The sequence below is a fragment of the Spermophilus citellus genome, assembly GCF_964194105.1.
Source record: "Spermophilus citellus genome assembly, chromosome: 6".
Taxonomy (NCBI): Eukaryota; Metazoa; Chordata; class Mammalia; order Rodentia; family Sciuridae; genus Spermophilus; species Spermophilus citellus.
The window spans coordinates 22065009-22176621 of NC_138187.1; the positions used below are offsets into that span (position 1 = coordinate 22065009).

Here is a 111613-nt window from a genome sequence, read left to right on the forward strand (position 1 = left end):
ACTACCTAACTTTAAATCTGGCTTCAACTTGCCATGTGTGAGGCCCTGGGTTCCATCCCAGCAACCAGCATTTCAACAACAAAAGAAACAAACAAAAAACGCTAAATAAAATTCACCATTTTCAAATGGGCAATTTTAGCCAGGTATGGTAGCACACACCTATAATTCCAGCAGCTTAGGAGGCTGAAGCAGGAGGATTTCAAGTTCAAATCCAGCCTGGGTAATTTAGCAAGGCCCTAAGCAATTTAGCAAGACCGTCTCTAAATAAAAAGGGCTAGGGATGTGGCTCAGTGGTTAAGCACCCCTGGATTCAATCACTGGTACCAAAAAAAAAAAAAAAAAAAAAAAGTATTTAATTTGCTGGGATGTAGCTTAGTGGTGAAATGCTTGCCTTGTAGGTGTGAAGCCCTAGGTTTGATCCCTAGTTCCAAAACAGAAAACAAACAAACAAAAAAAGAAACCCCAATTCCCCCCACCAAAAAAAAAAAAAAAGTAATTATGTGCTTGGTTTGTAGTTTAGTGGTAGAGCACTTGCTTAGCAGGGTAAGGCACTGGGTTCAATCCCTAGCACTGCAAAGAAAAAAATATACTCAATTATTATACTTCTATTTTTGTTGTTGTTGTTTAGACCAAATTTTATTTTAATTAATAAGCTTGCCAGTAGAACAGATGGAAAGGATAGGAGTTAAATCTGGTTCAAGGTTCAAGAAGTGTTAATTTTTTTTTTTAGTTTATTGATTTTATTTTTTTAAATACACGACAGTGGAATGCATTACAATTCTTATTCACATACAGAGCACAATTTTTCATATCTTTGTATATAAAGTACATTCACGCCAATTCATGCCTTTATACATGTACTTTGTTTTGTTTTTGCATTACAATTCTTTATATATATATATATATATATATATGCCACAATTTTTCATGTCTCTGTTTGTATATAAAGTATGTTAACACCCAATTCAAGTCTTCATACTTGTAAGTACTTTGGATAATGATGTCCATCACATTCCACTGTCCTTGCTAATCCCCTGCCCCCTCCCTTTCCCTCCCACCTCTTCCCTATCTAGAATTCATCTATTCCTCCATTGCTGTCCCTCCCTACTCCACTATGAGTCAGCCTCCTTATATCAGAGAAAACATTTGGCATTTGTTTTTTTGGGGATTGGCTGACTTCACTTAGCACTGTCTTCTCCAATGCCATCCATTTATCTGAAAATGCCATGATTTTATTCTCTTTTAATGCAGAGTAAAATTCTATTGTGTATAAATGTCACTTTTTTTTTATCCATTCATCCACTGAAGGGCAGCTAGATTGGCTCCCAGTTTAACTATTGTGAATTGTGCGGCTATAAACATTGATGTGGCTGTGTTCCTGTAGTATGCTGTTTTTAAGTCCTTTGGGTATAGTCCGAGGAGACAGATAGCTGGGTCAAATGGTAGTTCCATTCCCAGATTTCCAAGGAATCTCCATACTGCTTTCCATATTGGCTGCACCAATTTGCAGTCCCACCAGCAATGTAAAAGTGTGCCTTTTCTCCCACATCCAACACTTAATGTTGTTTGCCTTCATAATAGCTGCCATTCTGACTGGAGTTACAGCTGTTGACCGGTGAGGAGTCCTTGCTTCCCCAACGTTGAAGAATAACACCAGAGAAGCATGCTGAGGCAAGGTCAGAGTGGAAAGTAGAAGTTTATTAAAGGACAGCAGAAAAGACTTCTCCCGGAGGAAGAAGGGAACCCAAGAGATGAAATCCATGGAAGTGCGGTTGTGATGGAATGTAGGTGGGAAGGCCATAAGGGTAGAGCACAGGTGGGCCAAAGAAGTAATCTTCATTAACATTTCTTTAGGATGGGCTCTGGACCTTGGGGACATTAACATTCCAAGAGTTGTTCTGCTTTTCCCGGAATTCATTCTCAACATGGCCTCCATTTTGGATCTTACTGGATATTAGACCCGATTTACCTAACTACACTGACTTCCTAACTTTAAATCTGGCTTCAGAGTGAGATGATGTGCATTTCTCTGATTGCTGGAGATGATGAGCATTTTTTCATATATTTTTGATTAGCTGTGATAGAATGTCCTGGGTTCAATACCCAGTACTGAAAAAAACTAATCTTAGGATGAATGCGCCATTCCAGCTCCTGAATTCAATGAATGCATTTATTTCCAAGATAGCAGTTTTGAAATAAGGCAGGTGTCCTCCTTTTAGTAGCTTCTGCCTGAAGACTGGAAGGCATGAACTGTTTCTGAAATTGATCTGCAGCGCCTTCACCCTATGTGATTTCCTATGTGGTTTCACATAGGAAACCACCATTATCAAATGGCCTTAGCCATCCTTCAAAAGGTTAAGACCAAACACATAAGACAGAGAACATCACTTTTTGTTATTTTGTGGTACTGAGGATTGAATTCAGGAGCACTTTACCACTGAGCTACATCCCCAGTTCTTTTTTACTTTTTGAGACAAGGACTCACTTATTTGCTGAAACTGGCCTTGAGCTTGCAATCCTCCTGCCTGGGCATCCCAGTGCCCTATTTTGTATTTTTGAGATAGGGTCTTGTTAATTGCTTAGGGCCAAAGTTGGGGAGGCTGTCCTTGAACTTTCCATCTTTCTGCTCATAGGCATGCACCACCTTTCTAGGCTGTTTTGTCTTTATATTTCAATGTTAATGTGGCTCCATTATAGTCATGTTAACTTATATTTTAAGCATACAAACAATATCTGCTCATGGTACACATTTCACTTATGAAGTAAATATATATATATTTTGCAGTGCTGGGGACATGCAGTGTCTCACACATGCTAGATAAATGGTCTATTCCTGAGCTTTACCCTTATCCCTTCCTGTATCTTTATATGCAACCTCTTTATTTGTTACCCTCTACCCACCCAGCTGCAGGTGCAGGCACAGTACCCAGTACTGAAAGGCTATATACAGTATAAAAATTGGTCTTTGGCATCAATAAGCTTATTCTGGTGGTCTCCATTGATGGGAATGGGCCCCACAAAGATTATGCTAGGTCTCAAGCAAGCAGGGTGAAGACTGGGAGAAACCAGGGAGCATGTGTCTTTTCCAAAAGAGGTAGCCACTGCTCAGCTACAGCTGTTTCTTTCTTTCTTTCTTTTTTTTTTTTTTTTTAAAGAGAGAGTGAGGGGGCTGGGGATGTGGCTCAAGCGGTAGCGCGCTCGCCTGGCATGCGTGCAGCCCGGTTTCGATCCTCAGCACCACATACCAACAAAGATGTTGTGTCCGCCGAGAACTAGAAATAAATATTGAAAATTCTCTCTCTCTCTCTCACTCTCTCTTAAAAAAAATAAATATTAAAATTCTCTCTCTCTCTCTAAAAAAAAAGAGAGAGAGGGAGAGAGAGAGAGAGAGAATTTTAATATTTATTTTTTAGTTCTCGGCGGACACAACATCTTTGTTGGTATGTGGTGCTGAGGATCGAACCCGGGCCGCACGCATGCGAGGCGAGCGCGCTACCGCTTGAGCCACATCCCCAGCCCCTACAGCTGTTTCTTATTCAAGGAATGCAGACCTAGCACTGCTAAATTTCAGGATTTTTCAAGAGAAACTAGAAATCCATTTTTGCAAAAGAAATTTGCTGTTGCTATCTATACTAAACTAAAAACACATAGCTGGATTTGAGCAGTCTATGGCTATTGTAGCAGTTCTGAGCATGGTCTCTGGTTTTAAATTCTGGCCCTACCATTCATCTGTTGTGTACAGTTGAGGGCCCCAATTCTCTTCATCTATAAAATGGGGTTCTACCCTTATAGAATGGGGTTCTACCCTTATAGGCGTCTGAGCTTTCCCAGGATTCTTATGTGGATCAAATGAGATGCTGAAAGCCCTCAGTAACATAAAGCTTACAGGTTACAGTGATTAAATAGATTTCATATGAAGATAACAGGAAAGCTCATTGGGACAGTGGCATTTAGGGATCAGAAGATTAAACAGTGAACTGGGTGGAGACGTGAGAGGGGAGGTGGCAAAGGGCATATCATCAAGTCCAAGAAATGCACTTGAGAAAGCCCTCATTAAAGTAATGAGGATAGACAGCAAGACAGGCAATTCTGTGGAAGCCAAGAATTTCCTGACTTCTGACAGTGCGAGCTGCAAGGAACCTCAGTTCAGCTTAAGTCTAGTCCCTGCAAACTTGGGACTTTACACTACGTTGGCCAGCGTTAACTTCCCTGACAAAACCACACCCACCAAGTCTTCCGCAGGGCCCCCAAACGCAGAAGAGAGAGGGAAGCAGAGGGGGCTGGTTTGGGGTCAGCAGTGAGCAGTTTTCTAGACGGAGGAAGATCTAAAAGGCAGGTAAGACGGGGCAGAGGTGGAAAGCAGTCCCATTTGCATTGGTGACTGAGGGTCTAAGAAGAGCCCTCCAAGGTTGCCTGGAAGTCAGGCAAGGCATTAGAGTGGACAGCGTGCAGCGCCTACAATTTCAGGTTGAGGTATTTGGCCAGTTTGTAGGAACTCAGTTAAATGGAGAATGGGCGCCCCCTGGGAGCAGTACTAGGTAGTGAATGCTGGAGGACCCAGATGAGGAGGGCGGGGAGGGGGCGACTCAAGATGGGGGTAGCCTGCCCGTCACAGTTTTCTTCTCACAGAGGCTAACTGTGTCCGGCATGATGGATTCCTGGGCTCCCAGAACGGCTGGGCTGGAAGGGACCTCGAAAAAGGAACTACCGTCACGTGCCCCGTGCCAGAGCTGGGCACTTTCGTGAACATTGTCTTAACACTTCTAACTCTGCTTCGAGGTGGGTATCATCATCCCCAATTTTCAGGTGAGAAAACCGAGATTTGGTGACTTCCCAGGGCGGGGCGGGGATTTTGTGTAATTCCTGAGTCTTTTCCTTGGAGCCTCGTGACTTGTAAAATACAACCTCTGGATTCCCAGAGGTTTAGGGGAACAAGCATTGGGTGTGAGGCGTCCGAGCTTTCCCAGGGAAAACAGCGCTGAGTACTTTCCGCGAGAACCACGCCTCCCTTGTCGCGACAATATTGATCACTGTTGCTTTCCTTTAAGAGCCTTCCTTTGAAATATGAAATCCTCACCACACGGGGAGGCGGGCATTCTGTATTCCTGGATTTCTCAGACGTTTGTCTCTCACCCGCACCGATACCCACTGGTGACACCAATTCTCCTCCACTGGCAAGTGAAAGCTTGGGACTACATTTCCCTGCAAGCCATTCAGAAAGGCATGGCGAGGAGAGGCGGAAAAAGACTTTCCGTTTCCGTTGGCTCTCAATTAGGATGTCGGCGGTGATGCACTTTTCAACAGCCAACGTCCTTTCTCTGTGTAGAGATCAGAAAGGGACTACGTCCCCCAGCAGGCACTGGAGCGGAGGTCGAGTTACCAGGTTGCCATTATTACTGTAGTCCTTTCTTCCATTTCCGCAGGGAATAGTCTTAGCATTTGGACTACAAATCCCATGCCGCAATCCCCTTCTTTCCCTTGGCCGCCATCTTGGTTGTAGTCCCCGCCCCATCCCTTCCATTGTCTGGACTGAAGATAATAGAGGGGAGCCGAGAAGACTGCAACTCCCGTCAGGCTTTGCGCCACCGGGTGCGGGATTTTGATATTATAGGCGGGCGAGATGCTCAAGGTGGCCGAATGAAGCGACCTGGAAAGGCTAGGTAGCCTGCCATCTTTATGGTAGTCTCTTCATCCCACCGGTTCCGCCATTCTTAAGGAATACTAGAAGGCTAGAAAACTACTGTTCCCATCGCACCTCATAAGATCGGCAACTAGTCAGGTGTACGCCCCTCTTCCGCCATCTTGCTTGTAGTCCTCGTTTCTTTTCACCTTTCCATTGTTCCTGACGAGTAGAAATGGCAGCGGGAAGGCAGCAGATGGACTGCGACTCCCGTCAGGTACTACACACGCGGAGGGTTGTGGACAAGAGGGCGTGTGAGTGCCTGGGAAGGAGGTCGGGTCGGGGGAGAAGGCCATCTTGTTTGTAGTCATCGTTCCCGCTCCTTCTCTATGTTCTGCAACGGGAAGCCTCAGGGCAACCGGACTATAACTCCCGGCATCCTCGGTTCCCGGCTTTGCACGCCCTCTGCCATCTTGTTTGTAGTACCTGCTGGTCCCAGCGTCCCATTTTTCCCACGGTAGCGCCAGAGTCCGCAGGACTACAACTCCCGCCGTGCCCTGCACGCGTTCGTCCTGGAAAGTTGAGGTGGTGGAGGAAAGAGGGGGCAGGGGGCGGGGTTTCTCCGGGAGAAGGAGGGAGTAAAGAGGAGGAGGAGGAGGGAAGGAGGAGAGAGGGGAGGGGGAAGAGAGAAGGAAGGAGGAAGGAGCTGAGGAGGGATGAGAGAGGCGGCCAGGGCCCCGGGCCGAAGCAGCGCGGGGCCGGGGGACCTGGGGGGCTAAGGCACCTCAACTGCCCCCTCCCCCTTCCTTGCTCCTCTCCATCCATTCCTTCCACCCTCCCGCTTGAGGAGGGGGGTTTATTCAAATTTTATTTAAATCCCTATCTCCCGAGGGTCGCGCGCTGGGGGGAGGGGGAGGGCGGGGGTGTGCGCGGGCTGGGGGGGGCGGGGCCGGAGCAGCTTCCTTCACCCCCCTCGGTTAGCCCCGTAGCGGTAGGGCAGGGGGCCGCAGTCCAGGGGCGGGCCCAGGGGAGGGGGGCAGGTTACAGCGACCCCCCCCTCCCCGGGAACCGGCGGTGGGCGGGGCTTGAACCCCGGAAACGGTGGGGGGGCCGAGGCAGGTCCCTGGACCCCTGGGCAGGGGGAGTCTGGAAGGGGCCAGTTAAAGGGCCGGGGGCGCAGGGAGAGGCGGGGCGGGGTGGGGGGAGGGGACCTGGGACTCCGACCGGGACTGAGTGGGGCCCGGGCAGAAGCTGAGCACCCTGCGCCCGAGAAGCCCCCGTTGGCCTGGGGGGGCTGAGGGACTGAGCCCCCCAGAGCAGGACCTCCCCCTGGAAGGGCCGCGCCGCAGCCCGTGGGAGGGCCTCGCCCCCGGCGCCCCCCATCTCCACTCGCCGCCGTCCCGGCCTCCGCCGGAGGGAGGGGCCGAGCGCCCTCGGGGGGCCGTGGACCCCGGCGTTCTGAGCGTTCCGCGCCCCGCGCCGCCCGGCCCCCCCGCCGCCGATGGCCGCCGACCCGCCGGGAGCTGCCGAGAAGGGAGAGATGGCTCCCGGGACACGTGTGAGGTGGGTTCATGCGGCTCCTCCTCACCCCCAGACCTGGGCAGCTCCCACTCCCATTCATCCTCAGCCCGGCCTCTCTACCTTCCCCGCCTCCAGCCTCACCCTCCCTCTCCCTTTGCTTCAAACTCTTCATCTTCAGCCCTCCTTCCTATAACCTCTCAACCCTGGGGAACTGGCCTTCCTTCCCAGACCCAGCTTCCCCTTGCAAATCCCCCCACCCCCAAATCCCCGCCTGCAGTCGTCGCCCTCTAGGCCCCTCCCCTGGAACGCTGGAGGGCCCCTTACCCTCATGGATGGGTCTGGAAGTCCCTGGAAAGGGGGAAGCCAGGGTAAGACTGGGAATCGACCCTCCAGGCCTGCTGAGTCCATGTGGGATCTTCGAGAATCTGGTTTCAATGGGGAGGGGAGCCCCCCATGGGATTCCAGACAATTAGGGATGGAAAGCAGCTTGGGAAGCTGGGGAATCTAAGTCTTTGCCCATCCTGAGTTCTTTGGAGATGTCAGGTTGGATTCTAGAATCCCAGGGAATCTGGGAGATTGCCCAGGTTGACCTAAGAGATCCTACAGGAAGTCTGGAAGCAGAGGGAGCTCTGTGGGGAACAGAGGAGTTGAGATCTTGGACTGAGAAAGAACTCTGAAGAAGCATCTTGGGGGTATCAGAGTCCTGGGAAGTTCCGGAACAGATGGGTCATTAGGGATGGGGGGGCAAGGATCCCACTGGATCTGATGAGGTTTTGGGGGAAGAGCAATTGGATGATGTTAACTATAAGAAAGAAAAAGGAGAAAGAAAGAAAAATCTGGTGTTTCCACTGAGGAATCTGTGGGTGTCTTGAAGGTAAATCTGGGCATTTTAGACTGGGGAGAGCCTGGGATATTTTACATTTGGATAAGAGAGGAAATATTGGGACCTCTCTGAAGGTAATGCCACAGACTAGGAGTTGCTGGCCTTTCTGAGGAGTTTTAACTTGGGGATGGCAGAGGAAAGGCCTCTCCTCTGTGGGTGAGGGTATGGGCACTGAGGAAGTGTTAGAGGAGGAGTGAGGTCAGGAAGTCAGTTTTCATGGATCCCAGAGGAGTTGGATAAGCTAGGGAGAGAGTGAGAGGCCTTGAGTAGAGGGAGTGGCCCCCCACCCCCAGATATACAGAAGAGGTGACATTTTCCCCTAAGTAGGAGGGCAGACTCTGGCTGCCTATGGTTGGAGGGAGCTACCAGGAGTCGCCTGGGCCTGGGCTCCACTGGGCCCATCTGACCCTGCTACCATCTACCAACAGCCCTCGGCGTTGCTGACGCCCCCAATGTCGTCGAGCAGCCGGGGGCCGGGGGCCGGAGCGCGCCGACGCCGAACCCGCTGCCGTCGCTGCCGGGCCTGTGTGCGAACTGAGTGCGGGGACTGCCACTTCTGTCGAGACATGAAGAAGTTCGGGGGGCCCGGGCGCATGAAGCAGTCGTGCCTGCTCCGGCAGTGCACTGCCGTGAGTTCCGATCCCCTCACTCCTCCGCTGTTGGGCCCCTTTGCAGCACTCCTCTCCAAAACTGTCTTTCACCCTAGCCCCCAAGTACTTTTCCAGGGTGACAGATGAGTGCTTTCTAGAATGTACTGTAGAGTTGCTGTTTATTTCATTCTTTCAATGATTTGCTTAAATGTCCATTTGTGTCCTTATCTCCATGTGAGGGGCAATGTTAGGGTGAGCAGAAGAATGTGACAGTCCTTTTCTTCATCCCCTCAATTCTCAGAGACACAGACCCATAGAAAACAGCCTCTGTTGGGCAGCTCCCCAGAGGTATCTGTGCTTAATGCAATCCATCCCCAGACCTGATTCCTAGAAAAGTCTCTTTTTTCTGGTCTCTTCCTCGCTATCAGGGTGGTCTTGGATTTGAGGCCAGGCTTCCCCTTTGTGTGACCTTGAGTATATTACTTTGAATCTCAGGTACTTTCTTTGTAGAATGTTTCCTTTGCTGAGTTGTAAAGATTAAACAATGGCATGGATATGAATGTGCTTACCATGAGGCCTGATACACACAGTAGGCATCAGGGAAACATGGGTTTCCTCTCTGCCTTCCTTAGCCTTTGAGCATCCCTGGTCTCCAGAGAATGGCCCCTCCCTACCAGCCATGAGGAGCCAGCTGCATCCTGCATCCCCCTCCCCACACTCAACTACCTCCCTCTCTTCCTACAGCTACTTTTTCCTGGTTGGACTCTTCCCCCATACAGCCCCTCTCTTCCTTTGTTCCCCAAACCATTGCCTCACTTTCCTGTTTCTTTTTCCTCTACCTGCTTCTTCCTTGATCCTGTCATAACCTTCAGCATCCCTGATTTGATCCAGTATTGTGATTGTCCTCCCAAAAATCACATTGTCTGAGGACTACTCCCATTTTCCCTAAGACTCAGCAGCTATCTTTAGTGTCCCCAAAAGTCTTGTCAAAGTTTGGTTTACTGTAGGATCCAAAGCACCCGTGGGCTGCCCACTGAGCAACCTCGGAATTGCCCCAAGTTGCTGCTGTGTCTTCTCCAGCCTTCTCTGAGTATTATTGTCCCAATTTGCCTGTGGTTTCTCTCATGCCCCAAAGCCAGCCATAATTTCAGGGTCACACTGGCTGTAACAATCACAACATTAATTACAACTGTGTATCAAATGCCCCTCATGCATTATCTCATAACAGTCCAGCAAGGGAAAGATTCTTTGCCCAGCTGTCCAGATGCAGAAACAGTGTCTTGAGGTTAAATCAGTTGCTGAAGGTCATACTGCCAAAAAAAGGCAAATTCAAGATTTGACTCAGCTTGGCCCATGGGTTCTGAACCTCACCCAGCTGCTGACCAGGGTTCCAAAAAGGAAGTCTTTCCCTTGTAGCTTGCTTTTGGGGTCCCTGATGCCTCCTCTCCCCCAACAGCCCGTGCTCCCACACACAGCTGTGTGCCTCTTGTGTGGGGAGGCTGGGAAGGAGGACACAGTGGAGGGAGAGGAAGAGAAATTTGGTTTGAGCCTCATGGAGTGTACAATCTGCAACGAGATCGTCCACCCTGGCTGCCTGAAGGTGATAGCCCTGGGGACCCTGGAATTAGATTGTCAGGGGGCAGGGAGGTGGACCACACTGCCTCTGGGTTTATATTGGCACCTTCCATCTACTCCTTGCCCTCTTGCCTGCAGATGGGGAAGGCTGAGGGTGTCATCAATGCGGAGATCCCCAACTGCTGGGAGTGCCCTCGCTGTACACAGGAAGGCCGCACCAGCAAGGTAGGGGAATGGGCTAGGCAGGGTTCTGGGCTCTGAGTCAGTAGAGGGTCAGGAGCTGTGCAGCGCCTCATCCCCAGTTTCCATCTCCCTAGGATTCAGGTGAGGGGCCAGGCCGTCGCAGGGCTGACAACGGTGAGGAGGGCGCCAGCCTAGGGAGTGGATGGAAGCTGACGGAGGAGCCGCCACTTCCACCGCCCCCGCCCAGGCGGAAGGGCCCTCTACCTGCTGGGCCGCCCCCGGAGGACATGCCTGGGCCCCCCAAACGCAAGGAGAGGGAGGCAGGGAATGAGCCCCCCACCCCAAGGAAAAAGGTGAGCCCCATGGGGCATGCTCACTAGCTCAAGGCATGTTGGGGCTGTAGTACTGGCCATTTTTGGGTGGGGGTGGGCCTGGGAAGCAGGGGTTGTTGGGAGATGTAGTTCAGGAGTGGCTGGGGTGGTAGATCATGTTCACAGTAAAGAGAAAATCAGGTAAGGGAGAACTGGCACAGGCCAGGAAGCTTTAGGAGCCCTAGGTGGGTTAGGGAGGAAGGAGAGCGCATGCTCAAACTAACCTCTACAGAGGAAGAGGGAGGGGCTGGAAAGAGCCTGAGGGGGAAGAAAGAGATGAGAGCATGCTCAGTGAGCTGAGACTCTGGTTGCAAGGTGAGCATGCTCAGAGTTCTCCCTGGGATGGGGGCTTCTGGGATTTGTAGTCTAAGAAGGTGGCACGGACTGTAGGTTTGTGGGCACTGAGGGCCTAATGGGGTCTCCCCTTCCCCCATATCTTCCTTTTGCCCTGGTAGGTGAAAGGAGGTCGAGAGAGGCACCTGAAGAAGGTGGGTGGAGACGCCTGCCTCCTCCGAGGATCGGACCCAGGCGGCCCTGGCCTTCTGCCCCCCAGGGTTCTGAATCCAAGCCAGGCATTCTCGTCCTGCCACCCTGGGCTCCCTCCCGAGAACTGGGAGGTGTGCCGGGGATCTCCTTCCTCCCCTACCCACCTCTCCTTGCCCCACCCTTCACCACAGAGACTGAGATTGTCCCTTTCTGTTCACCTTTTCCTACCCTATCCCCACATGGCCTCAAAGGGTACCTGGATCCCTAGGAAGAGTGGGGTGGAAGAATGGGTTGGGTCCAGGCCACAGGAACCCCTGACTTCCCTAGAACCCTTAAGGTATTATCTGGCCCTTTTGCCTCATCTTTTTAAGTCTTAAAAGGAATTCAAATTTCTGCACAACCACGGACTGTGTATGGTCTTGGCAACTGGTCAGCTGCCCTAAGCTTCAGTTTTCTCATCTGTAAAATGGGATGAAGCTACCTTCTTAACCTACCTGTGGTTACCCCACGGCACTATATAAATCAAATGCTATAATGAAAGTAAATGAACTTTGTTAACTATAAAGTTCACCTGAATTCAAGGAACATGAGGCCCAGGGAGGTTAAAAGATTTACCCAAGGTCATACGGCAAAGCCAGAATTCAGATAGTACTTTGCAAGAATTCTATCTGGTTGTGTTCAAACCTACTTCTACCATTTAGTTGGGTGTCTTTGTCTAAAAGGAGTGGCTCAAGTTGCCACTTAAATTATAGGAACTCTCATTTTGTGGAGTAGGTACTACCTAGTTCAGCTGTTTTATGTCATGAACAATTAAATGGTCTTCACAGTGTAGATGGACAAGCCAGCATTCAAGCTAGGTCTCTTTTTAAAAAATATTTATTTATTTTAGTTTTTGGTGGACACATCTTTATTTTTTTAATTTTTATGTGGTGCTGAGGATCAAACCCAATGCCCCGTGCATGCCAGGCGAGCGCATTACCACTTGAGCCACATCCCCAGCCCCAAGCTAGGTCTCTTAACTCTTCTGACTTGAGAAATTTATGAATCATTGAAACCCATAAGGTGGTTTTTTTTTTTTTTTTTTTTTTTTTGGTTTGTTTCTTTTTGATTCTGAGAATTGAACCCAGTGCCACTTTACCACTGAGTCACATCCCCGGTTCTTTTTTTTTTAATTTCGAGACAGGGTCTTGCTAAGTTGCTGAGGCCAACCTTGAACTTGCAATCTTACCTCAGTCTCCCAAGTCACTGGGATTACAGGTGTTCTATCATGCCTGGCTTTCCATAAGACTAAATTCTTTGAATTAGTGCCTTCATATTCAAGATGAGAAAACTGAAGTCCAGAGGTATCATGTTATTTGAGAGCAGTTTGAAATTGAGGACCATCCTTGGGCTCTTCACTCCCTGGTGATTCCTTGTGGGTAGAGGGGTGGGAAAGTATGTCCCAGGCCCTAGAACAGTCTCTCCCTGTGTTCTTTTAGAAACCAAAGCCGCCTTTGGCCTCTGCTGAGGGCCCCGCCGTGCCATCCCCATCCCCACAGAGGGAGAAGCTGGAACGTTTCAAGCGGATGTGCCAGCTGTTGGAGCGGGTGCCTGATACCTCTTCTTCTTCCTCGGACTCGGATTCCGATTCCGACTCATCAGGCACTTCGCTGAGTGAGGATGAGGCCCCTGGCGAGGCCCGGAATGGGCGACGGCCAGCCCGGGGCAGCTCTGGCGAGAAGGAGAACCGTGGGGGGCGGAGGGCTGTGCGCCCTGGCAGTGGGGGGCCCTTGCTCAGCTGGCCCCTGGGCCCTGCCCCCCCACCCCGGCCTCCACAGCTGGAGCGGCATGTGGTACGGCCCCCACCTCGAAGCCCTGAGCCTGACACACTGCCTTTGGCTGCTGGATCCGACCACCCCCTGCCCCGGGCTGCCTGGCTTCGTGTCTTCCAGCACCTTGGGCCACGAGAGCTGTGCATCTGCATGCGAGTCTGCCGGACTTGGAGCCGTTGGTGAGTGGTGGACAGACTTCAGGTCTGGTTTGCTTTGCGACCTGCCATAGCTCTCTGATCCTCTCTAGGCCTTGCACTTCTATAGTATGTACACATAGTGTGATACTTTCATATTTACTGTGGGCAGCCTGTTTTCCATTTAGGAGCTCATTTAACCTTCTCCAACTTTGTTAGGAGGAAATTATTCCTCCTTGTTCAGATGAAGCTGAGACCTGAGGTCATGTAGAGAGGAAGTGTTAAAACCAGGAATTTGAACCTAGGCCCTCTGGCTCCAGAATTTTTTCTCTTAATAACTGTTATTTATATTGAGTGGTTAGTATGTGCCAAGTGTAGTGCTGTAATACAATATCTCACTTTTTTTCTTTTTCTTTTTCTTCTTTTGGCAGTACAGAGGGTTGAATCCAAGAGTGTTTTACTACTGAGTAAAGCCCCCCCCCTTTTTTTTTTAAATACTCTTTACTTATTTATTTATTAATTAGTTATTGGTGGACACAACATCTTTGTTTGTATGTGGTGCTGAGGATCGAACCCGGGCCGCACGCATGCCAGGCGAGCGCGCTACCGCTTGAGCCACATCCCCAGCCCCGAGTAAAGCCCTTTTTATATTTTATTCTGAGACAGGGTCTTGCTAAGTCATTGAGTCTGCCTTTGAACTTTGATCCTTCTGTTTCAACCTCCCAAGTTGCTGGGATTACAGGCATATGCCACTGAACCTGGCTATCTCACTTAATTTTCATGCTCCCTCTTCTGCGGACAGTCTTGACTAGTGGTCCCATTTATATATGAGAAAGCCCTTTGCTGGGGTAGCCCCTGCTTTTCTAAGACAGCCGTGCTTAGACCTCCTGACTTGGTCTATCTTCTTCTCCCTATTCTTATCCCTAGGATATATCTCCTAGATATATCCTACTGCCTCTTGACCCTTGTTTTTCAGAAATGTCAGTCATCCTCCCAAATCTAACTTTTCTTCTCTCCATCAGACTCCCACAGCACTGTGTTCCCCTAATGGAGCACACAGAGGCATTTGGCATGTTGACAAGCCTTCATTCATTTATTTGTTTTCATGTTCCCATCGCATATTGTGTCTTTTTTATCTTCATGTCCCCAGCATGAGACAAAGGGCAGTAGAGATGCTGAAGAAATGTTTTACTAAATGAGTAATTCAGGCTCTTTCCCAGTATTCACTGTGGCCTGGGCTTCCTGTTGAATGCGTCACAAATTTTAGCTGATTTGTTCTTTTTTTTTTTTTTTTTTTTTTAAACTTACTTTTTTTATTTTTTTAAGAGAGAGTGAGAGAGGAGAGAGAGAGAGAGAGAGAGAGAGAGAGAATTTTTTAATATTTATTTTTAGTTCTCGGCGGACACAACATCTTTGTTGGTATGTGGTGCTGAGGATCGAACCCGGGCCGCACGCATGCCAGGCGAGCGCGCTACCGCTTGAGCCACATCCCCAGCCCCTGATTTGTTCTTTATAATTGCAGCCCTGTGAAGGAATGAGGGACACCTGAGGCCATAGTGCAAAGTTAGTGACTAAACTCAGATTCCATTCCTGGACCTCTGAGATGAAGTCTAGAAGTCAGCTCTAGACTTCTAGACTGGTCTGTGCGGAGAAAGGGGGCTGGAGTGCAGGCTATAGAGGCAGATCGCCTGCAGCAGACTTGTTCTTCCTCTGATGAACATTTGCCCTTGGATGAGTTTCTTAACTTCCCCATGCCTCAGTTTCTGCATATATAAAACTGGGATAATAAAAGCTCTCACTTCATAGTGTTCTTGTGATCTGGTACACAAACTGAGCAGAGTACCCATAAGTATTTACTGAAAGCTCAACGTTTTAGTCCTGGGAACATAGATCTGTGCCCTTGAAGAGCTCCCAGTCTGCAACATAGAAGCCGATAGTTACAAAAGTTGCTGGGGATTACCACCCCACCTCAAGTATTAATTGAGAATTAACTGCAGAGACCCCTCCAAGGCCAGCTTTGTGCTTGGCACCTGGGACCCGGAACTGAAAAGAAACGCATTTCTGCCTCAGGGGAGAGACTTGTAGCTGGAAGTAGCTGTATAGAGGGCCATACTGCAATTTTCATGTTAATATAGCCCTGCCTCAGGGTCTGGGGAATTTGTTCTAAGACTCCATTCCCTCCAGAATACCAAAATCTAAGGATGTTCAAGTCCCTTATATAAAATGATACAGTGTTTGCTATAACCCTTTCTTCCTTTCTGTCTTCCTTGATGCTAGGAATTGAACCCAGGGGCCCTCTCCCATGGAGCTAACATCCCTAGCTCTTTTTTAAATTTTTGAGAAAATCTTGCTAACTTGTCTAGGCTAGCCTCAAACTATGATCCTCCTGCTTGGATCATATATGAATGGGACCACTAGTAAAGACTGTTCGCAGAGTTGCTTGGATTATAGGCAACAAGGAACTGCAGCCAGCTCCCATGTACTTTATTTTTTTTTCTTAATATTTATTTTTTTTAGTATTTGGCGGACACAACATCTTTGTCTGTATGTGGGGCTGAGGATCGAACCCTGGCTACTGCTTGAGCCACATCCCCAGCCCCTCCCATGTACTTTAAATAATTTGTAGATTACTTATGGTACCCAATACAATGGAAATATTATTTAAATAATTATTACACTGTATTGTTCAGAGAGTGATGATGAAAAGTCTGTGCATGTTCAATACAGGTTTTTTTGTTTGTTTTAAATGATTTTGATTTGTAGTGGTTGAATCCACAGAAGTAGAACCCTTGGATACCGAGGGCCAGTTGTATTTACTTTATGGGGATGAAATGAGGTGGTTCCTGCAAAGCATTTAGCAGTTTTCGAAGGGTACTAAAAACTTAGTAAGGCAGTGGAACAAGTAAGGAGGCTCTCCCATGTTTGCACAGAAGCAGGTAGGGAAGGGATCAGGTTGAAACCTTTTTAAGAAGGGCAGTTACTTGGACTTGGTGACTTATTGGCTATAAGGGCAGCAGGGCAAATCTCAGCTGAGTTTGTGGCCCAAGAACATGAATGGGCAACAGCACTGTTTCCCAAGATTGGGAATCACAGTGGAGAAGCAGGTTCCAGGGGAAAATAAAAGAGCTGTGACCTGGGCTGGGGATGTGGCTCAAGCGGTAGCGCGCTCGCCTGGCATGCGTGCGGCCCGGGTTCGATCCTCAGCACCACATACCAACAGAGATGTTGTGTCCGCCGAGAACTAAAAAAAAATAAATATTAAAAAAAATTCTCTCTCTCCTCTCTCTCTCCCCTCTCTCACTCTCTCTTTAAAAAAAAAAAAAAAAAAAAAAAAAAAAAAAAAGAGCTGTGACCTGTTTGGTGTAAAGGGGTTGTGGGCCAGTCCAGGAGAACTAGTACAGCAGCTGAATCTGCCTGTTGGGTGCTCAAGAAAAAGGTGAGTTTGGGGGTTTTCAGCCTAAAGGTAGCACCTTGGAATGTGAGAGCAGATGATAGAATGTCAGTATTTATGAGTTAGAGAAAGAACAGCCCAAGAATTAGAGATCAAGGATGGAGGTTTGCCTAAAAAGAAGGGAGACTGAGGAAAGTGGATTGAGGAGCACTGGTAGATGTTGGTAAAAAAACACAGGAGGTCAAGGACCAAGAGGTAGCAGTTGGATTTTGCTACAAGAAGGCCTTAGTATCCTTGGCTGTGGTATGTGGGAGTTGGGAGAATAAAGCCAGACCACATGAAATTGAGAGTGTTGACTCCAAGGAAGGGACCTGCTCCGTTTATTCTGCTGTGTCCCTGGTTTCTAGTGTGGTGCCTGGCATACAGTAGGTACTAAAATAATAGGAAAATTTGGATGGTATGTAGAAAGAGGTAGTAGAGGGTGGAGCTGGAGAGAACTTTATAGGTGGGAGAGCAGGAAGTTGCAGGCTTTCCTGTCTGGTGACTTTCATCTTCTCCTGGAACTGGGAGGCGAAGTGATCTGCCAAGAGCTGAGGGAGAGGGCAGCAGGCAGGGAGGCAGGGAGGAGTTGTTGAGTTGCCAGGATTGGAACTTTCAAGGACATGGATATAGAGGGTGACAAGGGAGGGACTGGAACACAAGGTCAAGACCAATTGGGGTTGGGAGTGAAGGCCTGGAGGTAAACAGATTGGAGGACAGTAGTAGCATCAGGGAGCTAAGAGAGCTGATGGGAGCTAAGAACTGTTGTCAGGGACCAGGAGGTGGTAAGCTTGCAGGGAACAATTAGGACTGTTCAACTCTTTGTTCCCCAGGAGCTTCTGCAAGATGAGGCTTAGGACTAGAATGTAGGGTTTTGTAGGTGGGCTTAATAGGATGATGACTTAGTCAGAGGATTGCTGGAGTCAAGCAGAAGATGGATAGGTTGGGGCACTTGGATGTCAAGCCCTACCTATCCAGGATGATGACAGGCTTCAGCTCTTAAGTCCTTCTTTCCTCTGGGCTTACCATCATTCCCTATCCACGCCTCTCCATCACCTTCAGTGAATTCCTGTAGGGATGCAGGACATGAACCTCGTTCCAGTCATGGCACTAAACACTTACCCTATACAGTCTCTCATCATTGGTGCAGCAAACCTTTGAAATTAAGTGCTGTCTTTTGCCTTAATTTTTGGTTTCGGGAATGAAGGCCCAGAAAGGGCACATGCCTTGCCTGAGGACACCCCAACCATAGAGGTGGGGAAGCTGGGATTTAGATCCCCATAGTTCATACTCTTCACCTTTGGGCTCTGTGGCCATGATAGCTGGTTGCTTAGCATTCAGCCCTCCATGACATTGAACCCTCATCCTGAGCCTCTTGTGCAGCCTCAGCCCTGCTTCTTCCTGCTCAGAGTTTAGGCTCTCTCCATTTCAGACCAGCTTGGTTTAAGCTTGACTTGGCTACCACTTTGTAACTGTGGGACCTCTCTGGACCTTGTTTTTCTTAACTGTAAAAAAGAGATGATAATGATCTCCTAGGGCTGTTGTGAGGTTAAATGCTTAATGCAAAGAATAGTACCCAGCTTGCAGTAAACCCTGAGTAAACACATGTTATTACTGCTATATAATGGTGGTCTTCATCACCATTATATAGGATGAGCTGCCCTTGGTTCCTGCTGCCCTTGGTTCCCAGAGCTCTTGAGTTTTTCTCTCCTGGGCCTAGATGCAGGCCCTACCCTGTTCCTTTTCTCCCCTTGCAGGAAATAACAGAATAACTACTTGCTTCAGTCTCATTTCAGGCACCATCTCCTTGGGGATGCTCCCTTGTTCCAGTCTGCAAGTTGACTCTTTCTTACATGTCCCTTACTGCCTCAGTCTCCCCTGATTGTATAGCAAGAACCCTGTCATCCTTAACTGCTCTGTGTCCAGTAGAAACTGGACACATGGTATCAGTAGGACCCTCAAAGGTTGTTGCCTGCCACTCAAGTTTAAACCTATTGCTCTGGAACTAATTGCAATGAAACTGATTGGCTCTAGCCAAGAAAGGGTCAAGGAGACTTCCTGGAAGTGAGGGTACTAGAGCCAAGCCTTAAAGGGTCTGTGGTGGTTGACTTTTCCAGCAGAGGCATAGCATATTCCAGAATGTGTTGGCACCAGACAGTATTGTGTGTCTGTAGGCGGGAAGGTGGTTTGGCCTGGATCTTGTAGAGTGGTGCAGAAACACAATTGGGGACCTATGAGTGCCCCAAGGAGAAGGGTTCCCTTCCAAGTGTGGACAATTTCCAGAAGGACTTCAAGGAAGCAGATGAGCTAGAATTTGCAACTAGGTCAAAGGGGAGAGAGAGAGGGTTTATTCTTTCTTTGTTGTTTGGTTTTGTTTTTTACTGTAATGGGAATTGAACCCAGGGCCTTACATACGACAAGTTCTCTACCACTGAGCTGTATCCCTGGCTCAGAGAGAAGCTTCAGAGTAGGATTTCACTGAATGGAAAGAGAGAGACAGGGCAGAAGCTGGGTTGAAGGTAGAATTTCCCCTCTCCCTTTTCATTCTTAGAATTGGAGAGAGTTATGTTTATTGCTTGAGTGGAGGGAATCAGGGGCAGACTAGAATGCCGGGATGGTAGGAGGAGGACTGTTGGAGAGGGGCTTTGGTGAATGCTTCTACAATTCCAGAAATATCATACTGAGGCTCTGGAGTATGCCTGGCAGGTTTTTTTGTTGTTGTTGTTGTTTTTGTTGTTGTTTTGTTTTGCTTTTTGCAGTACTGGGCACTGAATCCAAAGGCATTCTACTACTGAGCTATATTCCTAGCCCTTTTTGTTTTTATTTTGAGACCGGGTATTACTGTTGCCCAGGATAGCCTCAAACTTGTGATCCTCCTGCCTCCCTGAGGTAGATAATAGGCATGTACCATCACACTCTGCGTGTTTTTTGTTTTTTGTTTTTTGTTTTTTTTTTTTTTGAGTCTGGATGCTGCTGTGTTGCCCGGGCTAGCCCAAACTCCTGGGCTCAGGTGATCCTTCTGCTTCAGTCTCTTGTGTAGCTGGGAATACAAGCACACACCACCCTGCCAGACTGCCTGACACAAAACCATGGTTTAATCCTTCTGTCAGTTTTGAAAAATACCAGAACTTCTTTAAAACTATTGGGTGCTATCATATCTTTAGCGCTTCTCTAATATTTTGCTTTGTCTTTCTGTTTAACAAAAGTGGTTTAGCCTAAAGCCATAGCAACTTCTGGCTAGAATTTAATAGTTTCTCTTGTATTTATTACTTAAGCTTACTATATTTATGTGAAACAATATTGGTTTTAAGTGCAGAGAGGGGATGATTTAAAGGTAAAGTCATGTTCTATAGATAAGTGGACTGCAAATGACTGGAGTTTAGGAAACCCTTCTCCAGTTCAAGGCTTCTTGAAGGGAAAGCCCTTCAGTATCTTGGGGGTTGGGAGGGAGGTTAGGTAAGACTTTGAGGCCCATCTATTCCAGAGGGAATTTCCTGACATGCCATCAAGGACTACTGAATTAGATGACAGTTCTCAAACTAAATCATCAAGAGAAACTTAGCCAGGCATGTTGGTTCACATCGGTAATACCAGTAGCTCGGGAGGCTGAGGCAGGAGGATTGCAAGTTCAAAGCCAGGCTCAGCAACTTGGCAAAAGCCTGTTTCAAAATAAAAAATAAAAAGAACTGGGAATGTGACACAGTGGTAAAGTGAACCTGGGTTCAATCCCTGTTACATTAAAAAAAGGAACTTAAGGTACCGAAAAGTGTACATGCATTACCTTAGAAGAGGTGGGGAAGAGTTCTTTGAAATAAGTTTGGGAACCCCTTTTCCCATTCACTGCATGTTAGCCTAGTCAAAGCAATTAGAGTGCTGGGGTTAGGAAACCTGTTTAGCTTTGTTTAGACCTCATTCGTCTTTGTAGTTTCAATACCTAGGACCTGCCAGACCTTCCAAAAACTGTGAGTGAATAACTGCAAAAATATAAATGAAGTGTGTGGGAAGGAAGTACTCAGTAGAAGCTTTAGATATTCCACACTGGCTTGATTCATTCAATAAATGTGCAACAGATAACCTATACTTTATACCTGGAAGTGTTGGATACTGAGGTTACTGAAGTGAGAAAGAAAAAAAGAAAAGCCAATTTTGCCCTTGTAGAGCTTACATTCTAATTGGGGGAACACAATAACCAAAGAGAAAATGCCAGGACCATAAGTCCAGCATTGGTCAGCTGGCTATCAACATGGCAGAGGTTAGTAGAGGAGATGAGAAGTGCCAATGAGGAAGCCACCTTAACAGCAAGGGAGAAATCTAGAAGCTCAAAGGTAGGGGGTTGGGGGGCTGCTTAAAGATCCCTTTGGCATTACATCAAATAGTGTATATGGTGTTTGTGTAGTTATTTGGCAAAATGTTTTAAAAGCTGTAAGGCCTACAAACTATAATTACCTCATTTGATCTTACAGCAGCCCTGTGGGGTAGGCAGAGTCTGGATCATTATCTTCATTTTATAAATGAGGCCTCTTAGGCTCAGGGAGAGGAATGGACTTGCCCAGGGTCTTGCATTCAGTTAGTGATGGAGTTGGGTCCCAAACCCAGTGCTCTTGGCCCACAGCCTGGAACTTCTTGCTACCAGGCTGCCTGGGTGGGCCTGGATGTTGGAGGGATAACTGGAGTGAACTGTTGGGAGTGTGGGGATTGGTAGGCTCCCTGAGAACTGAGGCTGAGGTCTCTGTCTCCCCCTTGTGCCCGGCAGGTGCTACGACAAACGTCTGTGGCCTAGAATGGACTTGAGCAGGAGGAAGTCACTGACCCCGCCCATGCTCAGTGGGGTGGTTCGTCGCCAGCCCCGTGCCCTGGACCTCAGCTGGACAGGTGTCTCCAAGAAACAGCTCATGTGGCTTCTGAACCGACTGCAAGGTAGGGTGGAGTGACAAGTCATAACAGGGTAGAAATGGGGACAGGCCTGGGGTAGAGTCTGGCTTCCTGACCCCCATCCCCACAAATCCTCTAGGCCTGCAGGAGTTGGTGCTCTCTGGATGCTCCTGGCTCTCTGTCTCTGCCCTGGGCTCAGCCCCACTGCCAGCCCTGCGGCTCCTGGACCTCCGCTGGATTGAGGATGTAAAAGACTCCCAGCTCCGAGAGCTGCTGCTGCCTCCACCAGACACTAAACCAGGTGTGGCCTCTGTGTGCTCTTCTGTAGAATGGGTTGGGCAAGGTGGGGATATAGACCTCTAAGGTCTCTTCTGACTCATTGGGTGTTACAATTATTGGAGGAAAGGGAGGAACACATGAATTTGAATACGAAAGCCATCTTAGCTATCATTCATTTGTTCATTTGCCTTCGAGTACTTTGAACTGAGTCTTGAAAGATTGGAGTTTTCTCAGGGTGTTTGAGGTATGATTAGCAGTTCAGTGGGTCAGGAGGCCCATATTGGCAGAGAGGCATACTAGGAGCAGAGGCCTGTGCTTATTGGAGGTATGTGGAGTAGGGACACTGAGGCCTCAGGGCTTCTTATAAAGTTAGCAGATGGGATACTTGCAGAATCTTTTCTGGCCCCCAGTTTCTTCTTTACAATAGACCCAGGGGAACTATCCAGAAGAGTACATCTGACCATATCACCCCTGTGCTCTAAACTTATATTGTTTCTCTCTTATCCCTTTGGATAAAGATAAGGGTTTTACTGTAGTTACTGAGACCTAGCATGGCTGAGTCCCACTAACCTAGGCCATCCCTGCATTTGGCCTCCTCAGCCTCTTTGCCAGGTTCCTTTCAGTTCCCACTTTTCTTTGCCTCAATGTTCTGTCCTCCTTCATTTAATTAATACTTTAGACCTTGGCATAGATGCCACCTCCTAGAAATTCTCCCTGACCAACCCCACCTCACTCCTTGCCTTGAGCTCTTGAGTCCTTCTCAGCCTTGGAAGCAGGCCCTGGCATAGTGCTGTACATGTGGGAAGTGTTCTAATTAAGATGATTCTTGCAGGGCTGGGGTTGTGGTTCAGTGGTAGAGCACTTGCCTCACACATGTGAGGCGCTGTATTTAATTCTCAGCACTGCATATTAGTAAACAAAATAAAGTCCATTGACAACCTGAACAAAAAAGATTAAAAGAAGAAAAAAAAAGATGATTCTTCTAGCTAGTCTCTTAGGCTCTACAGGGTACCATATGCTCAAAACCAGCACCTTGCTCAGTGGTCTGCTCAGCAAATATTTGGTGAGTGAATGAACTGAATGAGCACAGAGATGATCAGGATGCAAGGGGGAGATCTGGTTTGAGGAAAGGTTTCCAGAGGGAGATTTTTTTTTAAGTTCTTTCACAGTTCTTTTTTTTTGTGTGTCCCTTCTTCCTGCCCCACCATGCTCTACAGTAGCCCTGGAAGGAGAGTAGGGAAGCAACTAGGATTCTTCCCATTTTGTGGACAAGGCTCTAGAGCCCTATTTGATTCAACAAGGAGTTGAATGACTGATATAAGTCGGGCAGAGCCAGGCCAGAGCATTCACCCATGGTCTGCTCTTACTGGAATTGAACTGAGCTGGGACGATTTGGGCAGGAAGGTGAGATGGGCATTGGGAGCAGTTTGTTCTTTGAGGTGAGAAAATGCTGGCTGACAGAGCAAACCTTCCTCTCCTGTCTTATTCATCTCTGTTTAAGCCCTTTATCAGAAGCATGCAGAAAGGAGCTTTCTTAGCTGTCAGTCCTGTTGTGCAGGTTAGGATTTCCCTCACCTTTCCTCTCCTGGCTTCCTGGCTCCCTGTACCATTCTCACAGCAAAATATAAAGTTCTTTTACTTCTAGGCTCTTGCCTAGTGTATTCTTCGAGTTATTGCCTGGTATATTCTTTTCCTATCTTGCTGCTTCAAACCCTCGAAGACCCAGCTTAAATGCCACTACCTCAGGGAAATCCTCAGTGATGCCCACACTTGCCCCTAAGCCAAAAGTGATCTCTTTGATCTAGTGCCCTTTATCTGTGGCCCAAGTTTGGGAATTTTTATAAATATACCTCCCTCTCTAGGCTCTCAGCTCTCCAAAGAGGAGAGGGTAGAATTCAGGACATGCCATATGGAGTGCCTACAGAGGTGGCCTGGCAAGTAGCAGAAGTGATACATTGGTGCAGGACTTTTGGGAGTGGCACTGGCAGCCCTATTCCAGCCAATTACTGTCAGGCAGGAAGGGTAGTAGCCCAGTGATGCCAGGTCAGTTTTTTAAGGAAAAGTTCCACATCTAAATTTCTGTATAAAAATATCCTTTTTGTAGTGTTAGACATTCATGCAAGAAAAGTTTTAGCACCATGCAGATTCCATAAAATTTGGAGGTTGGTTTCATGAGTCTGTGGCATCTGATGGAGTTTCTCTCAGTCAGTAGATCTGGGTCTCCTGGCTCTTACTTCATAATTATGTGATGACAGCTTTATGATCTGAATCTCAATTATATATATATTTTAGTTGTAGATGGACACAATACCTTTATTTTATTTTTACGTGGTGCTGAGGATTGAACCCAGTGCCTCACAAATGTCAGATGAGCACTCTACCACAGAGCCACAGCTCCAGCCCTCAATTTTCTTATCTGTAAACAACAATAATGATCAGAGAGCTTCTCTCCCAAGGCTCAGGTTCTTAAAATGTGGTCTATGACCCAGTGTCACAGGAAAATTTGTCAGCAAAGTAAACCCCAAGTCCTTACACTAAATCTACTGCAACTCTGGAGTAGGGTCAGCAATCCAGCCCTCCAGGGGACTTGAGCCTCTTGAGTTTGAGAGCCAGTAACATAGAAGAAAGGCATATTGGGTGCTTTGGGTGCAATGGGGAGGGATGTGAGCTCTTCTCAATGGAGATGGGGAAGAGGAAGCCTCTGAGCTCTGAAAGCCAGGCAGTATGCTAAACAGAGGTGGTCTTAGGAGTGGGACCTTATAGAAATTGGGATGTTCTTCCAAGGAGACTAGACTTCTTTGAAGTGCCCTCACAGTTTCTTTCTCCTTTTTTTTTTTTTTTTTTTGTGTGTGGTGTTGGGGATTGAACTCAGGGCCTTGTGCATGCAAGGCAAGCACTCTACCAACTGAGCTGTATCCCCAGCCCAGCCCTCACAGGAAATATATTGTCACATTTGAGTTTGAGATCAGCTCTCTGGATTCTAAAAAGAAGAGACTAGAGGGAGTGAGGTAGTGGGAACAGTTCAAGCAAGAGTGGTATGGACCTAGAGTAGTGACCAGGGGAACTGGAGGGCTCCACAGGGCAACTTAATTATGGAGAAATAAGAGGGAGGTGAGCCTGGAGTGGTAGTCCCTTTAGGGATGTTATGTGTTGGATGAATGGATGAAATTATATTGAGCACCCTATTGCGTGTTTCATTGCTGGGGATAGAGCAGTGAGCAAGAATTCGTTCCTGGGAGTGCTGGGATTATGGCTCAGTGGTAGAGTGCTTGCCTAGCATATGTGAGGCACTGTGTTTGATTCTCAGCACCAAACATAAATAGAAATAAAGGTTCATTCACAACTTTAAAAAAAAAAAAAAGCTATCATGGAACTGACATTTTTATGTGGGGGAGAAAAAAATTAACAAGAAGAAATTAATGTGTCAGATACTGAGAGGTAGGGAATGAGGGGAAAGGGTGGGGTATGGTTGTGAGAACTATTATAGTTTCAAATAGAGTACTCATGGAAAACCTCAGTGACAAGGTGATGTGAGCAGTGGACAGATGAAATTAGGGGTGTGGTGGTTTAGGAGAAGAGCAAGCCATGCATAGAGTACAGCAAGTTGGGGCCCCCATGTGATGGGAACAAGTTTAGGACGGAAGTTAAGGAACATGGAGGAGGAGACAGTCCTCTGGGTGCAACGATGGTAGTGGCCAGGAGCACTGATATCTCCTTTGCCTGTCCAGGGCAAACAGAGAGCCGTGGGCGACTACAGGGCGTAGCGGAACTGCGCTTGGCAGGTCTGGAGCTGACAGATGCCTCCCTGCGGCTCCTGCTGCGCCATGCGCCCCAGCTGAGCGCCCTGGACCTGAGCCACTGCGCCCACGTTGGGGACCCCAGTGTCCACCTCCTCACAGCTCCCACTTCCCCACTCCGAGAGACCCTGGTACACCTCAATCTTGCTGGTAAGCATGGTTGCCTGTCCATCTTGCTAGGCTGTTGGTTCCCCTGGTCAGTGCCTACTACCTACTTACCTACCAGGTCTCCAGCTGCCACTGCTGTGTCCCCAGGTTGCCACCGCCTCACGGACCACTGCCTCCCGCTGTTCCGCCGCTGCCCACGTCTCCGCCGACTAGACCTGCGCTCTTGCCGCCAGCTCTCACCTGAAGCTTGTGCCCGTCTGGCAGCTGCCGGCCCTCCTGGTCCCTTCCGCTGCCCAGAGGAGAAGCTACTTCTCAAGGACAGCTAGTCGGGCGCCCCCCACCATCCCCCAGGACTCATCAGGAGCCTGGACCTTGGGCCTTCATTTCATCCTCTGTTGGGAGGCCAGGTTACCCACCTCATGACTTGGGATTCCTGAGTTTGGTGACTTGGGATTCCTACCCAGGGACCGGAGCCAGCCTCCTGCTTCTCTTCCCCCTGCACTGATATCTCTGGGGGTCTCTCCTTCCCATCTCCTCCCCCTTCCACTTGCTTCATTGTCCATCCCCTGGGGGAAGTGGGTCAGAGGTACTGGGGGGTGCTGAGCCAAAGGGATGGTGGGAGGGGGGCTAAGGTGCAAGTTTGAGGGAGGGAGAATGGGGAAAGGGTATCTACACACAGGATACTGGGAGCCAGGGGGCTGGGGGAGGTGGAGGATGGGTGGGTGGGTGGGCAGAAAGAGACCACCAAGGGTTCAGAGAACAAAGACCAGATATTTGGAGTGGGGGGTGGGGGGCCAAAAAGGGAAACTGGAGGAGCAGTTGGGGATCCAGGTATCAGAGGTAGGGAGACTTGGGGAGCAAGAGGAAAGCCAGGGCTGAATGGGGGTTGGGGGACAAGAGCAGGTTGGGGCAGTAGTACTCCTCCCTCATGGGGGAGTTACCCCTCTTCTTTCCTCCTGCCCAAATTTGAGTTCCTTCCCTCTACCCTGACTCCTTGAACGTCACTGAAAATGGCAGCTATTGCGAGGAGTGGGGGCCACGGGTCTACATGCTGTTCAACTCGTGGCCCAGGGGAGTGGTGTGGGGTGCCCCAGCCCCCTGCCTGCCTCTCCGCACAATACTTGAACATTCATCTGTACTGAAGTGTTACTTGAACCGGGGGAACCTCGGACCTGGGGGAGCCTGAGTGTGATTGGATGGGACCAGCTTGGACTGAGACTGGACTGGTGGGCACCCAGAGTGGACTGCACCACCTCCAGATATCTCTGGCTTTACTGTCTTGAGCAGCTCCATCCCTCTTGACCCGAGTTGGGGGTGGTGGGTGCCAGCCCAATGATGGGGAAGATGGGACTCCTCCAGCTTGGCTCTTCCCACTCTCATCGTCATGGAAACTTGTATCCCATTCGCCCAGGGAACTGCCACTCCTGGTTGCATGGAAATAGCAGCCAATGGACACCTCCCGATGCCAGTGCTAAGGCTGGAAATGGCCCCTCTCAGTTGCCATGGGAACTTAGTAACAGACTCTTTTTGGTCCTCTTCTCCATTGCCCCTTCCTCCTGTGTTGGGGTGGGGTCTTGGGAGCCAGAGGGAGGAGCTGGGCCAGGTTCCGCCCCTCAGTCCAGGCCTCTGGGGGCAGCCGGGTTGTACTATGTAGGGGAGGGGGAAATCTATCCACATACCTCAGGTAACAGGGAGGTGCGCGGGTGGGGGGAGGGACTGGGCGGACCAAAGGCCGAAGGGGAGGGGGGCCTGGGGATGGAAAGGCTTGAGGATGGGGCCCCTTGGGGGAGGGGGAGGAGGCAGCCCGGCGTGGGACGTGTTGGGGACCCAGCCGGGCTGGGCCCCCAAGTCTGTACAATATGGTTTGCTATAAAACTCAAAATCTTCCAGCCGGGGCCACCGTGTTCGTATTTGTGTGTTTTGCGGTGTCGGGGGAGAATATGGGTAGGGTGAGGATGGCTAGAAATCCGTTCCTTGGGGTTCTTGGAGGAAGGGCTTTGGCTAGATCCTGCATATCGGAGTCACCTTTTCCCGACTTAAGTTTAGGTTGGGAGAGTGGGGGCTTGGCGGTCTGGACACCTGAGAATATCCAGGTATACCTAGGAGTGATCCAGGGCCCAAGAATTCCCAGTTATAGAGAGGAACTGAGGGTTCACCTGGATCGGGTTCGGGCGCAAGGATATTTTTGGTGGACTGGGGTCGCGGGGTCCCCCAGATCTTTCCCTTCAGGCCAGGGACTGCGGGGGCTCGGTCCCCCGGCTCCACCCCATCATGTGGCCGCCCCGGCTCCGCCTCTGCCCCAGTTCCTGTTTCGGCCTTTGCCGACGTCCCACTTCGGCCCCTGGGGCTCCCCGCAGACGACTCTTCTGCTCCGCTGGGGCCGCCTCTCTGGGAGCCCGCCGCCTGCATCCGCGCTCACCCCGCCGGGGGATGGGGCCTCCCCGCTGCTCTGACCGGCCCTTCTGGGGTCCCCGAGGTGCCTTGGCCCCTCCCTGACCGCCCGGCGCTACTGGTGCCGCCGCCCCCAGGATGAAGGGCGGCGAGGGAGACGTGGGCGAACAGGCCCCGTTGAACCCGGAGGTCGAGAGCCCGGCGGGCACGGCCACGTACCGGGAGTTCGTGCACCGCGGCTACCTGGACCTTATGGGGGCCAGTCAGCACTCGCTGCGGGCGCTCAGCTGGCGCCGCCTCTACCTCAGCCGAGCCAAGCTCAAAGCCTCCAGCCGCACATCTGCCCTGCTGTCAGGCTTCGCCATGGTGAGGGGCGGGAAGGGGCACGCGGGGAGTGGGGTGGGGGTGAAGCACGTGGGAGTCACCGGTCGGAGGTGAAGTAAATGGCTCCCCAAGGAATACAGGGAAAGAGGAAAGGGAAGGATGGACTTTAAGAGCCAAAGGGGAGAACAAGCAAGGTCCCAAATGACTGAAGAAGTGTCTTTATATTGGGGGAAGAGATATAAACAGGACCCTAGTAATATAAACCGGACCATGGGGAAGATTAGTTCTCTATGTGTCGTGGGAGAAGGGGTTAACAAATCAATGACAAATATGCAACGATGGAACAAAGTGGTCCCAAAGGAGCATATTTCCAGCAGAAATGGTTACTAAGTCCTCCTGACCAGGTTCAAAGGCAAATTAGAGCTGGATGCGGTCTGTGTCAACAAGGCCAGGGGGTCTGGAAGAATGAACTGTGTGGAGAGGTCACCCAGCTGAAGGAAAGCCCATCCCAGGAAGGAGGCTACTCCCCCATAGGGGCAAAGAGTGCTAGATTTCGTCCAGGAAAACTCTGAGGAGATGATGCCTGAGGATGCCGCTGGGGAAGGAAACTGATCAGGAAGCTGATAAGTGATTCTAAAGCTGATAAACTGCAGGTGTGGGAGGATGATGCCAGCTAACGGTCCCACAGTGGCCTCAGGAAGTGGGACTGAGGGTGGTCCCAGGGTGCAGAGTCAACATAAGTCCTGTTCCTCCCTGGGTATGGCCAGCTGTGTAACCATGGACAAACCTCCACTCCCTGAACAGCCAGTGGGAAGTAGTGAGATCATGGAGGGTGCGTCCTCTGTAGCCTGCTAAGTGCCTGCCCAGGATGGGCTGAGATTCTTATTGGGAACTCTAGATCCAGGCGTGTCAGAGCAAGACCTATTCACCAGAGGTGGCTCAGACCAACATGCTAATTGGAAAGGTATGAAAACTGAGGCTCTGCCAAGGGCAGTCAGCAGGGGATGGGTATATAGAATGCAATCCTATTAATCCAGGGTTCTCCCCCACCTTCATTACAGGAAGCAGGGGGTCCTTGGGGAATGTGCTCCTCCTGTGTATGTAGACACCAGAGGGAGCTGAGATGGGGTCATATCCCTAGGTGATTTGGGTTAATCCTTGCCCCTTTCTGTGCCATAGCCACTGGATTTGAACGGTGATAGGGAAAATCTGTAACTTTAAGGGTCATCCCAGACCTAGTTGTTTCATGGGGGATGTGGGGAGGGGGTGTTGTTGCAGAATCCAAAGATTTGCCCACCTTTCTGATGGGGATGACATCTTGGAACAGGGAGTTAGCTCCCCTTCATCTGTATGGACTACAGAAGGAGGGACGCAGCCATCCATGGACCTAGCTGAGGAAAGTGAGCCCTATGTTCCACCTTGTTCCCAACAGGACAGTCTGGTGTGCTGCAGGACTTGCAGATTGCTAGGGTGACACTTAAGGGTCAGAGCTTTCTCTTCAGGATAAGGAGGCTGGATGTGTAGGTTCTAGGGGCAGGACTGGCCCCAGTCCTGGCAGGGGAGATCAATCCTGGGCCAGACCCTGGGAAAAACCAGAACTAAGCCTGGCCCAGATCCCTGTTTGTGGAAAACACCTGCTGACATCTGCCATGGCCCAGTTTCCTAAAATACTCAGGCTTGTCTTCCTACCATCACCTGCCAGGCTCTGTACCTTCCTTTTCCTTCTCCTAGCCCCAGAGCAATCTTTTTTTTTTTTTTTTTTTTAAAGAGAGAGAGAGAGAGAATTTTAATATTTATTTTTTAGTTTTCGGCAGACACCACATCTTTGTAAGTGGTGCTGAGGATTGAACCTGGGCCGCACGCATGCCAGGCGAGCGCACTACCGCTTGAGCCACATCCCCAGCCCCACAGAGCAATCTTAATGGATCCTATAAGAACTAGGAAAGAGGAAAGAACCAGATTCCAAAACCCAGGTTGCCTGAGTTAAAATAACATTATTCGGATTATATTCAACTGTCACTAAGTACCAGGTACTGTGCCCAGAACTTTTCATGTGCATTCTTTATTTTGCCCTGTGAAAGACGTGTCACCATTACGGCCATTAATTTTATTTTATTTTAGTTATAAAATTAGTTATAATTTTATTTTAGTTTAGTTATAGGACAATACCTTTATTTTTAATTTTTTTAAATATCTTTATTTTTATGTGGTGCTGAGGATCGAACCCAGGGCCTCACAAGTGCTAGGTGAGCACTTTGCCCCTGAGCCACAATCCCAGCCCAATATGTTTATTTTTTATGTGGTGCTGGAGATCAAACCCTCACACATGCTAGGCAAGCACTATACCACTGAGCTACAACCCCAACCCTATGGCCACGTAGCAGACAGGAAAACTGAGGGTCAGAGATGTTAGGACATTTTCCCAAGGCCCCATAACAAGTAAAGGGCAGGATATGAACTTAAGCAGTCTGGCTCTATAGACCAACAATGTTTAGGTTTTTTTTTTTTTTTTTTTTTTTTGGTACCAGGGATTGAACTCAGGGGCACTCAACCACCGAGTCATATTCCCAGCCCTATTTTATATTTTATTTAGGGACAGGGTCTTACTAAGTTGCTAAGCTCCTTGCCATTGCTGAGGCTGGCTTTGAACTTGCAATCCTCCTGTCTCAGCCTGCTGAGCTGCTGGGATTACAGGTGTGCACCACCGTGCCTGGCTCTGTAGACCAAATTTATATTTGCTTAGAACATGGTCATCAACTCAAATGTTTGCAAAGACCAGGCAGGTAATACGAATGCCAGTTTGGCTGGGTGAGGAACTGTGATCAAGAGACCCCATGATCTGTCCAAAGGGAAAAACCATAATTGCCATGCTTGCATGTCGGTCTGGTGTGACCAGATCTGCTAAGTTTTCAGGAGGATCTGGAAATAGGTATTGTTTATTTGAAATCTCCTGAGTTTTAAAAGTAGGCCACTTATTCATTTTTTAAAAAAGCACACTGTGTGAGCCAAGAAAACATGTTTGCAAATTGGTGTGGTGTGCCAATTTGCAAACTCTAGCTTTGGACTTTAGCATCAACTATAATAATAACAGCAAACACTTGCCTAGTGGTTACTGTGTGCCCAGACACTGTTCTTAGCACTAGATGTGTATTATCTCATTTAATTTCTCCAAAAACCTTATACATACTATTAGCAATCTCCATTTTCCAGATAGGAGTTTGAGCCACAGAGAGAACTAAATCACTTGCTGAAGATTCCACAGCTGGCTAGGTAATCCCAACCAATTAAGTAGGCGGTCGAGGCAGAAGGATCACAAGTTCAAGGCTGGCCTGGGCAACATAGTGGGATCCTGCCTCAAAATAAAAAAAAAAATAAAAAGAGCTGGGGATGTGGCTCAGTGTTATTGTGCCCCTGGGCTCAATTTCCAGTACTGTAAAGAAAGAAAGAAGGAAAGATTACACAGCTTGTAGGGTCAAGAATGAACCTAGGCAGCCCAGAGTCTATGTTTTCTAAACCCTGTTATAACCAGGTAAAATTGTCAGAAACATGTCATCCAGCCCTCTTAATAGGTAGGTAGGGAAACCAAGGCACTGCTCTAGCTCCTAGGGATATAGCAGACATGGGTCCTAACAGCCACAAAAATTCCTTTACTGTCAAGGAAGTTATGGGCACTCAATCCATCCCCTCTTGTGCCCACAGGTGGCCATGGTGGAGGTACAGCTGGAGAGTGACCATGAATACCCACCAGGCCTGCTGGTAGCCTTTAGTGCCTGTACCACCGTGCTAGTGGCTGTGCACCTCTTTGCACTTATGGTCTCCACATGTCTACTGCCCCACATTGAAGCCGTGAGCAACATCCACAACCTCAACTCTGTTCACCAGTCACCACACCAGCGACTCCACCGCTATGTAGAGCTGGCCTGGGGCTTCTCCACTGCCTTGGGCACCTTTCTCTTCCTGGCTGAAGTTGTCCTGGTGGGCTGGGTCAAGTTTGTGCCCATTGGGGCCCCTCTGGACACACCGGCCCCCATGGTACCTACATCCCATGTGTCTGGGACTCTGCCACCAGTGGCTTCCTCCCTTGGTCCAGCTTCCAAACTCCCACCATCCTCAGCTTCTGTAACCCCATCACAGGTTGAGCCTTCTGAGGCCTGCCCTCCCCGGCAGGTATGTGGTAGTAATGGTGGGGTTCACGGGCCAGGCTGGCAAGCAGCCATGGCCTCCACAGCAATCATGGTACCTGTGGGCCTTGTGTTTGTGGCCTTCGCCCTACATTTCTACCGCTCCTTAGTGGCCCACAAGACAGACCGCCACAAGCAGGAGCTAGAGGAGCTGAGTCGCCTGCAGGGGGAGCTGCAGGCTGTGTGAATCTAATGTTAGTCTCTGCTGTGTGCACTGCCTCCCTCAGGGCTCTGCAAGAGGCCACAGGGGCCTATAGACCATTCCCCACTCCTGGAGGGAGCCACTTCCTGTGGCCACTTTCAGGTAGAGACCAGACTTTTGCCCACAGGTTCTCACATTCCCAGGGATTTTCCCTGTCAGTCTGTCCCATGGTTTTTGTAAGCTCCACCTACTAATGTCCAAATCTGGGAAGAATAAGTGTGAAAGTGGAACGTTCTCAATACAAGGATCCTGGGGTAGAAACAGGGAGGCAAGGAGACCCTAGAGGGATGTGTGGTGCTGACCTTCAGCTGCTCCTTTACAGGACATGGAGATCAGAAGGTCACAGACCTACACAGCTGCCCCCAAAGGCCATCAACCCTTGCTTCAATTGTGTAGAATGTATTTTGCAGTTGGCATTTTTGGGGAAAATTTCCCCTGTACCCAGATTTTGATGGGTTCTACATTCTTGCTTTGGTGACTGTAGAGGGATTTTGGTGTTTCTGTGACAGATATAAGCCCAGGCCTTCCTAGGAAGAACATACTTTTGGATTCAAGCCCACCCTCCACTGTTGACCTGTGGCCACTGGCAGAAGGGGGAGACCTTGCCTCACTGCCCTAGGCCCATACTCACATGCCTGTATGGGGGGGGGGTTCTCACCCTCCTGGCCCCTGGCTGGGGGTTCTTGGAAGACTGAGGGCCTGTGCACCCAGTCTGACTCCTTAGCAGGGACTGGGTGAAGAAATTTTAATGGAGAAAGTCCAGTCCCCAGCCCTTGGAATCAGAGCTCTTTAACACTTAATTTTTGATGCACCTTGTTTTTTACAATAAATTGTTTTACAGATGTCCTGGTGGCTGTGTATTGGGTGAAGGGCAAGCCTTCTTGGGGTAAGATTACTTGTTCCTAAGAGCAAGTGGAGGCAAGTGTGCCTGGTGGGAAAAGGGTTCCAGGTAAACCCCCATCAGGAGCTAACAAAGGCCAGTTGCTCCTTAATTTGGAGATATTCCAAGGTTGAAGGCCTTTGATCCACTGTTCCTGAGGTTAGGGTCTCTATCTCTTCTATGGAGAATTTCATGTAAGTTTTTGCATGACTCCATACTATATTCTAGGGACTTTATAAATCATCTCATTTAACCCTCACAGCCACCTCAAGAGACAAAAATCTATCACTTCCATTTCAGAGATAAGAAAGCTGAGGCCCGGGAAGGCTGATGATCTTGCCTAAAGCCACATAGCTTATCAGGGAAATTGAACTTGAATTACCTTATGGTAACATCGCATGAGAATCTCTTTCTGATGGAAAGAAGGAACCAATACCTTTCAACTGGGACAAAAAAAAAAAAAAAAAAAGAATCTGATCGCATCTATGCCTCCATGTTTCCAGCCTCATTTCCCTCAAATTTTAAGTCCTAATTCTCTGTCTTTTCTTGTGGTGGGAGACCTTGGACAAATCCCCCTTTTTCCCTTTCCTTATTGCTCAAAATGGTGAGTGTGCAGCCCTTCTTGCACTATTTTGAAGACTACAATAAGTCCTCTGTGACAGGAATTACCATCAATTTTTACAGGAAGAATCTTTTTTTTTTTTTTTTTAAAGAGAGAGAGAGAGAGAGAGAGAGAGAGAGAATTTTTTAATATTCATTTTTTAGTTTTCGGCGGACACAACATCTTTGTTTGTATGTGGTGCTGAGGATCGAACCCGGGCTGCACGCATGCCAGGCGAGCGCGCTACCGCATGAGCCACATCCCCAGCTCCAAGAATCTTAAATTTATGGAGGTCAGTGGCGTGCCCAAGGTCATACAGTGAGGGACTGCTGTATGTCAGAAGAGATGAGATGTCATAAGCTTAAGGCATCCTCCGTCATGCAAAAGGGCCTGGTGGGAGTGCGGTTCCTCCAGAGCAAGGCTCCGGTATCCACACCGAATAGAGAGGGTGATCAGACTTAGGGAGGCCTCAGCTCCAAGGTCCCAGGTTACTCCTGGACTGATGCTGCCCTCAAGCGGTGAAAACCTGTGAGCATAGGGAAGCACAGCTGGAGAAAGCGGGAACTGGAACCATTGATGTTTGTATTCCTGCACATTCTTTATTTTTTACAGGAGCCACGTAAAGTCCTTTAGGCCCTATTTAGGCTTATCCGAGAACCCCGAGACTAGCTCAGATTTAACCACAGAGCTGGGTTAAGCACAGCAAAATGCAGCACTTTCCGCAGGCCTCAGTCTCCCCATCTCTCAAGTGGGCTACTTAAAACAGAGGCCCAGGTGGAATAACGGGAAGAAAACCTGCGCTGCATGTGTGTGGGGCCAGGCAAACTATCTGAGTCACCGCTCCTCGTTGTATTTTTCCACCTCCCGGTTGGCGGGGTTCAGCAGGTCCTACAGGAACCTCCCCCGCGACGCCGGGCTTCGCACGCCTTGGCCACGCCCCTCTGCGCGCGGAGGTCTGACCCCGCCCACAGAAGGATCCGCAGATTCGCTAGACCCGCTTCTCTGCTGAAAATTCTCATTGGACTCTGAGAAGACTCTTTGCGTTGTCCATTTTCCCCCGGGTCGGAAGTGGGCTGTCCCCTGAGTTGTGCTAGTACGAAAGATCCAGAAAAAGTGGGTGACCCTGTCAACAGGGCTGAGCTAACCAGGCGTTATTTTCTTGACTCCACGAAGGCGGCTGAAGGGAGGCGACGGCTGAAGTCAGGAACAGTGGCGAATCTGCAGCCTCTTACATCTTTGGCCGCGCAAGGAAGGGGCAGGGAAGAGGAGCAAAGGAGCACGCATCCTGTCCACCAATTCGCCCCGCCCGCCTGACGAATCTGCGTCTGTTCAACGCGCCACTCAAAACTCCCGAGCTCTGGCTGGCCTCCTCCCCTTCGCCCCGCCCCCTTTTCCTCAGGGATTAGTCGCAGCTTTCGTCGCCGCTGATTCGTTAAGAACCCCAGTCTGGAGCAGCTGGATAGTGGTGGTGAAACCCACTCTCCGGGGGATGCGGCCAATCTCCAGGTTCCTTGGGCCACAACTCCCGAGCCATACAGGGCGCCGGCCGAGGCAGGGTCGCTACCCTCGGACCCGTGGATCTCCAGGCAGCGCCTGTGACGAAAGTGCGAATGCAGACGCTGTGCCCTCTGGGCCTCGCGCAGGTGGCGGTGGTGTTTGGTGCGCGCGCCGGGGAGGTGGTGGTGGGGGGGCGCCGCCGCCGCCACCGCTGCGGGGCCGGGTCTCGCGCTGCCGCCGCCGCCACCGCCGCCTCGCGCCGCTGAGGTGCCGCGCGGGGTGGGGGGAGGGGGAGCCGCTCGCCACGAGCGGGTGAGTAGGGCCGCGGCGCGCGTGCGCGGAGACGGGGGGGGTGCAGAACGCGCCGGGGCGGGAGGAGAGGGCAGCGGCGCGCGTTCCCCCCACCCTCTCCGCCCGGATTCGGGGCTGAAGCCGGGTCTCGGGCTCGGTCTCGCGGTGTTTCCAACGCCCCGAAGAGGTGCCACCTCTCGGCCAGAGGATCGGGGCGCGGGGACGGGAGCGGCTGTGTGGGAGCGGGAGCCGGGCTTGGCCCGGGCCGCTGGCCGGTGAGGAGGCGTGAGGGGGCGGGGCCTGCCAGGGGGCGGGGGAGGGGTCTTGCGCCGAGGCCAAGTGGGGCGCGCGCTGGGGAGAGCGGGAAGGTAAGGGGGCGCGAGATGGGCCTGGGGGCCTGAGGGTAGAGTTGGGAGGTGGAGAGAGAATGGGGTGTTGTGGTGAGACAGGGTACTTGGGGCAAAATCTGAGGGAGCCACGGGTCTGGGTGAGGTGTGGAAACTGGAGTGGTGAGAGAACCTGGAATCTGGGCTAGCCAATGAGGGGACAGCAAGGGAGTCAGGCCTAAGTCCTGGACCCTCTTTGCGTATCCCTCTTTTCCTAACAGTGTAAATGAGCAAAGATGGATCAAGAAGGTGGGGGAGATGGGCAGAAAGCCCCGAGCTTCCAGTGGCGGAACTACAAGCTCATCGTGGATCCTGCCTTGGACCCTGCCTTGCGCAGGCCTTCTCAGAAGGTGTACCGCTATGACGGAATCCACTTCAGTGTCAACGTGAGTGCCCCAGGGCTTTCCTTGCTTTCTAGGGGACTCTAGGGCCCCCCTTTCTCTCTTACTCCTTTCAGCACCTAGAGCTCCCATACTCAGAGCTTGCCTTCTCAAAAATGAGCAGGTGACCCCAGCTCTTTAGCATCATATGGGTCCTCAGATGGGCCTTTTAGAGCTCAACAATTTGGCTTCATCCTGAGCTGTGTTTCTGTTCCTGCTTTCCTTATTAGGACTCAAAGTATATACCAGTCGAAGACCTCCAAGACCCCCGTTGCCATGTCAGGTCCAAAAACAGAGACTTTTCCCTCCCAGTCCCTAAGTTTAAGGTAGGTGTCTCCTGGTATGGTGGCCTTTGGAGGGTGTGGAGGATCCTGGCACTGTAGTCTTTACAGAGCCTGATAAAATGGGTATTCCAGTGAAAGACTGACAGCCAGATATGACAGCTTCTGGGTCTGTGAGGCTGGGATGTTCTGGACAAGAGGTACACTTGTATAGTTGTGGTGTCTCAGGTGTATCTCTGGTGGCAAGGCTGTTGAATTCTCGAAAGATGAGGTAAGGACAGGTTTAGCTGTCATGTCTGTCACTGTGTATTCCTAGACATGACAGCAGGAAATCCCAGTTCTTCAGCAATTAAGGGGAATGACAAGACCACTGCCCATGTTCTTCACCTCTCATTTGGCCATGTGATCCTCCATCTTGTTTCCTAAGAGCATTTCCATTTTCCAATCCAAGCAGAGTACTCACCAGGCCTTGAACTGAGCTTAGAAAACTGGTGGTTCTAAGTTTTTGTCTTTGTTTTTGTCTTAATTATTTTTCTTTCACTAGTTTTCTTCTTTCTAGGTAGTTTATAGAGTCCCTTCACCCTTTTTTTCCTTGGTGTACTTTTCCTGGACAATCCCTATAGCTTTGACTATTACTTCAGCATTAATGACTTCCAAATATGTTTCTAGTCAACATCAATCTTGAACTCTACACTTGTGTGCCTTGTAGGGGGCAGCTCCATCTGGAGGCCCCACAGACATTTCAAACTCAAGAAGAGATTTAAAACAAATCTCTTTGCCTCTCAGTCCTATTCTTCCTTCATTTTCTCTACTGATAAATGTAACACCATTTCCTTACCTGCACAGACTGGAAATCTAGGAATTAACCAGCAGTTTTTCTCTTAATTTTTAAATTCCTGTTGCCATTTCCTTAATGTGGACCCTTGTATTCATTTCACTGGGTTTCCTTGCCTTTGTGCTTCACTCAACTGCTCTGTCGTGCTGACAGTTGTGTCTATGCTAGGGATGTGGCTCAGTGGTTAAGAGAATAGTAAAGAGATTTTACTATTCTCTTATTTTACTTTTGTTGCCAAGTCTATGTTTTTGAGCATTGGCATATATAGTGATTCATGTGGCCAAGCCTTATCCTCTGCTTTGACATCTATCTTTTCATACCATATAATTTGTAATTTTTACAAATACCAAGTCTTTCCTAACAATCTTATATGTTTATTTACATATTGTGTTATTCAACCTAGGGCCTCACACATATTAGGCAAACACTAAACTACATCCCCAGTCCTTTTCATTTTATTTCAAGATAGTGTCTCAGTTGCACAGACTGGCCTTGAACTTGTGATCCTTCTGCCTTTATCTCCTGAGGAGTTGAGAGTAGAAGTGGCACCTCTGTGCCTATTTGCTTGTTTTTTTGAGATGGGGTCTTGCTCTGTTGCCAGGCTGGCCTCAAACTCCTAGCCTTAAGCAATTCTCCTGCCTCAACCTCCTGAGGAGCTGGGACTACAGGTGTATGCCACTGTGCCCAGCTGCCAAGTTGTTTTATAGTTCCACATCCTAGAAGTCCTTGTTATTTTGGTAGACTCCTGTGAATTCAGAAACCCATGAGTTCTTCCCTGATTCAACTCTGTATATAGGTTCCCTTCTTTTGGCTCTCAGAAACCATTTACACTCTTTCTGTGTCACTTTGTGATTGTGTATGTCTGTCCTGTCTACTTTTGTAAATGGGAATCTCTTTTTTTCCACCTTTGTATTTCTAAGTGTCTAGCCTATTATAGTTGTTAAAAGCTGAACTAGTGGATTATTTCCCTACAACCAGTTCTTTCCATGTGTATATTTCTATTCCTAGTTCTTGCCATTCTATGGTACAGGAATTCAGGGAGAGAAAGGTCAAGACTGATGTAGTCCTTGTTGTGACCTCCTTCCCTTGCCCCTACTTCCGAGACATCTCTCTTAACTTCATGAAGCTTAGCTAAAGATTTTCAAAAGGCAAAGAAACAGTGATTAGTATAGAGATCTCAGACCAACTCTTGTCTTCTCCACAGCTGGATGAGTTCTATATTGGACAGATTCCACTTAAGGAAGTGACTTTTGCAAGGCTGAATGACAATGTGCGGGAAACCTTCTTAAAGGATATGTGCCGAAAGTATGGTGAGGTAGAAGAGGTAGAGATCCTTCTTCACCCCCGTACTCGAAAGCACCTGGGCCTGGCCCGTGTGCTTTTCACCAGCACTCGGGGTGCCAAGGAAACAGTCAAAAATCTCCACCTTACCTCCGTCATGGGCAACATCATCCATGCTCAGCTTGACATCAAAGGTGAGGGGCTTCCATGCCTGCTGCTCAAGGTTGGTCTTTATCAAAGATTGTAAACTCACATGCTTGTTGGGATTCCTTTTCTGAAAGTCTTGGGGGCCAAATGTGTATTTAAACTGAGAATTTTTCAACTTTTAAAGAGGAATTATAGTCTGTGTATTATGCTTTGTATGTTGCCAGCATGGTTGGGGTGGCACTTCGTAGTTGCACGAATATCCATAAAAAATTGTAGCTAGGTGTGGTGTTGTATGCCTGTAATTCCAGTGATTCTGGAGGCTGAGGCAGGAGGATTGCAAATTCCAGGTCATCGTCAGCAATTTAGTGAGACCCTGTCTCAAAATAAAAAATTTGAAAAAAAGGGCTGGTGGTGCACACCTATAATCCCAGGGGCTCAGGAGACTGAGGCAGGAGGATCATGAGTTCAAAGCCAACTCAGCAACTTAGTGAGGTCCTCAGAAACTCAGTGAGACCTTGTATTTATATAAAATACAAAAAAGGTTGGGGAATGCCTCGGTGGTTAAGTGCCCCTGAGTTCAATCCTCAATATGGGGGAAAAAAAAAAAGAAAGAAATTAAAAAGAGGGCTGGGGATATAGCCCAATGATTAAAGTACCCCTTTTTTCCAGTACTGCAAAAAAGAAAACAGGAAACTGTAATGAAGCATAATACATGGTAGGATGAATAAAGACTATAGTAAATCAGGTTTGATTTTAATAACAAATTCTCAAAAATATTAGGTTTTCAAGCCGGGCACACTGATGCACTCCTGAAATCCCAGTGGCTCAGGAGGCTGAGGCAGGAGGATTGTGAGTTCAAAGCCAGCCTCAGCAACAGCAAGGCTCTAAGCAACTCTGTGAGACCTTGTCTCTAAATAAAAATACAAAATGTGTCTCAGTGGTTGAGTGCCCCTGAGTTCAAACCCTGGTACCCCAAAAGTATTTTTCTATATATTAGGTTTTCAGCCGGGCATGGTGGTGCACACCTGTAATCCCAGCAGCTTGGGAGGCTGAGGCAGGAGAATCAAGTTCAAAGTCAGCCTCAGAAACTTAGCAAGGCCTTAAGCAACTTAGTGAGATCCCATCTCAAAATAAAAATTAAAAAGATCTGTGGATATGGCTCAGTGTTTAAGCATGTCTGGATTCAGTCGCTGGTACAAGGGGAAAAAAATTAAGTTTTCATCTTTTGGTTTAGTTTGGTTTGGATTTTGAAATTTTAGCCAGACATGGTAGCACATGCCTGTAATCCTAGGGACTTGGAGGCTGAGGCAGGGGGCTCATAAATTTCAGGCCAGTCTTAGCAATTTTGTGAGACCCTAAGCAACATCACAAGACCTTATCTCTGAATAAAAAATCAATAAAAGGGCTAGGGATATGGCTCAGTGGTTAAGCACCCTGGCTTCAACCCTTGGTACAAATAAATAAGGGCTGGGGATGTCACACAGGGGTAGAACACCCCTGGGTTCAATCCCCAGTACCACAAAAAAATAAAAAGAAAGAATCATCTCTAAAGACAAAGCAGTCTGAGCAATAGGGAGGAGTGGAATCTGGTACACTGTATATATAACTCTATCCAAAAAGGCAGCTGTTAGCTGATATTAACCAGTTTGCAAGTGAGAATGAGGACTAATATTCCCAACTTTAATTTTTCAAAGAAAAGTCAGTAACCTAGATTTTTATATGTAATCTGATTGTTTAAATGTTGCATCCCTTCCAAGATATTTTAAGTCATTTTACAAGGCAAATAAAATAGGTTGTGGGCTGGATTTAATCTTCAGGCTGCCATCCTGGAAACTTTAGTATATAGGATGATTTATCATCAGACAACCTGATGTTTGTTTGAATTCCATTTCTTATATTGACTGATTTTGTGACTTTGTGCAGATCAGTTTGCTTTAGGTTTATAAAATAGGGATACTGGGGATGGGGTTGTGGCTCAGCAGTAGAGAGCTCGCCTAGCATGTGCGAGGCCCTGGGTTCAATCCTCAGCACCACATAAAAATAAATAAATAAAGATATTGTGTCCAACTTAAAAAAAAAAAAAAAACAGGGATACTGATTCTTCTGTGAATCATCTAGTGTAAAGGCTAGAATACGTAGAAGTGTATTTGTAAACTGCAAAGTGTCATAAAATATGTTACTTATAGCAGTTAAGAGGTGGAGATGAGGTAGCAATTTGCAGAGATAGAGACAAGGTGGGAAAACTGAAATCCCAGAACCCAAGACTCCAAGAAATTGTAGGAAGCTTGAAGCCTCAGAAGAAAAAGGACTACCAAATCAGAAAGAGGTTGTTTCTCTTTCTGACTGTTGTTTCCCATTTGTCTCCCTCCAGGACAACAACGAATGAAGTACTATGAATTGATTGTTAATGGCTCCTATACCCCTCAGACTGTGCCCACTGGGGGCAAGGCCCTGAGCGAGAAGTTCCAGGGATCTGGTGCAGCCACTGAAACGGTAAGAAGTTTGTGGTTGCTATAATCCTAACTGCTTGATTGCTAGGAGCAGGAGCCATCTTTGGAGGTTCTAGGCCTCACTATCAAGTATAGAAAGAACCAAGAAAAGATGCTTAAATGCTTTCAAGTCAGAGAACTATGATTCTTGGTTTGGGGCATCCAAATTTTCAAATGGTGTTTTCATTTCTCCTTGCCTCCTCTCTCCCTCCAGACTGAGTCCCGCCGCCGCTCTTCCTCTGACACAACTGCCTACCCAGCAGGCACTGCTGTGGTGGGCACCCCTGGCAATGGCACCCCTTGCTCCCAGGACACAAGCTTCTCCAGCAGCCGACAAGACACCCCATCTTCCTTTGGCCAGTTCACCCCTCAGTCCTCCCAAGGAACCCCCTACACGTCTCGGGGAAGCACCCCTTACTCTCAGGACTCTGCCTACTCCAGCAGGTACAAAGCACACACTCTCTGGGGCTCCAAGCTTTCAAATTCTGGGACCTGCCTCTGAGGAGATGTTCAAAGTCTGAGAGAAGTTGGAAATCATTTGTGCTGGTCTCTGAAAATTTAGCCAACTAATTGCTGTCTTCAGGGGCCGTAGCTCAGTAGTAAAGTGCTTGCCTAGTATGTGTGAGGCACTGGTTTCGATTCTCACCATAGCATATAAATTGACAACTAAAAAAATATTTTAAAAAATTGCTGTCTTCAGGGATGCTAATTGGCAACCTGACATTTAGTTTTTTGGGTGGCAGTTTAATAAGGATTTGGGCATGAGAACCAGGATGGTTGGATTTGGTCATATAGAGATGAGCCTATAACTCTCCTACTTCTTCTCCAGCACCACTTCAACCTCCTTCAAACCCCGGCGGTCAGAGAACAGCTACCAAGATTCCTTTTCCCGCCGCCATTTTTCTGCATCTTCTGCCCCAACAACCGCTTCTACAGCCATCTCAGCTACCACTGCAGCCACCGCTTCATCCTCCTCTTCTTCTTCCTCATTGTCCTCATCTTCCTCATCATCGTCTTCTTCCTCGTCCTCTCAATTTCGTGGTTCTGACTCAAACTACCCAGCATATTATGAAAGCTGGAATCGCTATCAGCGCCATGCTTCCTACCCACCACGCCGGGCAACTCGGGAGGAGCCCCCAGGGGCCCCTTTTACAGAAAATACCGCTGAGCGCTTCCCACCTTCCTACACCTCCTACTTGCCCCCTGAGCCCAGCCGGGCCACTGACCAAGACTACCGGCCTCCTGCCTCAGAGGCCCCACCCCCTGAGCCTCCAGAACCTGGTGGAGGTGGGGGTGGTGGGGGGCCTAGCCCTGAGAGAGAAGAAGCTCGGACCTCCCCTCGCCCAGCCTCACCTGCCCGTTCCTGCTCCCCAGCCCCAGAAACCACCAATGAGAGTGTGCCCTTTGCCCAGCACAGCAGCCTGGATTCCCGCATTGAAATGCTGCTGAAGGAGCAGCGCTCCAAATTTTCTTTCCTGGCCTCTGACACAGAGGAGGAGGAAGAGAACAGCAGTACAGGCCCTGGGGCTAGAGACACAGGGAGCGAGGTTCCTTCTGGGTCAGGTCATGGGCCCTGCACACCCCCTCCGGCCCCAGCTAATTTTGAAGATGTGGCACCTACAGGAAGTGGGGAACCAGGGGCTGCCCGAGAGTCTCCCAAGGCCAACGGACAGAACCAGGTGAGGCTGGGGTCAACCAGGGGAGGTATTTGGTATCTGGGAGGCAGGGTTGGACCCTGAGGGAGAGGGAAGGGAATTAGAAAAGGATCTGAGGAAAAGCCCAGGGAACAGATTCTCTGTGACCCTCCTCTGCACCCCCACAGGCTTCTCCATGCTCTTCTGGAGAGGACATGGAGATCTCCGATGATGACAGGGGTGGTTCACCCCCTCCGGCCCCAACACCCCCTCAGCAGCCTCCTCCCCCACCTCCTCCACCTCCTCCTCCACCTCCTTACCTGGCTTCCCTTCCCCTTGGCTATCCTCCCCACCAACCTGCCTACCTCCTCCCACCCCGACCTGATGGGCCACCACCCCCAGAGTACCCCCCACCTCCACCACCACCACCCCACATCTATGACTTTGTGAACTCCCTGGAACTCATGGATCGACTTGGGGCTCAGTGGGGAGGGATGCCTATGTCCTTCCAGATGCAGACCCAGATGTTAACTCGGCTTCATCAGCTGCGGCAGGGCAAGGGATTGACTGCTGCATCTGCTGGCCCTCCTGGTGGGGCCTTTGGGGAGGCCTTTCTCCCCTTTCCGCCCCCGCAAGAGGCAGCCTATGGCTTGCCCTATGCTTTATATACCCAAGGGCAAGAAGGCCGTGGGGCATACTCTCGGGAGGCCTACCACCTGCCTTTGCCCATGGCAGCTGAGCCCCTGCCCTCCTCCTCAATCTCGGGTGAAGAGGCCCGGCTGCCTCCTAGGGAGGAAGCAGAGCTGGCAGAAGGCAAGGCCCTACCATCAGCGGGCACTGTGGGCCGTGTGCTGGCCACCCTAGTCCAAGAAATGAAAAGCATCATGCAGCGAGACCTCAACCGCAAGATGGTGGAAAATGTGGCCTTTGGAGCCTTTGACCAGTGGTGGGAAAGCAAGGAAGAGAAGGCCAAGGTAAGGGCCAGTGCCTAGGACTGGGCAATCTTGGACTTTAGTGGAAGAGGTAGAACTCTGGTTTCTACAGGTCAAAGCAAGTGAAAAATGAGATTGCTGGCTTTTGGGGACATACTAGTTGGTCAGGGGAGTTTTAGTGGGGCACAAAGCAGCAGACAAGGACAGACCTGAGCTAGAAGAGCTTCATCCTGGCTCTGTTGCTTACTTACAGTGGAAAAGGCCCTTAAATTTTTATTGTCCTCAGTTTTTAGTTTTGCCATTTGTAAACTAGGAAAAATAGTAGCTGTTTCCTAAGGTCAATGAGCTGAGTGTGCAGACTTTTGAGGAAAATGTCTGTAAAGGACTGGTAGAGGCAAGACAGAGATGGTGTCAAGTGGAGGAACAAGTTAATGCATCTCTATTCTTGGAACCTGGGAAGAGTGGTCCTTAGGCAGAAGGGATCGTCTGAGTTTCAATCCCCCTTCTGTCTGCAGCCATTCCAGAATGCAGCCAAACAGCAAGCCAAGGAAGAGGATAAAGAGAAGACAAAGCTCAAAGAGCCAGGCATGCTGTCCCTTGTAGACTGGGCCAAGAGTGGGGGTACCACAGGCATCGAGGCCTTCGCCTTTGGGTCAGGTCTGCGAGGGGCCCTACGGCTGCCTTCATTCAAGGTACCCTGAACTGTGATCTCTCTGAGTTGAGTGGGGAAGGGGGCCTTCCATCCTTAGGGTAGGGGTGATTGAGAATTATGTGTGAGTTCTAAGTGGACCCTATGTCTTCCTTCTCACCCAGGTAAAGCGGAAAGAGCCATCAGAAATTTCAGAGGCCAGTGAAGAAAAGAGGCCACGGCCCTCCACTCCTGCTGAAGAAGATGAAGATGGTGAGTGGGAGATCAGGCAGAAAGAGAAAGGGAATGGGATACTTAGAGAGGAAAAGAGCCAAGTGGAAATGTTGATATTGAGTTAAAATGAAAATAAAGCCATCTGGGAGGTGTTAGAAGCACTGATAGGATTCTCCCTGGATCTTAGTTTGGGTCTTAACTCTGGTAGGTTGGCTTGAGTTTTTCGCCTACCACGTGAAAATGATAACTTCAGTACTTGGAATCAAACTTGGAGGTTAAACAAGTCATCTACCCAAGTTTACTATCTAAATGTTCCCCTACAACCTTCCTCCCACTTTGTTGAAGTCTGAGCTATTGGTTAACAGCTTGTATAGCTGGGAAACTTCCTTATTGAGTCAGATCAACTTCCCAGGAAACCCATTGGCCTTAGTATTCTTTTCATGGGCCAGGCAGAACAAGTTGACTTGTTCTTGTTCTCCTAATGGAGAAAAGAACGAAAGATAAACTATGTAGTGTGTGTCTAAACTATAAAATATTAGGTAATTGCAAGGTGTTTGTGTTTCTTCTCTGAGCTTCCGCTTTCTATAAACTGAGGCCTGTTGGGAAGTTCAGCAGCAGTGTACAGAAAACTCTTCGTGTATGGGGTAGGGAAGTAGAAACATTGTTGATGGGCATTTCCCTAAACTTCACTCACCTGGCCTAGACCCCGAGCGGGAGAAGGAAGCTGGAGAACCAGGACGTCCAGGGTCCAAGCCCCCAAAGCGAGAGGAAGATCGAGGCAAGACCCAAGGCAAGCACCGAAAGTCCTTTGCTCTGGATAGTGAAGGAGAAGAGGCATCCCAGGAGTCTTCCTCAGATAAGGTGAGAGGTGCCAGGTTCCTGCCAGAAGCTTATTTCCTGAACCTTTGTTCCTATGTCAGCTTCTCTCTGGGCTGGAGCCTAGGTCCTCATGGAGGACTAGTTGTTCCTTTCCTATTAGTCCTTAATTCTTTTTGTTAAGGATGAGGAAGATGATGAGGAAGATGAAGAAGATGAAGATCGAGAAGAAGCTGTGGATACTGCTAAGAAAGAGACAGAAGCATCAGATGGTGAGCAAGATAGTGAGTTTTGGCTTAGGAAGAAAGGGATTCAGCCACGTGATTTGCCCTTTCTCGAGCCCACATAACTTTCCTATTGATCATACTGTACAGTAGCAACCCTTTTTTTTTAAAATATGGTGCTGGGGATTGAACCCAGAGCCTTGTGCATGCTAGACAAGCACTCTACCAACTGAGCTATATCCCCAGCCCTACAATAGCAGCTCTTTCAGCCACATCTTTTGGAATCCTTGGCCCCCTGGAAACATTAACTCAAGTATTCAAAGGGATCTCTCCTGCTTGCTTCTTCTGAAACATAGCTCTTTTCTGAGGACAACTCAGCAAAGTGTTATTTTCCCAAGCCCTAGAGATAAGGGGGTCTTTATTCTCTTGCCCTTTGACCCTGCCAAACCGGACCCTGCTCTTCCTGGAAGGACCAGCCACCAAGCTGTGCCTCCCTCTCCCCCTCCTCATGACTGCCATCAACCAGTCAGTCCTCTTGTCTAATTAAACACCTGTTGGCTCCCAATGTCCACTTAGATACATAGTTTAGTCTTCCTTTTCATTCATCCTTTCAGATATATATTGGGCCCTTCCTCTGCCAGATGCTGTTTTAGGTACTTAAGACACGGCAGTGACCAAGACAGATATGGTTCCTTGGTTTGAGAGCTTGTTGGTTGGGTGGCAGAGACTTGACAAACAAGTGAACAAATCCTCTCACTTCAAAAAAGTTTATGCTTAGAAGGCAAAATAGGGTAATGGGGCAGAGAGTGATAGGGTGGCAGGCCTGGGGGAAGATTTATTGTTCTCTGTATGATGGTCAAAGAATAGCTCTGAGAAGTACCATTTCAGCAGGGACCAGCATGGGGAACATAATCTGAGGCTGTCCTTTACTGAAACAGAGGACAGGATTAGCTACTAAGGATGAGGGGTACAGATCACTACTTTTCATCAGTTTTACCTTCTGATGCTTCTTGAATTTGTCACCTGTTTGTTCCCACTGCTGTCCTTTCTTTCTTACATTTTTTAAGTAGTCTTGACTGATTTCTGTCTCTATTTCCACCCTCCTTTCATTCCAGTTCATTTCCCAAATTACTTATGAAATTATCTTTTCTAAAATGTGCACCTGATCCTCTTCTCTCCATAGAGTCTTTTCCTGTTCCCTGTTTTCAACAATGTGACTCCTCGGACTGACAGCATAGGCCACATATAATCTAGCACCTGCTTAACTGTTTAGCTTCGTCTCACTATTCTCCAACCCCCTTCCCAGTCACTAACACCTATTCTAATTTACCCAATTATGTTCCTTAAGGGCAATGAAGATCTTAGATATTTTTTTAAAGCACTTCCCATATTACCAGTCTCCCAGAGGCATGGAGCATGCAGTGTTCTCAAGCTTATTTCACCCCAGAATCTTTTCTTTTTTTTTTGAGAGAGAGAGAATTTTTTAATATTTATTTTTTAGTTTTTGGCGGACACAACAACTTTGTTTGTATGTGGTGCTGAGGATCAAACCCGGGCAGCACGCATTCCTAGTGAGCGTGCTACCGCTTGAGCCACATCCCCAGCCCCCCAGAATCTTTTCTTACAGAGTCTTTCATCCAGGTTATCCTTAAGACCCACAATGGGAAAAGCTTCAGTAGTACAAGCAGATGCTTTGCCTGTCTCCAGGTCTCTTTTTCTCTTGCCTTTGTTGTCCCTGCTTAGCCCCCATGTCTGCTTGGTGGGACCCCTTCATGTCCTTGATTTCAGTAGCTCCTCAGGAATACCTTCCCTGACTTGCAAGCAGAATCCAGGGCTCTCTTTGCCATGCTCCCCAGCCCTGTGAATACATGTGCTTATCCAATTCCTTGACAAATTGGACTTCCAGCATCTGGTGTAGAGCCTTGTGTTCAGAGTAGTGAGCCAGTGAATGAACTTGGCTTGACTGAATGAGGGTCTTCCCACCTCGCCTAATTACCCCTTCTGGATTTCCAGGCGAGGATGAGGAAAGCGATTCGTCCTCGAAATGTTCTCTGTATGCTGACTCAGATGGTGAAAATGGTAGCACGTCAGACTCAGAGAGCAGCAGTTCCTCCAGCTCTTCATCTTCCTCATCTTCTTCCTCATCATCCTCATCATCCTCTTCATCATCGGAATCATCCTCAGAAGAGGAAGAGGAAGAAGAGCAGCCAACAGTCATTTCCTCAGCGTCTTCGCCCCCCGGAGAAGTCCCAGCACCTCTCCCAGCACCTGTTGAGGAGCCCGAGCCAGAGAGAGTTGCAGGCTCCCCAGTTACACCTCTCTCTGAACAAGAGAAGTCTCCAGCAAGGCCTGCAGGTGGGTGTATAGGATCTGAAGTGTGATCTGTACGTGTGTATTTGTACGCGTCTGTGTCTTTGAGAGAGAACAGTGCAATATTTATTAAGTAATTGTAAGTATGTGTGACTTTATTGGAAAAACACTATCTTTTGTCCTGTCCCCTTTGGAGATGTTAGTGGCTTAACATTCAAATTGCACTGCTGTGGTGGTTCACAGAGCCAGACCAAGGTATTTAGTTACTAAAGTAAAATAGGATGATCTCCTCCCAAGTAAAAGTAAGTTAAGGAGGAAATTCCCAATTTAATAAATTTTCCTACTAATTTTTCTTCCCCCTCTCCCCCCGCCTTGGCTGTACTGGGGATTGAACCCAGGGCCTCATGCATGTTAGGCAAGTGCTATACCACTAAGTTACATCCACATCCCTTTTTTTTTAGCTTTATTTTGAGACAGTCTTTCCAAGTAGCTGAGGCTGGTAATTTGCAATCTTCTTTCCTCAGCCTCCTGAGTTTCTGGGATTATATGTGTGTATCACCATGCCCAGCTTTTACTCATTTTTCTTAATCCTATTCCTTAATGTGTAGAGTATATTTGCAGGATTAATCTGACATATTAACATTAATCCAGAACTTAGTTTTATCTTTGCTTTCCTTTGTGAACTTGCACATTCTGTTATTTCATAGCACATGCATATACTTTATTCTGTGGAAATTGCTTATTCAAGAATTATTGAATGTTTACCACAACCAGTAGCAGGTGCAGAGGGTATGGTGGTATGTCCGTTAGGCTAGTCCTACCTGCATAGAGCTTTACAGCCTATAGGAAGAGATATCAGTTGAATAATTCATACATAAGAAAATCTGTGATTGCAAACTGAAAGCATCATAAAGGCAAAGTGTAGGGTACTCAGAACCTGCATGCAATCTGCAGGCCTGGAAACATTTTCCTGCTAAAGCATTGTCAGCTTGAAATCCAGGTAAAGTAGGCAGGTAGAAGGGATTAGATGTACATGGACCCTAAAGGAGAGGGAATAGCAGCTTGGGAGATCTGGAAGAAAGATAAACTCTTTGTGGTTGAAAACTAGGGCTGGTGAGATGACTAAAACTTGAAAGGTTGGCTAGAGCCACGTTGTGCAAAGTGCATAGGCCACATTAGAAATTTGGTTTTATCTTCAGAGCAGTACAAAGCCCTCAGAGGAGTGACATGATCACATTTGTGATTTCAAAAGATGCAGTGCAGAGAGAAGTGGAGAGGGAGCAGAGTGATGCAGGGATACTACTAAGAGGCTGTTCAATAAGTAAGATGAGCTATGTTGATAGCTGGGACTCCATGCAATGAAATTAGTCAGTTTTCAAGATACACTTCAAAGATACATATGATCTCCCACTTGTTATTGAGATCCCATGATCCAAGGTGGGCAGTGACCACAGGAAAACTTCCTAACACTGGCACATGCTGCTCCCTTCTACACCCCACAAGATGAGGAGCTGAGTTTCTACTGATACCTCAAATACTCACCAGCCTCTCCTGAGTCCACTGGGTAGCAGAAGGGACTGTGAGGCTATAAGCAGTCCAGAGGGCATCAGTATTAGTAGCCTTCCATTCTCTGTGGGGCAGGAAGGTCTTCTGGAAGGGTAGACTACTCTTGCTGAGAAAGAAGAGAGTTGAGGGGCCATAATGATATTAGCTAACTTTTAATGTTTATTGTGGGCCAAAATCTAGGGGCTCATTGAAAACTCATTTTCTCATTCAGTCCTCACAGCATTCCCATCATTCCTGTTTTAGAGATGAGGAATTCAAGGCTTAGTGAGATGCAGGAACATGCTCAAGGTAACTTAGCTGGAATTGGAGAGATAAGGAGAAGAGAATGCGGGATTGATAGAGGAGTTAGCTTTTCAATGTAGGCGACACTTGGGCATGTTCCTACACTGAAGGCAACCAGGGACAGTTAAGAAATAGAAGAGGAAGAAATTCTTGCTGTAGTGACATTCCTGGGGAGGGCCTGTAGATCTGATGCAAATGTATCTATGAGTGGGGAGGCAAGGAGCTGTGGTGTTTGATTCCTGAAGAGCAAAAGAGCATGAGGGATGGCTTGAGTAGGAGCCTGCCTGGAAAAGTGAGGAGAGTGGGAAGCGAGGGTGGAAGCTGACCAGGCTTGCCAGCAGCACCAAAGCCCTATGGAAGCCAGGGCCTGGGGGAAAGGAAGAAATAAGTAAGAAGTAAAGGGAAGTGACAAAGATAGAGGGTAAATAAGTAGAGATGGTGGAAGGATGAGGATGTAGAGGTGTGGAAGGTACTGTGAAAAGAGAGGACCAAGTGAGGTCCCTGGGGGCTAGGCTGAATAAAGATAGTAGTTAATATGGAAGAAGAGAGATGGACTAGAGGGAAGTCACAGGATGAGAAATCAAAAAGGGACGTGGGAGGGTGAACTGAGAGGTGAGTTTGGACTTGTTACATGGTAGGAAATCTAAGTGTGAATCCAAAGTGTGACTGGTGGAGAATAGCTGAGGGTGAATGAAAGAGATCTCTAGAGATGTGAGAATCCAGGTGAATAGTTGGGATAGTGAAGTCTCCTGGGTAGATGGCCAAGGTGGGAGATTAGAGGAAGATTAAGGCAAGTCTCTTGGGTTTTAGAAGAGAGGGCAGGACAGGGAAATCTGAGTTACCACGAACAGGCCAGAACTGTATGACCTGATGGCAGGGCCCTGTGAGGGCAGCAAAGGGCAGCTCACCCCTATCTCCAGAGAACATGTGGCTCCTGGTAAGTGGGAGCCTAATTGAGGGCTTATTGAGGATTCTAGTGATAGGAACCAGTTTCTGTTAGTTTAAGTAGAAGAATGGATTTGTTTACAGGATATGACCTACCTGGTAAAACCTATTTGTTTATCTATTGTCTCATGAAGCAAGGACCAAAATTCCTGTAGGTCCTGCCTGTAGGTCATACATTCTGTGTCATTCTTTTCTCCTTTGAAAATTAGCTTCTTCATTCCAGTAGAGGGTGACTACTCCATCTAACCTCTAGACAGGCCACTGACAGCTCTGCTCCTTTCTTAGATCCTTATTCTCAAAGAAGTTTCTGATTGTACTGGCTTGAATCATCTTAGTGGTATCCATTAGTGCTGGCTCTGGGGAGACGGGGGTGGGAAGGCGTATGGGGCCTTCCTCTGCGGATCTGAAGGCATCAGGAAAGCAATTCTCAGAGAAAGGAGGGATCCCCCAAATTGTCTCCTGAATGAAAGGAATGCTTTAGGTGAGGAAGCAAAGGGACATTTGTGTGAAGCTGAGCTTGAATTTGTTCTCCTTAGCCAGGCTTCTGGAAGACAGTGGGCTGGGTTAGGAAAAGGGCTTAGTTGGGAGATTACCCCAACATGGAGAAAAGAGGTGAGAAGATGCATAGAAACTGGAGTGCCTGGAACAAGCACCTGGGCCTCACCAGCTTTCAGGTGTGGATTGCCACTAGTATCCAGAACCTAGGACATAGCAAGCTGAGGGCCTTGCTGAGGATACCAGTCCTAGGAGCATGGGTTGAAGTCATGGACACAGGTTGACCACTGCCTGTTCAGGCCAGGCCTGGTGCTGTCTGCTCTTCAGGTTTTTTGTTTGTTTGTTTTTTAGTTGACAAAAGATCTTTTATTTTTATTTATTTATTTGTTTGTCCACTTATTTATTTATATGTGGTGCTGAGGATCAAACCCAGGGCCTCACACATGCTAGGCATGCGCTCTACCAATGAGCCACAATCCCACATCCTGCCCTTGAGTTTTGTGAGTGGTAGAGCCAGATGTGAAACCACCATATCCACAAGTGTCCAGAGCAGCATAGGGCAGCTATTAAGAGCATGAACTCAATCTAGACTGCTTGTATGCAGATGTTCTGTCACTTGCCAACTGTGTGATCTTGGGCAGGTTATTAACCTCTCTGTGCCTCAGTTTCCCTATCTGTAAGATGAGATTAATATAGTACTCTCTTAGGGCACTTTATTTTGGGGAGGGTGACATGAGATAGTATATATAAAAAAAACTTGGATCCATGTGAGGTGCTGCTGTATTAGCTATTAATCTACTATAGCCAGCCAAAAGTTCCAGGATTCTGGTTCTGCAGGGAAGATGTTACCAGTGTCTAAAGAAGTGGACAAGGCTTCATAAGGACAGTGACCTTGAACTTGGGCTAAAAGCTTCTTCCACTGACAAGGGAGGGGGAAGGAGGCCATGTTCCCGGTACTAGGGGCTGAGTTTGAGAGAGAGAGCAAGCAGCACCTCTCAAAGACAGATGTTCCTTTCTCCACCTGCTCCTCATTGTTTGGGTGTCTGCTTCAGTCTCAGCTTTTTCAGCGAAGTCTTTCTTCTGACCCCTTCCCCATTAGGAAAAATCACCAGTTCTATCTAGGAACTGGGAAGGAAGGCAAATTTTATAAAATGTTTTTAATACTGAGATTCAGCTTTTTACATTGTATCTTTTCCACCTCACTAGACTACAGAATTCTATATATAATTGGAGTGGGTATTTTAGTTCAAATCTGGCTAATTGGATCCTCATTATAGAATGCAGCTGACAAAAACTGTCTTGGTCCATGTGCCTAGTCGTTGGATGTGGTTCCATCACTGCCAGTCTTGGTAAAATGGCTAAAATCCAAATGTGGAGAGCCCTCCCCCATCTTCCCTGTTTGGCTGTGCATTTGATTTGTGTACTCATTGGACTGAGAGCTCTGTGAGGATGTTGAAAGTGTCTGTCTCCTTTGTTGGTATAAAGTTAGGACTCAGTGTACATTTGCTGGCTATGTGAATGATCAAGTGCAGAATTCCATCCCATCAAGGGAGCCCATAGTGCTGAGTATAGTGTGCGGTTGAGAGGCAGGCAGTGTGTCCCCTGGGCTAGGAGAAGGATCTGTGCAACTGCCTGAATTTGCTGGGTGGAAGCTGAGAGGAGAGTGAGCACAGCCCAACTCAGCCCCAAGGCTCCTACCTCTAACAGCGCTAATGAAGTTGGGGAGAAGCTAACTCCCCTCTTTCTTGGTGTGCTTCCTTCCCCAGGTCCTACAGAGGAACCACCTCCCAGTGTGCCCCAGCCTCCCCCAGAGCCACCAGCTGGGCCCCCAGCCCCAACCTCCCGCCCTGACCAGCGACCCTCTTCTCCTATTCCCCTTCTTCCCCCACCTAAGAAACGCCGGAAAACTGTCTCCTTCTCTGCTGTGGAGGAGGTGCCTGCCCCAGAGCCTCCCCCAGCTGCCCCACCACAAGCCAAGTCTCCTGGCCCGATCTCTCGCAAAGTCCCCCGGGGCGTAGAGCGGACCATTCGCAACCTGCCCCTGGACCATGCATCTCTGGTCAAGAGTTGGCCCGAGGAGGTGTCCCGAGGGGGTCGGAGCCGGGCTGGAGGCCGAGGTCGCTCCACTGAGGAAGAAGAGGGTGAGCCAGGGACAGAAGTGGACCTGGCAGTACTAGCTGACCTGGCCTTGACCCCAGCCCGGCGCGGGCTGGCCACCCTGCCTACTGGTGACGATTCAGAGGCCACAGAGACCTCAGATGAGGCAGACCGCCCCAGTCCCCTGCTCAGCCACATCCTCCTGGAGCACAACTATGCCCTGGCCATCAAGCCCACACCTTCCACACCGGCCCCCCGGCCTCCGGAGCCAGTTCCTGCCCCTGCAGCTCTCTTCAGTTCCCCAGTGGATGAGGTCCTAGAGGCCCCTGAGGTGGTAGTGGCTGAGGCAGAGGAGCCAAAGCAGCAGCAACTGCAACAGCAGCCAGAGGATGGGGAGGAGGAGGAGGAGGAAGAAGAGGAGGAATCCGAGTCCTCAGAGAGCAGCAGCAGCAGCAGTAGCAGTGATGGTGAGGGGGCTGTCCGACGGCGCAGCCTCCGTTCTCACACCCGGCGCCGGAGACCACCGCTCCCACCCCCACCTCCACCACCCCCCTCCTTTGAGCCCCGCAGCGAGTTTGAGCAGATGACCATCCTGTATGACATTTGGAACTCAGGCCTAGACTTAGAAGACATGAGCTACCTGCGGCTCACATATGAGCGGCTACTGCAACAGACCAGCGGAGCTGACTGGCTTAACGACACCCACTGGGTCCATCACACAAATATCCTGAGCCATAGGGTTCGGCCTGTCTACGCAAGATAGGAAGACACAGGCCTGGGGTGGGGGGGGCCTTCCCTGGGGTCACAGCCCCAGGCAGTGTCTTCTTCAGATCACTCCTTGTGCTACATTGATTTCCCTCCCTGTCTGTTCAATTCACTCTGCCATGTTCAGCCTGGGGGTTTCTCCTCTGGCTGCCCAGCCATCTTTTCTCTCTGCCTCATACCTCTTTTCTGCCTCCCAAAGTTTTTCTGGCGGAAAAGGTGGAGTCCAAGACTGACTTCTGTCATCTGCTGTCCCTTCACACCTAATATGCCCACCAGCTCAGACCGGCCGCCCTTTCCTTGGGCTGGGACTGGGGTGGATGGAGAGGAGCAGGCTCCAGGGATCTGGCCAATGAGGGACCCATTCTCTTCCTTAACACCCTGCACTCACCAACCTGAGCACTCCAAAGCGCAAGCGGCGGCCCCAGGATGGGCCCCGAGAGCACCAGACAGGCTCGGCACGCAGTGAAGGTTATTACCCCATCAGCAAGAAGGAGAAGGACAAATACCTGGATGTGTGCCCCGTCTCAGCCCGGCAGCTGGAAGGAGTGGACACTCAGGTGGGGTCCTGCCTTCTGGCCTACTCTCTCCTCTCACCATCTTCCCATTGCTTACTTCCTTCTGTCCTCCTTGCAGGGGACTAACCGTGTGCTTTCAGAGCGCCGGTCTGAGCAGCGGCGGTTGCTAAGTGCCATTGGCACCTCAGCCATCATGGATAGTGATCTGCTAAAGTTAAACCAGCTCAAGGTGAGGAATGGGGACCTGGGAAGGGAAGAGGCTCAGTGAAAAGCAAGGTGAGCTACCCTGGTAGGATCCTGTGTTTGGGTTGTGAGGGGAATGAGATATTCTCCATTCTGGGAGGTCTGCAGGAAAGGTGAGGAGCTTGGTCTTGAGAGGCATGCAGCAGTAGAATCTATCTTCTGCCCCTTAGTTCCGAAAGAAGAAGCTTCGATTTGGCCGGAGCCGGATCCACGAGTGGGGTCTGTTTGCCATGGAACCCATTGCAGCTGATGAGATGGTCATTGAATACGTGGGTCAGAACATCCGCCAGGTGAGGCTCCACATCCAGCACCAGGCTCAGCTTCTGATCTGACATACCAGACAGACAGCACAGAATTTCCCAGGAGTTCCATTTGACCCTCTGGGCAAAGCCTTACTTACCCTCCCAGCTCCAAGAGTTAGCCAGTGAAAACCTGTGTCCTTCATCCTTCATTAGTAATATGCAGTAGTAAACAATATTAGTGGTCCAGCAGGAAACAGGACTAGTAGTGTCTTTCCCTTTAAGGAAGTGGATGCCGGGCACAGTGGCATGTGCCTGTAATCCCAGCAACTCCGGAGGCTAAGGCAGGAGGATCACAAGTTTGAGGCCAACCTTGTCAACTTAAGCAACTTAGTGAGACCCTATCTCAAAAACTTTTAAAAAAGATTGAGGATGTAGCTCAGTGGTAAAGTACCTCTGGGTTTAATTCCCATTACCAAAACCAAAAAAGGAAGTGGGGAGTATTGGACAATTAATGACACTAAAGGATAGTGTTTGATATTAAAGGAAAAGTTTAGGGAGATAGGAGCAGTGTGAGCACATACAACAGGGTCTAAGACCATCAAGAGATAGTGTGTTTAAGTTGGGAGCCTAAAGACAAGGAGGAACTCCCAGGTCCAGGTGAGAAGTGTGCGGCGAAAGCCTGGAGGTAGGGTAGTCTTAGGAGTGGGAGATCAGAATGGCTAGTCAGAAAAACTAGGGCCAGTGGCAGATGAGAGTTTGGAGGGGAGGGGCATGTGGAGCCCAGATTTTCCAGAGCTGGGGAGCAATATTAGTAAGTATGGGCCTCTAGTGAGAGGGAATCTCTGAAAAGCTAAGCAGAAGAGGTCCTTGGAGGGTAGTAAGCTCCCTCTAGTTGTGCTGGGAAGAGAGAACTAGTCTAGGCTGACACCAGTGGTGCTATCATAGATCAAGCCAAGGTGAAGGTGGCCTGGACTGGAGACCAGGCAGTGAGCTGACTGTGGAGAGTGAGGACAAAGGAGGAGGTGAGGCTCTTTCTTGAGGTGCTACCATTAGCTGTTATGACTCTGATGGGGCCCCAGTGTAATGGGAGTGAGCCGGAGGAGCAGATGTGTGATCAGGATGAGTTCCAATCAGGACATATGATGTTGCAGGGCCCCAGGGAAATCTAAAGATGTCGCCCAGGAATTCTACTGAGGTGGATTTTGGCTGGAGATAGGAGTTTGGTAGGAGTCCCCACTACTTAGCTGACAGCAGAAGCTCTGGGAGGGAGTGAGATCACCCAAGGAGAAAGTGCAGACAGCTCATTGTCCCGTTTACTGGGATATAAGAGTTGCTGCTTCTCATACAAGACATGGGTCCTTATAGGTGACCTGCCATTTGCATTGGTCATCTAGGCCAACAGGTGCCTGTTTTGGAGAGAGGGTCCTAGGAGAAGAGATGAAGTGGCCACTGCCAGTGCAGATTTCTCTGGAGTCCTCTTGTTAGTGACTTAGTCAAAAAGACAGAGGATTAGGATAGGTGGCCAAAGAGGCAGGCTGGGTTTCTAGAAGCAGTCAAGTTGGGGGTTGAGATCTAGGCCTAGTTGGTATGGACACTGGAGTGATGGCTGGCAGATTATCCAGAGGGGCTGGTAGGACCAGACCTGGTCCATCTGGAAGCTGAGAGGCCATGCTATGACCTTTTCTGTCCTATATTGCCAGATGGTGGCTGACATGCGGGAGAAGCGCTATGTACAGGAGGGTATCGGCAGCAGCTACCTGTTCCGGGTGGACCACGACACCATCATTGATGCTACCAAGTGTGGCAACCTGGCGAGGTTCATCAACCACTGCTGCACGGTGCGCTGGGAGCTAGGCGGAGGGATGGGAGGGATGTGGAGGGGGGCACAACTCACACTGCCCTCCCCCCCTGTAGCCCAACTGCTATGCCAAGGTGATCACCATTGAGTCACAGAAGAAGATCGTGATTTACTCCAAGCAGCCCATTGGCGTGGATGAGGAGATCACCTATGACTATAAGTTCCCGCTGGAGGACAACAAGATCCCGTGTCTATGCGGCACTGAGAGCTGCCGTGGCTCCCTCAACTGAGGTGGGGCAGGACTGGTGCCCACACCCCTATTTATTCCCCCTTGGTGCCCTGAGCTCCCAGCACCCCCCCAGCCTTAGTGGGTTCAGCAGGGCCCACATGCCCCCATCTCCAAGTGTGGGGTTGGGAGCTCCAAGCCCAGCGAGGGAGCCTCAGTCCCTTGACGAGGCAGCTTCTGCCTCCCCTGTTACCCCTGCCCACCCACCTCTTAATTTTTTTCTTTGCGGAGAAGAAGCTGTAAATGTTTTGTAGCTGCCAGCAGCTGTTTCCTGTGGAAACCTGGGGTGCCGGCTTGTACAGATCCTGTTCTTGGGGGGTTGCACAGCCCTCTTGCTTTGTGTTAATGGGGATTTCCCCTTGTGCCCTGTGTGCACCCCTCCCCAGTTCAGGGGTCTCTAGGGGCAGTGGCCATGTTCTCCCCCTGGGGGGGCCCTGCGCCCCCAGTCCTGGGGACTCCGTGCCTGGAACCCTGCCTCATCTTCTGTTCCTGCCAGACCCTTTGGGTCACCCTCCCACCCTGGTGTCTGGAGGCTTTGGCTCAGCCAGGCCAGGATGGTGGGGGTGGGCCCTTCTTGTTGGGCTGGATTGTATATATGTTAATAGCGCAAACCCAAGGCCACATTTTTATAATTGTGATTAAACTTTATTGTACAAAAGTGCTTGGTCAGTATCTTTGGGGGAGAGCAGGCTGGGATGGGGGTTGAGGAGACATGGATGGGGCAAGATGAAGAGAGGGAAAGGGTGGTCTGAAGTTTGGGGTGGGTAGAGGGCTTTCAGGCAAGAGCCCAGACCTGCAGATCCAGCTGCCATTGCTTTGGATCACCTGACAGGCTGATACAGCCACGCCAGGAATCCCCCACTGAGGCCAGCCAGAGTTGGGCCAAGGTCAGGCCTCCCTTTCCTTCCCAGAACCACAGCTGCTGCTGGGCCTCTGGGCTCCTGGGAGATCCAGCAGGAGGGAAGGACTGAGGTCATGCAGTGGGAATGAGGTCACCCTGCTGCTTTGATCCTATGGGCCCCCAAATCCCTCAGCACCCACCCAGCAGGTTCTGGCTTGTCCATCCTCTCTCCCCAAGTACTTCGCTATAACCAGATACCGGTGGAGTGCTGAGTGACCACCAGGTGGCACCCTGTGGCAAGAGAGTGAGGGGCAGAGGAGTTGGAGGCTGGGCTAGCCTCCGTTCCTGGAATAGGCCAGGAGGGAGGAGAAGCGAGCGGAAGGAAGACGGTGTGTGGCTGGCCAGCCAGCCCAGGAGACCGCCTCCCCGGTGGCCAGTTTGGGCGCCCTGGGACAGTGGCTGCAGGTAGGCAGAGGTGATACCAGGGTTCAGGCAGCCTTTCCCTGGTTTGAGCCCTTCCCTTGGTCCTGGCCTTTCCCACCTTCCTATACTTTCTCCTTTCCTCCCCTTCCCACAATGCCCTGTCTCCCCACCCTTCTTTTTTGTCCCCAAACTTCTCCCCATCCACCTCAATCCCTTACCCTTTCTGTGCCCCAGGCCCTTACTCTTTTAGTAACTCAGCAGTTAACAGGATCAGAGGGCAGGTAGCCTGGCTGCTGCCCCTACCACTGCAGCCTCCAGGAGCAGCTCTGCCTCCCCACCCTCTGTCATGGAGCTCTGGTTCACTAGGGTGCCAGGCCCCTTCTAAGAGTAATGAGTAACCGGGGCAGGTAGCAGCAGGCAACTCAGATGAGCCAAGGTTTCTCCCCACAGCTGGGCATGGCAGAATCTGCACAGGCCCCGAAGCTGGTGTACCTGGTCACAGGTGGCTGTGGCTTCCTGGGGGAGCATGTGGTGCGAATGCTGCTGGAGCGGGAGCCTCGGCTCCGGGAGCTGCGGATCTTTGACCTGCACCTGAGTCCCTGGATAGAAGAGCTGAAGACAGGTGACTACAAGGAGAGGTTGTCTTGAAGAGGGTATGGTCTCCCCCATTCCCTCCCAAACCGGGATACTCCCCTGCTTGGTGGAAAAGATGATGCCTGCTATGCTGTTTGGTCCACACGGATGGGATGAATGAGTCACTTGGAACATGTGGCTCCCAAGGGTGTAGGCTTAACCAAGCAGCTGGCTGATGACCTCGAATCTGACATTGCCTCTGGCCTCCCCGGCTTTTCCACCAGGGCCCGTGCAGGTGACTGCCATCCAGGGGGATGTGACGCAGGCCCAGGAGGTGGCAGCAGCTGTGGCTGGAGCCCATGTGGTCATCCATACAGCTGGGCTGGTGGATGTATTTGGAAGGGCCAGTCCAGAGACCATCCACAAGGTCAACGTGCGGGGTGAGGTGCTCCCCACCTACTCTAATCTTGCATAGGACACTCCCTGGCACATGGCTTGATCTTACCTCTCTGTTCCCCCACCCCATTTGACCTTGACCTCCTTTGATTCTCATGTGACAACCTGTACTATTGAAAGCCCTGCCCCTGTGTGATCATTGTTCATCCTGTCCATCCTCACTCCACCTGTTCTGGTTCTCCCTGGACCTGGGGTGGGCAGGGGAAAGATGCAGAGAGGAAGGAAGCCTCAGCTTGGATCCATCTTCTTCTTCCCCAGGCACACAGAATGTGATCGAGGCTTGTGTACAGACTGGAACTCAGTTCCTGGTGTACACAAGCAGCATGGAAGTTGTGGGACCTAACATCAAAGGACACCCCTTTTACAGGTGAGCTAAGATCCCCCATTACTTAAAGAATCCACTTCCTTAAGCATTGAGTCTTCCTTTTACCCTCACTAGGGGCAACGAGGACACCCCATATGAGGCAGTACACAAGCATCCCTATCCTTGCAGCAAAGCCCTAGCTGAGCGCCTGGTCCTAGAGGCCAATGGAAGGAAGGTAAGCCAAGAGACAGAGATGGGCGTTGGGGGTGCAGCCAGGCCAGCACAGCCTGACTTGCAGGCTGCTTTGCATTCTGCCCTGTGGGCCTCTTATCTCTAGCCTGAGGAGGCTAGTACAAAGGGGAAGCTGCTAGGTCCCAGGTCCTAATAGTGTTTGTCATTTGGCTTTTGCCATCAGGTCCGAGGGGGGCTGCCTCTGGTGACTTGTGCCCTGCGTCCCACCGGTATCTATGGTGAAGGCCATCAGATCATGAGGGATTTCTACCGCCAGGGTCTGCGCCTTGGGGGTCGGCTCTTCCGGGCCATCCCAGCCTCTGTGGAGCATGGTCGGGTCTATGTGGGTAAGGACGGGGCTAAGCAGGAGGAGACCAAGAACAGGGCAGGAGAACCTGCTTTGAAAGTGGGTGGGACCCATGTGGTTCTGGGAGGGGCAGTCTGTGCTCTGACTGGAAAAGGATGGTCTGTTCACAGGTGCAGGTAGATGATGATTATGTAGGCATTGTCTGCATGGACCGCAAAGGAAACAGTATCCCTGCTATTAGGGAATGCTGACATAAAAAGCTATAGGCTGAGAAGATTGCAGGCATGGAAGCAGCAATTCCCCAGGAAAGAGAGGGGTAGCATGTACACAGACCAACTCAAGAGAGCAGTGGCCTCAGGATCTGGGGAAAAAGCAGCCATTCCCAGGCTGTGGTAGAGATATGGGCAGCATCTAAATGGGTCCAAATAAGGGGTGGCTTGTGCATAAGCTGGTCCAGAAAAGCAGCATCTTACGTGATTGCAAGAGCCCTTGGAGGCATAGCCACTTCCCCTCACTGGCAGGCAATGTGGCCTGGATGCATGTGCTGGTGGCCCGGGAGCTGGAGCAGCGGGCAGCACTCATAGGCGGCCAAGTGTACTTCTGCTATGACAAGTCACCCTATAAGAGCTATGAAGACTTCAACATGGAGTTCCTGGGCCCCTGCGGATTGCGTCTGGTGGGCACCCGCCCACTGCTGCCCTACTGGCTCCTAGTGCTCCTAGCTGCCCTCAATGCCCTGCTGCAATGGTTGCTGCGCCCACTGCTACTCTATGCACCCCTGCTGAACCCCTACACACTGGCTGTGGCCAACACTACCTTCACTGTCAGCACCAACAAGGCACAGCGCCATTTTGGCTATGAGCCCCTGTTCTCATGGGAGGACAGCAGAACCCGCACCATTCTCTGGGTGCAGGCCATGGAAGGTACAGCCCAGTGATGGTGGGGCTGGGGCCTGGGGCCATCATGGCATATCCACCCAGGTCTCTAGCCCTCACACCCTGGATGGGATGGAATGGCTGGATTTCAGAGCTGAAAGCTCTGGTGCCATCTAGCTGTCCCAGAGCCCTCCATATTTTATGGCCACAAACTCTTTGAGTCTGGGTTGTGTTCTTATGCTTGGTTCCAAGTTCCAGGGCAGGGTTTTCTTCACTCTCAACCCAGGCCTGCTGGATGTTTAGCAAAAAACTGATTTCCAGATGTTCTCACTATGCCATCCCACTTCTGATTCTCAAGCACGAAGTGGCCAAGGTTCTAAAGACTGACACCCAAGTGCCTCTGGACTAGGTTCAGATTGAAGCGACTTCTCTGGTTTCTCCCTCCACCTCTGTCCTCAGGGCATTATCTTCCCATTATTTAAAATGATATATCACCTTTAGACATTTTCTTAATTCCCCTCAATGAAAGCTGAGAAAATCAGTGTTTTTTCACTTCTTATCCCTCCTCCCAAATTGAGATCCTGCAATATTATTAGCTCTCTGCCTGAGGATGTCTCAGTAATGCTGTACCTTGCCAAGCCCTGTATTAAAATCCTTTTCCAAGCCTGTGTCATCAAGTCTGTCCAGCAACTCTGCCACCCACTACCCCAACAAGTTTCCCCTCCCCACGGCGCCAGTCCCATGTGGGGACAGAAGGAAGTGAGCACACAGCACGCCCGCTGTTGGATTGGTTGCTATTTCTCCCGTCCCACGGGGCCCGACCCGGCCCGGGAGGGGGGTTGGGGGGCTCTGGGGACAGGACATGCAGGGCTGGGGGGTAGAATTTCCTGTATTTTATCCATTTGCAACTTGGTCACCAATAGAGAGAAATGAGACTGAGGGCTAACAGGAGAGGGTAGCCTGGCTCTGGGCCCCCAGCCAGGCCCCAAGAGTCCTGTCCCCTCTAGAGAGGGAAGGGAGAGAGCTCTAGAAACCAACGGAGAAACAGAGAAGGGGGCAGGGGCTCATGTCAGCAAACACAGCTACATCACGTGACACGCCAGCGACACAGAAACACACGCCAACGCACACAGCTGCACAGCGGGCAGGGGGCAGGTGGGAGAGAAGGGAGCCGGGGGCCACCCATCTTGTCCTCTGCGGGGCGGGCTGGGGGGGCAGGGTAAATGCATAGAACACATCATGTGTACACGCTCAAGGCGTGGCATGAGCGTGCGACGACCCACGGGCACATGGGATGGACACGCAGTGTGCTTCATGAGAGGCCGGGATGGGGAATAAGGGAGGGAAAGCACTGAGCCCTGGCCAGGCCTGGGACCACCCACGGGGCACATGGCTTGATGGCTGTAGATGCATGGAGTGTGGGCAGCACACACTTGTCTGAGAACATGCAAAAAATTCCAACCCCTAGACAACACTCGGACACACATAGACAGCAGCCAACAAGCAAACCTATCATATAATGTGTGGGACTTTTAGAAAGCTAGGGCACAGCAGAACCTCAGGGATCCCCTGGTCCACCTAAGGCCCAGAGATGGGCAGCTGTGAGCCTAATGCTATTCAGAGGCAGGAACAGCACTCCAGCCTCAGCTCCACTCTTCTGGTGAACTTCAATGCTGTGGGGCTTCTGGAAACACCTGGGCTGAAAGGGGGTCCTGGCTGGGAAGCAGGAAGGAAGAAGGGGGCTGGATGTTGGGATCAGCTCTGACATCTCCATAGAAGCCTGGGATGGGAGCAGGAGGGCTGCAGTCAGACTCCGGGCAGACTTCCTGTCCTGTAGAAGGGCATTCTGGGAATGGACAAGCAAACTCCCTTCCTCAGGACAGCTGATCTGGGGTTTACATACATGTGGCCATATTGACACAGACACACCCAGGATGGGCAGAACCTAAACAGTGAGGTAGGGAAGAGGTTGGCTGTCTGAGTTGTGGGGGGCTGAGAAGAATGTGTTCTGGGAGGTCACATTTGCATGGGCTCTCATACAAACATGCAAACATACACACTTTGCATGATGTGGTAACCTGCAGTCTACACGCATAAACCAGAGTCCTTCAGCTAGTACACAGGTATGCCCCACCCCAGGGCAGGGCAGATTCATGTACTTTGTATGTTCAGCCTATTTGTTCCTGGGCCATTGGGAGGGGGTGGGTTTCCAACACTGTCCTTTCCCCCATCTACCCTCTACTATCACCAAATACAAAACCCACCAACTATGCATATGCTGTCTACACCAAAAAGAAGAAATTAACCCTTTCCTCACCATCAGAAAACCAAGTCTACATCCCTCAATCTCACCCCTGGTGTGGGGAATGGCCATTGATGATATTTCAGCAGGAGAGGTGTCTAGGGGATGGGGCCCAGGACTTAACCCACACTGGCCACTCCAGTAAATCTGAAATCAACAGTTGCCCAAACCCAAGTTTCCTGAGGAAGAGCCCGGAGCATAGGATAGGATAGTGAGGACAAATGCTTCTCCCAGGTTCAAGGGGAGTGTGGAAGAGGCAGGAAGGGTCAATGCCCTGATTTTCCATCTGACTGAGGGCAGCTCTTGACATCTCACCTCATCAGTAACATCCCTACAAATGTCTTTCTAGGAGGCATTTGTGTAAAAATGGGTACAGACCTGAAGGGACACCATGCCAACATCAGCATGCATGGGTGCCCCAGTATACATGTTATGCCTGAGTGTGGCTACCTTCCTGGGACCTCCTCAGCCTTGATATGTGTGAGTACATTGAGCTGTCACAGATTCAGGCCTGTCCCTGGGCAGAGACACAGAGAAAGATAAGGATCTGGGTATGTGTGCACAGGGGCCCTGAGGTTGGGCAGGGCAATGTGGATATAGCAGTGTGTGCAGCCACATTGGTCAGCAGCTCTGCAGAGAGGGAGGGGGACAAATAAATCTGGATAAACAAACCAGAATAGGGCACATGTCCTTAAAAACAAACAAGTGTATGTGTGTGTACACAGGGGACAGAAACACACTATGTAGAAAGCCCCTAAACAGACATGCATGCACACACACGCACACACACACACACACACACACACACCCTCACACACTGTATTCCAGGTAGCATAGAAATATAGATATCTGTACCCGCCCAAAAAGGTGTCCAGTCCATGATGTGGAGGGCTCTAAGAAAACTTATCAATACTTCAGACAAGACAGATGTACTCACACGCATACACACGTACCTCCTATCACCTATTGGGGAAAATGCGTGTCTATGTAGGCCAAGCTAGGTCATTTACAAGTATATATACTTCCATTCACCTCTGGGAATCTCCAAAGCCCACAACACACACACACACACACACACACACACACACACACACACACACACACACCCTCCCTAGGGCACACAGCAGCCCCTGGGGTATCTAAGCCAGGAGGGTTTGTTCTAATCACGTGGAGTGTCTGCCATGGCCCATGTGTCTCTGGGCCTCCCTGAATCCTTTGAGAATTTAGAACATCTGCACACACACACACTACCCGCCTCATTTGTAGCAGACGGGGGAGGAGGTGTGAGTGGAGGAATTGCTGTTGCATTAGGTTCAAACACTCAAACACAAAATTCCATGTACACAAACTGTGTGTCTACAAATCTGTGGCCACACACATACCCACACACACACACCTATTCACTGAAGACAAACCAGGGTGTGGTGGGCTGCTATGTTGTACTCAGGAACAGTCTACACAACAACCCAGGTGAAGGGGAAGCTCAGACCACACACAGACTCAAGGTGGGGGCAAGAGGGGTGATTTGGTGCATCTACACATCTACACATGTACACACACGCTGGGGTGTCCACACGTCTCGAGCATGTGCCGGCGGCATGCATGTTGGTGTGCATGTGTGATCACGCCTGCTGCTATCTACGTGCGGGGGCAGGGGGTGGTCCATGGCAGGGTGAGGCCCAGGAACTCCAGGGTCTGCCGTGGGTGGAGGAGGGAGTGGGGTTGCCTGGGTCTGTTCTGGGGGTGAGCTCGGAGCAGGGGATGGAGTGAAAGGGGTGGTGGGGGTATTGCTCCCAATGTGGTGGGGGAAGGGTCTGGGAGAGAGAGGGGTGAGGGGCCTACAATCCCAGCGTCCCCCCAATGGATGACGCCAAGACCACCCCCAGCACCACACAGCAAATGATGATCATGATTTTCTTCTGCAGGTAGAAAGATGAGAGAAGGAGTGAAAGACAGAAACAGAGTGATAGAGAAGGAGACAAACCAACAGACAGATGGGGGAGAAGACGGGGGAGGAGGGTGAAAGGTAAAAGGGGAGAAAAAACAGAAATAGGAAGAGGTCAGAGCCAGAGATAAGGCCTCTCACCCGATTTCAACACTCAGCTCAGCCTTGGCCTGAGCCCAGCCCCACCCACCAGGCTCCTGGTCTCCCTGCCCCCATCAGGCCACCTGCCCTGGCTCACCCTCCGCGCCTTGCTCTGATATTTCACAGCTTTCTTGGTGTCGGACACAGCTCGCTCCACATAGTCCACGGAATGTTCCACGTTGTACTCGATGCGGTCAATCATCTCCCCCTGCAGACAGAGGAAGTGTGCACAGGGAGAATGGGGGCTGGGCTGGGAGACAGAACTTGGGGACCAGGGCAGCTCCTGGGGTGGCATGGCAGAGCCAGTACCTGGCTTTCCACAAGCATGGCCATGTCCACGAACATGTCGTGCAGCTCGCGGATGCTGGTTTCCAGTTTGATGATCTCATTGTGCCTCGTCTCAATCTCATTCAGTGCCTGCTTTGTCATCTGCGAGTCCATTTTGATCTAGAACCATGGGAGTGAGGGAAGAAATGCAATTACCCTTTGCCCCTGTAAGAGCTTCAATTCAGCAGCCAGAGAGTCTAGGTTCAAAACTGAATGTCATTTACTAGCTGTAACCTTGGGCAAATTTAACCTCTCTGGGCCTTGGTTTTCCCACCTAGAAAACATGGATCCTAACAGCGCCCGCCTCACTAGGCTGTTGTGAAAATTGAGTGAGTTAATATGTAGTATATCAGGGGCTGGGATGTGGCTCAGTGGTAGTGTTTGCGTAGCATGCATGAAGCCTTGAACCCACGGCTTCAGGCATGCTAGCAAAAGCTGATAACCCCGCCCAATTCCTTGGCCACGCCCCACGCCTCTGGTTGGCTCTGGACCCAACCCACCCAGCTGCAGCTAGGTCGCGGAGCACCATTAATAAATAAATCATAAATAAAACATAAATATTTCTTTTTAAAAAATCAGTATATCAGTTGGAATACCTGGCACTAAAAAGAAATTTTGTTTGATTATAAGAAATAAGACTTGTCCAGAGCCCACCACCTTGCCCAGGAGCTTCCTCTAACACGCACACCAGGGAAGGAAGCCCAGGGAAGAAAGATGTCAAAGGCAGCAGGTGAGAAAGTGGCCCAGATGAGAAGGCAGTGTGCCCACAAGTTGCCTAGAGCCTGCATGAGATGAGGCAGGGGATAAATAATAGTAAAATGTACTACAGTCCTTGAAATTCAAGTCATGGGGAGAGACTCCAATTCACAGTCGATCTCCCCTGCCCCCAAATTCCTGGCTTGAGCTGGTCTACTACTAACTTGCCAAAGTTTAGACCATGTTAAGCTACTCCTTTTCTCTAAAGCCTTCAGGACTCCCCACTACCTCAGCCTACACACCTTTATTTTGAGAGTCAAGGCCCATTCTCCCTTTTTAGCACACACTCTTGCTCATCCTATAAGAATCAAAATCACCCAGTAGCTGTTTGGTAAATTGTCTCCTCTTCCTGTTTTTTTGCTTTGTTTCGTTTTTTTTCAGATTGTTCTCTTTGCCTATTTCCCCCTGTCCAAAATCTCCTTGCTTCTTGAGAGACTGCTTAATATCACCTCGCCCAGGAAGTCCTCCACAGCCCTCAGCCCAGGTCCTGACCACCCTGCTTTATAATGATGGGTTTCTATTGTAATGATGGTGGGCCAGTTGGCAGGGTCAGCTCTTGTCCATTGAAATGACCCCCTTGGAACTGTCCACCAGGTTTCCTCCATTCTCATACAGACAGACAGATGGCCTGGCTGCAGGTGTTTGGAGAGAAGGAGCTAAATGGCCCACAATCAATTTGCCCAAAGTAAATTCAACAAAGACCAATTATCCAAATAACAACTTACTGAAAACTATTAAGACAATCACAGTGCATACTTTAAAGCTGGTAAAGAACCATTACTCAGACCACTCGCCTTCAGAAGCAAAAATAGGACTGGGTAGGCCAGGAAAAAAATCCATAGGGAGAAAGAATTGCGGTTAGGGGAAAGCTCACCGAGTCACATATAAAACAAGGAAAGGAAAGTGTGCAAAACTTAAGCAAAACTAAAACTTATGTTTTAAAAATCTTCAAAATGTTCACAAATGCACCATATGGTGAATGGCATGCTTCAGGTGGGGAGCATGTAGTAGATCTGAGTAGTGGAGAGTCCTGACTCTCATACTAGACGGTGGAGTCAAATCTTTCTGAGCCAGATTTCCTCATCTAGGCCCCCCTGAGAGTTGTGGAGAGGATGAAAAGAGTTAGTAAATGTAAATGTGTAAAGTGCTTAGAACAATGCCTGGCTATTGTTTGCCAGTTTTATGGGGATGCCTTCCTGCCCTGCCCCCACGGAATTTCCCAGTTCCTCGTCCAGTCTGCCCACTGCTAGTTAGTTATTCCAGGGTGGACTTAGGACCTAGGTCCAACCTGAACTTGGGGAGGAGAGGCAAAGGATTTCCAAAAACAGACTCCGCCCCCACCCGGGGGCTCACATCATCCGTGAAGATGGCCAGTTTCCCGCTCTCCAGCATGTCTTCCAGTTCTTCATTGGTCGTGGTCCTGCCGGCTGTGGGGAGAACCGACTATCATCTGCTCAGGGACTGGGCCTGTCAGGGGCCCTGAAGTGGTGGGGATGGGGCAGGGACCCGGGAGTCCACCCTCCCAGCCGGCTTGGGTCAGGCGTTCCCCTCCACAGAGAGGAAGGGCCTGGAAGGGCGCTTGGGCAGCCGCGGGTAGTAAGGGGCAAAGGGCACACGCACTGATCTCCAGCTGTCGCTGGATCCGGTCCTTGCAGCGGTCCCGATACTTGGACTGGGTCGCGTTATATTCGGTCATTACCTCCACGAACTTCCGGGAGAGCGTAGAGTGCTGGGGGGTGGGTGTGGGGGGACAGACACAGGGTGTCAGGGAGCCCAGAGGGAAGCAGCACGTGGAAGTTTGAGGAGGGGAATGGCCTCAATTAGTTTACGGGCCTCTCTTCAACTCGGCCGCGACCCTAATGCCTCACAAATTCAGACTCTTATTCCCCCACTGGGTATCTCCACCCTAAACCAGCGGGTGACCCCCCAAAAGTGGCTGGGTTACGCCCACCTCTATAACCCCGCCCAATCCCTTGGCCACGCCCCGCGCCTCTGGTCGGCTCTGGACCTCCTGCACCCAACCCGCCCAGCTGCAGCTAGGTCGCCAGATCCAAGTGCCGCCCCAGCTGGGCCCCGCCTCCTACCTGGGTCTTGCGGATGCGCAGGTCCGCGGAGGAACGGTTCAGTCCCTCCTCTTGTTCGATGCTTTGCTCGATCGCTGCGAGAGAGAGGACGCAGTGAGGCACAGGAAACCTGGGGCATGTGGGTCCCAGGTTTATGAAGGATCGACACGGGGAAGCAGGCTCCAGGCCTGGGAAGACGTGTCATGCCCATGGCGAGAGAGGGCAGTAGAGAATCCAGGCTTAGGGGCAGGCCAGCAAAATGCACAGATGTTTGTGGGGTTCCAGAAGGCAGGTAGATTGGAAAGTTGAGGGTCAAAAGGTCACCAATTAGAAGGGGGGCTAGACAGGGGCAGAAACATACGCTGTGGTTTTTGTTCTTTTCATTGGGGTGTTTTGTTTGTTTTGTTTTTTGGTACAGGGGAGTGAGCCCAGGGGCACTTTACCACCGAGCCACATCCCCAGCCCTTGTTCCTATTTTATTGAGAGACAGGGTCTCTCTGAGTTGCTTAGGGTCTCACTGAGTTGCTTAGGGCCTGGCTAAATTCCTAAGGCTTGCTTTGAGAACCTCCCTTCTCAGCCTCTCTAGCTTCTGGGATTCCAGGCCTGTGCCACCTTGCCCAGCTATTGTTTTAGTTTTGAGACAATGTTTCATTAAGTTGTCCAGGCCAACCTGGAACTTCTGGGCTCAAGCCATCCCTCCTGCCTCAGCTTCCTAAGTAGCTGGGCAAGTCACCACACCTGGGTCCCCTGTGAATTTTTGGTGGAAGGCAGACACTTCCAGGTAGGTGGGGTTCTAGAGGCCACCCTTTCCTTAAAGAATTCTAGGGCAAACAGATGGATGTTTCAACAGAAAAACAGCCCTCCCCCTGCTCTTCGAGGTGATCCCTGTCCTGGGAGTTTCCACTTCTAAAGGATGTTCTGGGAAAGCGCACAGATTAACTGGGATTCCTGCTTCTGGATCATGCACTCCTGACACTATCATTCAGATTTTTTAAAAAAGGAGCCTGCAGTAAGATCTACTTTAGTAAGATCAGAAAATGCAGCAGGAATGAATCACCAGGCCTTCTCAGACCTCACAGGGCCTCCAGGCCATTCCTGAGAACATCACTTCTCTGTTTTGCTGGCAGCAGGGAAGGTATGGGGCTGGATGACACCCCAAGGATCCCCTGCCAGCAATAGCAGGCACAGTGACTGAGTGACAGTTCTGGCCCAGCTGATTCAGGAAAATCACAGGAACACATATCCAGGGATACTGGAATCTGCTGTCCCAGCTTGGGGCCCTGTTGTCAGCTTTAGGGTTGGAGCCAAGTTGGGATGGAGGGGTCTTTTACTGTAGGTCACTGATTTTTTTTTTACAATCATCCTGGGGGTTCAGTGATACCAGCTCATGCTTCAAACTAGAAATGAGTCAAAGGGATGAAACAGCTCTTTCAAGGTCACACTTAGGGCCTCAGTTCATGTCTCCAAAAAGAGATTGGAGGAGATGAGAATCTTCTCTTTTTTTCTGGAGATATGGAGGGTCAGCTTCTTAAACCACTGCCTCTCTTATTTCTGGGTCTATTCATGAACCCTGAATCACAGAGCTCTCCTCCGGGTCTTCTGAAGAGCATTCAAGGTCGGAGCTCAATGAGCACAAAGAAATCATTGAGCTCAGGGGTTTTAAGCTACGATCTAGGAGGAACCAAGCTTTTGAGAAGGAACCTCAGGGGCTATTGCAGAGACTGAAGGGAAAACCAGGCAGGTAGAGGCTCCCAAACCCAATTCAGCCAGAGCAATCTTTTATATGTTTCACATGTTGAAGGGTTTTTGTAAGATTTCATTAGAAGAAAAAGATTTTTATGCTAAAAAGAGAAAAGGAAAGAAAAAGAAGGCAGTTTTGAAATTGGTGTAATTTCTCTTAGTATACCCAGGAGCAAGCTGAGAAGGAGGAACTTGTCCAGAGTGAGTTAGAGTGGAAGCTGGATTCCCTCTGCCTGGCTTGGCTCTTAATGTGACCCTCGGTTAGGGCACTTTCCATTCCAGCACACTCACCCGAGTGCAAAGGACTTGATTTTATGAATCAGCACCAGAGATTCACATATGGCCTCCCCTTGAATCCGGGAGGACTTGGAGTTTCTGTCCCCGGGACCAAGGTCAGCACTGTCAGGCCAGACATCTCATAAAGTTCCTTTCCCCAAAGCCTGAGACATTAGAGGTGCTTGGCAAATATTTCTGATGCTGAATTATTATGAGCACACAAATTACCATCCCGGTACCACTGCTATTCCCCTGGCACCAGCAGACAAGGAGGTTCCCAACCCACAGTGCTTTGGGAGAAGGTGGTTATTACCAGCACCCAAGTCCTTAAATTAGAGTGAATACATGAGCATTTGGCAAGTCCCTCCTGAAAGCTTGCCAGCCCCTGATGTCAGCCACACAGTCCAATCTGTCCTGAGCCGAGGATACCAATTCAGAAGCATTTGCTGAGCCCACCTACTGGGTACTCAGTGCTAAGCTAGGGACCTGTTCAGGAGGAATGAGGACTTAACAACACCAAAGCCGCTTGGAAGATTCCATTTTTCTGATGGACCTTTATGCAGAGCTCAGATGCAATTTAAACAGAAACCTTTCCTCTCCCTTATTTTCCTCTCAAGTGTTTTTCTCCAAAGAATCTGGATCAAGTGGGCCAAACCAGGCTTGGGTGCTTTCTCACCATTCAGGAATCTAGCTCCTGGAAGTCTGTGGACATTCCTTAGAAAAGGCCAGTTTTGTCCAGTGGAGACAGAGTTCTTTTTTTTCCCTAGTAATGGGACTGCATTCCTCACCTTTCAACTTGGACCGAACCTTGTTGGCCGTCTTCTTGATGTCTGCAGTGAGGTCCTCCAGTTCCTGTTTGGTCTCTGAGGGGAGGGTGAGGAGGGTAAGTGAGAAGTCTGGGTGGGACCCCAGGCCTCCCCCTACCACTGACACCTGGTGGCAGCACTCACTCTCATCTGGGTTGGGGGCGGCCAGGATGGCACTGTGCTGTTTTTTCACCTGCTCTACATCTTCCGACAGTTTCTCAATGCAGCCTCGGATCTCTTCCACCTGGAGCAGAAAAATCGGTGATACCCAGTCAAGTTCTTGGGCCAGATGAGGGGATCCAGGGTAATCAGCCAGGGCAGGAAATAGGCCGGACATAGACGGATTGATAAAAGGCCAATGAGAGTGAAGAATAGAGAAGGGGGGGGGGCGGTGCTCAGAGAAAAGAAAATGGCTGGCGAAGGGCCAGGTTCTGGGTCTGGGGCCACTGGGGACTCATCACCTGTTCAAAGAACTCATCCATAAAGTGGTCCCGATCCACGTGGACGACCTCCTCCTCATCATCACTGTCTTTCGCCTGCAAGGCAAAGGAAGGCTGAATCCGTGAGCTGTCCCTATCTTGGTCCCCCAGGCTGGCTCTCTGGCCCTCTTCCCTCGACACATTTATAGATATTCTAAGCTCAGAAAAGAGGTCTTGGGAGGGGTCCTAAGTAGGGGAGATGGCAAGGGCACCTAAAGGGGGAATGAGCACCTGATATACCTTGTGGAATAAGGTCCTGGAGACCAGGGTAGCTGATAACTCAAAGGACACCTTGGAGGGAATTAACAAAAGGCAGGTGGATGTGGCCTTATGGGTACCTGGAATCTGATGGTATTCAGGGCTGCTGCTACTGACCCATCAGTATGAACATATTTCAATATTTTAACAACCAGCTAAATGTCAGCCTTGCAATAATTGGCTCTGGGATCCAAGAGGGACTCTGGAATGGTGTCCCAGGAGCCTGAGTGTCCCTGACATCCCCAGCAGTGGCTGCCCAGGCCTCACTTTACTCTGCTACTATTTCCCCCCTGCCCCCACCTGACCAGCCATGTCCCCTATGCAAGGTCACTTCACTGCTAGCAGCAGGCGCCAAGCATGGTGAGGCCCAGTGAAGGCTGGGTGAGATGCAGGCAGCGCCCAGACCTTCCTAGTTCCCTGCAGCTCCCCCCAGCACTCTCACTCCCCCCTCAGCCTACTCTTTTTCATGTATTCACTCTCTTTTATCCAACCCCTTCCAACTGCACACCCACCTCCTCTCACTGGCTTGGATTTCCCAGTCGCAACCTGCAGCTGCTCAGCCCTCCACCCTCAGGGCTCAGAGACACAAAGGGATTCACCCACCCACACCACCATCGCCACCAACAGACAGACCAGTGACACAGACAGAAGTGCACACAGAAATAGGCCCCCGACACCCACGTGGAGACACGCTGTCATGTTGAAGCTCACCCGCACACAGACCCAACCAAGGCTGCACGTGGACACACAGACCTTTGGGCGGTGTCCCTGGGGACATTGAGGAGGGCCCTGGAGGTTTGTTCTCCCAGCCTCTCTGAACCTTGGGTTTGCACATTCATTTAGAGCTGGGCAAAGGGCACAGGGAGGGCTCCCCAGGGCTCTCCACTCCTGACTCCAGCTCTTCTCTGCTTGGGACATAGGTCTGAGGGTAAAATCTGAGCCCATCAAGCTTAATTGTGTCTGGAGCCCTAATCAGCCCCAGTGGAAATTTCAACAGAGTTCATCCTGATTTCTAGAAAGACTCTAGCCAGAGTTCGGACAGAAGTTCATTTGGAGCCTGAATGAAATCAAGACAGGATCCAAACGGAATCTAAAGAGAAGAGCTAACAGGGTCTGAGTAGAATGCAGTCAGGCCCTCGCAGAAACCAGACAGGCTCAGACCAAACTAGGCTAGGCTCAGACAGATCCCAGACAGCTCAGATCGAACCGAGACAGGGCCAGATGGGACCTCGATGCAATCCAGACAGCCGAGAGAGTGTGGAATCGGCAGATCCCCGACAGCATGGGAAAGAGCCCGCACAGCCCAGAGGAGCCCTCCCACTGGACGCCCCCAAAGCCGCCCCAGTCTCCTGCCTAAGTCCTGCCCCAACAGAATTTGAGGGATTCTCCACACAGACTCCAGGCCCACACCAAGTCAGAACACATGTCAGACACTTGAAGACAACACCAAATATCTGCCTAGAGAGGTGGGTGCCTCTGTCACAGCCCATAGCTGCCCCCAGAAGGAGGAGTGGCACAGGTGGATCTTGGGGACCCTGATAGGACTTGTGGCTTCTCAAGCCTCCACCCCAGACATTGGCCCTGAGAGGTTCTGGGATGTGGGGCTTATCTCTGAGGACCTGCTGGTCTCCCATGATAGTTTCTAACATCTCAGTCCTCAGAACCCAACTACCCTATGAGGCCTCCTTCCCCTAGAGCCAAGAGCCTTGCTCTGCCCCTTCTGTTTCTGCACACTCACGCAGCCTTCGCCCTACCTCACAGGGTCAGGACACCCTCACTAGCCTTAGTATGTGGGAACTTTCCTGATCTGTCTTTCCCTTTCCCATGCCAACTTTAGGAAGTCCTTCCTAAAGTCTGATTTCACTCTCTCTTCTTGTTCTCAGAGCCACTTCCCTTAGATTCTTCCTAGAGTATCTTGGGCTACCTGTTTACTTGCCCTTGAGAGAGGAAGAAAGGTGGAAGGGTGCAAATATGATTTATTTGGAATAATAATTATGAAGAGAGCTAAGAGTTAATAATAATCCTTCCTCTGCATTCACAAACACTTTTACACCCATAATCCCTTTTGATCCTCACCATCATAGCTAGCTCTGTGAGAAAGCTGAGCAAACATCATTATCCCCATTTTACAGATGAGGGAACAGGAAGTCACAGAGGAGAAAAGGAGAGTGATTTGCCCAAGGGCACTAGGCTAAACAGGACCAGGACCTGCCTCCTCCCAAGACCTTATCTAAGGCTCCAGGTCCGGTCCCCACTCTCAGTGACTGTCATCAGCTCCTCTCAGGTCAGCTCCTGCTAAGGCCCACAGTGAGTAAGTCTCTGTGTCCTGAAACCTAACAAAATGTTATCATTTGACAGTAACTTCTGTATAAGTCTTACACTCTAGTTATCTTTTTCAATCTTCATTAAAACTCTGTAAGGATCATTGGCCAACATAATTACAATTATGACAAACACTGAGACAGTGTTTTACAATGTGCTGGGCACTCTTGATATATTTATCCACTTAATGTTTATAACAGCCCTCTGAAGTAGAGATTATTATAGCTCCCTTTTATCAATAGGGAAAATGAGGCAGTGGGGGCTAAAGAACTTGCCCCAGGTCCCCAGCTAGAAGGCCATGTGACTTCTCCCTTCCCAGTCCCAGTATCTGCATTTAGTGAAGGCAATAATGTCCAACCCCCCACGGTGGTCAGGAGGGGCAATGAGATAACGTGGGGAAAATGCCCAATGCTGCAAGACAGAGATTAATAAGTGTTTGATGAGGGTTGGCTATTACCCCCTGCCTCTTCCACATTACAGAAAAGAAACAGTCTCAGACAGTTCACCTTACCTGCCTAAGGCTTCATGGAAAATAAAGCCTTATTATTAAGGCCTTAAACCTGAGACTGTCAAATCCCAGGTTTTTCCCCAACCATCCTTCTGAGGATGACAGTCCCTCTATTCCTCACTGGACCAAAGAGCCTTCTCTGTTGTTTCCTCAGTACTTTTGATCTCCTGTGGCCAGGACAGAAAATCCGTAAAATGGGCCCAGGGCTGCAAGAAGAATCCAGCAGCTAGGTCTTCCAGCCTCCTCTTGACTTGCTGTGTGGTCCTAGCCCTCCTTTCTCTGAGGTGTCGTTGTTTAATAATGAGCATATATATCTTTATTTTTTTTCTTTTTTTGGTGTGACACGTTTTAATGCATGTATGTACATACTGGTAACAGAGAAAAAGAATTCGATTGATTTCACATATTTGACATTGGACAACCAATAAATGCCCTCTGCATTGCTACCACTAATGTAACATTTAATATCAGTGAGAAAACTGTGCTATTGTAGGCAAGTGTTCTACCACTGAGTTACACTCCCAGCCCACCTGCTATTCTAAAGATAAAATAAATTTAAACAAGTTCTAATAAACAATGAGCACATTTCTAGAAATCAGGCAAGCCTAAAAGAAATCAGGCTATGAGAGTACTAGGCAAAGATGATCAAATGTGTCCTAGTCCACTTCATGGTGGCCTCAGATGGACAATTCAAGTCTCCATTTCCTCATGGGCAGAATGAGGAATATAATAATTTATACTTGTGTAACACACAGTACCAATGACCATGAGTTGGGCCTGGATACAAGTGCTTTGCATTTCTTGTTTAATCCTTATAACCACCCTGTGAGGCAGATACCATTCTTATTTCTTACTGATAGAAGAGGGAACTGAGATAAAGAGACTAAGTAACTTGTCCAAGACTATTCAGTGGATCGGGTGCCGATGGGGTCGCAGTGCCTAGATTTGGACCCAGGCACTCTGCTCTTTACTGCCCCCCAACTGCTTGAGTGCTTGGGAGGATTAAGGGAGTTGGCGCTGAGTTCTGGAGCACATTCTAGAACTGTCTTGGCAATGGGGGAGCATCCAACCCAGGCCTCCTCAGACCCCTCAAATCCAGGTGTTCCACATCAGAGATACCAAGGGCCCCTGTGTGTGTGTGTGTGCGTGTGTGTGTGTAAACACACACGAGTGCCTGTGCATACTAACACACCCTGCTCACCCATGCTCCTCAGCATCGTTTGATCTAGAGACAGCAGCCTCTCTGCCCACGCCCCCCTCCTGCTTCTGTCCATCTGTCTCCCTGGCCTGGGCCGCTCATTCCTCCCTCCCTTCTGCCCCCCCATGGTCCAGCCTAGCCCTCTCACCCCGACCTCTCTCCTCCACCTTCCCTGTCTGACCCACCTGCTCCCGTCCCCATTTCCCTGCCTCACTGAGTCATTCATTCATTCATCTAACAAATAGGTACGATTTGTGCCAAGTTCTCTTCTGGATGCTGCTGGAGATACAGTGGCAAAGAAGATCGGCAGAAAGGTCCTGCCTCCAAGGAGCTGACACTCCAGAGGCGGGGTTTGGGGGGAGACAGACAATGAAAAATGGACAAGATAATTTCCAATTGTGATAACTAGCAGGAAGGAGATAAATAAGAAGATACAGAGAAACAGGTACGAGGAAGACTTCAGATAGGGTGGTCAGGGAGGGCCTTTTTAGGGAGATATTTGAGTTGAGCCCTAAAAGAGCCAACTGTACTATAAAGTAAGGGATACGGCACCCAGGGCAGAGGGAACAGTGTTCTGGGCAGAGGGAACAGCATTCTAGACAGGGGGAACAACATCTGCATATGGGAAACAAGTGCAGAGACCCTTAACACACATTTGGTGTGTTTGAAAGGCAGAAAGAAGCCGGGGGCCTCTAGAGGACACCCACTCACTGCTGGGGTTCTCTTGGTGTCTATCTGCACCCTCCTTCGTCTCCTCCTTCTTGCTTCTCTCCTCTTCTCCTGGCTTCCCACTCTATGTCCCTGCACGTACCCCCTCTTATCTTCTCCTCCCCACTACCTTTCTTCTCTACCTCACTTGCTTGCTTTTCCTCCTCTGGAGCCTCACCCCAGCTTACTCCTTGGATCTGGGAACTCCCCATCCATATCCAGCCCAGCACCTCCCAGTTCCAACCAAAAGTGCTTGGTGAACTGGAAAAAAAAAAACTCTGGTTCAACCCCAGCTCTGACAGTGAGTTATGTGACCTTGGGTAAATCATTTTTCTCCCCTATGGTTCTCAGTTAACTCCAAAATAAATTAGAGGTTATATCCTGCCTATTTTAGGGGGCTTACATGGTACTCAAGAGGAATATACAAGTCGTCTGTGGAAAAGCAACCATAGAGCACTGCTGTGCCCCAGGCCCCCTCCGAGACACTTTATGCAGGCCAAACTTGTGAAACAGGTACTATTCTACTCCCAGTTCATATAAGAAGAAAGTGAGGATCAGACAGGTTAAGCAACTTGCCCAAGGTCACACAGCAAGGAGCAAAGTTAGGATTTGAACCAGACCACTGGCTCCCAAGTATGGGTCTTCAACCACTGAATGTTAAACAGACTGGAGAACCCCTTGGGAATGCTAAGGACCACTAGAAAGACAATAAGACCCTCAGGCTAACATTCCTTCCCACTACTGAGCCCTCACAGAATCTCAGAGACCCTCTTTTAAGGGCTCCCGATGCCCATTCAGTCTCTCCTGCCTCTCAGCGCCCTGTGGGGAGATCTTTCTTTTCCTTGCATCCTGCCAGCTTCTTTCTGAGCCCCACCTACTACCCTGCCAAATCTCCAGTCTCCCAGAGCTGTGACTAACACCAGAGCCATCAGCATCCACTCAACCCCCGAACCCCACACCATTCCAGCTCCCCAACCTGGGCCCCAGCAACCCAGTCCCAGGTTCCCTCACCTGGGGGTTGGGGGCCCTGACTCATTCAGCCAGGGAATGAGGAGCACTCCCCACCCCCACCTCCTCCACCAGACCTGTCTTAGCCTCTTCCCTCCTTCTCTATAATTATACCACAATTCTCCCACCATCTCACCCCAACCGCTTTGCATTTTTCTGGGTTTTGGAGACAAGGAACAGACTTGGCTGCAAAAGATTTGGGTTCAAACCTGCATTCCTCCCTTTGTGCTAGTTGTGTGACCTTGGACAAGTCATTTAACTCTCTGGGCCTCAGTTTCCCCAACTAATAATGAGGAAGTCTCTCAGTCCGCCTACTTATCCAGGTTGGTGGAGATTATGATGATAACGGGCTTTGTAAACTGCACCATGAGGGAAAAGGGAGTTTTGAGGAAGGATGCTGAATCCAGCCGACCTGGGTTTGAATCTAGCTATGTGACTTTGGTCAAGTGACTTAACCTCTCTGGGCCTTTGTTTCCTTACTGTACAATGAGATAATATTAGTACCAGCTTCATAGGGTTGCTATGAGGATCAAAATGATTTAATATGTCTAAAAAATTCAGGATAGTGTTGATGATTATCATTTTTGTCATTTTCCTCATGCCTGAGTGTATATGCAGTAAAAGTTTAAAAGAAATAAACCTTTTGATTCCCTCTCCATAAACGGCAGTCACTGCCTCCAAGCTTGTGTCTCTCTGAAAGCTGGGTCCCTGCCCCCTAATCCAGGGGGCTCTCCAAAGACAGAGCTCTTTACCCCCAGTGTCAAAACTTCTGCTTCAAATGCCAGGAAAACAGAGACCTCTGTCAACTTGGCAAACTGGAAACCCACATCCGAGTCCAACACCTGCCCCCCAGACGTGCGTGGTGACCTTGGGCAAGTCCCTTCCTATATCCAAACCTCAGTTTCCTCATCTGCCAAATGGGATAATAACCTCGGAGGTAACCATTGTCAGTCTCTTGGTATAGATCCAATACATCAGGATACAGTGGCCACTGTCCTGAGCCAGTACCTTTATTAGCATAGCACCACAGGCCAGGATCTTATAGCAGACTGCCAGCTCTGCCTCCTTGGGACCCAGGTCATTTCCCTAAATGCCCCAGCATCTTCTCTGCTTCCCAAACCATTCTCACCCAAAGCCCCATTCCCCAACCCTTCCAAAGAAAAGCTTCCTCTGCAGCCTCCAGAGCTGCTTCCCTGGTCTCCCAAACACAACTAACTACCTGCCTGGCTGGACACCTAGAGCCAGGCTTCTTCCGGCCTGCAGACCGAGGGGCCCATGTCAGCCTGGCCTGACTGCTCAAGATGCTCCGGTTCCCCCCAGCACAGCACAGCCCATGTCACACAACCCAATTCTGTGACCCTATGCGTGCAACCTCCTTTCCTCTCCCACCTCGGAGGGGTCACCCGGACTCAGGCCCTAGCCCTCTGGCAGTCTCCTGGGGCCAACCCTTCTTTCCCTGTCTCTGACAGGGGCCCCCTCCCCACCAGGAGCAATACACGAGTGCACACACACTCACACACTTCATTCACTGCCAGGTGTTGGCATCCAGTCCCAACCTGTGTCCTTCCTCATTGCACCCCCCAAATCTGGGTCCTGCTACACTCTCAGCCTGGCCCAATAACCACCCCAATCCTTCTAATTTGGCAAATCTGCTCCCAGGATGACAGTACCCTCCAATCCTCTACTGACATTCACTCTCTCCCTTCCCCAGGTTAGACCCAGAGGGCCCTCCTGGAAACATGGGGTGTCCAGGGCCCTGAGACCTCTCCTGCCACCTCGTGTCTTAATGGCCTCCAACCCCTTCTAGCCACTGTCCCCAAAATGCAGGTTCACTGGAGACATCAGGTGCCTGGAGATACTGGGGTGCCCCAGCTCCCAGCCTCCAGTCTCATCATTCGCCCCCACCTCCCAGCACCTCCCCCACCCCATCCCCACGCGCTCCCCAAATATTGGGGTCCCGCCCCCCGTCCCCCCACCCCCAAGCTCACACTCCGCAGCTCCTGAGTCCGATCCTTCATCCTGCGACGGCTCCTCCTCCTCCTCCTCCTCCTCCTCGTCCTCCTGTCTCTGCTGCTGCTCTCCGCCTCCCACCTCGGAGCTGGAGGCCGGGGGTCTGGGGGCGCCGGGGGGCGCCGGAGCCGCAGAGAGGGACCTGCGGGAGGGGACGCGGGCGGGGGCAGTGGGCCGAGGGCCGGGCAGGGACAGGGGCCTGGGCCGGGCTCAGCTCTGCCTGGGCTGCGGTGGCGATGCGGCTGCGGCACAGGGTTGGATGGAGGGATGCGGGAGCCGAAGAGCGGGGGAGGGGGGCGGAGGGAGGTGAGGAGGAAGGGAGGGAGGGGGGACCAGGAGGGGGCGGGGAGCAGGAGGCATGCGCAGCGCCCAGGGCTGGGGGCGCCTGGGGGTTGTAGTCCGGGGAGGGGGGGACCCACGGGGAGGGGGACTGGAGAGGCCTAGAAGGGGGTGGGGGAGGGCAGAGCCAGAGAAGCTGGGAGAGATGCAGGGAGACAGAGGAGATGCTGAGACAGGCACCAAGATGCTGGGTGCCCTGGGGGGTGGCGTGGACCGGCGGAGAGACGGGGCAAGGGAATGGACTGAGGAATAACCTGAGGAGAGATGCTGTGGATCCCTTTACACCAAGAGCTATAGATAGATTTGATGTTTCTGTCTCGGTGTGAGTTTGCGCACGACCCCCTCTCTGTGAGCGTGTTCCCTGCAGGAGGCTCTTTGGACAGTAGAAATAGCAAGACTGACCCTCTGTTGTAGTTTTTTTTTTTTTTTTTTTTTTTTTTTTTTTTTTTTTTTTTTTTTGATGCAAGGAATCAACCAAACGCTCCCTGAGAAGAATGTGGGGCTTGTTTTGAATAGCCTTCCCTACCCTACCTGTCAGCATCCCTGACAGCCGTGGGTCTCAGAGCTCTGCTTGTCTACCTCCAGGGACAGGGTGCTCACTACCTCCCAAGACCTCCTGGCCCATCTTTAGATTGCTCTGACTGTTAACAAAGTTTGTTCTGGTCTGGGGATGGAGCCTCAGTGGTAGAGCTTTTGTCTAGCACCCCCATGACCTGGATTGATCCCCAGCAGCCCCTCCCCACAAATCCTTATTGGGAGGAGGAAATCTATTACCCCTGCGGTCTGAGTTGCCCTGACCCCTCCCTCTTTCAGGCCCACCTTTTCTCTCCTCATCTCCTCATCTTAACATCACATCAACTCCCCTGCAATGGGGCTTTGGCTCCTCATGGAACAGGTCTGGACCCTGCTTTTGCTTGATTACCTCTTTGATTACCGGCCTGGTAATTTATTACCCTCCATGACCTTTCAGTAGCACTTGACCCAGATGATCTCTTCCTCGACTCCCCACCTGCCTCCTGCTTCCTGTGCCACACTGCCCCCAATCTATGGATCCCAGCCTCCTTCCAGGCGCCTCCTCTCCTGCAACCCTTCAATGTCAAGGTTCCCTGTGTTGTATCCAAGGTCTCGTCTTTCTTTACACACACCTTTCTGCATCTACATGCCTGCAGTACCCACATCTGTACCTGCAAGACAGATCCCTTTCCTCAAAGGAAGCCACTACTATGTGTCTGAGCTGGCCACCAAGAACACGGAGATAAAACAGGTATCAGATCCATAACCATAGTGAGCAGGGCCAGGACTTTGACATGGGAACCTCAAATATAGTAGTGCCCTTCCACTCCCCAGAAGTGCCCCTTCCTGTGCTCTCCATCAGGGATGGCATCTCCACTCACCTAGCTGTTCACAGACAGAGAGCTGTCCTTGACTTCTTCTCCATTCTACCAAGATCTGAGTACCCACCATGTCCTCTTCACTACTCCTCCTGACTCATGGCAGCCACTGTTGTCATTCCAAATGTACAGATCAGAAAACTGAGGCTTTAAATGGTTAAGTATCATGTCCAAGTTTACCAGGTGGGACTCTTATCTGCAGGTTTTTTTTTTTTTTTTTTGTATTGGGATTGAACTCCGGGACACTCAACCCGTAAGCCACATCCCCTGCCCTATTTTGTATTTTATTTAGAGACAAGTTCTCACTGAGTTGCTTAGTGCCTTGCTTTTGCTGAGGCTGGCTTTGAACTCATGATCCTCCTGCCTCAGCCTCCCAAGCCACTGGAATTACAGGCTGGTTCCACTGCGCCCAGTTTATCTGCAGCTTTTGATCACAAAGCTATTTTTTTTGGGGGGGGGGTGCTAGGGATTGAACCCAGAGCCTTGTGCATGTGAGGCAAGCACTCTACCAACTGAGCTATGTCCCCAGCCCCACAAAGTCCATTCTTGTAAAACCACAGACATAGCTCTTCTCTCAACTGCCACATCCAGAGCTGTCTCCTGTGTCCTCTCCATCCCTATTATCTCTGGTCAATCTAAATCCTCCTCATCTTAAGCCTGGACCATCAGGACAGATTTTTCCCTGGTCTTGCCACTTGGAGCCCCTTTCATTCATGTCCATCTTCCTCCCTGGCCTCTGCCGCGTCCGGCGAAATGGACCGAGTCCGGCGGGAGACGTCGGGGTTAAAAGAATTCACAGGACACCAAGGTTCTTCATCCAGGGAGAGTCTGACTTTATTATCTCAGCTCATACATATATATATTTCTTTCAGACAGAATGGAAAGTTACTGGTAGGCGGAAGCAAGGACGGAGGGGGGCAGGTGGTCCTTGTCCACTCATACTAAGCCTTCAACCAGGAACCTTATCAGACCCAAGCAGGTCAGGACGTTCCCACATAACCGTTATAGGCTGAATAATATGGAAACAGACACCACAAATCTTTCAAGGCCTTGGGAGCTGGCCTCTTTGGCGTGCACACAAGAAACCAGGGCCGGCACCAAGCCCCGGGGGCCAGGGGGAATCCGAGCCAGCAGGCCTCTAGTGTGATTGTCCCTCAAATAAATGTGATAATGTTAACCCCCTGTACCAACACCTCCCAATACCCCCCATGGCTTGCCAGATTACGCTCAAAAGCCTGCTCTGGGGTTTGAATCCCATCACCATCACCTTAGATCTTCTACCATTTCCTTCCTGAGCTGTGGATCTCTGGCCTTCATTGCACCAAGGAATCATGGATTCCCTGAGGTCATTGCACCCTGAGTCTCTCACTGTGTATTTGCTTTACCTGGAATACTGTTAAGCACCTTCTGTGATAGTCAGACTTCTGGTCCTTCAAGATCCAGATCAAACCTCTCCCAACAGTCCAAGCAGACAGCCTCACTAGGTATAGGTTTAGCTTGCTTCCCAACCAGACTAGACTGGGTCTGGCTGGTGTCTGCTTCTCCCCAAACATAAAGGTCAGATATAAAGTAGATGCTCACTAAAATCCATATGACCAAATGGCATGTTCCGTCACACACTTACACAAGGAAAAATAAACTCTAGGAAGGCAGTGAATTTTTTTGTTGTTCATTGTTGATTCTTTTTTAAAAAATATTTTTAGATGTTGATGGACCTTTATTTTATTCATTTATGTATACGCGGTGTGGAGAATAAGACCCAGTGCCTCACACATGCTATGTAAGTGTTCTACCATTGAGCCACAACTCCAGTCCCGACATTGTTTGGTTTTTAGTGGCACTGTGGCCCCCAGCATGTAGCAGGTGCTCAGTAAGTATTTGGTAAATGAATGAAAGCGTAAAAGGTGCATAACTCAAACCTGACTGCAGCTCTAAAAATGGAGACAGGCACACATAACGTGATGTTGGTAATGCCTCTCGTTGTTTAGTAATTTAATGTTTTTTTGTTTGTTTGTTTTCGATGCTTAGTATTGAACCCAGGTCCTTATATATGCTAAGCAAGTGTACCACTGAGCTACAGCACCCCAGTGATTCTGAACTCATCACATACATGACCACTTAAAATCTACCAAAATAACCCTGGGAGTTGAGTTTCCTAAGTAGCAGTTTCATATACAGTCTCCCTTCTTGAGTGGCCTTTGTTTCTTATACTGGGGATTGAACCCGGGGTGTTCTACCATTGAGCTACATTCCCAGGCCTTTTTATTTTTTATTTTTTTTGAAATAGGGCTCACTAAATTGCTGATTCTGGCCTTGAACTTGCCATCTTCCTGCCTCAGCTGGAATTATAGGCATGTGCCACTATGCCCAGCTGTTAAGGAAGACTTCAGGTGGAGAAATTTATTTTTAATTGTTCTTAGTTCAGAAGTTTATTATGAAAAACACTGCAGACGGTGGAGAAATTTATACATAGCTTATCAACTTGCTGGGCTCTGAGTTCCTCATGCTAAAGGACCCCATTGGATTAAGCTCTGCTCCCTTCCTGACACAGGACCTATCACAGCTGTTGTGTTCAGAAACAAAAGAGTGAATACATGTTTGCCTATGGTCCATTAGCTAGAGTTTATTAAGGCCCTACCCTTTGTGCCAGGACCTATGCTTTGGTAACCCTACTTTTTAGTACACAGAGTTTAAGTAACTTGCTCAAGGCAGAAGCTTGGATCCAATCCACACAGAAATCCCAGAATCAGAATGTTCTCTTGGTCAACTGGTCTTTGCCTCCCAGGGGACTCATTCCAGCAAAGTCAGCATTATACAGCAGAGACAGGATTATAGCTTTGCCTTCCTAGAGACACTTGAAAGAATTGATGGCCTTATAACATTGAGTTTTTCTATCCATTTACATGGTATATCTGTCTATTCATTAACTTTGAACTTCTTTAAAGATTTTTAACAAAATTTAAAAAATTGTAAGCCAGGGAAGGCATGGTGGCACATGCCTGTAATCCTAGTGACTTGGGAGACTAAAGCAGGAAGATTGCAAGTTCAAAGCCAGCCTCAGCAACTTAGGCCCTACGCAACTTAGTAAGACCCTGTCTCAAAATAAAAAGGGCTGTGGATATGGTTCTGTAGTTAAAGGTTCAATCTCTGGGCACTCTTGTAATCCTAGTTACATAGGGGGCTGAGGCAGGAGAATTGCTTGAACCCAGCAATTCTCCTGATTGAACCCCAAAATTTGGGACCAGACTGGGCAACACAGTGAGACTCTGTCTCTTAAAAAAAAAATGGGGCTGTGGGTCTGGGGATTTAGCTCAGTTGGTTGGGTGCTTGCCTTGCATACATAAGACCCTGGGTTCAATCCCCAGTACCACACACACAAAAAAAGCCAGGGTTGGGGGGGGGGACTGGGAGTGTAGTTCAGTGGTAGAGCACTTGCTTGGCATGTATGAAGCCTGAGTTCAACTCCCAACATACCCCCCCCAATTAAAAATTTTGCCTTCTAAAGGACATTAGCATATTTTAGAATATTTGCTTTTAGGCACTACATATATTTACATTTCCTAATAATTTGTTGCTGTGATTTATAAAGGCAATTTATTTTACGAACTCACTTCAGCAAATTTATTCCATATATAGCCATAACCAAGGACCCAGAAGTGATCTAGGCTCCTTCTATTCCTCATTTCCCCTTCAATCAGCAATTGTGCTTTATAAATTCCATCTCTTTAGTGGATGTTTCATCTCCACCTCCAGACCTCTCTTGATTTTGGGCTTGGTGTGATTCCTAACTGATCTCTCAATTAACATTCAGAGACCCAGGGGTACTGTCAACCCCTAAATGCCCCTTTGTGTAAATTGGCAAAAGGTATACCTTTCTCACAACATGCCACCTCTGTCTGTCAGATAATTGTTGTAGTAAATATTCAAATACACGATGCCTAGGATGCGAATGGTGCCCATCTGGTGTGATGCTTCATGTAGAGCATACCCTCATAGCCATCTGTGTTGTGGTGGCCTTGCAAATGACCACCAGTGGGATCTTTGTAAAATTAAAGTTCTGTCATGGCTATTCTGTTATGAACTGAATGTTTGCATTCTCTCAAATTTATATGTTGAAGCTTTAACCCGAAAGTGATGGGATTAAGAGGTGGGGCCTTTTGGAAAGCAATTAGGTATGTGTAAGATCATCAAGGTGCAGCTCCCACGATGAGTTTTTCATCGTTACAAGAAGTAGAGACTTGGGCTGGGGATATGGATCCGTAGTAGAGCGCTTGCCTTGCACGTGTGAGGCCATGGTTTGATTCTCAGCACCACATAAAAATAAATAAACAAGGGGCTGGGGATGTGGCTCAAGTGGTAGCGCGCTCGCCTGGCATGCGTGTGGCCCGGGTTTGATCCTCAGCACCACATACCAACAAAGATGTTGTGTCAGCCGAGAACTAAAAAAATAATAAATATTAAAAAAAAATTAAAATAAATAAATAAACAAAATACAGGTATTCTGTCCATCTACAACTAAAAAAATAAAAAATAAAAAAAGAAGTGGAGACTCCAGAGCTTCTTCTGTCATATGATAATACAAGAAGATAGCCCTCTACAAACCAGGAAGCAAATCCTCACTGTGAATTGAATCTGCTGACAGATTCATCTGGACTTCTCAGCCTCCAGAACTCAGGGTCACTTGACCCCTGAGCCACATCCCCAGCCCTATTTTGTATTTTACTTAGAGACAGGATCTCACTGAGTTGCTTAGTGCTTTGCTCGTTGCTTAGGCTGGTTTTGAACTCCCGATCCTCCTGCCTTAGCCTCCCATGAGGCTGGGATTACAAGAATGCATCACCGTGACTGACTTGGGATCTTTATATTTATTTGTTTATTTTGATTTATTTTTTAGTTGTACTTGGACACAATACCTTTATTTTATTATTTTTATGTGGTGCTGAGGATCGAACCCAGGGCCTCATACGTGCTAGGCGAGCACTCTACCACTGAGCCACAACCCCGGCCCTGGCTTGGGATCTTTTTAAAACACAGTCTTGTTAAATTATCCAGGCTGGTCTTGAGCTCACAGTCCTCTTATCTCAGTTTCCTGACTAGCTGGGGTTACAGGAATGCACGCACCATTGCCCTGAGCTCACTCTTTGACATACATATATATATATATATATATATATATATATATATATATATATATATTTGAAATATAGTACTTTTACACAGTTCAAAATCTAAGTAATATGAAAGGTATACAGTAAAATTCTTACTCTAGGGCTGGGGTTGTGGCTCAGTGGTAGAGTGCTTGCCTAGCATGTATGAGGCACTGGGTTAGATTCTCAGCACCACATATAAAAATAAATAAAATAAAGTCCATACATATATTTAAATATATTTAAAAAATTCTTACTCTAACAATTATAGTAACCACCTTATTCCCATGGATCACTTCTAGGGAACTTGTATTAGTTTCTTACATAACTTCCCAAGATTTCTTTAAGAAGATACAAACAAACACATCTCCCACACACATACACACCTTTCTTTTCTTCTTTTAAGTTTATAGCAGCTTTATTCATAATTGCCCAAACTTGGAAGCAACCAAGATGTTCTTCAGTAGATGAGTGAATAAACAAACTGTAGTACATCCAGATAATGGAATATTATTGAGCACTAAAAAGAAATGACCTATCAAGTCATAAAAAGACACGGAGAAGGGGCTGTGGCTGTGGCTCAGCGGTAGAGTGCTTGCCTAGCACATGTGAGGCACTGGGTTCCATCCTCAGCACCACATGAAAATAAATAAATAAAACAAAGATATTGTGTCCAACTACAACTAAATTTTTTTAAAATAAATAAAAAGACATGGAGGAAAATTAAGTACATATTGCAAAACCAATCTGAAAAAAAACTATATACTGTGTGATTTCAAGTATTCAACATTCTTGCAAAGACAAAGCTATGAAGACAGTAAAAAGATCTGTGGTCTCCAGAGGATAAGGGGGGAAGGAAGGGTAAGTAAATGAAGTGCTTGGGACATTAGGGAAGTAAGATTATCCTGTATGATACTATGTGGGATACATGTCATTATGCATTTGTCAAACCATATAAAGTATAACATAAGGAATGAAATCTAATGAAAACTATGGTCTTGAGTTAATAATTAAGTAGTTCTGATTCATGAATTGTAACAAATGTACCACAGTCATTCAAAATGTTAATAATAGGGGAAGCTGGATGGAGAACACATGGGAACTCTGTACTTTCAGCTCAATTTTTCTGTAAACCTGAAACTGCTCAAAAAGAAGTTTTATTAATTAAAACAGAACTAAATTTTAGTCTATGATTCTATGTAGCTAAATCCCTGCCCCCGCCCTCCACATTGGGGATTAAACCCAGTGGGGATCTGCCATTGAGCTACATACCCAGTCTTTTCATTTTTTATTTTTATTTTGAGACAATATCTTCCTAATTTACCCAGGTTGGCCTCAAACTTGAGATCTTCCCTCCTTAGCGTCCCAAGTTGCTGGAATTACAGGAGTGTGCTACTGTGTCTAGTACAGCTAATCTCTCTCTCTCTCTCTCTCTCTCTCTCTCTCTCTCTCTCTCTTTTTTTTTTTTTTGTACAGGGAATGAAGCCAGGGGTGCTTAACCACTGAGCCACATCCCAGTCCTTTTTTCTTTTTCTTTTCTTTTTCTTTTTTTTTTTTTGACACAGGTTCTCGCTAAGTTGCTTAGGGCCTCACCAAGTTGCTGAGGCTGGCTTTGAACTTGCAATACTTATGCCTCAGCCTCCCGAGTTGATTACAACAACTCAGTTTGTGCCACTGTGTCTAGTTTAGCTAAATTCTTAGTCTGTAGTCAAGGCATCAGGAGACACTAAGGATGATTAGGACCCAACAGAGCAATCACTGGGACACAAATCAATCTAGCTATGACTATCTCCACCTTTTGTCCTTCTTGGTAGAGAGGGAAGGAACTTGTATAGATGTGTGTTCTGTTTTTTGCAAATAGTAGGAAGGCAGAGCTTTATTATATCTGCTTCTTGACAATTGCCTTCAAGTAATATGCTAAAGGGACATATTTTTAAAACACTTTTTTGGACACCCTTATTCTTTATTTTTTTTATGTGGTGTTGAGGATAAAACCCAGTGCCTCACATATACTGGGTGAGCACGCTACCACTGAGCCACAACCCCAGCCCCTAAAGGGACATATTTTGAGGTGGTGTAGTCTGGCCTCCTACAGCATGTTTAAACCAGGTTGCTTATCCTTTCTCAGTGTAATGCTCATCAATTTTTTCCTCATTTTCTTATTCCTCTTAGTACACTCAAGGTATCCCCCAGGCCTGGGGATGAGGCAATGCAGGCTGATAACCAGAAGGGATAAACCATCCTCTGGAGAGCACATAATGGCTTGGATCTGAATGTCCCCAAAAGCTCATGTGTTGAAGGCTTGATTCCCAATGCAGCAATTACCAGAGGAGGGGCCATTAGGAAGTGATTGGATCCTGAGGATTCTGACCTCATCTGTGGATTAATCCACTGACAGCTGAATGAACCACTGAGAGGTGATAGAAATTGTACACAGGTGGGGGCGGGTTGGAAGAAGTAGGTCACTAGGGACATGACCTTGGGGACTATATCTTGTCCCTGGCACTCTCCTCTTCTTTCTCTGCTTCAGGGTTGCCATGAGCTGAGAAGCTTTCCTCTGACACACTCTTCTGACAGGACGTTTGCCTTGGAGCCAGCAGACCATGGACTGAAACCTCCCAAACTGTGAGCCAAAATAAACCTTTCTTTCTTCAAGTTGTTTATGTCAGGTATTTTGGTCACAGAGACAAAAAGCTGACTAATACAGCCTTTCAGACACCTAAGCCTGACCTGCACAGAACACACACTTTTTTTTTTCTTTTGCAATGGTAAGCCTGATATTCTTATTCTATACTTTCATATTTAAATAATGAATATTTCATATTTCTATATAGTGAAGCTCCTAATTCTTTTGTAGTTGGACACAATATCTTTATTTATTTTTATGGGGTGCTGAGGATCGAACCCAGTGCCTCACACATGTGAGGTGGGCGTTCTACCAATGAGCTACAGCCCCAGTCCTCCTAATTCTTTTTTGATAGCTTCAACCTGCTGATCGACAAGTTTCTGATCTATCTCACACAACACCAATAAATACCAGATGTGATAAGTTAAAATTATATTCTCCCATTCTTTGAAGTTGGTATGGATTTGTGACTTGCTTTGAATAGAATATTCTGTAAGTCATGTGCAGATTCATAATAGGACAACAAGAGGCAATGCAGCTTCCACTTTCACCTTCTTGGAACACTGAGGTCAGTATGCTATGAATAAACCCAGATGAAGTGTCACACTGAGGGAGTGGCTCAACCACTCCAGCCAAGCTAGCCATCAGAGCTAAGATCCCAGACACATGAGTATGAGTGAACCCATCTTGGATCAGCCCACCCCAGCAGAGGTGCCAGCTGACTGTAACCACTTGCGTAGTCCAAGGCAAGACCAGCAGAAAAATCACCCAGCTGCTTTCAGAATCTGTAAAAACAAAAAGTGGTTGCTTTAGTCCAGTAAGTAACCCCATGTTTCTGGGGGGTGATTTCTTATGCAGCAGTAGCTAATTAATATAGTGTGAATCTCTTCTGGCTTCTCAGAAGTAGGATTGCTCGTTCGAAGTACATATAAAGTCAGGAATGGTGGCACACACTTGTAATTCCAGCCACTCAGGAGGCTGAGACAGGAGGCTCATATTTTTGAGGTCAGCCGTGGCAACTCAACAAAACCCTATCTTAAAATAAACTAAAAAATGGCTGGGGATGTGGCTCAGTGGTAGAGCACCCCTGAATTCAACCTCTAGTACTGTAAAAAAAATGGAGGTATATGTATGCATTATTTTAGTACTGGGGATTGAACCCAGGGCCTTGTGCATGTTGGGCAAGTGCTCTACCTCTGAGAGACACCTCACTCCTTTTTATTTATTGGTTTATTTTTATATTTTGAGATAATGTCTCACTAAGCTGTGAAGGCTGGCCTCAAACTTGCAATCCTCCTGCTTCAGCCTCCCAAGTAGCTCATATTACAGGAATGTGTCTTTGTGCCCAACACATTTATCATTTTGATAAATATTATTTGGGTTGCATTATTTTGCATTCTTACCAATAATGAATGAAGTACTTATTTCCCCACAGTCTTGTTGACAAAGTGTCTTGTCAGATTTATGGGCTTAAACTAATACAATAAACACAAAATAGCATTTCAGTATTTTGGGTTTTTTTGTGGATCTGGGGATTTAACCTGGGGATGCTTTATCATTGATCTATATCCCCAGCCCTTTTTATTTTTATTTCGAGACAGGGTCTTGCTAAGTTGCTGAAGCTGGCTTCAAATTTGCCATCCTCATGCCTCAGCCTCCTGAGTAGCTGGAATTACAGGCATGAGCCACTATACCTGACTTCATCATTACCTTATTTTCATTTCTTGCTGAGGGCCATTACCAAGTAGAAATGACGCATCAAAATTTCCTTGCTAGCGTACCCCATGTTAATGATTTCGCTGTTGACATTGCATGTAAAGTGACCTTGCTCAAAGACCAAGGCGGATCCGGGTTTAGAGCTGATCAGGTTTGAGGAAGTATCCCGGTCCTTGGGTTAAGGGCGTTCCCAGTTTAAGACCTTGGATTTTAGGGAAGTTCAATGTTGAGGATTATTGCTGCTGGAATTAGGGCGTTCCTGCTGCCTGAGCTCCCGTTGAGTTCTCGTGAGATTCAGAGAGCATTTTGGGAAAAAAGCCTCGTGGAGTAGGTGAATTGGGTGGCAGCAGAACTGGGATTGCCCCAGAACGTGTGTGGAGGCCGGTGTGAGTTCGGGAATAAAGAATTGCTGTTTAAATCTACAAAGCTGTGTGGTGGCTCGTGATTCTGTGCCCAGCCAAGACTGCGGCATTTGGTGGCCCGTACGGGGAGCGAACCCGCGACCTTGGCGTTATTAGGAGTGGTGTTGTACATCTGCATACATGTTTAAGGCCTATGTATTTTCTTTTTTGTGAACTTTCATGTTCTTTGCCTATTTTTGTTACACTATGAGTCTTTTTTTTATCAATATGAATAGTAAGGAGATTAGCTGTTTGTGTATGATAAGAATTGCATATATATATAAGATAGTATATATACACATATATTTCCCAATTTATTTTTTGACTTTGCTTATGTTTTTACCATGCAGAATTTTTTTATAGAGACAGATGTATTAATCTTTTCTTTTATAGCTCCTGAATTCTGAGTTGGAGTTGGAAAAGCTGTCCTCATTTTGAGACCTATAAAGGATTTTCCCCTTATTATCTTGTAGTGTTTTAAAAATATTTAAAATTTTTTAGTTATAGATGGACACAATATCTTTATTTTGTTTATTTAGTTTTCCTGTGTGGTGTTAGGAATCAAACCCAGTGCCTCATGCATACTAGGCAAGTGTTCTACCACTGAGCCACAACCCCAGCCCATATCTTGTGGTGTTTTTATAAAGCTTATCCTGACAAATAACATTATCCATCTTACTTATTTATTTGCAGCACTGTGGATCTGGACCCAGGGTTTTGCTGTTAGGCAAGTGCTTTACTACTGATCTATATCCTCAGATCTCCCATCACCTTTAGAATAAATTTCAAGGCCAAAATAATGGCATGAGTTAATAGTGTCACTTATCACCCATGTGAAGAGGAAACACAGGAAGACAGGAAACTGGTTTAGGAGGTTTCCAGGGGAAGGTGATACATCCTGTTTTGTGTATGTTGGGCTTCAGATGCCTGTGTGGCCTCCAGGAGGGGACATCCAGGAGGCCAGTGGATTCTGGGATTTGGGATCTGGAGCTCAGGAGAAAGTTTGGGTTGAAGATGCACCTTTGGAGGCAAGCATATGGATGTCAGTTAAAACCATAGGAGTGTGTGTAGAATTTGAAGAGGAGAAGGTCACTCAGATGGAACTCTAAGGAGTAGTCAAGTTCAGGCCCCAGACAGGCTCAAGAAGACAGAACTATGTGGGCTCCATTCATGGATCATGGGGTTTGCACAGAAATAGTCTTGGTGATTGGAGGCCCTTAAGTGACACATGGGTGGATATCTTTCGGTTCTGGAGACAAAGTAAATGAGGAAAGAGGAGGACCAAGAACCTCTCCAAGAGTCAGTTCTAACCCAGCAGGTTTGGAGACTCTGTGACAGGGGAACAGAGGCAGTTCAGTCAGCAAGCACCAGCCCCCTTCTCCCCCCAGATAATCCAAAACATCAATAGGTGGCAGCAAGTCCCCAGAGGTGGTGGAACACGTGGAGCCACCCCTAACTGGTATTTTCCTTGGATCATAGTGTAATGGTTAAGAGTACACACTCTATAGTTGCACTATCTGGCTTCAAATCCTAGCTTTGTTATTTACCTATTGTGAAACTTTGGGCAAGTTACTTAACTTCTCTGTGGTCAGTTTTCTTTCCTGTAAAATGAGGGCAGTAATAGCATCCATCTTATAGAATTATTACAATTAAATGGGTTAATATTTATAAAGTTGTTTATATTGGTGCCTGGTACAAATAAGTACTATATAAACATTAAATGAAAAATGAATAATTCTATTCACTCATGAATATTTACCGACCAGCTAGTATATGTGAAACACTGTTGTAGGTGCTGGAGACACACTAGTGTATAGGGCAGGTAAAAATCCCAGTCCTCATGAAAGATTTTTTTTTTTTTTTGTATTGAGGATTGAACCCAGGAGCTTAACTACTGAGCCACATCCCCAGCCCTTTTTTATTTTTTATTTTGAGTCAGGATCTCGTTAAGTTGCTGAGGGCCTCACTAAATTGCTGAGACTAGCTTTAAACTTACGATCCTCCTGCTAGGATGACAGGCATGCGCCACCATACCTGGCTTCATGAAGTTATTGTTGTTGTTGTTTTATACTCCATTTAATTAATTTATTTTTTAATGTGGTACTGCAGATCAAACCCAGGGCCTCACACATGCTAGGCAAGTGAGTCTATCACCACAGTCCCATGAAGTTCTTATCTAGTGAGTGTGGTGGAGATGAAGACAGACAAAATATAAAACAAATAAGCAAAATATACAGTCTGTCAGATCCAAGTGGAGACATGAGAGATGTGCAGGAATTAGTGAGTAGATTAGCACCCAGTGTACAGTGGTGCTCAGGGGATGGAAAGAGGAAGGCAGGCTTTAGACAAGCAACTATATGGAATCCCCAGCAGAGACACTGGGGATGCTGAAAGCCTCAGAGTACCAACCAACATCTTTACCCTCATAAAATAGAAAAAATACTTATATAGCACTGTCCTACAGCAGATCTGCTTATTCTCTTATGTCATCTCATTTAATCCTTATAGCAAATCTATTTGGTACCACTATTCTTCCCATTTTTCAGATGGGAACTGAGGCACAGAGAGGTTAAGTAACCTGCCTCATAGAGTTAGTAGATGAATGAGCAGGGATCCCTGCCCAGGTCATCTGGCTCCAGTGTGGGTAGGATCATACCTGCAGGTAGAAGGGACAGGACAGTTTGCTAAGCATCAGGACTAGGTGGAGTCTGAGCTTCAGACAGACTGGAAAGAATATACACCCCCCCAATACCTACACACCCAAGGCCAATGTACTTAATGCATATTTCAAGGTCACTCAGAGGGACTGGAAGTAACAAAAGGCTCAGTTTCTGAATGGTCTGTCCCCTCTACACACCACTCCATGCTTAAGTCCAGCTTCTTGTGACCTTTAGTCACCATCCCAAAGTCCTGTAATCCCACCCAGAGACCATATATGAAATAATGAATATCATAATCCTGAGTTGCTTAACAGAGACACCACAACTTCATATTGCAGCTTGGAACCAAGAAAGCAAATCATCAAGCTGGGCGCAGTGGGGCACGCCTGTAATCCCAGTGATTTGGGAGGCTGAGGCTGGAGGATTGCAAGTTTTTGAAGTTAACCTCAGTAATTTAACGAGGCCCTAAACAACTTAGCAAGACTCTGTCTCAAAATGGAAAATAGAAAGGGCTAGGGATGTAGTCCAGTGGTAAAGAGCCCCTGCATTAAATCCCCACTACAAAAAAAAAAAAAAAAAAAAAAAGAAAAAAGAAAGAAAGAAAAAGAAAGAAAGAGAGAGAGAGAAAAGGAACAAAGTCATCAAGAGGCTGAGATACAGAAGCAGATGGGACTCAGGGCCCACAGAGAGCTGGAATACACAGTAGTAAAATCCCAGAGAAGGGGAAACCCTCATGAATTTACAAGACCCTTCTATATCCTTCCTAACCTCCCTTGACATCATCCAATTCTTACTTTAGGCAATGCAGAAGTTGCCAGACCAAGTTGTCAAATGAGGGAATTGTGTCCCAGAGAGAAGCAATCATTCAAGATCACATACAGTCAGGTGCTCAAGAGTCCTTCCACTTTCAGAGAGAGAGAGAGAGAGAGAGAGAGAGAGAGAGAGAGAAGGAGGAGGAGGAGGAGGAGGAGGAGGAGGAGGAGGAGGAGGAGGAGGAGGAGGAGAAGGAGGAGGAGGAGGAGGAGGAGGGCTGGGGTTGTAGCTCAGTGGTTGAGCACTTGCCTCACATGTGTGAGGCACTGGTTTGATCCTCAACACCACATAATAAAAAATAAATTATATATATATATATATATATATATATATATATATATATATATATATATGGAGGAGGAGAAGGAGGAGAGAAAAGATGTGGGGGCAGCAGCAGGAGGCGAGTGGCAGTTAATTGGAGAGGCACAGGCTAAAACGGAAGACCCAAGTGCAGAGAAATTCTTCTTCATGATCTTTAAGGGACCTCACCCTTAGCCTCCTGATAAGCCCTCCAACCCTAAATTCCCTCTGTACATTGATTGGCAGCATCATCTTCATTCCATTTGCAAACTCAGGCAAGCTGAGTTCTAAGGGGAAAAGAAACACCAAAGTCCCTCACTCAGCACTTGACAGTTTCCAACTTCATAATCACTGAACTTCAGAACCTTTATTTTCTTTTTCTTATTGGGGATTGATCCCAGGGGTGTTTAACCTCGGAACCACATCACCAGTCCTTTTTTATATTTTATTAGAGACAGGGTCTCGCTAAGTTACTTAGGGCCTTGCTAAATTGCTGAGGCTGGCTTTGAACTCTCAATCCTCCTGCCTCAGCCTCCTAAGCCTTTGGGATTACAGGTGAGCGCCACTGCACTGGGCAAGAGCAGGGCATATTGATAAAGTTGATCCTCCTTTCCATCCCCCTGCTGTTACCCATTGTACAGATCAAGGCCCAGAAGCAAGAAGTGACTCTGCAGTCTGTAGCAACTCAGGCACAAGAATATAGGTTTCCTGACCAGTCCATACTGGAGAGGGACCTTTCCTTCTCTTGCTTGAAATTTTGCATGAGTTCACTGCAAAGAGCTGTACTCTTGACATATGTATATGATCTATGCATTCTTGGCTATGTGGAGACTGAGTGCTTTGGGAACTCCTCCTATAAAATGTAAGTTCCACAAGAGCAGAGATTTTTGTCTGTTAGTCCCTGATGTATCTCCAGTCCCTGTAACAGTGGCTAGTCCACAGTATGCCCAATAAATATCACTCAAGTGAATGTATAGAGAGCCAGGTTAGGGAAGTGGCACCGTGAAAGAGCCTAAAGTCTAAAGATCAGGGAACCATGGGCTTCGTCTTCGTATACACGACAGGCTAAAATTCTGTTCAGAAATATTTCGTGAGTCCTTTACAGCAGTAGGTACTGAACTTGATGGTGAGGATTTAGATAAGAGCATGACAGTCATGCTCTGACCTCAGGCGAAGGGTAGGGGTGGGAGGTGTGAGTGGCAAGGAAGCAGCCCGCTCAACATAATACAGACACTTTTTTTCTCAGCCTGAGATATCCTGAAATGGTCTCACTGATCGGAAATTGATGAGTGCAGCGGGACTGCAGTGTTCCTGCAGGGCGCCGGCCGCCCACCTGTCAGAGGCTGAGCCAGGAGTATGCGGAAGAAATTTCTGCCTTGGGTGAGGTCACTTTCCACCCCCAGATTCTCTACCTACTAACCCCTGCAATTCTTTGAGGCTGAAGACTTCGGATCTTGTTATTTTCTGACTTTCAAGGTCCCATGATGCTGACAGTCCCAATTCTAAGTCGTAAGTCTGCCAACGCTCCTAGTCCCCAAAAGAATACAAGCGAATTCAAACCAATGTCCCACCACCCACTGCCTCAAAAGGTCTCTGGGATAGTCAGTGCCCTCCGCCCCACCTCGCGGGGGCTGTAGGGGAATAGCTCAGAGCTCGGGTGCCGTGGACGTCGTGAGACTGGTCTCGGAGGCAGCGTTGACAGAGCCGGACACGTGACAGTCAGAGTCACGTTCTGCGGTTTGCGAGGCTGGGACCAAGCTGCTCACGTGACGCGAGGGGCGCCATGGGGTGATGTGAGATGCGGGTCTTTTTCGATTACATAGAAATGACGCATTCCCACCCCTTTTGGCAACAGATTTCCGTTGGAAGAAGCGCCGGTTCCGGTAAAGGGGGAGGGCTCTAGCATTGAAGCAGTTTTGCTTCCGTTCGGGGCTCGATAGCTTCCGACCTCGCCTTTCCCTCGGGCGAGGAAGAGACGCGACCTGCTGCGCATGCCCCAACTATCCCAGAGGGGCGGGGCTGAGGCTACGGGAGCGGGAGGGGGGGAAGAAAAGGGAATTCAAACTTGTGGAACTTGGGGGGTCCTGAAGTCGGCTCCTTCCCATTGACTGTGGACAGTGCGAGGGTCAGGGTCTTTGGCGGCTCATGAGGGTGTTGGGGTCCGCAGGGTGAGGGAGGGGGCTGTCAATGCGAGTGGGGTGCGGGACTTCCAAACTTAGAATCTTGAGGCCCTCTGGGCTCAGACGCCGGGGAGAGAGCTCCCGCCGCCATGCGGGACAGGACCCGCGAGCTGAGACAGGTGAGAAACTGGGGAAGTAGGGTTGGGGGCTGGAGGACCGACTGGATTGCAGGAGCCCTGGTCTTCGGGACAGGGAGGGGTGGCTGATGGCCAGGAAGGAAAATCCCGGAAGACCATGGGTCCTGCGGGGCGAGAACTGCAGCATGAAAATGGTGCCAGTGACTTCGGCCCTGGCAGGGGGATAACAGTTCGGACGATGAGGACAAGGAGCGAGTTGCGCTGGTGGTGCACCCGGGCACAGCTCGGCTGGGGAGCCCAGACGATGAGTTCTTCCAGAAGGTAAGGGGCTGGGGTCTTGGCCTGGATTCTCGAGGGGGTAGGAGGACCGAGGAGCAGTGAAATCTGGAGTACCCCAAATCTCTTTCAGCCCTCTCGGTCATCCTTCTTAGGTCCAGACAATTCGGCAGACTATGGTCAAGCTGGAGAATAAAATCCGGGAGTTGGAGAAGCAGCAGGTCACCATCCTGGCCACGCCCCTTCCCGAGGAGAGTAAGCGAAACCCCGGGTGTACGCAAGCTCAGCCCAATGGATTGTGGGGGTTGTAGTTAAGTGCAGGGTGATTTCTTGAGGTGGGGGCTGTGGTTGGGGAACCAAGGCCTTCTCTTGTTTAGGTATGAAGCAGGACCTGCAGAACCTGCGTGATGAGATCAAACAGCTGGGAAGGGAGATCCGCACTCAGCTGAAGGGTGAGCTCCTAGGTCCTCCCTTCCCTTTGGTTCTTCCCTGTTCCTGGTATGTCTGGGGAGTTTTGCCTCTGAGAGGCCAGTGATACATCCAGGTCACACAGCAGCCTGGGTCTAGAATCTCTGTGCCCCTGGCATCCAGTCCACTGTACTTTTCATAATATATGCCTGCTTTTCAGGTTCCTTTATTTAGAATGAAACCATTTACTCCTATAGTTCTTGCTGCTCAATGTGCATTCTTTGGGTTTTGTTATGAGTCTTCTTCATACTCATGGGAACTCACTGATGTAATGCAAGGAAAAATAAACTTTCTGTTGCCAGAGGCTCAAAATTGGTGTCCCCCCCTCCTGACCCCATGGTGTTGGGAATCTAATCCAAGACCTTGTGTATACTGTGCATACATTTTACCACTGAGCAACACCCCCATCCCCTAGTCATTTTATCATAAGTTATAGTTCCCTAAAAAATTCCCCAGAAATGAGAAGCTCCCTATTAGGTAGCTGTGATCTGGCTGTGGCTCTTTTTCCTGGTTTCCAGTTTCTAGAAGTCTTGAGTCAGTATCCTTTTCTCTGGACTCTTGCATCTTCCCACAGCCATAGAGCCTCAGAAGGAGGAAGCTGATGAGAATTCTAACTCCGTCAACACAAGAATGAGAAAAACCCAGGTGGGTTTATTTTTTCTAGAACTAGGACATTTCAGTAAGTGGTTCATAAATCATTAAATGGCAGATGTATGAAGGAAGGGCCCTTTAGAGATCCTTGAATCTTAATCTGATGATTTTCCAAATAGGGAGCTGAGGCTCAGAAAGGGAAAGTATTCACTTAAGGTGAAGAACCTAGTTTTCCTGATATAAAATCTATTATAACACCCTGCTTTCTTCTCCATTCAGTGAATTTCTTTGTTTCTAGACATGACCTTGGCTTGCCTACAGGAGACGTACTTTCAAGAAATGAGATGGGGAATATGGGTTGATTAGGGAGCAAACACATTATTCATGTATGACTTGGTGACTCTGCACAGACAAAGAGAAGGAGAAGTCAGAAATGACTGGCAACTACATGGCAGGGATATCCTTGGCCCCATGGACAGTATTCAAGAAATCAGGAAGAGGAACTTTGCTAGGGCAGCACCGAAGAGGAACTTCACTGGGATGACATCTTAGTAAGGAGATTTGAAGTGATTTGACTGGCTCCCTCTGGGTGTCCAGTGAGAAGTGGCTTGGGGTTCTTGGAGGTTAGGGTTGGAGTTGGTGGACCCAGAGCTCAACAAAGGTCCCAAATCAAAGATGAAGAGGTTGGAGCATTTTGAAAGGGTGCAGTTGAGTCCAGGAGAGCAGATATATCTCTGAAGAAAGAATTCTAAAGGATGAGCTTATTTAAAATATCAGTGGAAGAACAAGGTGGAACAAAATGCCCCGGAGAGGATGTTTTAGGGAGAACCTAAAGTATGGTGATCTCTAGTTTAAGCAGTGAGACTGGCATTCAGCAAGCATTCACAAACATACATTGATTGCTCACTGTGTGCTGAGCAAAAATCCCTATTTTGAGGGACTTATATTTTAGTGGGGCAGGACAATCGCCATAATAATAAAAACACAATAAGTATTAAGGACAAAAGAGTAGGGGAAGAGGGTCAAAGAGTGCTGAGAAGGTAGGGTTGCAATTTTAGTGAGGTAGACAGCTGACAGTAGTGTTCGGTGGTAGCTCTTGTGCTTAGGATGTTCAATCTCCAATCCCTAGAGCCACAAAAAAGATTTTAAAAAAGATGGAGAAAAGCTGGGTGCCGTGGCACATGTCTGTAGTCCCAATGGCTTGGGTGGCTGAGACAGGAGGACCATGAGTTCAAAGCCAGCCTCAGCAAAAGCAAGGCACTAAGCAACTTAGTGCGACTCTGTCTCTAAATAAAATGTTTAAAAAATAGATCTGGGGATGTGGTTCAATGGTTGGGTGCTCCTGAGTTCAATCCCCAGTACCCCCCAACCTCAAAAAAAAAAGGAAGAGAAAGCTTCATTCAGAATGTGACATTGGAATAAAGATTAAAAGATGTATGTGGGGAATAAGCATACTAGACAGAAGAAGCAGTGAATTTAAAGGCTAGTAGTGGAAGTAAGGAATAAGGAACATTCTGGAGAGAAGGAGGAGATAAGGTCAGAGAGTTACTGGGGTCAGAGCAGATCATGTAGGGCCATTTAGGCCTTGGTTAGGGCTTTGGCTTTCACTCAGAAGTGAGGGAGCCTGTCAGGGTGGTTAAGGCAGTAGGCACCTCATGACAGTTCATGTTTGCTCACTATATCCTTGGGATGCTGAGGCCCAGAGAGGCAGGGATCCTCCTGAGGTGCACAGCTTATATTCTCCATCCTTAGCATGGGGTCCTGTCCCAGCAATTTGTGGAGCTCATCAACAAGTGCAACTTGATGCAGTCTGAATACCGGGAAAAGAACGTGGAGCGCATACGGAGGCAGCTGAAAATCAGTGAGTTGGAGCTCTAGACCTGTGGTGTCGGGTAATGCTGACCCAGCTCTGAGCTGGCCTTTTCTTTTACAGCCAATGCTGGAATGGTTTCTGATGAGGAGCTGGAGCAGATGCTGGACAGTGGGCAGAGTGAGGTGTTTGTATCCAATGTGAGTCGCCATGGCCATCTTCCCTCTGCTGGGCCTCCCATTTTCTCTGATCCCTGGTGCCTTTTGACTCAGGGCATACTGCAGCCCAGTATGGAGTCACTCATCAGGTTCCTGACTTTGCTCCTTGGCTAGGGGACTGCCCCAAAAACCCAACAGGAGCTTCTGACCTGTTGCTGGTCACCCTGTGATCTATTCCCTCTCTTCTGTCCACACCCCCCCAGATACTGAAGGACACACAGGTGACTCGACAGGCCCTAAATGAGATTTCAGCTAGGCATAGTGAGATCCAGCAGCTTGAACGCAGTATCCGTGAGCTTCATGAGATCTTCACTTTTTTAGCAACTGAGGTGGAGATGCAGGTGGGTACTGTGGGCAGCCCTCAGATGGGAGGCTATGCATAGTCAGAGCCTCCAGTCTCAACCTGGGACCAATCTCACCACCCTTAGACTCTTTCCTGGGCTTTTGTGCTCTTCCAGGCTTGGCCATGTCTCAGGTGGCCCCTACTTCCATCCCTACCCAAATCCCCAGAATTGTGCCCACCTCCACTGCTACCCAGATGGCCACTCCTTTGTACATAACCTCCCATCCATCTCTCCAATTTGCACCTACCCCAGGTATGGCCTCAATCATGGCTCCTCCACTACCAACAGAACCCACCTTCATGATTCTAAGAGCTCCCAAGTTTTCCCCTAGAGGACCTTCCTTCTAAAATTTGAGCAAGGTTGGGGTGTCAGTGGTAATCCTCTGGCCCATTGTAGGAGCTGAGGTAAGCTTCCAGCCCTGTCCTTAAGGAGCTGACCTCAGTAGTGCTACAGTCAATGCCCTTTTGCAGCTGGGAGTCATGGGAAAGGGCTTTCATTCAGTAGGAGTACCAGGACCTGAAGGCTGGTAGTGCCAGGAGGAGGCAGGAACAGGGAAGGCTTCATAGCAGCTGGGAAACAGACATAGAAGAATGGATGAATTCAGATAGATTTGTAAGGGGACAAAAGTTCAATATCTGTGAAAAAGGTAGGAGTCATTTGAGGCCCATGGCTCCATCCTGTCCCTGCAAACGGAGGTTGTATAGAATAAGGGAACAGGGGAGAAGGGACCACATTGATTGAAGGGGGCCAGGAAGCCATCCTTAGGAGTCAGAACATTTATCAGATCTGGGTCCTGCCATATCTTCTTTAGTGCAGTTTTTTTTTTCCCCTAGGACTGTCCATTAGTCATTTGCGTCTGGGGTGGGCAAAGGAGTTGCTGAGCCCCCCTTGCCTGGTCATCCCTGTCTCCCTGAATCATTCTATTTTCTGAGCAGGGGGAGATGATCAACCGGATAGAAAAGAACATCCTGAGCTCAGCAGACTATGTGGAACGTGGGCAGGAACATGTCAAGAAAGCTCTGGAGAACCAGAAGAAGGCGAGGAAGGTGAGCCTCCAGCCCTGGCCCCAGCCCCAAGTGTTCCTGAGTGATTTTCCTGACTCCTCTTCTCCCACAGAAAAAAGTCATGATTGCCATCTGTGTGTCCATCACTGTTCTCATCCTAGCTGTCATCATTGGCATCACCACAGCAGTTGGATAATGTTGCTCATTCTCGGTGAGATATGGTGGGCTTGCCCTGTCCCTGGCACCAGCCCTCCCGCCTCCCCTCAGACCCTCTTCTCCCTCCTTCCCTTGCAGGTATGGGGAGTACCAGGGACTGGGGCCTGGCCTCCTCTCCCAGCAGCTGTGGGGGCAGGGCAGAGTCTCCAGCTGGACCCCTGTCTGGACACTGGCCCCTGCGCAAAGGGGCAGATGGTTCTTTCAGGATTGACAGCTGCTTATTCAGGGGGGCCTCCCCCTTCAGGCCATGATGCCTGGGGAAGGGCCTGTAGTGTCCTGTTTGACTGGGACACATGGTTTTGTAAAAAAATTAAAAAATCTTGGAGACCCCTGTGCATGTGTGTTCCTAGAAGTATTGACCCAGGGCTTCCACTGTCCAGCTTCCCACTTCCTGGCCATTCCTGGGGCCAGGCTCAGTCAGACAGGCTCAGATCAGAGTGCCCTAGGTGTTGTGACCACAGCAGACTGGCTCTGTCCTTCTGCTCTCCCACAGAATGGGTAGAGTGTGTTGGGAAGAGATTCTGTCTGGCTCCCAGCTCATACTGTGCCCCCACTGTGAGTACATATACCTGATTTGATGAGCTTATCAGGCAAGGCTGGAACCAGGTGAAGTGTGTGTGTGTGTGTGTGTGTGTGTGTGTGTGTGTGAGAGAGAGAGAGAGAGAGAGAGAGAGAGAGAGAGAGAGAGAGAGATTAGTAGTGTCCCTGAGGCCAAAAGGAAGAGGCATCATGAAAAAGTAATTGAGTAACTGAGGCTGTTACTTTGGGTACAGTGGTCAGGAAGGTCTGGTCTCAGAGGGGACATTTATTTTGAATGGTAAATGAGAAGGATTCAGTTATAGAAAGATGCAGCCAAAGAGACTGCCAGGCAATCTCAGCAACCTAGGCCCTTTACCTAAAAGGCATTGCTTTTTATGAGTTCAACTTAGAGAGCCATGACCCCAGAACAGCATACCTGATTACTGCAAGGTTACTAGGTGGAAGGAGGTAGAAGAGTCAGAAGAGCAAGGACCCTGATTTCCGTAAGACATTTGAACTACAAACCCTAACTCAATTCTAAGCATTCCTAGTCCACATGCCTCATTTCTGGAGAAGGATGTGTCTCCTGTCCCAGAAACTTGGTTTCAAAGGGTAAGCCGATTCCTGGCTCTGATGCCTGGTTGGAATAGGGGTGTGCTTGGCTCCGGTCCCCAAGGTCTGGGGGCAGAGTTTTAGTGGCCCAGTCCATCCCACTTTCAATCCCACAGGCTGCTACTGCCCCTTGTGGCTCAGGCCATCCAGCTGCAGGATGTACCAAGAATTGGGGAATGGATACATATGGTGTCATTGGTGCATTTGGTGTGACGCCTGGATCTGAGTTGGGGGAGGGACTGGAGGGCAGGACTGGGTGCAAGGATTGGAACAAGCTAAGGGGGCCTGTGGCAGGGTAGCTGCCTGCAGCACTTACCTGTGACCCTAGAGTGGCAACTGACAACACCTGTATCTGGTCAGAGATCTCTAGCATCTTGGCCAGCAGTTTGTGTGTGGGGTGGGGGGTGAGCTGAGGCATTGGCTTGGTTGCAACTGGAAAAGATTGGCTAGCAGGTGGTCATCTTTACTCCTTGGTATTAAATAGTTCTTAGATCTAGGAAGCTGATATGGGGAGGACTTCCAAGTGAGTCCACAGACAGGCAAAAGTGGTTGGATCACAGAGCTCCAGGGGTAAGATGAAACTTCCAAAAGAGGAGGGAGGAATTGTGGAGGGATTTGCAGGGGTAGTGAATTAAGAACTTTACAACAAAGAGCTTCCCATTCCCAAGAGTGTGCAAACCCAACCTAGATGACCTCTCTGTGGGGAAGCTGTGAGTGGGAGGATCCTGCCCCAATACCAGACTGAATTTGGACTTGGGGCCTCTGGGCTTCCCTGATTCTCCACCTCTTCCCCCTGTGGCCTGCATCTCCAGTGGAATTCTTTCCAGTTGGCTGCCTTTGTCCTCTCTCACCTCTCTGCCTTCAGAGTAAAACCACAAAATCTGTGGCATCTACGGGGATCTGATTCTCTGGGAATCCACATCTATACAGCTGGATGTTCTTGTACTAATCAACATGTTAGTGCTTCTTGGCTGTGCTGGACAGCATCACCCCTGAAACAGATCACCGGTCTCACCCAGAAAACCATTCAGAACCTCCAGGAAGAGGTGAATAGATGCTCAGTAGTTTGAACTTCTGTGGATTGTGGGGAGGCATGAATGGTTTGAAGAGGTAAGTAAAAGTTTGGAACAGGGCTGGGGATGTGGCTCAAGCGGTAGCGCGCTCGCCTGGCATGCGTGCGGCCCGGGTTCGATCCTCAGCACCACATACCAATAAAGATGTTGTGTCCGCCGAGAACTAAAAAATAAATATTAAAAAAAAAGAAAAAAGTTTGGAACAGACCTGGCAGGCAAGTGAGCAAGTGGACCAATGAACCAGAGCTCCCACAGGTTTCCCTGTGTACACACCATTCCCTGTGGGACACTGACCTTAGGAAAGAGCCAAGAGGAGGTAGGTATTGCGTTGAAATCCTGGTGTGGTTGCTTTGCTTTAGCTTAACTTTCAAGGAACAGACTATGGGTTAACTGTAACTTTTTCAAATCTACCTGTTTACAGTCTAGCTGCAACTTACTCAATATTTGTGGTTCAATTTCCCAAGAAGCTGGTCTAGTCCACTCTCCAGGTCAGGCTACATTGACCTGCCTAGGAATTGTCTGTCCTTGAGTCATGACTTTATTCTTGGCCAAGATGTATGTAGGGTGCTACATGGTACCGAATGCTGTAGTGGAGTGTGTATGTGGTGGATGGAGGAGTGAACAAGATCAGTGATTGATATCTTTGGTACAGCCCTGTGGCAGATAGAATTATTGTTTCAAATATTTATTGTCCTTCCCTACTGGGCCTCTCACTATAGGATAGTTATACACTCATGCCCCACTGACAGTAGTGGGGCTATGTGCCTTGGCTTTCTTTGCCAATGGAATATGAGTAGAAAGGTAAAGTATCACTTCCAAACATGGTGGCACATGCTTATAAATTCTACCTAATGGGGAGACAGAGGCAGGAGGATCACAGGTTCAAGAGCAGCGTCTGCAATTTAGTGAGACCTGTCTCAAAAAGTAAAAAAGGAGGCTGGGATGTAACTCAGTGGTAGAGCCCTTCTGGGTTCAATCCCAAGTACAAACAAACAAAAAACAAAAATAAAAACAAAAACATTCCACAAAATAGTCTGGCCAGCTTCCCTTGTCTTTTCCCTCTGTCATGAGCCTGGCAATTTCTAGATCTAGAATTCTCTTTGAGCTTGGAACTCACAATGAAATGACATGAAACTAGGCTGTAGCCAGCCCACATGTAAGATGATGTGTAATGTGAAAAACATGTTTCTGCTGTTGGCTACTGATGTATTGAAGTTGTTCATCACCATATTATAATTAGTTTTAAAACTGTTACAGAATTAATACCTAAAATTGGGGTGCTGCTACAACAACAAAAAAATAAGCCTAAATTATGTGGCATTGGCTTTGAGCTAGACAGTGACTGGTAAAAAACTACTATTGGAAGTTGGGAGAATGGTGATACTTGTTTTGTAGTCATGAAGCATCTTGTTAAACTAAACTGGGAATAACCAAGAATATAATAATGACTAAATGACTTTAGGGCTTTAGGCAAAAAAATATTAAAATAGCATACATTGGCCACTGTTGGGTGCATTGACAGATTACTGTAAGAAAAGGTCAACTCAGAAAAATTGGTGAGTTTTTTTTAAATTTGTTTTTTAGTTGTAGTTGGTACAATATCTTTTTTTTTTACAATATCTTTATTTATTTATTTTTATGTGGTGCTGAGGATCTGACCCAGTACCTTACACATGCAAGGCAAGTGCTCTACCACTGAGCTACAGCCCTGCCCCCAAATTGGTGAGTTTTTAAGCAGAAATGAAAGAGAATAAAGAAACTCCACTTTCCTCCACCCCAGTAATGGAGATTGAACCCAGGGGCACTTTACCACTGAGTTACATCCTCAGCTGTTTTAATTTTTTTATTTTGAGACAGCATCTTTCTAAATTGCCCAGGCTGACATGAAACTTGTGATTCTCCTAGGAGTGTGTGTGTGTGTGTGTGTGTGTGTGTGTGTGTTAGTTACTGGGGATTGAACCCAAGGGTGCTCTACTACTGAGCTACATCCCCAGCTCTTTTTATATTTTACTTTGAGACAGGGTCTCACTAAATTTCCCATGCTGACCTCAAACTTGTGATCATCCTGCCTGTCTTAGTCTCCTGAGTCACTGAGATTACAGGTGTGCACCACAGTGCCTAGCCATATGACACACTTTTTTTTTTATTAGTTGTTGATGGACCTTTATTTAATTAATTTATTTATTTACATATGGTGCTAGAATCGAACCCAGTGCCTCACACATGCTAGGCAAGCGCTCTACCACTGAGCTCCAGCCCCAGCCCGTGATACACATTTTTAACCAGAAAAAGATACAACTAGCTGGATGCGGTGGCACACAGGCAGGAGGATTGTGAGTTCAAAGCCAGCCTCAACAAAAGTGAGACCCTGTCTCTCTAAATAAAATACAAAATAGGGCTGAGGATGTGGTCACATGCTCCTGAGTTCAATTCCTGATAGCTCTCCCTCCAAAAAAAAAAAAAAAAACTAAATTCAGGTGCATGACGCTTGGGTAATTTAGTGAGACCCTGTCTCAAATTTTAACGAATTAAAAAAGGGAGAGGATGTAGCTTAATGTTAGAGCACTTACCTAGCGTGTGTGAGGCCCTGGGTTCAATTCCCAGCACCAAGAAAAAAAAAAAGATAAAACTGACAAAATTTTATGAAAACTCATTTTTGTGATAAGGGCCAGCCACATCAAGTGTATTATGTCTTTTGTAAAAACCTCTGAATTTATTAAAGTGGTTCCTAAAGCTGGGTAAAGTGCCACATGCCTATAATCCCAGTGAGTTGTGAGGTGGAGGCAGAAAGATTGCAAGTTGGAGGCTAGTCTGGCAACTTAGACTGTAACTCAAAGTAAGAAATAAATCCAGTGTGGTCAAGGAGAATAAATGAAAGAGGATTGTCCACTCCAAGGACCAAATATGAAGAATGAATCAAGAAACTATTCCCAGGAAGCAGTTCTAGGGAAAGGTGGGGGTCATTCTCAATATCTACCCTGCTAAATTTTAGATTTACTATGGACCAGTAACTGCTGCATCTCCCATTTGTCCCTGTGAGTGGGAGCATGTACTGTTGTTTTCCTGTCCTTGTTCTACTATTTTCCTTTTTTGGTACTGGGGATTGAACTCCAGGCCTTGCACATGTCAGGCAAGCATTCTACCACTAAATTATATCCCAAACCTCTTATTCTACTTTATATGTTGGGGGGTATGTGTGTGTATTGGGAGGCAGGGACACAGATATCTCTCTCTCTCTCTCGTCTCTGGATCAAGGGAAGCCGCATCTGGACATGATATAGAGATTTGTAAAGATCTGTCATGATTAGATGGGTCATTTGAGTTGTCTTTCTTGGGGAGGGGATGCATTTGTTTTGTATGTGGAAAACAAGACAAAGGCAATAATTGTGATGAAGAGGAAGATTTTATAATTGTTCAAAAACATTCACTGACACTTTCTATGGGGCTCAATCACATGGAAAGATTATTCCTATTCCACTGACGTCACGTTTGGATATATGGCATGCTTTAGCCAATGGAACTTGAGTGGAAATGACATATATCGAAAAAAAAAAAAGGCCATCACGGCCAGGTATGGTGTTGCACACCTGTAATCCCAGCAGCTGGGAAGGCTGAGGCAAGAGAATCCAGGTTCAAAGACAGTCTCAGCAACTTAGTGAAGCCCTAGGTAACTTAGCAAGATTCTGTCTCAGAATAAAAAATAGACTGGGGATGTGGCTCAGTGATTAAGTGCCCCTGGGTTCAATTCCTGATACCAAAATAATGATAATAAATTTTTTAAAAAAGAGTCATCATGGGGGTGGGGGGACTGGGGTTGTGGCTCAGCAGTATAGTGCTCACCTAGCACATGTGAGGCCCTGGGTTCAATCCTCAGCACCATAAATAAATAAATAAATAAATAAAGTAAAGGTATTGTGTCCAAGTATAACTAATAAATAAATTTTAAAAATTCTTAAAAAAAAAGAGTCATCACAGGGTTGAGGCGGTGGCTCAGTGGTAGAGTGCTTGCCTAGCATGTGTGAGGCACTGGGTTTGATTCTTAGCATCACATATAAATAAATGAATAAAATAAAGGTCCATACATCCAAAAAAATATATTTAAGAAAAAGAGCCATCAGAGAGTCTGCCACCTTTCCTCACTTTTCTCTGTTGAGATAGAAAGTTCTAGATTGAGTTGTTCCTTAAGATTGGATTCTGGAATAAAGATGGCATAGACTTAGAAGAAAATAACCCAGTGGTAGAGCACTTACCTAGCATGTGCAAGGCTGTGGGTTCAATTCCCAGCAAAACACACACACACACACACACACACACACACACACACACACACACACGATGGTACAGAACAGAAGGGTAGCTGTCCTGTGGAAGACACCAAGTTATACTCTGTCAGAAATATGTATTTGTTGTGAGCCACTGAGATATTTGGGTTGTTGTTACTGAAGCAAACTTGATCCTGGCTGATTAATAAAAGTTCCCTACAAACTTTAAAGCCTCCTCTACTCGGTTCTCCTTTTCCATCACTATGATAATTTGCATACCATAATGAACTTTAGTGATATTATGATGTCTGAGCCTTTTCCCCCTGTTTAGGTCCTATCCAATGAAGCTTCTTTTTTTTTTTTTTTTTAAAGAGAGAGAGAGAGAGGAGAGAGAGAGAGAGAGAGAGAGAATTTTTTAATATTTATTTTTTAGTTCTTGGCGGACACAACATCTTTGTATGTGGTGCTGAGGATCGAACCTGGGCCGCACGCATGCCAGGCGAGCGCGCTACCGCTTGAGCCACATCCCCAGCCCCCCAGTGAAGCTTCTTGATTCTTACTGGCTCTTTGTAACTAGTGGCAGCCGCTCATGTGGATGAGAAAAATAACCTTGGAGGATAGGGTGGGCCCAGATCTTCTAGCATTACATCAACCTCACATATATCCTAAGACCATGGTGGCACCCTTGCAGAAGAGCTGCAAGAAGGAAAAAAAGGAAAGTAAAGCCTAAACTTGCCTTAATTCCACAGATATCCACCCTTCAAAACAATGTCAACATAATGGATAGTAAGTGGGAATCCTACATTAGTTTGCATAGTATGGATACAGCTACATGAAATAGAGACCCAGAATAACTGTGCCTTAAACAAGTTAGAAATTTCCCTCATATAATAGTCCAAATTAGGGGCTAGGGTTGTGACTCAGTGGTAGAGTGCTTGCCTAACATGGGTGTGGCACTGGGTTTGATCCTCAGCACCACATAAAAATAAATAAATAAAAATAAAGGCATTGTGTCCACCTACAACTAAATTTTTTTTCTTTTTTTTGTTTTATTTTTTTCTTTTTTTTGTAAAAATTTTTTTTTAAAGTCCAAGTTAGTAGTATGGTGGGTCTTTCCATAAAGTCATCAAGACCTAAGGTTCTTTTTATCTTGTTTTCATCCCTTCTTGGACCCAAGGTGGTCCACCCATTTCCGCAGTCCCGCCCTTATGAAGGCAGGAACTTGAAGGGGATGGCTTGCAGTTTCCCCTAAATTGCATGACTCAAGTTGTACAGATCATTTCTGCTCTGATTCAGTGGATAGAATGTAAGTCACAAAGCCACACCCAGATGAAAGGATTGCTGAGAAATATAATCTTTATACCCTGAGCAGCTTTTTGCCAAATTAAAGTTCTCTTACTCCAAAAGGTGGGGAGAGATATTGGGGACCACTAGCAGCTATAGCCAACACTATGTTACCCCAACTGTATTATTTTTCTATTACTGATATGTCAAATTATCATGAACTTAATGACTTAAAACAACATACATTTATTCTTTTATAGTTCTGGAGGTCCGAAGTCCAAAATCAGTTTCACTGTGCTCAAGTCAAAGTGTCAGCAGAATTGCTTCCTACTGGTGGCTCCAATGGAGAATCCAGTCCTTTGCTTTTTTCAGCTTTTAGTAGTTTCCTGTATTCCTTAGCTGGTGGCCCAATCCTTCATGGAGAGCACATCTATCTATTCAGTTTTACACCATCTTCTCTTAACTTCTGTGTCCCTCTTAGGAGGACCCTTGGAATTACATAGGGCCCATACAGATAATTCAAGACATTCTTCCTATCTTAAGCTGTTCAATTACACTTTCAAAGTCCCTTTTGCCATAGAAGTTAACATT

The 111613-nt window shown here is 48.5% G+C and overlaps 6 protein-coding genes across 17 annotated transcripts; 5 read left to right on the top strand and 1 right to left on the bottom strand.

Annotated features, from left to right (window-relative positions):
- The first annotated feature begins 6857 nt into the window (after positions 1-6857).
- Positions 6858-27541, top strand: FBXL19 (F-box and leucine rich repeat protein 19). 2 transcript variants are annotated; one of them, XM_081298985.1, is made up of 11 exons: positions 6858-7183; positions 8453-8653; positions 10071-10214; positions 10328-10414; positions 10507-10725; positions 11199-11231; positions 12708-13219; positions 21358-21521; positions 21616-21777; positions 25484-25702; positions 25808-27541. In XM_081298985.1, exons 2-11 carry the CDS (start codon positions 8477-8479, stop codon positions 25984-25986), a joined length of 1896 nt encoding a protein of 631 aa, XP_081155111.1. In that variant the 5' UTR covers positions 6858-7183; positions 8453-8476; the 3' UTR covers positions 25987-27541. The 2 variants fall into 2 exon arrangements, with proteins under 2 accessions (XP_081155111.1, XP_081155110.1); XM_081298984.1 differs by having other exon boundaries at positions 11199-11360; positions 25808-27540.
- Positions 27542-27793: 252 nt separating this feature from the next.
- Positions 27794-33600, top strand: ORAI3 (ORAI calcium release-activated calcium modulator 3). Of its 2 annotated transcripts, XM_081297465.1 has the most exons (3): positions 27794-28417; positions 29274-29339; positions 32075-33600. In XM_081297465.1, the coding sequence occupies exons 1-3, from the start codon at positions 28190-28192 to the stop codon at positions 32741-32743; spliced, it is 963 nt and encodes a 320-aa protein (XP_081153591.1). In that variant the 5' UTR covers positions 27794-28189; the 3' UTR covers positions 32744-33600. The 2 variants fall into 2 exon arrangements, with proteins under 2 accessions (XP_081153591.1, XP_081153592.1); XM_081297466.1 differs by lacking the exon at positions 29274-29339 and having other exon boundaries at positions 27828-28417.
- Positions 33601-35909: 2309 nt separating this feature from the next.
- Positions 35910-58455, top strand: SETD1A (SET domain containing 1A, histone lysine methyltransferase). The gene is made up of 19 exons (XM_081299865.1): positions 35910-36048; positions 36635-36799; positions 37024-37119; positions 39114-39384; positions 41709-41830; positions 42041-42270; positions 42656-43505; positions 43649-44434; positions 44908-45084; positions 45206-45293; positions 45958-46115; positions 46255-46342; positions 48308-48649; positions 53659-54711; positions 55139-55311; positions 55388-55498; positions 55683-55802; positions 57455-57592; positions 57669-58455. The coding sequence occupies exons 2-19, from the start codon at positions 36650-36652 to the stop codon at positions 57840-57842; spliced, it is 5127 nt and encodes a 1708-aa protein (XP_081155991.1). The 5' UTR covers positions 35910-36048; positions 36635-36649; the 3' UTR covers positions 57843-58455.
- Positions 58456-59000: 545 nt separating this feature from the next.
- HSD3B7 (hydroxy-delta-5-steroid dehydrogenase, 3 beta- and steroid delta-isomerase 7) lies at positions 59001-62517 on the top strand. 3 transcript variants are annotated; one of them, XM_081299867.1, is made up of 7 exons: positions 59001-59144; positions 59553-59724; positions 59960-60115; positions 60390-60498; positions 60625-60670; positions 60851-61013; positions 61495-62517. In XM_081299867.1, the coding sequence occupies exons 2-7, from the start codon at positions 59559-59561 to the stop codon at positions 61908-61910; spliced, it is 1056 nt and encodes a 351-aa protein (XP_081155993.1). In that variant the 5' UTR covers positions 59001-59144; positions 59553-59558; the 3' UTR covers positions 61911-62517. The 3 variants fall into 3 exon arrangements, with proteins under 3 accessions (XP_081155993.1, XP_081155992.1, XP_081155994.1); XM_081299866.1 differs by having other exon boundaries at positions 59002-59144; positions 60571-60670; XM_081299868.1 differs by having other exon boundaries at positions 59009-59144; positions 59605-59724; positions 60571-60670.
- A 3168-nt stretch (positions 62518-65685) lies between these two features.
- STX1B (syntaxin 1B) lies at positions 65686-80947 on the bottom strand. Its single transcript, XM_081298262.1, has 10 exons — positions 80674-80947; positions 72666-72740; positions 72349-72448; positions 72187-72261; positions 69404-69477; positions 68940-69048; positions 68673-68746; positions 66546-66683; positions 66334-66444; positions 65686-66069 (listed from the first exon to the last, which is right to left on the bottom strand). The coding sequence occupies exons 1-10, from the start codon at positions 80701-80703 to the stop codon at positions 65989-65991; spliced, it is 867 nt and encodes a 288-aa protein (XP_081154388.1). The 5' UTR covers positions 80704-80947; the 3' UTR covers positions 65686-65988.
- A 9118-nt stretch (positions 80948-90065) lies between these two features.
- On the top strand, positions 90066-103607 carry STX4 (syntaxin 4). Of its 8 annotated transcripts, XM_081297789.1 has the most exons (14): positions 90093-90197; positions 93009-93042; positions 97335-97468; positions 97565-98387; positions 98565-98666; positions 98777-98876; positions 98999-99073; positions 99664-99734; positions 101433-101541; positions 101614-101690; positions 101912-102049; positions 102988-103098; positions 103218-103267; positions 103351-103607. In XM_081297789.1, the coding sequence occupies exons 4-14, from the start codon at positions 98358-98360 to the stop codon at positions 103481-103483; spliced, it is 996 nt and encodes a 331-aa protein (XP_081153915.1). In that variant the 5' UTR covers positions 90093-90197; positions 93009-93042; positions 97335-97468; positions 97565-98357; the 3' UTR covers positions 103484-103607. The 8 variants fall into 8 exon arrangements, with proteins under 8 accessions (XP_081153920.1, XP_081153913.1, XP_081153914.1 ...); XM_081297787.1 differs by lacking the exon at positions 93009-93042 and having other exon boundaries at positions 90069-90197; XM_081297792.1 differs by lacking the exon at positions 93009-93042 and having other exon boundaries at positions 90080-90197; positions 103169-103267; positions 103351-103491.
- Positions 103608-111613: the final 8006 nt, after the last annotated feature.

Coding starts and splice junctions, on each gene's coding strand:
- FBXL19 (XM_081298984.1), top strand. CDS start 8,477: ATGTCGTCGAGCAGCCGGGGGCCGGGGGCCGGAGCGCGCCGACGCCGA. Junction 10,415..10,506: donor AGGAAGGCCGCACCAGCAAG/GTAGGGGAATGG, acceptor CCATCTCCCTAG/GATTCAGGTGAGGGGCCAGG. Junction 13,220..21,357: donor TGCCGGACTTGGAGCCGTTG/GTGAGTGGTGGA, acceptor TGTGCCCGGCAG/GTGCTACGACAAACGTCTGT.
- ORAI3 (XM_081297465.1), top strand. CDS start 28,190: ATGAAGGGCGGCGAGGGAGACGTGGGCGAACAGGCCCCGTTGAACCCG. Junction 28,418..29,273: donor TGCTGTCAGGCTTCGCCATG/GTGAGGGGCGGG, acceptor TGGGAACTCTAG/ATCCAGGCGTGTCAGAGCAA. Junction 29,340..32,074: donor CCAACATGCTAATTGGAAAG/GTATGAAAACTG, acceptor TTGTGCCCACAG/GTGGCCATGGTGGAGGTACA.
- SETD1A (XM_081299865.1), top strand. CDS start 36,650: ATGGATCAAGAAGGTGGGGGAGATGGGCAGAAAGCCCCGAGCTTCCAG. Junction 44,435..44,907: donor GCAAGGAAGAGAAGGCCAAG/GTAAGGGCCAGT, acceptor TTCTGTCTGCAG/CCATTCCAGAATGCAGCCAA. Junction 45,085..45,205: donor TACGGCTGCCTTCATTCAAG/GTACCCTGAACT, acceptor CTTCTCACCCAG/GTAAAGCGGAAAGAGCCATC.
- HSD3B7 (XM_081299866.1), top strand. CDS start 59,559: ATGGCAGAATCTGCACAGGCCCCGAAGCTGGTGTACCTGGTCACAGGT. Junction 60,499..60,570: donor AAAGGACACCCCTTTTACAG/GTGAGCTAAGAT, acceptor TACCCTCACTAG/GGGCAACGAGGACACCCCAT. Junction 60,671..60,850: donor TAGAGGCCAATGGAAGGAAG/GTAAGCCAAGAG, acceptor TTTTGCCATCAG/GTCCGAGGGGGGCTGCCTCT.
- STX1B (XM_081298262.1), bottom strand. CDS start 80,703: ATGAAGGATCGGACTCAGGAGCTGCGGAGT. Junction 72,741..80,673: donor GGACTCAGGAGCTGCGGAGT/GTGAGCTTGGGG, acceptor TTTGCCTTGCAG/GCGAAAGACAGTGATGATGA. Junction 69,049..69,403: donor TGCGCATCCGCAAGACCCAG/GTAGGAGGCGGG, acceptor CCCACCCCCCAG/CACTCTACGCTCTCCCGGAA.
- STX4 (XM_081297788.1), top strand. CDS start 98,358: ATGCGGGACAGGACCCGCGAGCTGAGACAG. Junction 98,667..98,776: donor ACGATGAGTTCTTCCAGAAG/GTAAGGGGCTGG, acceptor CATCCTTCTTAG/GTCCAGACAATTCGGCAGAC. Junction 99,735..101,432: donor CAAGAATGAGAAAAACCCAG/GTGGGTTTATTT, acceptor CTCCATCCTTAG/CATGGGGTCCTGTCCCAGCA.